This window comes from Electrona antarctica (assembly GCF_951216825.1).
Source record: "Electrona antarctica genome assembly, chromosome: 6".
Lineage (NCBI taxonomy): Eukaryota > Metazoa > Chordata > Actinopteri > Myctophiformes > Myctophidae > Electrona > Electrona antarctica.
In genome coordinates this window covers 24,043,125-24,150,185 of record NC_136811.1, presented here as the reverse complement: position 1 = coordinate 24,150,185, position 107,061 = coordinate 24,043,125, and the positions used below count along the sequence as shown (strand labels likewise).

The window sequence follows — 107,061 nt, the reverse complement described above, 5'->3', positions numbered from 1 at the left end:
TGTTTTAACCACATGAACACTATTGTGGCGGACGTTCAGCAAAATATCAAATTTACAAGCAAATGTACAGCACATTGCGATGCATCGTGCTGTGAGCTTGTAGATCAGCTATTTCAGCAGAAGCCAAACAAGAAACAAGAGCCATCATAGACTTGCTTTGTATTTAACCCATTAAGACCTGAGTCCAATTCTACAAATGCCTTCTAAATAAGTGGTTCTCAAACATTTTCGTCTTTTTCGACTCCCAAAATGATATGAAGTCTTCCTCTTCAGAGTGAATATCTATGGGTTTTTTACTTTTGTACTGTATGGCAATAATACATTTAATTCCCTTAAATTACTGTGACACTGTTTTGTCCTTCCAAGTAATGCGAGACAGAAATAGGGCTTGCAGACAAGTCTGTATTGGTAAAGCCAGGAAATCAAATGTTAATATGACTTCTCTCTTTCTATGAGACTTGAAGAAAGAAGGATTCATAGACCCCATTCGTTCTCACTTGAGAACCTCTCGCCAAGATAATTATGAGCGCTGTGAAAGCGCATTAGAAGAAACCCACATGGAAGAACCCCACCAAAAGAATAGATAGCCAGGGAAAGAAAAGTACTTTCCCCCTCTACCTTCGCTTTATGCCCCTGTTAACAAGAAACAAGTCGACATCAGATGGATGATAGATGGATGAGGACTTCTTCAGGAGACATACTGGGGCCTTTGCTTGGGAACTATATGGAACAAGGAAGATGACTCAATCTCTCTGTGTCTTCGCCATTCATTAAGACAGCAGACCTTTGACTGTTCCACAAAGACTAGAGTATTTCCTCATTACACTGTGCAACATGGAGTTGAAGAGAAGAAAAGAAAACATATGAAGAAGATGCCATTTGAATAGATACCGGTACTTTCGAACACAGTTCCAATAAGAGAACATCTTGTCTTTTGATAAAGTTTTTTTCCCTTTATACCTGTTTTCTCTCTAGTGCCTGGTCTCTGCAAATAACCGCTGCTGCCTGCAACGCACCATGGGTGTCTGACTCTGAATGCAGTTAATTATCTAAAAGTAAAACTTGTACCTATTGAAAAGGCATCCTCGTTTGCTTGTCTCATTAATGCCAACAATGAGCAACCATCATGGATTTTCCGAGGACACTACTGTGGATGGGCTTTCAGACGCATCCCTAATAAGAATGCAGTGGTAAGAGCTCCACTGACTGAATGCACACAGGGTAGGACATACAATGAAAAGGGGGGGAAAAAACATCTTTTACCTCTCCATCTATAATTACTCCAAATGAAGAATGGGCTGGAGAAATGGCCAGGGAGCCATTCCATTATGACAGAAAGAACTCATCACACAGAGAAGGCAAAGCTCAAGATCGATAGCTTTTTCTTTCTTTTTTTGGGATGTGTAAAAAACTTTTTCAAAGCTTTCAGAAGTAATGATGTGTGCGCTTGTTTGTGTGTGTGTGTGTGTGTGTGTGGGGGGGGGGGGGGGGGGGGGGGGGCACTAAAAGACATTCACTACTTCATGAACACAGCGTGAATAGAATACTGTGTATTTCCTTTGGTTAGAAGTCCTATGTAGTTCTATCCTATCTGCTGCTAATGTAGCATCACAATGGACAAGGGAAAGACCTCTCAGCATTGGCTCAAACAAAGGATTAAATTAATTTCGCTCCTATGCCACTAAAATGTGGAACGCCCTACCAACAGCCATTAAGACATATGAATCCCTTGACTCCTTCAAAACCGCTCTCAAAGAGCACCTACGGAGGGCTGAAAATGGTGGACCCTGTTGTAAACAAGTCTTAGTGCTTTATCGTGGTTTCGTGCACAAAGTACCACTTTTTGTATTGACTTGTGCTTTCGTTTGAAATGTACCCATTCCATGTCCTTAGACCTTCAGCTCCTTGCAGCAAGCCAGTCCAGTGTGTCATTATCTAGGTCCTAGCTAAATTGATCTCCTGGACCTAGATTCTAGGAAATCAATTAAGCCACGATCCTGCATTCTCAGGACCTGCTTAGCAAGTGCTGGCTCTGGCCTTTATGCAAGGTTTCCAGCCCGACCTTCTTCGAAAATATGGTTGCCTGTCAAACCCACAGACACTCCATAATCAAATAGACATGCTATGCCCATACTATGAGTATTAAGGATTGTACAGTATGTTGGCCATGATGTTTCCTTGCCATCATCAGACCTTTTTCGCTTCACAGCAATACACAAATTCAGTCACACACAGAAGACACAACCATGTATGAGCAAGCTGTTTGTTGGTAGGCTACTGCTGTTTCTTTCTCCAGTTTTATTTGATAAATATCATCACTGAAGGTGTATAATATTGGATGCTTGTGACCACTTGACACTGCTTTTAAAGGATCAGAAGGTGTGTGTGTGTGTGTGTGTGTGTGTGTGTGTGTGTGTGTGTGTGTGTGTGTGTGTGTGTGTGTGTGTGTGTGTGTGTGTGTGTGTGTGTGTGTGTGTGTGTGTGTGTGTGTGGTGTCTCTAATAAATTACATTGAAAAAAGGTGAAAAATAACTTGAAAGGATAATGCAAATCAGAATATTTAACAGAATTGTAAAGCAGCACGTTTGTTCAGTTTCTTTAGTCTTTGTTGATCCACAGTGCGTGCATGCATGCGTGCGTGCGTGCATGTGCGTGTGTGTGTGTGTGTGTTTCGGGGGTGGGGGGTATGGACGAACACAAGCCTCACACGGGGGATAGGTGCTAAAATATACAGCGAGAACAACTTGGTGAGAATGTGACAGCAGAGTAGTAGAGAAGCAGGAGGTAGCTTATTGAAGAGACATGTAAGACGATACTAGTCTGTTTTAACTTTTTATAGTATATTTTCATCTGTATCTTTCTCTGGAATGAATGTTTTAACAATTAATAAAGCTGACAATCATGGGTGTAAGAGTAGGCTACAGTGAGCAGTTGGCAGCTTATTTTGTCACCTCATGGTAAGGTGATGGATCAGGAAAATTGATTTCATTGATTGGTAAATTTGAGTTATACATATTTGCCTATAGTAAATTAAATACGAAACTGTAAACTTCATACTGTCACACTATCAATCTCAAAGGGACCGTTTCACATACATCAAACGCTTTTGTCCGACCTCCACATCCCCATAGTCGTCATGTTCACACACGCACGCACGCACGCACGCACGCACGCACGCACGCACGCACGCACGCACGCACGCACGCATGCACACGCACGCACACACACACACACACACACACACACACACACACACACACACACACACACACACACACACACACACACACACACACACACACACACACAGCACAGGGAGAAAGAAGCCAACCTCTCAATTATCAACCTCTCTTCACTGCTCTCAACACCTCATGTTTCTCTGTTAATGACCGGATTAAAGCTCTTATTAAGATGCATTTAACCCTCAGACATGCTTCCATTCACATACAAGAAAAAACCAATTAAAGCAAAGAGGGCCTTCAATTAAGACTGACAGAGTGTACCAATGCTTTGAACTACAAGGGAAGTAACAGAGGACTGGTAGTATCATTCACTACATGTGAAACGTAGAAAGATTGAAAGTCATAAGTAGCTGATATAATTTACTACAGTGCAGATACACTAATGACAATATTGACATGGAAAACTAAACTATAGTTGGCTAGAGCATGATAAATTATTATAATAATAGTTATGACTTGTTCATCTTAAATAAATGAAATAATTGTTTGTAGTAAACAATCTTCTATTGACTTATTTTGTTTAGAACAAAGAAGCTACCAAGCACCCATGTTCTTGAGTCACATCTGGCCTGAACACTATGAACTATGAACGTGCAAATAATTAAAGCCAAGGAATCAAATGTAACTTTCAGTTTCAACCATCTTTACCTGTTTTGTTTTAAACTTTTCTCATGGTAAACAAGACATTCTATCCCACAAAGGCTTTGTGGTCTTCTTCAGTCATCACCCACTATCACAGTTCAAAACTTCTAAACAAAGCTGATTAATTAACTCTCAGGCTTATACCTCTGAACCATAAAGAGCTTACAAATTACCTTGGTGGGGAAGTGATTATACAGCCATGGAAAACAGTAAATCAATCAATGAATCTAATGAAGCCTGCATGCCATTGCTCGTATTTCGTTCTGACTTGCAGTCATCTGTGGAATAATAATGGGAAGGAAGGGGATCATAGTTAAATTGTTAATCATAAAGTGATACTGCAGTCAGCAGATTCCCATATCAGAAAAAACATACTCGGGCTCTGCTGGCTTGCACAGAGAGGCCACATAATGCAGACAATATTCCTTCCACCCCACTGGATAAAGTAATATTTCATTAAACAATACAGATCATGCATTTGTTATTTTTATATTGCTGTGTTATTTTATTTATCAAAAAACGATGCATTGTAAGCTATATCTCTCGTTTGTAAAAGTAAAGGCATGGCCGACACAAAGCATGTTGATAATGACACCACGATTGTGTTGTGGTCTTACACACTGCACCCGCAGTAGCTTTTTACAGTCTTTTAGGGGTGCTGCTGATATTAGCTGACATTTGTTGATTTGTAAATTTGGGCAAGGTTTCAAACGGATGCTTTTGAATGTGTCTTTATTGGCAGCAGTAATATGAATATTATGGATATAAAATTAGTGGTGGTTACAATGACGATGAGGATGATGATGATTATTTTAATTTTTGCTATATTGACTCATTTTTCTGGGGATTACCCTGAATGAGCCCTGGAGGTCCGCATTTTTGTTTTGTTTCATACCACTGGTATGAAGTATTAGTATAACAAAAAACATTGCATGGATGCACCTGGGACGTATCCTCAGTGATGTATCCCAAGGTCGTGGGGGTTTCGGGTCTCTAGAACATCATACCCCTCAGGCGACCCAGCCGGCGTGATCAAGTCCCGACCTACGTCCCAGTAGCTACCCTCGATCAGTCCCATTGGGGAAAGACCAAGGCCACACAATCCGTTGGAACTACTCCAGAATTACTCTGCCAGGGCTGGGAAGTACGCTTCTGGCGCATGGAAGGACTAGGCTATGTGGGTTGACTCCTGTCCGGGCCCCTCCTACGTCTCACCAGGTCCACTCCTGCTCTCACCAGGCCCAGGACCTATGCGTTGCACCAGAGTCCCAGCACCAGACACTTCATTCAGTAGTGTTGGATTCCTAAGCCGCAATGGTTCCACAGACTCCACCTGAGCAGCAAGGTGGTGCTGCAGGCTCCGCTTGCGGCTTAAGTGGCTCTCCTGAAGGCCTCACCGAGGGTTGTTGGGCTTCCTCCTCACAGAGAACACAGGCTGGGGGCCTGGGGCGCTAACCCATACTGCTCACCCGGGTGCCGTCTACATTCCGGCTGTCACCCATCTCTCCGGTGGTCACCAGACTATACCTGGTTGTCACATAGTCTATTCCTATGAGTCACAATAAATAGAATAACTATAACAAAAAACATTGCATGGATGCACCTGGGACGTATCCTCAGTGATGTATCCCACGGTCATCTGGGTTTCGGGTCTCTCGAACATTATACCCCTCACTCAGGCGACGCAGCCGGGGTGATCAAGTCCTGACTTACGTCCCAGTAGCTACTACTGGCTATTATTACTACTAGCTATTAGTAATAATGTAAACAATAAAGTATCTCTAAATAAATGGTGAGTTTCCATCAGTGTCAGTAGCAGTGTTACAGAGAATAGAGCATAAACCATAAAACCACTGAATGTGTTGTGATTGTGAGTTATCCCAGAGCCTGTAACCAGCAGGTAACCTCATGTACACTGTGTCTCTCTGCTCCATCTCTACTACCACTCCATTAGATACGTATTCTAACGTTACAGGATTATTGTATCCAAAGTTATAAATGAGTAGCTGATTATTTGTATACATGTAGATATACACATGCTCTGATGAATCCAGGCCAGCTGCAGTGAATCTGAAGTATAATAAACTCCTTTCAACAACCTGTAGATGTATTGTAAGCATTGCCAATGTTAGTGATGACCTTCTTATAAACCAGAGTGGTTATAGAACTAAATGGTCCAACATATCCATTACCGGCATCATTCAACCCAGCAGAGAAGGCCACCTTTGGTTGGTTGAACAGTTTCTGCACTGCAGAGGACAGCTGAGCATGCATGAGTGGGCAGTTCTTTCACTTTGGTCTCAGCGACATTCAGCTTTGTTTGTACAGTGAACAGCTGAGCACCATTATCTTCACTTTCTTTCTTCAGGTCTTCCACCATGTTCTCACTGGTACGCAGTCTGGTCTGAAGGTCTTTCTCATACGCAGTAACGCAGTCTGTAAGCCATCGCTGCATTGTGTCTCTTGACTTCTTCCATTTGACTTGTCTTTCACTGACATTCAGCCTCATTTCCATGGTAGACAGCTCAGCAAAGAGGGCGTCCATCTGGTCTCCACTGGCGCTCAGTTTTGCAGAGAAGTGGAGCCCTGCAGTTGTCATCCCGGCCACTAGGAACAGACGGAACACACTGGTCACAGCCACTTGACATGCATGTCGGCATGTATCTGCGTTTTGTGACTGGTGGACTTCGAGGAGGTTTTGCCTGTTGGTCGTCAGTTGTTGGCTCTCTGAGGTTTTCCCATAGAGTTATAAAGGATAGAGGGATGACCGGAGCGACAGCCCCGCCCAATACTATTCATTTTGATGGAAGTTGCTCAGTGGCGTTTTGAAGCACACGGAAGAACGGTCTACTTCCGCATTTTTTCGATGTGTCCAAAATGCGGAAGTGCTCAATGTTAAACCCGAGCTGCGCAGGGTTTCCTCGTCATAAATGCAGGGGCCTGCCTGCATTCTCAGCTCTGACCAGTAGGGCTCAGTGCTTCAACGTTGGAGAGCCTCCCTGGGGGCTTGGGTTTTCCTGGTCATCAGTGTCCTCCATGACTGTGCTTCTGTGTCCTGAACTTCCTGCAGCAGGTTGACAGGCTGAGAGTTACTAGTAAGAGACCACACCTCTACTTAAGTTTGACAGTTTATTGACCATATGCACACCGCTGCCATCTTGCCAGCGGCAATTTCCCATTGACAGCCCATTCATCCAAACAGTAAACTGACAGTAATCTGATTGTATTAAACAACGTCAAACTCACCAACATTGCAGCTGCACGAAAATCTTGAATTATACTCTTTCTGCAAAGTGTTTGTTTCATAAAAATCCACTGTAGATATGAGCTACTTCCTGTCAATAAATTCCTTGCAGATGATTATTTTTCTAAGTCTCAGAGTTTGCCTTGGACACGCTCGTTATCAGTAAAGCAACCTGCTGCTGCCTCCTGCATTATGTGCAAATTCAAAACAGGCAGGTACGCAAGGCCGTTGAATGATATTCAGCGAGCACTTCTAAACTCCAAAAATAAACACCTGCAAGGAATTTCTTGACACGAAGTAGCTCATAACATGTCTACAGTGGATTTTCATGAAACAAACTCTTTGCAGATAGAAAGAGGATGATTCAAGTTTTTCGTACAGCTGCAATGTTGGTGAGTTTGACGTTTAATACAATCAGATGAATAGGCTGTCAATGGGGAATTGCACCTACTTACCACCTTGCTGGCAAGATGGCAACGGTGTGCATAAGGTCAATTGAAACAAAATGAGATGAGGAACCCAAGGTTAGAGCGAGACTCTGGGGGCGGGCGAAGTCTCGGGAGCTGACCACCATTGTTGCTCTACTCGAGGAGCGGTCGGTCGTCTCTGCTCCGTCACTGCCCCCCCTGGATTCCTAGAGAAATTGACAGAAGGAAGAGCGAGAATCGAGGAGGCAGGAGGAGGTTGGGGTGGAGGAGGATGATGAATTTGAAAGCACTGAATGGCAGAAATAGCCGATCTACAAGAGCAGTACTCACGAGTCACGACCCATGTTTGGTCTGTTGTGAAGCAGAACAAACAAACAAACAAAGAGTGGCTAATGAGTGAGGGAAAGTGTGGTAGACATAGATATTAAAAAGATATAGATGCCTCATTGGTCGCTGCACTTTCGTTGGAGAGACCTGTCTCCAACGGGAGGAGGAAGTTAAGCGGAATCTCGGAAGGCAAGTGCTGCTGGGAAAGAGGGAGTCACGCCTCTGATTGGCCTACTGAACGTCACCTTCCGTTCTTCCGTTTTGCTTCTGCTATGCTTCGCAAGGAATTTCGGGAAAGCTTGCCAATGTAATCCAATCACTCATCGCCATTGCCTCCCGTTGCCTCCATGTTGCCTTCCGTTGAGATACAGTACAGACGCCCCAGAGCCGGAAGGGGCGTCTACCTTTATATGTCTATGGTGGTAGATAGGGAAGCCATTGAGAACGGGGAGTGGCCGTGATAAGCAGAGGGTGGTCTCTACTCCTGAACCTACGTTGAACACAATTACATTTAGTGGAGTATAGCTACTTCCTCATGAGATGTTCTGATCTTATATGGACTTTCATGAGCTGTATGCGATATTCATCATCAATATTATAATTATTTTAGGCTATACATTACGGAATATAAGGACAGGTATCGTGCGTGCGTGCGTGCGTGCGTGCGTGCGTGCGTTAGTAGTAGAAAACAGTAGAAAGACATATAATGTGAGTATGCACAAGAACTTTGGCACTGATCGGTCCAGTGGTTTGTGAGATTAGCTCTGGAGACAGACACACAAACCGACCATTTTAACGGCTAGCTAGACTCCTGCAGAGCCACACAAACTAAATCCCAAACAACCATTTCGCTGTTCTCCATCAGTTTCACAATCTGTCAACCTTTTTTGAATACCAAATGTTCACACATACAGTAAACGCAACTTGAGTGGATGGCCTACTTTTTAAACTCACACTACATTGATGGTGCATGGCTCCACAAATAAGTCATTTTTAATCATTCTGTAGGGTTGATGCACTGCAGTGTTCTACACTGGCTATCACCATAGGTGATCCTTCAACTTGTGGTGAATACCAGTATGGTTTCCATACTTAATCAGGCTATGTGAGGCCTGATTAACATTTTAATATCAGTGTAGCTTTACTGTGGTTGTATTATGTGCTTGTCTGCAACATTTTTTGTTGTGGTGCCTAATCTCTCAACCTGGTTAAAAAAATAATGTTAAATAATTTAATTTCTTTGTCTAAATCAGCTCAGAAATAAGAGAGTAATTTCCTTCAGACAGATAGTGTCTTCCATCATAAAGTCATGCAAACAGGATCTCATTAGCAAATGCAAATGAGAAAACACCAAATCTTGACAGAGAGGCAGAAGTGTATCTCTGTGGGATAGCTGGAACATTATCAGCTCACCAACTGCCCCCACGCTGGGCACCAAATGTGATGGTCCGCTCCTGCTGCTACTCTTTACAGGACATGGGACTCAACCATAAGTATAAGTGTAGGGGGGAAGTCAAGGAAGGGGATCTCTGGAGGGCTTCACCTTCTGGTGTTTGAAGCCGATGAAAACTATTTCACTTCTGCAATTGGCAAAGGTTAGGGCAGTTGTCATTTCACCTAAAAGAAAATTCCCTCGGATGTAATTGCAGTGTCAACAAACAACCAACTGACTTTTATTTAATCTGGTTTGTTAACTATAAATGCATGTACAGTATGTCCTTCCTAAAAGACTGTGTTCTAGGAGGTAAAGAGATTGGAGGGGAGGAGTCCATTACGGTCAATCCCCTGAGAGTATACCCATTGTGACATCACAAACTATAGCCGGCAGAGTTGTGCACAGTGCAGAGTTCCTGGCATGGCTTCGGGGCCAACAGACCTTCTGCTCCCGCCAGGGTGTCAGTGGCCTAGGGCAGGGTGGTGGCAGCCAGGTCACCAGCTCTTTCCTCCTGCCTGGCATGGGCACCACAGTAGGATGGCAGGCCTGATGGCAATATGTCAGAAATAACCCTTTAGATGTGTCAAAAACCAAGCACAGCTAGGGGAACCTCGACTGTGACCAAGAGTCAGACTCAGACCATTCCACAGACTGGCTCAAAACAATTACAAAGTCAGATTACTATCCCCTTAAGAATTTAGCAAGGATTAAAATACTTATGTCTCAGCAGGACTTGGAAGAATCTGTCTTTGCATTCATCTTCAGTAGACTGTAACAGTGTTTTTACAGGTCCTCCTACAACATGTATCGGAACGCTATTGATCAAGTTCTTACTAATGCCAAGAAAGGGGAACATCATTCACTCCAGACAGTTCTGAGATATTTGCACTGGCTTACTGTTTGTCAAATAATTTATTTCAAAAATACTACTGTTGGATTATAAAGCATGAATGTTTCAGGGCCAAAATATATTTCTGCTCGTGTGCATTATGAACCATATAGACCTCTCAGGTCTATATGCATGTCTGCCTGAACTCAACATCATGGAGAACATTCAGTTTTTATGCTCCAGATTATCTCTAGCAAACTCCCAGAAAACTGCAGGTCTTGTTCTTATTGTATATCAATGTTTCTCTTATGTCTGAATCTTTAATGTTTTATGTAAAGCACTTGGAATTACCTTTAAAATGTATACGAATTATATAGCCAATATGTAACACACAACTGCGGAACACATTATGATATATTAAAGTAATCTAAGAATAAAGTAAATATTTGGTAAGTACATTAATGACAGAAGTATCACATTTCCATGGAGTTAATCCCCTCTGTAGCATCAGTCATGGGTCAGTATTGGTGGTATTACATTGGGAATATCAAACATTTTTTATGGAGGCTATAATTTGGTGGCTGAGCGGATGAATCTGAATTAATTTGAATAAAAAAAACATCAATAATAGGATGGCTGGAGAAAAGGTTTCACAAAATTTAAAATTAAGGGAAAAAAATTTGACTTCATTCTCTGATTTCATTAAAGGGGGATGCTCAGTGAGTCAGTGAGAGGATGTCAAGCCACTCCTACTGTGGAAAAACGAAGAGTGTCAAAACACCACATTCTCACTTCTGACTCACTGCTTTTGCCATAATCACAGCATGAGTCTGTATGTGAGTGTGTGACATCATGGTACTTGGCACACTGTGTGTGTGTGTGTGTGTGTGTGTGTGTGTGTGTGTGTGTGTGTGTGTGTGTGTGTGTGTGTGTGTGTGTGTGTGTGTGTGTGTGTGTGTGTGTGTGTGTGTGTGTGTGCGTGCGTGCGTGCGTGTGTGCGTGCGTGCGTGCGTGCGTGCGTGCGTGCGTGCGTGCGTGCGTGCGTGCGTGCGTGCGTGCGTGTGTTGGAGATATGGATTTCAGTCTTGCACTCTATATAGTATATGAGGACATGAATAATTCTACAATAGGCAATTTAAAATGCTCATACATTATTTCTATACTTTCTGAGCACTTGTTGCTTCATTTGTTGCTTCACTTAAGATTTAGGCTAGCTGCCAACGGGTTAATCAGTAAAATGATGGCCACAGAATTTTTGCTCTGATTTCAGCATCCAAGCAGTATACTATTCCTGAACTGATTTCAGCACCCAGGCAGTATAGGCTACTATTCCTGAACTGATTTCAGCATCCAAGCAGTATACTATTCCTGAACTGATTTCAGCACCCAGGCAGTATAGGCTACTATTCCTGAACTGATTTCAGCATCCAGGCAGTATAGGCTACTATTCCTGAACTGATTTCAGCATCCATGCAGTATAGGCTACTATTCCTGAACTGATTTCAGCATCCAGGCAGTATAGGCTACTATTCCTGAACTGATTTCAGCATCCAGGCAGTAGTATAGGCTACTATTCCTGAACTGATTTCAGCACCCAGGCAGTATAGGCTATATACTATTCCTGAACTGATTTCAGCATCCAGGCAGTATAGGCTATTATTCCTGAACTTATTTTGCCATCAAATCAAATATCGATCAATACACTGAGAGGTGATTTACCCTTGGGTGGTTTACCAATAAAATAGTTTTTTGTTGTGTAAGCAATGGTAAATTATTTGATACGTTTTTACACTGTAATCGTCTCACCACTGGTGCCTCTTTGACATGCTGTTCCGCCAATAAACACTGCTTATGCCATGGCCTATATTGAGGGTGGGGATCAATTATCACAAACATTGAACATTTAAAGTTAGCCTTTGACTAAAAACGTCTGGGTTTCCGAGGCTAGCCTTTGACCCCAACAAAATGTTTTGGCCCACCCCAAAGATTTAATTCAAGAGGAAACAAATTTGCATTATAAAGTTATTTGCCTATACCAATATGCGAGTTACCGGTATGTCATCTCAGCCACACATGCCACTATAGCAGCCCACCGACCTACTGTATCAGAGACAGAAACCTATTTGAACATAACCTTTGAAAACATATAACACCTTTTATAACTGTTCATAACAGGTCATGATAAGGAACAGGGGCAGCAGTGCGGACGAAAGGTTCAATCCCGGACTGTCAGGAAAGATCTGTGTGGGGAAGTGACTGACCAACACCGAACACCCACTTGTCCTTATTAAGCAAGGCACTGAACCCCCAACTGTCCAGTGTAGCCTACCCATGCTCAGTGACCAGCAGTTTACTAAATATTTGATTTTTTTTTAGCTTTGATTGATTGAAAAATGTATTAACAGTTTGCAGAATTACAGTAAATTTCAAGCACAAACTCAATACAAAGGCTGTTAACTGTGAGTGGACGACCCAATTAAGCATTACACTTGTTTCCAATAGGGTCCACAATGTTCAATTCATCAAAAACATGTAGAGACGTACAAATAGACACTTCTATATAGACAAAGGACAGAACAGGAATTCATCATAAAGGAGGTAAAAAGGGAAAAGAAACATATACAGTGAGGGAAAAAAATGGGTGGGTGGTGGGGGGGATTCACGTTCAGCTCCGTTCATTTGTTTGTTTTCCTTGGAGGAGCTGCGTTGGGTCCCCAAGTCGGCTCCGTGGCCGTACCTTGAGTTGGCTGTGTAGCCCTATGAAGGTTCAAAAGAATTGTATCACTTAAGTTAATATAGCCTGCGTTCCAGCCTGATTTGCTGCGTTCCACGGGTCTGAAATGTCACTTCGCAAGTCAGTGCAGATCAGCGGAACGCAGCGAACCAGGCTGGAACCCAGGCTAGTTAATATATCCTAATCGTGGAGTTTACTTTGTGAGAACACAACATATTTAGAGAAGTCAAAATTTGGGGAAATTGCAAGTGTGGTTGCACCGACCACATGAAGAAACCGTGTGGGCTCGAGTAGTTCACTTTTTGGGGTTACTATAATAAAGCTGGGTAATTCCCTAGGCAGGCAACCACACTAATAACGTAAAACTATCTGGCAACCACACTAATGATATTAAGTGCTATGGTTCAGAAATGAAATGCACAAAATAACAGACACTGTATTCAATTATAACAATAATATTACTTTCTGATATCCATGTTCATTTTCACAGTTGGTGAAGAATTATAGCTTCTGTACCCAGAAGAAAACATTTCAACATAATTTGAATTATTGTAACATTACACTATAGTCATATCATCGATAATGGAAGAAGGACGTCCCATATCTCCCCCACCTTCCTGGAGATCAGTAGCGCTTTGATAATAGGCTGCTATCTATGCGTCATCATCACACTTGTGAAGCGCAGAGAGAGCGCTTCAAGACAGACAGACCCTGACTGCACCTCTGCCTCCAACACGCGCCTCAGGCGTTATTCTAGTTGAGCTATTTTACTTCTAGCGTTCTAATTAAGCCTGTTGTTTTCATGTGCCGAAGCTCTTTACAACAAATTTAGCCTATATTTGTATTTTCTTTTCTTTTCTCTTCTTTCCCCCTTTTCTTTTTCCTAACGGTAAGATATGGACATGAATAATTTGATAACGACGTGGACAGGACCGTAGCCTAATTGGTAAGTTTAATTTATTGCTTCTTCTATAGGCCTAAATGCAATGCATTTTAAAACGGGACCATCTGCAATAAAGGGATCATCAATTAACAGTTATTTAAAAAATGTTCAAGTTGACATCCAACTTTTTCTTATAGGACTAATTAAGCTATATGCCATTTGTTCATCATTATTTTTCTGACATCTGAGTGTTTTGTTTTGAGAAACATAACCTTATTGGAGAGAAAAAGATATCCTCCCTTAATTCACTTCGGGCCTCAGTGGAATTCCGAATTTACAGAATTGAAATCACGGCACTGCTAAATAAATATGTGTTTATCTGTAGACTACTTAAAAAGTAATAATAATCATATTTCCCAACTGCGCCTTTTTTTTTACCGACCGCCCGCATGCTAGTGTTTTTTGCATCGTTAGACGCTGATACGCTGAGTGCAATTGATTGATTTATTAGTAGGCCTATTTATTATGCAGAATAGGTGCATTTCAAACGAAAGCACAACTCAAATACAAAACTGTTACTGTGGACGACACCATAAAGCATTACACTTGTTTAGCATTTTCAATTCATCCGAACATTTATGTTATATGTGTGTTGTACATCATGTAGGCCTATGGGGCAAAATCACTCAACAACAACAAAACAAACAAATAAAAATCACAATCACTTAATTTGCTGAATCTGAATTAAATCTAAACCAACAGTTTCACTATAGGCAGCACCACATGTCTTGGCTTAAAATAACAATAATGATTATTATATAGCTAATAATAATAATAATAATAATAATAATAATAATAATAATAATAATAATAATAATAATAATAATAACATCCGATTATGATTTACAGTATAGCCAAAAACGTCCAGAAAACTAAAAGACAGTCTTCAGGGACTATTCTATTCTGTGGAACAATAAAAGCATCAATAACATATCAACCATTATTTGCTATTGGTTTTGTTGTAACAAAATATGCCTCCAAAGTGTAAGCATGCATGCATGAAGTTGGAGAAAAAATAACTCACAGTGCAATTGTGTTGTGCTTCGAAATAAGTCTCTTTCAGAAATTATGAAAATATGATTGGGCAAACTAACATGGACATTTTACATTTATTTACAGCAGAAAATCACTTAATCAGAAGCAACCCGGCCGACACCAGAGACATCAATGCAGTGACCTTTTGACCAGTGACCCGGGACATTGTCTAATTTAGGAGAAAAGTAAGAAATCCGTAATTCTGTAAAAAAAAAAAAAAAAAAAGTTTCGAGAAGAAAAGCGACATGCTCGGCACTGAAGCAGAGAGCAACACCTTCCCCTCGCCCAAGGATGCAACGGATGAGAGACGAAAATCTCCCACCACCGAGGGTGACGATCTAACGAGTGGCAGCCGATACACAGCAGCAGACCGCTACTATATCCCGTCCACCAAACAAAGTCCAGATGCGACGAATCCATGCTCCTTTGTCCCCTATACGGGCCAGTCCGGGACAGTTTATCCTCCACACAGCGGGAGGTATGCCTCCGCGCTTCACCTCGGCTTGCCTCCCATGAGAGCCATGTGTGCCAACGGGCGCAATCAGTTCAGCTCGCCTTATCAATTCGGCCAGAGTTCTGGTTGCATCTACCCGCCCTACCCCAGCACACTGTCCTTACACACCACCGGACCAGGACTGAGGGCCCAAGTCTACCTCTGTAACCGGCCCCTGTGGCTCAAGTTCCACCGTCACCAGACAGAGATGATTATCACCAAGCAGGGCAGGTGAGGGATGGTCTCATTAGGCGCCTATTAGGCTGAATCTGAATGCATTATGGCTATACTATAGCCGCTATACTATAGCCGCAGATGGACGCATGGCTGCCTGTATTATTTACCTTATCCGCTCCTGTGATTCCTGTCTCCATCCATCCATCTCTCGCTGTTTCTTATTTTGTGCAGACGGATGTTTCCGTTTCTCAGTTTTAACATCACCGGTCTCAACCTGACAGCACATTACAATGTGTTTGTGGAAGTCGTGCTGGCGGATCCTAACCACTGGCGGTTTCAAGGGGGCAAATGGGTCACCTGCGGGAAAGCAGACAACAATATGCAAGGTATTGGTATAGCCTTATTAGTTGCTGCGAGAGTGAGGTCTATAGTCAACACCAACCTGGATAGCTGCCCTCCACAAATTCCTATCCAGAATTAGACTATATATATTATATATTATATATATATATTATATATTAGACTATATAGTCTACTAATATGATTGCGTCTGGGATAGGTCTAAATTACTCTTACAAATGAATCGATGTTTATGCGCAGTGTATGGCAGAAAGTTTGAAGTCAGTCAGTAAAACCTTTTTTCCCCCTTTTTTTAAGGGAACAAAGTGTACATCCATCCAGAATCTCCGAACAATGGGTCCCATTGGATGAGACAGGAGATTTCATTTGGCAAGCTGAAACTCACTAACAACAAGGGTGGCAGTAACAGTTCGCAGGTTAGGAAAATCAAACAAATAAACGAGATCTAATTTATTTTCATCTGAATACTGTTTTGTTTATTTATCAATTTTACAGAAATCGTGTATCTCTCCATGTTTTATCACAAACACATTTGGCAGACAACTTTATAACAAATATAGCCTATCCAAACCGTAATAATCATAATCAAACAATATGCAATAATAAAAGAGCCGCAGTGTAAGTGTAAAATGGATGGATTTTTTGAAAATGGTGCCCATTTAGGCCTAATGAATTTGTCTCATTACAGTACAAATATTTGTCTTTGTCCTTAATTGTTGTTCTTTCTTTCTTTCTTTCTTTCTTTCTTTCTTTCTTTCTTTCTTTCTTTCTTTCTTTCTTTCTTTCTTTCTTTCTTTCATGCACACATATAGATGATTGTTCTACAGTCTTTACATAAGTACCAGCCCAGGCTGCACATAGTGGAGGTGACTGAAGATGGGGTGGGCAGCATTAACAATGATGTCAAAACGCACACCTATACCTTTCCAGAGACCCAATTTATAGCTGTCACTGCCTACCAGAACACTGATGTAAGCATGCCTGTGGGAAAAGGAAATGCCCACGTTTTTACATATCATTTTTATTAGGGCTTGACATTAAGTTTTGACATTAAGTTTTTGTCCTTTGGACAAGTCAATTTCCCACAAGCACACACAAATACATTTTACATTTAACTGTAATTTGAATATTTGATGCATATTCTCAGTTTACAAGTTAATATCCCTAGAATGTCTAACATATATTTCATGTATTCCAAATACACAGCCATAGATCGGTCCCACCGCTCGCGGTTAGCAGCGTGACATCCGCGGCATTTAAACTTGTAGCACTACGTGTGCACCCAATAATTCATTCCGAAGATTGGAATAGTTTGGATGACTATAGTTTCATATTCATTTGAAAGTTCTGGCAGAAAAAATTAAATATCTCCACTTTTCCACAAGGAGCTGGACACGGACGACATTCTTTCTGGCGAGGGGCCCGCGGAATGAGTGCAGGACTGAACATATCAAAACTTCCTTTAGTAAGCACAAATGTCTGAGGCACACAGAATAGGTGGTGTGATATCAATTACCCCACACCAATCGCAACACACCTGTCAATTGTGTGCCCCATACGTTTGTGCTTCCCAAACATCGACTGTTCCCAAAGGAATTATTCATATTTTCAGTCCAGTTTTCCTCTTGGAAAAGTGGCGATATTACACCCACGTTTTCTGCCAGAACTTTCAAATGGATATGTAACTATAGAGGACGGTATCTGACTCCAAGTCTTAGGAAGTAATTATTGGGTGAGTATACACATCGCGCAGTGCTACAAGTTTAAATGCCGACGGTCTACTAACCGTGCGCGGATAGGACCGATCTATGGCTGTGTATTTGGAATACATGAAATGTTTGTAAGAACACAGACATATAGGGCTATTACCAATATTGGAAGCCAGACAATAATGCCAGACAATATTGTTGGCTGCTAGGAGCGTCACAGAAAAAGTGAAACAAAGAGTCACTTAAGTACAATTTTAATGCACTTATCCGGAAAGATGTATTACTTGTCCCGGACAACAGGACAAGCCTTAATGTCAAGCCCACATTATTGTTTGTGAATTGTTTGTGAATTGTAATATCATATAGGCCTACTTAACCCTGTCGATGCCAAACTTCACACACACACACACACACACACACACACACACACACACACACACACACACACACACACACACACACACACACACACACACACACACACACACACACAGCAGTTGTTTTTTAATAGAGCGGTCCTCTTGTGTCTCTCTATCACGGGTACAGTCTTACAGAAAGCATCGCCTTCTCCATATATGGCGACTGCCAATTATTGCAGACACTGAACAGAATTTTGCCGATGCCTTGGCTCTCGGCTTGGGCATGCCTGCAATCTGCAGGCCCCTCACGACTGATTTATGGACATTACCGAGGCTTCCAAATATGAACACGCAGTTTACATTTGTAGCCAAGCTGTATAATAGCATCCTTAAGATGCTGGTACTTAAGCACCGTGGTAAGAAATGCCTCTTCCAGACTGTGGTCAAATGTACATGCCACTTCCAAAATGGTCCCTTCTCTACTGTCCTCACCAACAACAACAATATCTGGTGTATTAGCTGTGACATCTGAAAAGGCATAATTTTCATTATTGTGCATGAACATGGCAGTTGAAACACGTGAGTGCTTAACTGCTTATACATTTTGGCAGATGATGAAACATATGAACTTATGTCCTTAGCTAATAGGTCAACAATTCTGTCGTGCCTAGCAATGTACATTCCCTTATATACATACTAGCAGCCATTAAGAATATGTGACAGTGTTTCTGTAACTGGAGTGTGGTCATGGTGCAGACAATGAGGAGGAAACGTGTTAGGGTACCACAGAGAGAGATTGAGTCTGGTTGGAAGGACCTGTAATCTGGCTTTGACTGTAAAGGTGACTATATCCTCATCAACTGCATAATTCTTGTATGAGATACGGTGTGGTCTGCATCAGGAAGGCAAGCTTCCCTTGTAGTTTTAAACCAGTCCAGTGTTGTTGTTGTTTTTGCTGTTGTAACATTACAAGGTACCTCTGTGCATTGACTGGTGATATATGGTGTTCCATATCAATTACAGTACTCCTTACTGAGACCGAACAGTTGGGATTAATGTCCTCAGAAACTGCTACAGATTCAGAGTCAGGTCGAACCCAGCACAGAGATACTCCAGTTCTCACACAGAGGTCATTGAGGTCAGGCCAATCTGACGACACCCCAAACCCAGTAGCATGTGAGTCCATTTTAAGGTTGGGCTTTCTTCTAAACCCCAAGAAACTTGGCTCGCCCTCTGCTGCCAGTGGCACTTTACGCCGTTTCATATCTAGAAACAGAGAAGATCTAGCAAGTTCCCTGACAGTCGTGTCATCACTTTTTAGCATGTTTATCAAGTGAGCCAGCCTTGTGGCGTTATATATCCACTCCACGTTCGACACGCCAAACCCACCGTCCTGTTTGGACTGGAAAATAATGTCTCTGGTGGTGTGGGTGTTAAGCCCGAACCACTTCCTCACAAAGTGAACTACATTATCATTTAGATCACTAAGTGTTTTACATGCTAGATGAACGTTGGAGAAGAGGCGTTGTACTCTAGTCAGGGCACACACACACACACACACACACACACACACACACACACACACACACACACACACACACACACACACACACACACACACACACACACACACACACACACACACACACACACACACACACACACACACACACACACACACACACACACACACACACACCCACACACACACTCTCTCTCTCTCCCTGGATGCCAACGATGAACCTCTGCTCCAAATTTGGATCTGTCCGATATTTCATATTCCATCCTATTTGGCTAACATTGGCTTTCAAAGTTTTCAGGATTGGCCTGTTTTGAACAAAAAGCCTCAAATCAATGCAGTGTGCAATTTATGTGAAATCTTTCGCACTTTCATAGGCTGAGGAATATATCCCATGCACCCTCTTCACATTGGCCTGTTATAGCACCACCAACAGGTGGATTTTTGCAAAACACATTTTTGGAACAAAATACCTCAAATCATCCAATTGCCATCAAAAGCGTAAGAAGAAATGGCACCCTTTTCACATTGGCCTATTATTTTTGGCGGTGCCTCCGCTCCATTATGGAGCTATGTGTGTCCGTATGTCTGTCTCTGTGTCTGCATGTATGTATGTCCGAGCACGGAAAGCTGCAATACCTAAAGTGGCCTGTACAGTTAGCACAGAGTAAAGTGGCACAGAGTACACTACAGTACGAGCCCTGGGCCGTTCCTGGGGCTCTGGATGTTCCGGGGACCCCCGGGGACCCCCACATGGTAACTGTCATTTCTCGACTGATTCGGACACGGGGCGGCTTGCCTGAACGGACCGGCCCGTGGACACGTTCCTGGGGGTCTGGATGTTCCAGGGACCCCCACACGGTAACTCTGTCATTTCTCAACTGTTTCGGACGCAGGCGGCTCCCTGGAACCGGGCCGGCACCCTGGGCGCGTTCCCGGGAGTCTGGATGTTCCGGGGACACCCGCACAGTACAATACAATACAGTACAAACCACAGTAGAGTACAGTAACTATAACAATAAATGTATAGTTGCACCGCTCAGTTTACACATGCAGGTGTGATTTATTTTTCTCTTTTTTTTTTGTCTTTGGTTTTTCTAGATCACACAGCTTAAAATAGACCACAACCCCTTTGCAAAAGGATTCAGGGACAACTATGATTCGTGAGTAGCCTACCATGCTCCATAATCTTCATAATCTTGTCATTTAGTTGTAGACCTGGCATAGTTTCAATGAATGCACACAGATTATCGATTTATTATGATGGTGTTATGATGGTTCATTGGTTTTCCTTGTATCTGTAAATCACTCTGGATTAAGAGTCTGCTAAATTGTAAATTGCCATACATAGTATAGTCAGTATAGTATAGTCACTGTATATGACAATTTATTTTAATAATGCAAACTTTGTTTTGGCATGTAGGAAGTCTTTCACATTTCATGCCCCAATGTTAAATGAACATTTGCTGCCTTTGGCAGGGACATATTTAACACATCATGATATTTGCTACCTCGACTGTGCCCATGCATGTCCAATATATCAAATGTATTACTGCATGTTTTTCAGGATGTATACTGTCACTGAGAGCGATCGCCTCACACCGTCCCCAACTGACTCGCCTCGCTCCCATCAGATCGTCCCCGGGGCCCGCTACGGCATGCAGCCCTTCTTCCAGGACCAGTTCGTCAACAACCTGCCCCAGAACCGATTTTACAACAGCGAGAGGACGGTGCCACAGACCAGTAGCCTGCTCTCCCCTCAGATGGAGGATGCAGCCTCACAGAGGTGGTTCGTCGCCTCCATGCAGCAAGGGGGAAGTGGCAGCTGTACCAATAAGATAGAACTCACCCCATATGAGGGCGACTATTCAAGCTCCCTGCTTACATACGGTATCAAATCCCTGTCCGTCCCAACATCCCATGCCCTCAGCTACTATCCAGAATCTCCCTTCACCATGTCTACAGGCTGGGGGTCCCGGGGGACATACCAGAGAAAGGTCACCCCTCCTAACCTGCCCTGGTCTCCCAAGCCCGTCCCCATGACTGGTTACAGAGAAGACTCGGAAAAGCATGAGCCACGGATAGAGGATGAGATCAGTGGCAATGGAGGTCTGGCCTCACCGTGGACAGACACACAGGCATCGCCATTATTAGACAAGGCAGACTCTGGGGCCTACTCCACCGCTTGCAAGAGGAGACGTTTGTCTCTGAGTGAGTCGAGCACACAGAGATCACCCAGCAACATCAAGTGTGAAGACTTGGCCTCTGCTGCACACAACAGTAGCTCCTACAACAAGGAAACTGTCTCATCTAAAAGTTTAGCAAATTATTACGCCTTCTACTCAAACCACTGAATAGTTTGCCTCTGAAAATTTGGCCTTATTTCATCTCTGTCGGAGATCTTCTTTCCAGTGTCATCAAAACCAGAAACTTGATCATGACACAGGTTACAAGGCTACAATAAAAGTAAGCATTACTTTCCTGAAATCCTACCTTCGTTTCGTGAAAAGTAGCCTACATTTTGCGTTCAGCTTTTGAACAATCAGCTTCTATCTTTAAGTCTATATATTTACACTTTTGAAAGTGCAGAAGCACATTTGTCTTTTTTGTCAACGTAATTATATTTTGTATTCATTGTTATATTTTATTTAATGTCATGTACAGTATTATTAAAAATAATTGCATTTGCCTTCACATTGAAGTTTCCTATTTACAAAACTTGAGATGTTATTTATCAAAGGCTTGTCAATGATTCATTTGTGGACTGTATGATGTGAGGTATACATGCTGTGTTTAAAGATGTTACATTGCAATGTTCACATATTTTATCATAAAATGCCTATTGGTTTAACAGGACATCCGGGTGTGTTTAATTTTCTAAATAAGGAAATGCTTGTTATAGACTACTCCTATAATCAAATATAAAATGTTTTAAAGCTCCAATCCATAACTTTCATCATGTCCTACCGGGTTCTAAACCCTGTGTTTCAATGCAATTCATATTGTCAACCATGGTCACAGATGTGTCAGTGTAAGAGTAGGGAGACCACCTCTAACCACTGCAGCCTGTTATAATGTGTTAACTTACAAAAACAAAAATAAAGCACATGCATCATTTTTGGGGAACATTTTCATATAAATAGGGCCCTTGCTTTGAATATATGAGAATATGAGCTAAATAGCTCTACTACAATTTTGGGTCAATATTTACAAGGCACATGCTCATTGATTTGAATCTTTAATTAAAATTTAAAAGTTTAAATCAAGTGCTCACAACAGTAAGAAAAAGGATATCCTGCATTTAACTATAAAACGTCTGGGTTTCCGAGGCTAGCATTTAACCTGCATTCTGATTTATATTGCATATCTATTGTGTGTACTCTGTCACACTCTAGTGGACATTTTTAGTTATTACACGAATTACAAATTTCATTGCACTTTTTCCGACCTCAATGCAATGCTCACATTCACAAGAAAACAGTATAGCTTTGTAGGCTACTAGTACTTTCTGGCAAATCAATCAGTGGAAACAACAGACTAGTATCGTCTTGCACGTCTCTTCTAAAAGCTACCTCCTGCTTCTCTGTCACATTCTCACCAAGTTGTTCTCGCTATATATACTTCCGAAAGACAACCTACCTCAAACCCTCACCCTAACCCTAACCTCCCCCGGGGCAGCACACCTAAACCTAACCCCAACCCTCTCCCGACCCCCAGCGCACCTCGGACCAATGCTCCTTCGAACGAACCAATGATCATAGTATGCCTCCCACTTTAGCTGCTAAAGTTTTAACACCTTATCCCCCGTGTGAGGCTTGTGTTCGTCCATACCCCCCACCCCCGAAACACACACACGCACAGTCGCACACACGCACACACGCACACACACAAAAAACTAAAACCATCACATAAACGGTTAGAAATCCAAACTTAATTTTACTGAAGGAAAGGTTTGTGTTTCTTCTCTCTCTCTCTCTCTCTCTCTCTCTCTCTCTTCAATTTCAATTTCAATTCAAAAGAGCTTTATTGAGAAACATACGTTTACATTGCCAAAGCAAAAGTGGAACAAAAAACAATCAAGATAAACAATGTATATACAAATAGCCTACAGGGCTTGACATTAAGGCTTGTCCACTTGTCCGGGACAAGTATTAAATCTTCCCGGACAAGTGCATTAAAAATGTACTTGTCCGTTGGACAATTAAGTGACTCTTGGTTTCGCTTTTTCTGTGACGCTCATACCAGCCAACAATATTGTCTGGCATTATTGTCTGGCTTTCCTAATCATCACCTTTCCAATATTGTTAATAGCCCTAGAATGTCTGTAATCTTACATACATTTCATGTATTCCAAATACCAAATACACAGCCATATATCAGTCCTATCACTATCAGAGCAGTTAGCAGACTGTAATTAATTCTTAACACATTGAGTCAGATATTGTCCTCTAGTTTCATATCCATGTGAAAGTTCTGGCAGAAAACATATGTTATGTAAAATATCGCCACTTTTACATGAGGAAAAGCTAGACTGAAAATATAAAAACTTCCTTTGGGAACAGAAGCACAAGCATTATGGCGCACACAATGACAGGTGTGTTGCGATTGGTGTTGGGTAATTGATCACACAACCTATTCTGTGTGCCCCATACATTTGTGCTTCCTAAAGTTTTGATATGTTCAGTCCTGCACTCATTCCGGGCCCCTCGCCAGAGAGAATGTCGTCCGTGTGCAGCTCGTGGAAAAGTGGAAACTAGTCCCCAAAACGACTCCAAGTCTTACGAATGAATTATTGGGTGGGTGCACATGGCAGTGCTATAAGTTTAAATGCTGACGATGTCATGCAGTCTGGTAACCGTGCGCGGATAGGACCGATCTATGGCTGTGTATTTGGAATACATGAAATATATGTAAGATATAGACATTCTAATCTAGGGCTATTAAAGGGGCATTCCACTAATTTTCAACATTTTGTCATTAATATACCTTAGAGCTGTTGTGTGGAAATAACAAAAAAAAACATTAACATGGTGAATCACATCTTGATGACATCATCAAGATGTGATTCACCATGTGATTCACCATGTTAATGATTTTTTTCAGACCTCCAGTTCTAGGAAACACAGAATGGGAGGACTTTAAAAAAATATATTTACAGCTCTAAGGTATATTAATAACATAGTAAAATGTTGAAAATGAGTGGTATTCCCCTTTAAGGCCTACATTTCCCATTCACTTGTCCCGGCACAAAAGTCACTTGTCCGGAGCACGAGCACACAAATAGGCCTACATTTTAAATCAACTAACTGTAAGTTGGTTTTACTTGGTGAATACATGTTTGAATATTAGGTGAATATTCTAAGTTTGCAAGTTAAAGGGGAATACCACTCATTTTCAACATTTGACTATGTCATTAATATATCTTAGAGCTGTTGTGTGGAAATAATTTTAAAAAAGTCCCTCCATTCTGTGTTTCCTAGATCAAGATGTGTTTCACCATGTTAATGATTTTTTTCAGACCTCCAGTTCTTGGAAACACAGAATGGGGGGGACTTTTTATTATTATTTCTCAAAAAGTTAATGTCAAGCCCTGAAATACATATTTAATATAAATAGGAACTTAATGTACATTCCTGGGTGATGGCATTGGGGTATCTTTATGTAGATTCTTCACATTTTATTTTGAAGTTATTGATTGACTGATTGATTGATTGAAGCATTTATTAACAGTTTGCAGAATTACAGTACATTTCAAGCACAACTCAATACAAAAACTGTTAACTGTGAGTGGACGACACCATATTACACTTGTTTACAAGAGGGTCCACCGTTTTCAATTCATCATAACATTTAGAGACGTACAAATATACACTTTATAGCCAAAAACAGGAAATCAAATCATCATAAGGGAGGTAAAAAGGGGGGGAAACATACGTTATCGGACTGATTCGGACATCACACAAAACTTTTAAACACGCGCAGCGAGTCAAATCAGTCTGCGGCTGCCCATAAAAAGATTAAAAAAAGAAAAAAAGAAAAGAAAAGTCCAATCAACCGTTCCTCTGCTGGGACGCGCGCATGGGGGTTTTACTGAAACCTGGCAACCCACTGGCGAGGGGGCCTGTGTCGCGCACCGACAATAGCCGATCTAAAAGCTCACAACGCGTCGCAGCGCGACGCGTTGTGAGCTTGTAGATCGTATATTTTCCGGTGCGCGACACCGACGCGCGACCAAGTACAACTTCAGTCAGTTCAGCCAGGCAGAGAGACAACGGGAGAGTTCAGTTGAGAGAGACAGGAACAAAAACACCACATCATTGAAATTTGAACACAACAACAACATATTGCTGAAGTGTAAGCAGAGCCTCGCTTCACAGAAGAGGCATACATGTATTTCCCTGCCCGCGTGGCAGTCTGAAGTCCACGGCCCTGCCGCCGGTAAGTCTCAATTCTTTGTTTATTTCTGACTTCAGCAACTGCTAGCGAACTTGGCTACCTAGCCGTTAGCAGCACAAAACGCTAGCCTGCAATGACGTTAGTAGCCTAAGCATATGGAAGCTGTCTTTGTTGTTGTTTTTTAATACACTTTTAGACACCCGGAGACTTTGTGTGTAATGGTTGTTTTCAAGTTGAACGTTCGCCAGTGATGTCGCCATACTAGCCCTGAAACATGACTGTCATGTGAACCATGGCTATAGCCATACTACCTAACTGTGCGTTAGCATGGATGGATTATTACGTATCATGATCACAACAATGATAAACAGTGTACACAGAAGGTACGTCAGAAAGGGCCTGGCGATGATGACGCCCATATACATTCACCATCAGCTGCGTTCCAGGCGGCCAGTGGCAGCTATGCGGGACAGGCATTGTTTTATTGTCATAACCTGTGGTGTTGTGTTCGCCTAAGATTTAGACTCTCGTAGAGGTATTTTTCGATTCGAATCGAAAAAGACCTACGAGAGTCTAAATCTTAGGCTAGTGTCGTGTTAATGTGGTTTAGTCATTGCTAGGCGCAATTTGCAACTCTAGATTATTTTTGAGTGGTGCAACCACTCCAAGGAACAGCTTTGTCCCAATACAACCTATGTGACTATGTCCTAACCTATGTGACTATGTCCTAACCTATGTGACTGTGACTATGTCCCGATGTTTAGAGTACCAATAGGGGGTGCTGTTGCACCACTCGCTTCAGACTGGTCTGATTTTGTATAATGGGATGAATCTAGAGTTGCAATACTGTAGTCCATTGACTCCCCACTCATCCAATTTGCTTGTGCGATGATGCGATCTGCTTGTATTAAACAACGTTAAACTCACCAACATTGCAGCTGTTTGTAGGGCAAACTTGAATTATCGTCTTTCAATCTGCCAAGCGTTTGTTTCATAAGAATCCACCGTAGACATGTTATTAGCTACTTTCTGTCAAGAAATTCTCTGCAGGTGATTCTTTTTAAATGTTGGAGTTTGGAAGCACTCGTCGAAGTCACTGAACGGTCCTGCGTACCACCTGTTTCGAATTTGCACATAATGCAGGAAGCACCAGCAAGACCCGTTAATAAAAACGAGTGCTTCCAAACTCCAACACTTAGAAAAAGAATCACCTGCAGAGAATTTCTTGACAGAAAGTAGCTCATAACATGTCTACGGTGGATTGTTATGAAACAAGCGCTTGGCAGATTGAAAGAGGATAATTCAAGCTTGCCCTACAGCTGCAATGTTGGTGAGTTTAATGTCGTTAATACAAGCAGATCGCAAAAGCAAATTGGATGAGTGGGGAGTCAATGGAGGGTATTGCAACTCTAGATTCATCGCATTATAAAACAAATCTAGAGTTGCAAATTGCGGCAAAGTCATTGCCTGCCTTTCCATTAGATATTTAACAAGTAGGTCAAACATGGGGCTATTTAACAAGGCTACACAAGATTGGGATATATATGCGACAAAGTGTGCACTGTGTTTACTATGCCTTATGCACACATGCAACTTGCAACGGGCCTGGTCTACAAGATTCGCTACACCATTAAGATACCCATGAGACGTCAACAATCCACGTTCAACAACCCAGATTCGGCTCAAATAAGGCGTCAAATTAATTTAGCTCCTATGCCACTAAAATGTGAACGCCCTACCAACAGCCATTAAGAAATGTGAATCCCTAGCCTCCCACAAAACCGCTCTCAAAGCATTTGTATGTCTTTACATGAGGGTCCTCCGTTTTTTATTCGTCAAAACATTTAAACAAGTCTTAAGGTCCCTGCACAGTGCACACTGCTGCGTTTTTGAGATTTTTAGCAGCATTTTTTTTGCCTGTCACTGTACCCTACTCATTCTTAATAACATTTTCTTTTTCAATCAATCAGAGTGTGAGAAGAGGGATGGAGGTTCTATTCACATTCACAACAATTGCCTCTTTCTTTCTTTCTTTCTTTCTTTCTTTCATTCTTTCTTAGTCAACCAATGCTGTATTTGTCTAAAGTTAGAAACGTTGCATGTCTCTACATTCCAATGTTATTTCTATTTGTGGATTTTCCTGAGAAAGACTGTAAAATTGCTTTATTGCCAAGCAATGTACACAATTGCATCCCAACGCCTACACATTCATGGCATATGGTGGAGGTTGACATGATATTATGCTGACTCTCTGCATGTTATTTTTGTGTTCGGGGCATCATGCTCCACATTGAGCCCTGGTCTCAGTGGGATGACCAGGGTTGGCAGGGAGAGACGGAAGGCCCTGGTGATGCCAGAGGAAGTCTTGTCCCGTACTCCACATGAGCTCAGATGGCACAATGTTGATTCACTCGAAAAATAGACAAAAACTAGTAGGTGATGCACTGGTTGCAGCGCCACAGCAATTTGTTGATTCAGAGCAGCTTGTTCATCCTAGGAGATGCTGTTGTTGACCTTGTGGTTTCAAAGGAGTAGACAGAATTCGTACTGCAGCTATGAACAAGATATTTCTTTAAGAAGTGGTAAAAATAAATATAGAGTGGATGAGAGGTTGAGTTAAAGGTCTTGAATATCAGACTTTTTCACCAAGATCAAAGTTGGACCGAAATTTGATGGGATCTGAATCATCTGATTTGAGTTCTCTCTTTCTCGCTATATGCTTTCCTAAGGATGTTCAGCATGCTGGCCATTTGCACTTGGACAGGCTGAAGACAATTGAGAGGCTGCTCCCGAAGTCAGAGCTCGGAACTGTGAAGAGGAAGAGATGGGGAATACAGCCACAAAATTTCGCAAAGCTCTCATCAATGGGGATGAGATGTTGGCCTGTCAGCTGTATGAGAGCAATCCACAGTTCAAGGAGGCTTTGGATCCCAACACTACGTATGGAGAGCAGTACCAGCACAACACGCCCCTGCACTACGCTGCCCGGCACGCCATGGCGCGCATACTCAGGTCAGAAGCTGCTAGAACTTAAGCTAGGCTAACTGTATTACTGATTTAGATTATGTTGTATGCAAACCACAAACATATATTCCTAATAGTATATTATTTAGGGGAGTGTTTTTATAAATATTTGGTAATTTGTGGTAATTGATATTTATTTCCATAATTTAATGTTTCATGAATTGTGTTAATGACATTGCTCGTTTATCCTGTCTTTTATATGGTAGGTCTCTCTATTTGTGTACTCTTGCTCTCATACTGAAAATGCTCTCATGTTTTCGTGTCTGTATCAACACATGCCCCTCCACATAGCCATATGGTAGTGGCACATGGGAGTTCTGCATGCTGTGCTGGGATAGGATGGAACTCCTAGAGCCATCTATTCTGCAGTGCAGATTATCTGCTTTGGCGTGTCTCATTGTTCACTCCGTTTAGCCCCTATTCCCCCATCTCTAATGAGCTTCTTGCACATGCTCCATTTTGCATTCCCATTTGAGTTAAACTGACTACTTGATTGGGGGAATGCAAAGTGTTAAAGCAAAAAGATGCGCATGTTTTCAAATGTATGCCCCTCCAAGTGAATTAAAAAGGGAACATAAATAAGGGAACATGTGGAACATGTGGGTTTTGTACAATAAAAGTTAAACTGACTTGCTGTGCTTAATGGACCAATTACATTTCCCCCTCAGGTCTTTTCTTTTCAGCAAAGATGGGAACCCCAACAAGCGCAATGTGCACAATGAGACCTCCCTGCACCTTCTGTGCATGAGCCCCCTGATTCTAACTTCAGAGGGGGTCCTGCATACTCGGATCATACGGCCATATGAGGATGAGCATCGTCGGGCTGAGTGCCTCCAGATCATCTTGACATGGACAGGCGCAAAGCTGGACCAGGGAGAGTATGAGAGTGCTGACATCAATGCCACAGACAACAAGAAGAACATGTGTCTGCACTATGCTGCTGCCTCGGGCATGAAAATCCTTGTAGAGGTGAGGGCTTCCATGAAGGGTACCATATGACATGGAAATAACACGATCTTGCTACCCTGTAGCTACCGTTCAGTCCATCCTTCTGCAAAATCTGTCTTAATTAGTAAGGATTAAAAGGTGGACGAGTGGGGACTGGGGACAGCGATAGCAGTCAAATACAGAGGGTAATTTAGTGGTGACGAGGGAGGCTGGTATGTTGTTAGCACAGATTATTTAATCACCCACTGTTGTGAACTATGCATTTTAGGGGAGAGTTACAGAGAGAAACAATGGCCGGCCCCTTAGTACAACCAAGGCAAAGAGTTTGATCAGCCCTTGGTGAGAAGGGTGTCAGTGAAGATGCAATACAACAAAATACTTACATACTAAATCCTGGTCCTAAATACTACTTGTCTGGGGTACCGGTGGATGTGTGCCTGTCACAGTACCTACCGGTCTTAAAATCTTGAATACAGTTTCCTATAAATGTGTGGGTTTTAACAATTGCCCTAATTGGATGTATGGAGGTGGACTAACAGACTGATATGCAATTTTATATTTTCTAGTGGTGTATTCAGGAATAAAGGAAATCATAAACTCCTTTAATGACGTTCCAATATTCTCCACCCGTCATGCAGTTCCTGGTGCAGAGAGATGCAGACCTGTTTGCGGAGAATGAAAACCGTGAGACACCATGCGACTGTGCTGAGAAGCAACACCACAAGAATCTGGCCCTCAGCCTGGAGTCCCAGATGGTCTTCTCCCTGGCCCCCGAAGCAGAGGCCATTGAGGCAGAGTATGCAGCTCTCGACCGCCGAGAGGTACAACATACCAATAGCAAATGAACAAATTATACCCAATTTACTGCATAGTAAAATCCAGAGTATTAATTCAGATCTGAGAGTGTACAAATATAACCAAATGATTTGTATGTACTTTTGAGTTAGAAATGGAAAAATTAAATTTGTATTCTGCTGTGTAGGAGCTGCACTTGGTTTTCAGAAGTGTAGCGAAGTCAGACTAAAAATTCGTCACTGGTTGATTAATAACTAAACCTGATTAACCACTTAAACCCTACATACTCGTGGGCAAAAGTATCTGCTCTCCTCTCGCCGAGTCTAAAAGTCTGTAGTGAAAATATACACTGAACACTGAAATCATTATTTTGTTCTTTTAAACATGTATTATTTCATACAAACAGGAGTAAATAACACTCTCCCTTTGGTCTGTGTGGACCTGAGCTTAAAAATCAGTTCATGGAAAACTGCCGCTGGAAGTCTGCGTTTGACACCACAGGCATACACTTGAAGCATTTCACAGGAAAAAATAGGAGATGACCCACTTTATATACGATCTCCTCATAACACACAACTTGGATTTGGGTATAAAATCAGCTGAATGTCCCTTAAGCCATTTCCTTGTGCAGTGGATCATAAAAATCCTTATATGTGAACACATTGTATCTGTCGGATTTATAAAGCTGCACATTCGCCAGATTTTGTGCACGGTTCGCTATAAATGGAGAAACACCTTGAAATGAAACATCTGGTGTATCTATAGGACTTGTGCCCACTCCACCACTTACTAGACCTGTCAAGGAGGAGAAGGGCAAAGACTTGCAATTTCACAGATTGTGTTGTATAGGCAGACTTCTCAGACGGCATGCGAACAGCTGTCATTGTGGTTGAGGTGGCATGACCATTACGCATGGCTGTGAATATTCATAGCTCCCATACTGTTAATTCATCACATCGCTTTGAGTGAAGTCTTGGAAAGAGACCTGAAACTCACTTTTCAACTGTGATATTTGGTCCTTGTACAATATCCCATGAGCGAAATGCACTGACTGCAAAGACGGGAGATGTGCTGGGTTGCTTTGGGAGAATTGCACCTGCGACATGTCTAATTTAATTTGGAAGGCACAGATGCTGTTGTATTCTGTAACAAGGTTGTTCCGGCCATGACAAGTCACGCACACTGGTTCGTTAGCTACCCTTTGTTTCCTACAGTAAGTACCCACAGCAACCACAGTACCCTGGAGAGATAGCAGTGAGTGGCTGTCCTACAGTGGCTGTCCTACAGATACATCATTTCTTATTTCTTACCCAAATTATCCATTCGGCTGACCCTTTTTGTGAGCCCTATGGCCTACACTGAAACTAAAAATGTGTTTTCGTGATGAGGGAAGGGCAATAACATAATTCAATCAGCAGCAATTTAATTAAGATTTAAATGGCTCTAGTAACTAGTCTAACTACTAGTTAATTAGTATGATTTGTCATATGACCCCAAAAAGGTCTATGAAACAAATTTCAGACACTCCCAGAACTTTGTCAGAGTCTGTCTTTGGACAGAAAGGTCAGCTACCAGTGAGCATCTCATACTAAGCATTCCAAGACATTCTGGCTCTCCACAACATAACTCTTTCACAATTACATAATTTGTTTTGTCTGGGACAGCAAGTATTAAAAATCACATAAAAGAAAGTCGAAAGTGCGTAACTCTGATGGTAAAGACGACAGGCACATTACTGTCGACTGATAATATATGACCCATAACACACTATAAAGTTGAGCTGTAGTTGTATTAAAAAGGGTTTCTAAAATCATGCTGAAATAAATAAATGTAACTTTGTCTACACAATAATTGGGTTTAATAGTTTATGAGAAAATCTACTGTGAATTGTATGTGGGTGTTAAGATAAAAGGTTTGTGAAACACTCCTTAGCTGTATTTGATGTTTTTGTCCCTGAAAGTTACAACTAGTAACTACCCTATTACATATCACAGTCATTGCTGTAGTTATTCTCTTGAGTAAGTAAGATGTCATAACGTAGTTGCTGTTGTTGGGGTATTTGGCCCCATACATGGAATTTGTCATAGGCTACATGCAATTAGCCGTGCAACAGTTACTAGCCTTGGGCTACTGTTAAATTAATGGCATAAAATGTAGGAAGGTAGAGTTGGTCTTTTAGACTCATTAATTTAAAGGAGTTCAATATGACTGCTGATAAAGACCCATTATCAAAGGCTGAGGGACTGCTCTTTTACCTCACATTCATCAAGGATCAATCCATATTTTGGAACAAATTGGTCATCAACAAAGGAGGTGAACTTTAGTACACGATCACGATGCTTCCGCTATTGATTGTGTTATCGACAGTCTGCTTGCTGCCTTGCGTAATGGATATAAAAGTCTGCCGGCAAAATCTTTTCTGTGTCATGAAGTCTGCAGTCCTTTTGTGTCTTGTTAGAACTGACGAGGGCTAGTTATCTATTCTTAGATAGCATTCCAGCGGCCTACTTGGTTCTTGAAATCAGCTGACCGCTTTGTAGCGCAGGTGTGTGCTTGGTAGACCTTTTCACACGTGCACAGATTATCAGTGTTAATGTTTGCTATGAGGCATGGGATGTCTTATCTCCATTATGTTATCTAAGTGGGTTTGTGTTTACACCAATGCTGGTTGAGTCATGCACTGGAAATGAGCTGTCTTTGCTTTGTATTTTGATACCTACGCTCCTGCTACTCTCTGTCTTATTTTTCTGATCTTACATTCTCTCAACTCTGTCTCCCTCCCCTTCTGCCTTCCACCCTCTCCCTGTTTTTCTTTGTTTTCCTCGTCCGTCTTCTTCCCTCTCCTCTCCCTTCTAGCTGTATGAGGGCCTAAGGCCACAGGAACTGAGGAGATTGAAGGACATGCTGATAGTGGAAACAGCTGACATGCTCCAAGCCCCACTCTTCACTGCAGAAGCGCTTCTGCGGGCCCATGGTACACACACACACACACACACAGACACACGGAGACACAGAGAGAGAGTTTACTGTTATTTACCAGTGCTTCGTCCACCACAAGTGGGTACCGAAGCTGGGAGGAGCAATGGTCTGTTCCTGCTAAACGTGGCTTTGTGTGGAGCCACTCAAAGTGACTACTAGGTTGGGCTTGCTGGATGCATGTTCCAACCTCTAGTATGTCTGTCAGAAGCAGTTGAGGGGTGAAAACACCTGTGTGCAACATACACATGGCATTCACTCATGACATGCATACACATATCACACAAACTAACAGTTTGACTGCGGAATTAATTCATCGCAATGCCCAGTTGACTGCCTTGATTTCACTAACCTTTGAAGAACCATCACGCCAACGTTATCGTTCCTTTTCATGAAAATGCGCTTTACAAAGGTGTGATCGTTTGTCGTAGTGTTGAAAAATAATCCGAAGTGGCCATCAACAACACAGTGCGCCCGCACCGCACCACCGCCGCCATTGGAATGCATTGGGCCTCAATTTCCCAGAACCCTTTGCATGCCAGTGTGACGGATGTTCTTCTGATCTAAACGTGTCACCTATCCCACTCTGTCCGATGGAAACCCTGTAAGTCTTAACGTATTAAAAATGTGAATTAAACAATAAAAACATAACTCGTGTAACTCGTGAATGGGAGGGAATTTAATAAGTAGCCTATATATTGTGCAGGCTAATTTATTTTTTATTTATATACAGATGGTACATATACATTAATTTTAGGTCAGCTGAGCTCATTGTTGTTGACATTGGTTTGTACCAGTAGCTGCTTTCACGTCTGACATTTGAACACTCTGCCGGTTATGATACATTAGGGCCTAACCCTTTCGTCCATAATTCCTCCCAATGGAGAGAGGGAATTTCAACTAACACCTGGGATTCGAGTTCGCCCCCGGGTCTCACCCAGTAGAAACCAAATATCTACCACTCAGTCAATTGGGAATCCTTTCTTGACCAGGGGAGATATTGGGTGTATTAACTTGAGGCATGGCTACACGTCAACAAGTAGGTGTCCAATTGGGTCTCATTTTGACACATTCTCCATGCCCCCAGACATCAACCATTAGCCTTGAATTACCCCAGTGATGTTCCTCCAACTTGGCTGTGGTCAAATAGCTGAATTTATATTTCTAGTGCGTGTTTCAGCGATATGTCACGGTTTTGATTTGTTTTGGCCTTCACAGCCAGTTCTAAAACATTGCATAACTCAGACTAGCTAAAATTATGTGTGAGAGTTTTAAAAATGTGTCACAGTTTTGATTTGATTTACAGTCCTGTGCACTGAGTTGCTGGCTGGCAAAATTGTGTGCTACATAAAAGACTCCAGGGAGGTTGACCCCAGGATGTTGCTATATTTATTCACCTATATTAAATCTGCTTGATAGTGATGCAACTTTTATTTTTTACTCTGGGAATTGGGTTTTTTACCATCTCATTCATATTTAATGGAGAGTCATTTATTTCACATTTGCTAAAATCTTTCCTTTTTTCCCAGTGTTCTGATTACATCCATTGTTGCTTTCTATCTTTCTTTATTGCTGTCTTTCTTTCTCATTCTTGGGATGCCACATCTTTGGGCTGAAATTGAATTGCTCATGCATGGTTTATGGCTTATTGAGGTCTAAATGTGCAGACGTGTATTTTCAAAGCCCTTTTATTGTCCCAAAGCTTGCCGCGATACGGTCAGATTCACAGATTGTAGTTGGAGGTGGGTGAGGAAATTGTTGCTTTGTTATGTAAAAGAAGTAATTTAGCTGCATTTGACTGGTGGGTAAATTTGTTTTTACGCTCATAATGACCTCATTTCAAATGCTGACCGGGTCATGTGTCTTGTTCTAAGACAGGACTTTTTCAGGGGGGAAATTGGGACTCTGGCAAAGTCCTGAAGTAATTTAACATTTACAATGACATAATTGTCCATTCTCAGAATATAGTACCCAAAAACAAATTTGCAATTGGCTGGCAGTGTGATGAAGCCACAAGGTCAACATTTTCAAAGGCCTTTTAAAAGCTTATGGCAAAAGATTGAAGACTTGATGAGTACACAACCTTCAGAACTATCATACTGTTCAGAAGTATGCATTCAGAAGCCACAGAAAAACAACAGACCCCTTGGTTTATGATGGAATATAGCTATTTATTTTGGTCTCCTCCTTTCATCATTATCTTCTCAATTTCCAGATCAGCGTTGAAAACATTTGTCCACGTTTCATCTTCCTGTACTGCTAATTCAGTCTTGTTTTCTATTTATCTCTCTATTCTATTTCTCCCTCTCTTCTCTCAGACTGGGACAGAGAGAAGCTTCTAGAAGCCTGGATGACCAATGCAGAGGACTGCTGCCAGCGTTCGGGTGTACAGATGCACAACCCACCCCCTAGTGGCTACAATGCCTGGGACACGTTGCCCTCACCTCGGACACCCCGTACCACCCGATCGTCCATAACTTCTCCAGAACAAATCAGCCTTACCCCAGCAGATGAGGACTCCACTATGGTGAGATGCACATGTATTCAGAGCTCCAATGGCATGGTATCATTTTTTTAAATGAATAAAACTTAATTTTGTCCAGCATGGACTTCTGGCATAGCGGTCATAGGCTCAATGTAGCCTCACACTGCGTCGCAGGTTCGAGTCCCGATCTGTTTTCGCTGCGTGCCACTCCCTGTCTCTCTCTCTCTCTCTCTCTCCCCCTATAAATCTACTATACTATTAATAATGCCAAAATAAGTCAAAAAATACATATTTTACAACACATATTTATGGTTCTGTTTTTGACATTTACATCCTTGAGCAGATTTCTCCAGATGTTAGAAAGAAACTAACTACTAGAGCATATTCAGACTCCTTTATGCCCATATTATAGAAGATAAGCAATTAGACAAGTAACAACATAGGGTTAAAATTTGTTTCAAATTTGTGTTTACTTTTTGCCAACTTCAGACAAACTTTGCTTTGTCTTCCCTATCTCTCCCTGTTTTCTGTCAAGCTACCGTATATCTATCAATAAAGGCAAAAAGCCCCAAAAATATCAAAAATCAACTCTAATCTTTCTAACCATAGCAATTGTATCGTATCTAATATTACAATTGGCATGCACAAATGCAGATCGTCAAGTCATAGACCCTGATGTCGTCAAACTGCCGTTCCCCACTGTGCTTTCCGGTCCTCATACGTCACTGGTTTACCCTTTGCATTATTCCAGTTATATCTCCACACGCGGCGGCGCATTGCTTGCCTCCATGCCCCTCACGCAACATGTATCTGTCCTCTGGCTCCAACTTAACACCTTCTTCAATGTGCTTGCAAAGTGCTTTCGCCAATAGTATCCCCTCCCCCTATAGCATCGCGCCTGCTTCCGTTTGTGAAAGGGGCCATTACTCAGTCTGTCCGTCCCTCCGTTCGTCTACAAAGTAATTTCTCTTCAGAAGCATTACTATGCAACCTCGATACAGCATGACATCAGACATGATCCCAGAACGTCCGCGTTGTGTTCAATCACCGCGCATGCCGCTAACATTCTGACAAAACACGGCCCAGAAACAGGAAGTCGGCTCCTGCCTTACCTTCTTCCGATTGGCTAAGGTCGATCACGTGACACGTGTGTCGACGCACTGCAAGGCGTTTTGTTTTAAACTAGTGAGAGGCCCATGAACCTCTAGACTTAATACAATTCTTCCTTTTACAGTGCAGACGATCTTCCTTTGTTTTGGTAGAGCTAAAGCGAGTTAAGACACAATGGGCAGTATTATGCGTGTCTTAAGTACCAGGTCTTATTACTTAACTTAAGACCTGGAGGCGTGATCAATGCCATTTGGCTATTCTGAGTGGCCAAACAGCATTGACCACGCCTCCAGGTCTTAAGTTAAGTCATAAGACCTGGTACTTAAGACACACATAATACTGCCCAATGTCTTGAAATACACGTTTTTAGTTAAATAGAGATCAAAAAGGAAAGCAGTCTGTCATCTACGTGTGATATTTGCAATCTAAGTGTTTCAAAACGAGATCGTTTTAAAAACGATCTGTTCAAGTCAGTGGTTCTGGTCCAGGAAACACCAGTGGCTGAGGGAGTTCTCTCTCACCCCTCTGCTAATTTTTCCTCTCTGTCAGCCCCAGCCTGTGCTCTACATCTATTCCTGACTATCATTCCTCTCATTCACTGGTGGCCCGGGGACCACCAGTGGTCCTTGAGGGGGTTCCAGGTGGTCCCCAGCTAAATGATGGAGAGTTATTTAGAGGGATAAAAATAATAATAATAATAATTCCTTGCTACCCATCCTTCCCATGAAAAAAAGAAAGAAAAAAAAATCCCTACCTACTCAGCCCAAAAATGACAGCCAATCGGAAACCAAACTATTATTTTGTTAGGCCCTACACGGTTGTTTTAACGAGTAGTTATAGGGTGATCACAAGGATCTCACAAAAAATAAAAAGGTAATAAAAAGTAGCCTAGAGATCTTCTATTATCTGGCTTTCTGGCCGGCAGCTAGCGCTTGTGGAACACCATGGTCTGTGTTTATGAGATATTTGATTTATGATAATGGCAGTCATGCGGTTCCCCTCAAACATATAAAAAGCGGTAGCAGAGCCAAAAATATGCATACTACCAGACCAGTAGAACAATACAAATCAATACCATACAGTACAAGCGTTGTAGTCTTTCTTTAATAATTCTAATAAAAAGCCTCTTTACAATCTACCAAACAACGCTGTTGATGAATAATGGTATAGGGCTATAGGCTGTCAGACTTTATTTTTTATCAGTTAGTTTACGAGGTTGTACTATGGGTTGAGTGTGTCTGACAGTAGTGCACACTTTATTGTGAGGCTGACAATGCAAGCCTTGAAGTTGCGGTGCCAATCGACCAGTTCTTGAGGGCCCGATTAAAGGTTACAGTTGATTATATCACATGAATGAGCCCTTTTTATGAATCAATAGATACATTGTTGAGGTACAATGGCTTCCTCTGTGTCCATTGTTGTTCTGTCTCTCAATATAACAAAGCCAAATGTCACAAATGTGTGTCTCTCTTTGTATCGGTTCGTGTCTGTATTTTGAGTATCAGTGGGTGTGGGAAAAATATATCCTTGGCTCAAGTAGTAATCACAGTACAGGATACAGTACAATACAGGGAACCACATGAAAGACCTTGTCAAGGTCTTGCATGTGGCAAAGCCCTTTATCTTTGTTTTTTTATGATTGGGCACACTTTATGTAATGATAATATTACAAGATTTTGAGCAGATGAGATCTTGTGCCCTTTCATCTATGCCTCACAACTTTTGATGATCAAAGTAAACTTCATAGACTTGCTCTTGGCTTTTAGTGTGAATTCACAATAAAGGGAATTTCACTCATGGCCTGTTAAATGAAACCTTAGTATTCATGTAAGCTTTCTGATGTACTGTGGACTGTACTGGGTTCAGTTTCATGGCAGATGGGTTTTTGTTAAGTTAAAAGTATGGTGCATGAAACATATGTTTTGAGAGTAAACGTTAAATCCCTTAAAAAGAAATTCTGAACTATACAAATTGAAAAACAACTTGCTGAATGTTTCTCTTCTGTGCTTCTCTGATAGTGCGGTATCTGCATGTGTTCCATCTCCATGTTTGAGGAACCTGTTGACATGTCTTGTGGTCACGAGTTCTGCCGAGCATGCTGGGAAGGGTGAGTTATATTCTCACATCTACATCTAATTTGAGTTAGAACAACATTCAGGTTTTACTTATTTACACAAGCCCAGCTAAAGCAACCACTCATGTCAGTCTTTGCTCACTTTTAGTTATAAGAATGCTAGCGCATATCAATCATCATGTAATCATATTAAATATGACCTGCTAAAAGGGAAACATGACTTTTTAGCAAATAAGATGCATATCCAATCTCTCATTCAGGTGCTGGACAAACAAGAACTGTCAAACGGTGACTCACATGTTGCGCAAGCGCGCCATCTATCGCAAACCACTGAAAGCACAAAATCTCGTCTTTCTCGTATTTGGCGCTCTGAACCTTACCATACTTGGCACCCAAAGAGTTGAGCATTAAAACTTTAGAATAGTTGGAAACGGATGTAGAAAAAAAGTTAACCCATTCTGGGCGGGAACCCCTTTTGGTGTTTTACCCACTCAGGCCGGGAACCCATTTTTGGGTTCTGTACAGTATTCAAAAATGTAAAAAAAAAAATGAGTTTTTCAGAAAACTTAGGTCAGGATATAGAGGCGTTTTTAGAATCTGCCTCAGGCCTAAATGGGTTAAGTGTCTGAAATGAATTGCTTTGACACACCTTGTGGTCCTGTGTGCTTGTCAGGCATTCAGAGACTGTATTAATATAACCTCACCTTATTCTTTCTGCACCTATTCTTTAAGGGGTGCTAGCCCCTCCTATAGCCAGCATTCTGTGTCTGTGTGTACCACGGAATTGAGCATACAAGGACAGAAAAGTTAGGACACCAATTGTGATTGGCCGGAATGTGATGATGTATGATGATAAGAGCGTCCCTCACTTCACACACTCCTCTTTCGTTTTTGATGCTGCTTTGGTCTATGTCCGAGAAGCACCTTGTGACCTGCCATCATCCTTAAAATGGGTTTTTGTGCATGAACTCTATATACTGTATATGCTCTATATTCATTGGGGGGGAACAAATCTAAGATCCACATGGGAAAGGTGTGGATCTTAGACTTCATTATGTGTTTAACCTGTAATGTCAGACATCTGTGATGTCAGGCATCTATGACGGTAGTTTTCTTGACCTTTTTCTGGATCAGGGCCCAGTTGAAAATTTCAAACGTTTCTTGGCCATCTGACTACACTTCAGAGCATGTTTATTTCATTGATCAATCAATCAAGTGTGTTCCGAATTGGATCAATGGAACTAAAGTATGTAGTACACATTTCGAGCCATAATCGTGATTTTCACTATGCCACTGTTTATCGCCTCTTACCGCATCCATCTTGGAACGGATGAAAAAAACCAACTTGAATAATGATCATCCGCGCTCCATAGAGTCCCGTAATGACCACGACCTTTAGCGCCGTTTATCTCGGAATTAAAGCTTGGATATGAGAGGAAGCATGATGTCAATAAAAAACCTCGCACATTGCTCCGGTTAGCAGATTAGTGTCCTCCATGCTAGTTCCATGCTAGATCGATCGGTTCAACAGCCGCGTCACAGGGTCCTGAATTTGTAGTTTTTTGCAGTTTTCGCGTGGCAAGGTTTACAGAGGTGCCCAAGAACATGTCGGCAGGAAATGTGTTTAAGTTATTTATTGGTATCACAATGAAAGATCAGGTTTAAAGAAAAATCCATGACATTTTATTACCAACTATTTCCCTAAATATTAATGTTGTTCTTTCATTCAAATATTAATCTAATCTCAATTATTTGAGATAACCCTAATCCTCACCTGCAATATCCTCATGGCCCACCAGTGGGCCCAGCCCACAGGCTGAGAACCAGTGGTCTGGTCTATGACACATCTGCGACATACGACTCCAGATCCAACGATTTGACTCAAAGGGTGAAACAATATCATCTTGTCTAATAAACACCCATCGGATGTAAACCATTTCCCAGCTAAATGCCATTTCTAAAGCATTCATGCATTACCTCCCAGGTTTCTCAATATAAAGATCCAGGAGGGTGAGGCACATAACATCTTTTGTCCAGCCTTCGACTGCTTCCAGCTGGTTCCTGTGGAGGTTATAGAGAGTGTGGTCTCCAGGGAGATGGACAAACGCTACCTCCAGTTTGATATCAAGGTAATACACACGTGAAAATTCACCTGAAAGTACCGTGTTGGACAATGACAAAGCGGCAAGATAATTGTCTCAGATTTCAAAGAACATTTTATACTTACATAAAACTAACTTTGAAAACAGATGATTATCTTGCCATAGAGTAGATTTCTTAAAATAGGATTTGACACCTTTACTCATCAGGAAAATTACATAGAGAAGCTCTCTTTTAACAGAGAGTCCACTGCAGTGTTTAATAGAAGTGCTATAGACGAATCCACGGAGCGGTACCCTGGGTGCAGCCATAGCTGCGGTGTACCATTAAGCACAGCTTTATACCATTATGTGCTTTTTCATGATTTGTAATAAAGTGTCCTTTTGCTATTTCATTCTCCTCTGGGCTGTCACACACACATGTAGCGTTGGAGTGGTTGATTGAGTGCCTATATGCATATCTATGCAATTACCTGTGTATTAACTGATTGGCACTGCTAATTGCCTCGTTGCAAAGCTTTGTTCTTGTTGCTATATAATGAGTTTGTTGGGTGATTTATGGTTATTTAACACAAAACTGTCTGGTAATACACCCTTGTACGGAGATTTATAGAGCGGCTGTGCGTCTCTCAGTGCAGTGATATTCCTCCTCCGAGAAATTACAGAGTTACCGTGTGGTGGTCCACGGGGGTCCCTGGAACATCCAGACCCCCAGGAACGCACCAGGGGGGCGGGCCCGGTTCTGGCGAGCCGCCCCCCGTCCGAGACGGTTGAGGAATGACAGTTACCGTGTGGGCGTCCCCAGGGGTCCCTGTACTGTCACACCCAAAATCATATATACAGTTAATATGTGTGCGTGTATTAGGCTGCACAACAGTGACACTTGGTGATGGAAACCAACCAAAAGCTTTTTTCGTGCTCTGACACAGCCAGGGACACAGGGACACAGCCAGCCAGCCAGAGACACACAAAGCTAGGAAAGATAGGAGTGGTTGCACCACTCAAAAATAATTTTGGGCCAAATAACAAGACTGGACGTTGGGGCGTCAGCTAGGTCAGGAGGTAACAGGGGGTGCACGGCCAACACTGTTTGGTAACGGATAAAACTAGACTCTACAGTTTTAAGGAAAGATTGACATGTCAACATGGTACTGTTCGGGTGTCAATCAAATCAACAGCGTGAGTGAGTCGGACTGTCTCGGACATCTCCCGCTGTTAAAAAAAAGGAAGAAAAAGAGCGGATTTGACATAATTTCAGATCAAGTTGAGCGTCTATTTCCTGCGATCCCATTGACTGACACAACAACAGACAACATTTAGAGGTGGGCACTGGGTCTGGGTTGGAGTAGCCTACTTTAAAACACTGTCCGACTTTGTTTTGAGCCAATAAAATACCATGTAACAGCCAGGCGCATTGCTCAGAGTCAGACGAAATACGACATTAGAGTTATATGTTGTCATGTTGTCATTTTTATATAGATGGGGAAAAATAGGCTACATATGTATGGATAAGGGGTTAAGGGCGCATCAATGTAACTGGTATCAAATGAATATAGGTGTACTAGGATGGGTTAAGTCATGTGACGCATCTCCTCCACAAATGGTCCTACACCATTATCTATAATGCACTTCCGCATACCTCACGGGCAGTTACTTGGATTCATGAACATTGCATGCATGAGTCGTGCCTCCGAGCAGCCAGTGAGAGAGGGAGGCTCCACCATACCACGGCAGCAGCAACCATTTGGTTTGTGCTCGTTATTGTTACATTATTGCTGACATGATTAGACTGAGCGTCACTGATTCTGTGTTTATTATGATAAACTTTTCATTTCATATCACACCGTATGCACTCGTAGGCCTAGAACTTAGGTCGCCAGAACAGCACAAAAAAAAGTAAAATAAATAATTTTTGTATTTCTTTTTTTTACCGCGGTAATGAACCCGATACCGCGGTATGCATTACATACCGGCGGTATGACAATATTACGGTTATTGCACCCAGCCCTACAACTCACAATAGGTCATTGTCTTGAGTGACACACACTTAATACATGGTGCCCTCGTTTTTCTTTGGGGTTGACAGTTTGAACAGTGGCGGTTCTTAACTGACCATGTCTGTGACTGACAGCTTTCAAAGACATGGACTTCACCTCTGGGTTGTCATAGAAACATTTACCTTTCCAGGGTGACACAGGCACTATCATCATGTACTGTACCATGTCATTTTTCTTCTCTTGCTGACAAGCCCTTGGCTGGGGCAGCATTTCATTGTGGCTGAAAATGGTAGGTTGTTTTTAAAGATGACAATCAGCCTGCCCTGCGTTGCCGGTGTTATTGCGCTGACAACACAGTGCAAAGTCACGTGTTGATCATCGTGTTTAGGCTTTGGTACCCAGCAAATGGAACCGAGCGGATGCTCACAGTCCACAATGTTAAATTCTCAGTGTTAATTTTGAGAGTGTGCAAATAGAACCAAATGGTGCATTTGGTTCAATTTGAACTCAGGCCGCTTTTCCACCGGGATTGGTATTTTCTTCCCGCCTAATTTCGAACCAGTTCAGAGTGTTTTGACTGTTTGTTTGGAACGTGAACCAGAAAATCGGTTCACATCTTGTGAATGGTGACGACATACTTGGTCCTGTCAATAATCAGTAGTTTGGAAGACAAAAGACACTGATGCGATATGTAAACATAAACAATGACATCTGCAATAATAGCATGAACGCTTGCAGGTAATCTTAACAATCGATCTTAATTAAACCCAAATAGCTATACGCATGAAAAAACATGCATTTACATTGCCAAAGTGAAACGATCCAACCAAAACCAAGACTTAAATGTACGTAAATGGGGGGTCCATTGGAACCACAAATATTGTAAACTGCACAATAACTTTAACAGCCGATTGGAATGCAGCCGAGCCAATCTCAACCAGTGCAGTGTACACTGCCTGCTGAATACCAGGTTTTCTTTAGCAAGGTGAAACGCAAACAAAAGCCACGAGAAGCTGGAAAGTCATCTGTGTGGAGCATGTTTGTGGTCATTATAAGTTACTGCCTTACCTGTACCTGGGAGTATGCATATCCGGTCTACATGTGTTTTGTGGATTTGGAGAAGGCATATGACCGGGTCCCCTGGGAGGTGCTGTGGGAGTATGGGGTGAGGGGGACCTTGTTGAGGGCCATCCAATCTCTGTAGACCCAAAGCGAGAGCTGTGTCCGTGTGCTCAGGAGTAAGTCAGATTCGTTTCCGGTGGGGGTTGGCCTCCGCCAGGGCTGCGCATTGTGATTTTCATGGACAGGATCTCGAGGCGAAGTCGTGGCGGAGAGGGTATATGGCTCGGTGAGCTAAGGGATGAGGATCAGCGTCTCCAAGTCGCTGTATCGCTGTACTACACACGGAAAGAGAGTTGAGCTCTCTGTCTACCGAGCAATCTTAGTTCCTACTCTCACCTATGGTCATGAATTGTGGGTCATGACTGAAAGAATAAGGTCGTGAATACAAGCGGCCGGAATGAGTTTTCTTCGAAGGGGGAAAAGTTCAGTCACGTGAGAGAGACTCGGAGTAGAGTCGCTGCTGCTTCGCCTAGAAAGGAGCCAGCTTAGGTGGCCTGGTTAGGATGCCTCTCGGGCCACTGGGAGGAGACCCCGGGGCAGACCAAGCCAGGCGCAGTTGGAGGAAACACATCGACTACACTGGCCTTGGAACGTGTCGGGATCCCCCAGGAGGAAGTCACTAATGTTGCTCAATGCTCTGGAGAGGGAAGTCTGGAGCTCTCTGGTGGAGCTGTTGCCCCCGCGACCCAACTACGGATAAGTGGTTGAAGATGGATGGATGTCTCAGTCAACTAAATCTAATTTGTATTCCAGATTGATGCAAACCGATCTTAAGTGGCTTACATATAACATAGCCTAAAATATTACAATATCCATTTATTTTTTGTTCATTGAACAGTGTGTCTTATGCACAAAACTTTTCTTATATTCTTAGATCTGTTCATGAGAAAAGAGCCTATGAAAAACCAAACCGTGGGACTCGTGAAACATGAGGAATCCATCGATGTTCTGTGTGCCCCAGGTGTACCACATGATGCATAAAATTTGTTTTCGATTGGATGCACATGCCTGATCACGTTGATTTGCATAGGTAGACACCTGTCAATACCACAAATGGAATGCAGACCTGTGGGTTGTGTGCAAATAAGCCACAAGCTTTTTCTTTTCTTTTTTAAGATGTGTGTGCCTTTATTGATAGTTACAGTGAAGACGGACAGGAAAGAGGGAGGGAGAGACATGCAGCAAAGGTCGTCATGAACAGGACTTGAACACGCGACACGACATGCTGTCAGGCCAGAGCGCATATATATATATATATATATATATATATATATATATATATATAAAAAAATTAAGGTTTTTTTAAGGTCCTATCCTGTCAATGCTGATGGCAGAAAAAGGCACTGTTGAGTGTTGATGAAGTCTGTAGTAGGGCTTTCACTTCTAGTGATTTTTGAGTGGTGCAACCACTCCAAGGAACAGCAATGTCTGTGTTAACCTATGTGACTATGTGTGTGACTGTGACTGAGTACCAGTAGGGGCAAAAGTGGCGCTGTTGTGCCAGAAACAGAGAGAGAGAGATAGTGTTGCACTGTTACCTAGTGCTAATTACAGAGAGAGAGAGAGAGGCAGGGGGAGAGGGGAGTTGCACCACTCAGTTCACACAGGTGTGATTTTTTACTAGTTGACTAGTTGCTTAACTAGGCCTAAAAACTGTGTACATTGGTGACTATAACTATAATCTATTCTAGCTGATCTTGAGGCCTACAAAAACAGGGGAACAACTACTAGTCAACTAGTACCAACAAGGTCGACTAGTGGATTTACTAGTCGACTAGTTGCTTAAAGCCCTAGTCTGTAGTTGTATTTTCTTTATCAATAAGCATGAACTACAGAGAAAGCCTATTGCTGAGTGTGCACCTATTCCAGCCTACTAAATTGTAATTATTCTGGGTCAGCAGCAATGCTACTTAAGACACCTGCTTAATCTTAAAAAAAAGGAAAAAAAATATTGCACAAAGTTGGTAACGTTTGGTCAGGTGGATTTCCACAATGTCAGATTTGGATAAGAGATTAGTGATTACTGTAATAATGAGACTTCACTGTCGGGTGTTTATTAGATGGATAGAATGCATGTAACATTATTTGCGGTGCATTGTTAGGCTACTCATTTCAGATATAGGGAATACATGGGAATACATTTTATTTAGATTTTCTTACATTGACGTGTGTACCATGCAAATTGTGTGCTTGATGATAGAGCGAGTGTTTGTATGTTGGTTGGAGTGCCTGTTCAGCACGGAGCAGCACAGTGATGGATTGGGTATTCCTCTGCAGACGTTAACATTAACTCGTTAGAGAAACTCTAAGCACCTGGTGAAAATAAGCACCTGCATGGCAGTGGTTTACAACAGTGGTTCTCAACCTTTTCAGGTTCCAAAAGAATCATATTTGAAGTGGGGATCCCCCACCCTCACAAGCACTTGGAATGTAGGAGTTAAGGCATTCAATTTTGTTTGACTCCATTGCACATATAGTGTGAAAATAGCAGATTGGCTTTTTTTGTCTCTTTCTTATATTATTTGACAAAATGGCCAATGTTTGACCATTTTTTTTTAGTACAGTTGAATTACTTTTGATACAGTAATGGTCTTATTTTTGCTTTGTTTACTTATTTTTGGATTGTCACTTCACTGTCTGGGGACCCCCCAAAAATCATGTGGGGCACTGGGGATCCCCCTGGGGGACTCGGCCCTCAGGTTGAGAACCACTGCTCTACAGGTTCTCCAAGACCAACTAGTAGGTTTACTCTACCAACCAACCAGTATGGGTTAGCTGTGACAGCGGGAAATTGGGATTTGGCATAACGACTGAATTGGGAATAAAATGAAAAATCTATAAAAATATAATTAAGTGAAATATTTATGTATAAGGTAAAATTTAACCAGTATTTTTTTTTAATACTTTGATCATTTCATATAGTTAGAGAAACTTGTGGAGGACTAAATCTGGGGACTAAAAACACTCCTTGGGAGGAAAACAGCCATAGCCGTCATCAAGAATTTGATGAGGTCAGCAGTGGATATGGCCGAATTTAGCCCAAGGAGTGTTTTTTGTGCAAAACTAATGCTTGGAATGGATTCGGAATCATGGAAACCCCCTAGTTTCATATGTCACATGCTACTTAAAGAATGATGAAATTTGGTCACATATTATGCTAATAACTCATATTTCCCCCAGGAGTTGAATTTCAATCTTTTAGTACATGGTATTAGACACCTTTAGAAACACATTGGTGAAGACATTTCTTGGTAATGATTTAGTTCCCAGATTGGTCAAATACCTGATAAAATGCCCTTACTAATACAATGCAGTGTGAAGACTTTGTTACAGTGTTACAATGTTTTCCCCCCATTTGTGGAAAATGTAATATTGTAACTTGTACCATAGCAGAAAAACTGATATATATATATATGTATATAGACAATATATAGCAAGTTGTCTCTGAATGTTGCATAATCTGCCATAGCAGGGGAATGAAAAATGATAGAAAACCTCTAATTCAGAGCCGATTTTGTTGACAGGCATTTGTGGAAAACAACCCAGCCATAAGGTGGTGTCCCCGGGCAGGATGTGAACGAGCTGTGCGTCTGAGCACCTACGGTCCTGGGGCCTCTGACCCTCTCAGCTTTCCCCTGCTCAGGGCTCCTGCTGTGGACTGTGGCAAGGGCCACCTCTTCTGCTGGTCAGTTTCCATTATAATTCACTGGGGAGTTGGTATCATTAAAGGTTTGCGAACTGTAATTGCAGAAAAGCTGGCAGAAATTTGAAGATATTTCTCCTCTAATCTTTGACATGCAATACCAGAGACTGGCAGCTTAATTTTGATTTAATAAACCAGCACGAAACATTAGTAAACCCAAACTAGCCTAATGTTCTCAACTTTTTAAATATTGCCAGACCAACTGAATATCTTATGTTATTGCTTAAAGCAACCCCCCAAAAAGCCATAATAATTCTCTGAATGTTTACTAAAGGTCCATGCAGACCTGAAATGCTGCCTGCTGCTACTAGACTACATCTTGAGTTCATACTTTTTCGAACCTCACGTCACAATCACATCATAAAAGAAAAGTCACACGAAATAAACATACAAATGCACATAAACATCTTGCAAACATTACAATTTACAATTTACAATTTAGGCATTTAGCAGACGCTCTTAATCCAGAGCGATTTACATTAGGCAGGAACAAAAGTATGGGAATACATCACATATATAAAATGCATTTATCAAGAAACATGCGTAAGCTAAGAACGTAACTAGAACATATCTATATAATGACACTATTAGGGATGTTGAAAAAAGTTGAAAATCGACTCGATTTTCGACTCATGCCTTCCGCGACTCAAAAACGTATGAGTCGAAAAATCGTTTTTATTTTATTTTTTATTTTTTTTGCGCCTGTCAGCGCCGCACCTCACATGCATGCCCTGGCTGCAGTTAGAGCGCCATCGTCCAAGGGTGTGGGGTGAAGGGGAAGGGTATCTTAGCAACACTGAATGCTCTGTCCCATTGGTCGTGTGCTCGTATCATGAGCCAATGGCTGCAGCTCTGAGCCCCCAGACCCCAGGTTCGCAATTCGCATCTCATTGCTCACTGTTGCTCACGCTCAAAGACAGGTCCGCTCTGTTCTGAGCTGTGAGCGCTCTTCTCTTCTCGTGAAGAAAGCAGGACAGCGTTGTCAAATAAATCCCGCCGTCATTCATACTGTATTTATTCCCCGACCCGACATTAAAATACGGAACAACGTGCGTCCCGTATCAGTTCATTACGGGACTTGTGACAGGCTGCTGCAGACACTTGAGTTGGGACTAGCTGATAGCATAGCAGCCGATAGCGCCGCTGCTCCTTCAGTGTCGTTGTTTACAAAATAAAGTTTATTTTTTATTATTGGGCTTTGATCATTGATGCAAATTCTAAACATATGGATGCAGCTGCAGAAGTTGTGTTGCTTAAAGGAATGCATAGTTGCGTTCTCCTCAACTGCTGCGCAGCAACAACAAAAATAAAAAAATAAAAAATAATGGAAAATAAATAGGAAAAAAAGTCGATCGACTCGTCGATTTGCGGCCTCGATTTATCGATTGGCCAAATATGAGTCGTTTGGCATCCCTAGACACTATACATATTAACTATACATATATACTATACTATGCTTGTATGCTATACATATGTAGGCTACTATGATGTGCTATGACTATATACAATGCAATTATTGTGCTGTCTACATGCCATGCTATAAGTCTGTTTCAAATGCTATCTAAGTCTAAAAAGTGCTATCTAAGGGGGTAGGATAAGTGCTATGGGCCATGATGGAGTCTGAAAAGGTGGGTCTTCAGACATGAAATTAATGCAAACATGAAATTAATGTTAATTAATGTTTTTCACCATGTCTGTCTGTCTGTTAATAGGCTCTGTTTGGCACACCCCTTTGTAGAAAGATTGGTCATGGGCCAAGAAAGAATTAATTAGTCTTTCACAGTCTTTCTCACCATCGTCCATTGGTGTGGCCTGTTACCAAAAGGTACATACATTCCAATTTGATTCATGCAACACCACAAAAATCAAAGGAATAAAGTATTTTAACGAAAATCGAAATTGGAGTTTCTGAAATGTTATGGCCACAATTAAAATTAAATACTCAGAGGCAACTTTCATTCCTTTTCTTAATCTTATGTTCTTCAAAAGGTGGGTTATCATTTAGTTCATTCATAGCATCATATGCTAGCTGTCTCTTGCTCTTGGTCTTTTCTAAGCTAAATGTTGTAGTTTAGTAAAGGTGGTAGTGGTATTTGGATTCAGAAACGTTAAAGGTTACTTTAGTAACCACGGTTGTATATATAAATTGAACGAAATACCTTTCGTTTATGGGTAGGTTTCCTTCAAAACCTAGCTGCAGAACATTATTTTATGTACTCCCAGGACAGAAAATTCTAGAATTTTCGCTGTCCTGGGCTCTAAGGGTGACGTAGGAAGCCACGCCTATCCCGTATAGATACCTGCGTGGCTACGTCAGCCCTCATTCGGAACTTTTCTTCTGCTTTAGAGAACAGAAGGGCGTTCCACGAAAGGTATTTCGTTCAATTTATATATACAACCGTGGTTACTAAAGTAACCTTTAACGTTGTATTATATAGAAATTTCACGAAATACCTTTCGTTTATGGGACTTTATGAACTCCCGTGACCTGAACTTCCAGTGGGTCCCAGGTAAACCTTTTGGGAGGGGCTCGGACCCTTTTGGGTCCAGAACCTAGTCCTTGTGGAGAGCAGGAGGCAGCGCTATGCTGCCCTGATGCCTTACTGAGCAGCGGCCCCCAAGACCGCGTGCGCTAGCGAAGGCGCTGCCACATCTAGGTTATAGTATGTGGCGAAAGTCGAGGGTGTAGACCAGCTTGCTGCTGTGCAGACTTCCTGAATGGAGACACCCTTGTAGAGTGCCCAGGAAGCTGCCACACCTCTTGTGGAGTGGGCCCTCAGGGCTTGAGGGGAATCCACGCCTTGGCTAGTGTAGGCCAGACGGATGGCTTCCACTATCCAGTTAGAGATAGTGACCTTCGTGACGGGCTTTCCTTTGGTCCTGGCACCCCAGGACACAAAGAGTTGGCTTCCTTGTCTGAAGGGAGCCAGTCTATCCGCGTATATGCGTAAAGCTCTGACTGGGCAGAGGCAATTAAGCCTGCTGTCTTCGTCAGAGGAGAACGGCGGGGGATGGAAAGCCTGTAGGTTCACTGGCACACACACTGAGAGAGCATTTTTGGGAATGAAGGCGGGGTTTGCCTTTAGGGTGACCTTGGTCGACCCCTCATCGAACCTCATGCAGTCTGGAGAGATCGAGAGCGCATGTAGGTCGCTGACCCTTTTTGCTGTCGTGAGTGCGATCAGGAGAGCCACCTTCAGGGTTAGGAGCTTGAGGCTCACGGTTTGTAGTGGTTCAAAGGGTGCTGTAGCCAGCGCCTTTAGAACCAGGGACAAATCCCACGAGGGAACGAGGGATCTGCATGTCCTATGTTCCCTGCGTACACCCTTCATGAATTGTTTTACCAGCGGGTGCTTCCACACCGTCTGGTTATCAAAGCCTGGGTGGCAGGCAGAGATTGCCGCCAAATGGACCTTGACTGAGGAGAGGCCTAGACCGTTGTCTAGGAGCTCCTGCAGGAATGACAGGACGTCGATCACTGAGGCCTGGTAGGGGACTGTTTGGTCTGGTCTTCGTGAGCACCAATGCTCGAAGACGCGCCAGGCTGTGTCGTAACGGTCCCTTGTTGACTGGGCTCTGCCTTTCTGAATCGTTTCGATTACGTTCGGAGGTAGACCCACGGCAGTCAACATCACCCTTTGACGGGCCAGACCCATAGGTCTAGGTCCTGGGGGTGAGGGTGGAAGATCTCCCCCCTCGCTTGAGAGAGGAGATCCGCTCGAAGGGGAATTCTCCACGGCTGGTCGTAGAGGAGAGGGGTTATTTCCGACCTCCAGACCCCCCACGACGGGGCTATTAGGAGCACCTTCAGACCCTGAGTCCTCACTCTGTCCAGAGTGGGGCTGATGAGGGATAGCGGGGGAAAGGCGTAGAGAAGGGTTTTGGGCCATTGGTGTGACAGAGCGTCTAGCCCCAACGTTGATGGTCCCCTGATTGCGAAGAAGAGGGGACACTTCGTGTTCTCCTCTGTGGCAAAGAGATCCACCTTGGATTTCCCAAACCTGCTCCAGACCTGGGCCACTGCATGAGGGTGTAGTGACCAGTCTGAGTAGCGGAGAGGTCCTCTGGACAGCAGGTCTGCCCCTGTGTTCAGAAGACCTGGGACGTGACACGCTACTATTGAGAGGACGCGTGTGTTGCACCACAGGATCAGTTTCTGAGCCAGTTGATGAAGACGAGGGGACCTGAGTCCACCTTGTCTGTTGATGTAGCACATGGCCGTGGTGTTGTCTGTCCTGACTAGGACATGGCAACCCAGGATGCGCTGCTCGAAGTGTTTCAGGGCGAGGAAGACTGCCATGAGCTCTAAGTAATTTATGTGAAGGGCACGTAGTGGCCCCAACCATAAACCTCTGGCTGTGAGTCCTTCCATCGTGGCTCCCCAGCCTGTCATGCTGGCGTCTGTAGTGATGACTTTCCTGATCAGAGGCTTTCCCATGGGGACGCCCTCTGAGAGGGTTTTCCTGTCTGACCACCATTGAAGGGCTAGTATGCATTGTGATGTTACTGTTACCTTCTGGTGCCGACGGTGCATTGGTACATGTAGAGAGCCTATCCATCGTTGGAAAGGTCTCATATGTAGCCTTGCTAGGCGGATTAAATAGACCGCAGAGGCCATTAGCCCCGCCATCCGGAGGCATGCATGAAAAGGAATCGAGCGTCCCCTTTTGAATGACGCCACGCACTGTAGTGTTGCGTCTATTCTCTCTTGGCTCAGGCGGGCCGTGTAAGAGATTGAGTTCAGTGTTATGCCTATAAAGTCTATTGACTGTGTTGGCATAAGCATGCTCTTCTCGTGGTTTATTATAAACCCAAGCGAGTCGAGGTGGCTGAGCACACGATGTGTGTGCGACAGTGCTTCTCGTGGAGAGTCTGCAAGTAGGATCCAGTCGTCTACGTATGTAGCGAGACGGATCCCTTGCTGTCGGAGCGGAGCGATAGCTGCCGCGGTGCACTTTATGAAGACTCTGGGACTCAGTGACATTCCGAAGGGAAGGACTGTGTACTCGTACACTTTTCCTCTGAACCCGAAGCGCAGAAATTTTCTGTGCGGCGGGTAAATCGGAATGTGGAAATATGCGTCTTGCAGGTCTATTGACGTAAACCAGTCCCCTTCGCGAATTAGGCGTAGGAGGACTGGTGGAGTAAGCATTTTGAATCGCAGCTTTTTTAAGTGACGATTCAATGCCCTCAGGTCTAGAATGGGACGGAGTCCGCCCCCCTTTTTCTTTACCAAGAAATAGCGGGAGTAAAAACCGTTCATTGATTGGTCGAGGGCCACCTCTGTGATGGCGCCTTTCTGCATTAATGAATTGATTTCCTCTTGCAGAATGGCGGCCTTTTGCCCGCTCGCTTCTGAGAAAATAATTTTCCTGGAAGTGGGCGGTTTCGAGGCGAACTGTAGCCTGTATCCTGTCTGAATTGTACGGATTATCCACGGGGAAGCCCCGGATATCCGCCATTGTGACAGATGACGTGACAAAGGGTTCCCTGTGCTTGTCAGCGTGGTGCATGGCCTGCCTAGGGGAAGACTTACTTTGTGTGAAATGTCTCCCTCTAGTGAATTTTTTCGGTATTGAGTTTGGAAAAAATTGGCGTGGAGTTTTTGGCCTGTGACAGCTAAAGCTGTCACAGTGTGGGTTATCTTTCCCACTGGGCCTATGCCCTTCAGAGTTGGTTTTATTGTTTTTTGTGTTTTTTGTTTTTTTGTTTTCTTTATTGAACAACGTGGAAAAACATACACATGTGAATTGCACATAACAATTTTCGGGGTCTGTACAACGGTGCTCACAGCACTGTGTACAGGCCCCCTTAAGCGCTTCAGCGCAGGCTCTGAGGTGAGATCTGTGATCCCCACCTCTGGCCTTGAACTCTGAGTGTGGTGGGGAAGATGACCCGGCCCGGGCAGGTCATTTGCGCTTCCCCTGGCCTCGGCCTCTGGGAGCGCTCCTGGCCTTGTAGGGCGGCGGAGAGGTGCGGCGGTCTGCTCTGCCTCGGCCTGCAGGCTGTCGCTGTCTATCTCCGCTCCGGTCCTGGGACCTGGGTTTGTCATCGGTCTTGGCCTTCCAGGGTGCCTTCTTAGCCTTGGGGCGGCCTACCGGGGCGGCCTGGTTGGCCAGCGGTTCGAGCGCCTTCATCGTCTTGGTGGAGGACTCGAGCTGTTGGATGGTCTCTGACATCTTGGCCAGAGCGTCCTTAAACATACTGTCTGGGTGGATATTTCCAGCCACAAACTCTTTCTTTGTCTCCAGGGAGATGGCGCTGGTCTGATCGACCCAACGCCATCTCTCCTGGAGGATGGAACATGCCATTGCCTTGGCGTTGTGGAGAGTGGAGTCCCTCTGGAGGGTGGCCATCTCGTGATTCAGGCGGCGTAACTCGGCCAGGTCTTCTGGCAGTTCCGCTAGCTGGACTTTAATGGACTTCTGTCCCATCTCAATGAGGAGGCTCTTCATGGAACCCTGGAGAAGTGCTCCTGCATTGAGGGCCTTCGCCACGAATGACATGTGTGCATACTGCCACTTGTTCAGTTTTGAGGCTTCCCTCACGCTGCTGGACAGGAGCTGCGGTTCCTTTACGTGGTGATCCACTCTAGGAGCTGCAGGGTTGGCCAGGTAGGCCGCTATAGCCTTGTCCATAGCTGGCATGAAGTCTATGGCGAGGGTTTGTTTATCTGGTATGTCGTTGGGCCCCTTGGCGCTGGCCTTGGGAAAATCCACCTTCAGGAGGGGTTCGTCCCAGGCGTGCATCATGGCCTCCTCGAAGCCCTGTGCCATAGGGAGCTTCTGTCTTCTAGGTGCAGGGGGGGGGGCGGACTCATCAGTCCTGCCTTCCCATGGTAGTACCTTGACAGTTGACTTAGGCCATGTGTGGTTACAACGTGCACTAGCCTTCCTGTATATCTCGTAAATATTGGAGTCATCCATGGGGGGTACAGGAGGCGGGGGGACAGGAGCCCTGGCTTGCTGGTGCTCCTGTATGTCCATGGCATCCAGGTCGTCGAAGGGGCGACGAGTGGTGCTGACGTAGTCCCCGGGGGAGAGGTCATCATGGCCATCTCGCTCGTCCGCGTAGGCCTCGTCCAGGACGTGGTAGTCCTGGAGTTGCTCCTGGAAGGAAGGGAGCTCGTCATCACGAAGCTCCCCTTCCTCCCTGGTAGTCCAATGCTCCCCACCGGGAGACATTGCGCGGTCTGGGGAAGGGTCCAGGCGGTCCACCATATAGCTGGGTGCAACGGCAGGCTGTCTGCGTCTAGCTGTATGTCTGGGCGGGCACTCAATGGTGGCCTGCACGACGTGTTGTCGAGCACGTGGAGCTGGGGAAGAGCGGCGCGGTGCGAAGGTATCCCTTGGCCTCGCGCCATGAGCCTCGTAATCAGTGGCCTCGTGAGCCCTGGTTGCAGAGGCTGAAGTAGCGTACCTGTCTCGGCTAGCGCCGGCAGGTGCTGCTCTTGAAGAAGAGGCTCCGGTTGGGGCTCTGTTGCCCGAGTAGTCGAGCCTCTGTCTCGGGGTAGCTCGTTGTCCCTCTCCGGTGGTGACGCGGGGCCAAAGCCCCTTTGGCGGGACTTGTATGCGAGCTCGTCGCGGGGGAGGAGTGGGGCTCCTCTCTCGGAGTCCGTGGGCGGCAAAGTTGTCATAATACCTTTGGACACGTCCGAGCCTGTTGTTTAGGACGTCGTCGTCCATTTTCTCACAATGGAGGCAAACAGGACCGATTTCCTCCATGGACTCACGGGTGTGGGTGAGGCCGAGACAATACATGCACTCGTCATGCCCGTCTTTGCCCGACATCGTGTTCCCGCATCCCCAGGTGGAGCACGTCTTTTGTTTGGGGCCTTCTTGACAGTCGGCGGGCACCGGCTGTCCTCGATGGCGTCTTTCCCCGGGCTGGGTCTCCCTCGTCAGCGACATGGTTGCTTGTAGAGAGAGGAGTCCGAGTGCTTAACAGCCACAGGTTTATCTTCCTCGTGGCGTGTAATAGTAGACCACAGGCGTATCTGCCTAGTAGCGCTAAGCTAACTATGGATAGCTTTAAGCTAACAAACGCTAGCTTTAGCGAGAGAGAAAAAGAGGCGCGAGCTGTTTTTTCGACAAGCTAGCGTAGCAACAAGTTGCCTAGAACTCACTTGTGTCGAAGTTCGGCTTTTTTTCTCGAGAAGTATCCTTCTGTTTGCTTCGAGAGTGTGCCAGAGATCTCACGGTCCTAAAGAATTAATCTCTCGGCCGAGTTTGCGAGATATATTACCCTGCACACACTGGAATGTTAAAGTTCGTTCTCGCAGCTTAGCAGAAGAAAAGTTGAATGAGGGCTGACGTAGCCACGCAGGTATCTATACGGGATAGGCGTGGCTTCCTACGTCACCCTTAGAGCCCAGGACAGCGAAAATTCTAGAATTTTCTGTCCTGGGAGTACATAAAATAATGTTCTGCAGCTAGGTTTTGAAGGAAACCTACCCATAAACGAAAGGTATTTCGTGAAATTTCTATATAATACAACCAGGGAAAGGGCTACTGAATACCGAAAAGATTGAGAACCACTTCTCTAACTATCTCTCCCTAGCTTCGTACTTTCATTCCATCACCCCAACCCACCTCACCACCTTTAGTATCATCGACATATGCTTCACTGCACTGCAACCTGCTATCTGGTTCTTGCAAGCAGCCATTTGGTTCACTTGTCACTCTTACTCAAGGGTTGTCTTGACATGACGTCCTGAAATTGTGTGCGTGTTGGGGGGTTGAGTATATTCGCTTACAGCATCTTGAGTGCTGTGAAATTAATGCTCACCAGTGACTCAATCTCTGTCTAGTCACAAGAACAGGGTGTGAAGTTGGGAACAGTCCATTAGGAATAAACAAAACAACGTATGATGACTATGTTATGGTAGTGTCTCTTAGCTTTTCCGTCTGTCTTTTGTCTCCCTTACTGCTATACCTGTCTCCCCATCTTTTTCAACTGTGCTTAGTAGTGTCTTCATTCTGTCTGCGTCTTTGTTTAAAGGAGTAGTGAAACGGAAATGGTGGGCAGTTTATTTTGAAGTTTCACCTTGAAACGCTGGTTCTGAAGTTTATGAACCAATCAGAGCGTTGCATCCCTCCAGGCTATGAGTCCTATACATCCGTCTCATGCACAGTGGTTTGTTTACAAAGTGACAGAGAGACGGCAGAAAAAACAGGGGATTTTTTTCCTAACCTGTACACAACCTATATACATATTTTAGCGTGATGATTCGGTTGAAAACGAGTAATACTTGGATTAAAATTTTTGTAATCAGTAGCACCTGTGTTCTGACGATCGCGCAGATATGGGAATTAAACTGGTGAGCTTCATTTTTATTGGCTTTTACGTGTATCTCTACACGTCATCACGCAGCACGTTTTCGTTTTCAGGAAGTAATTAAAAAAAGATTTTTATGGACTTTGATATAAAAACACACAAATGAGAATTTGCCACGGATATGGTCTAAAAGTGTGAAAAACATTTCACTACGCCTTTAACTGTCCCATCTGCATTGAGTTCATCTTTGTCCATCTGTCTCTCTACATTCTCATCCATGTATAAGTATATTTCTCTGTATTTGTGTTTCTGTATTTCAGGGAGTGTCATGGTGAGGCTCATGAGCCCTGTGACTGTGATACATGGAAGATGTGGCTACATAAGGTGTCTGAGATGGAACCTGAAGAATGTGAGTAGCTACTTGACCAGTCTAGACTTGGCCAATGTTTAGTACCGTGCGTTTTAAGATGTTGGCCTCTACATTGAGGGTGGTAAACTTAAATGTTTATCAGCAGCAGAATCAATTTGTGTTTGCAAGTTTGACCCAGCAGTGGCACTAAGAGTCTAATGAAAAGGGACAACCCGCCACAAGAACACTGGCATTGATTTTATTTTATTCTCTGGCTGTGTGCCCTATCCAGTCTACGCTGTTCTTCAAATAAAGGGGAATAAGGACATAATAGTTCTTTGCCCATTATGGCAGTCGTGGGTAATACATTAGTCAAACTTGCAAAATGTCAGCGGAATATTGCTGACGTTGACACATCAAGAACGCCACACCCATGGCAACGGCTTAGTGTAACAATACTCAGGGTTCTTAATCCTCTGCACTGATGGGATATTTTGTTATTGCCTGCGGGGAACTGTACCGTCTTCAGAAACGACACTGCCAAGTATCATATGATACATTTTTAAATGTTATGGAATTTTGAAGAGTGTTTACTGTTTTGTGCAGCATTTATTAGGATTCCTACCTATATGGCCCTACAATGTTTATAAAGGATAACTTCACCCATTTTCAACCCTTCTTCGCAGAATAGACCTTGCAGTAAGCCCCACCCACTCGCGCACCTGCCTCGATACCATTAAGCAGAACAAACAGCCCCTACTATCAGCGATCCTCCACTGAGGACCGTGTTATGTCAGCGTTTTTCCGAAGACGAATAGAAGCATTCATATCAACAACATTCATACTATAATAACGCCATGGTGAAACGTTGCTGTTGGGCGTCCTGCAACAGTGCTTCATAGGTACCCAGAACGTTTGGAGCATCTTTTTTTTATTCCTTTTCCCGTGGGTGTGCACATGATGCACATGTCAATGTTTACATTCTGGAGGAGGAGGAGGAGGCGGCAGCAGCGGCGGTAGCGTCACTCATTCACCCTCCCTGCTACTAAATCATACTATTAATGTCAACTTTTACAAAAAAATGGTTAAATCAATCGTCTAATAAACAACAAACAACGTACCTTGGAGCAATGGTGTGCTTTGTAACTTTCTCCACGCTCAGTTGCTTGTGCAGCCACATAACTTCACCCACAGGCTCCAGTCACGTTCCCTCCCACTGCGATTCAGAAAAAAAGAACGCTGCTTCACCAGTTCACTGTTCACCAGTCTGGGCAACAACCCCCTTCCCCAAAGGTAGCTCCCTCAGAGGAGGGGGTTATGGCCAAATATCACGATGCTACAATATCATTATGCTTAAAATATTAAGAATTCTGATTTCATTATGAAGTTTTAAATTATGAGTAGTGGTAAAATGTACACTATTTTTGGGATAGTTAATCATTCAGTCTATAAATGGTAAATGGTGCATTTATATAGCGCCTTTATCCAAGGTGCTTTACATAGATTGTGCATTACATTCACCCATTCATACACCGATTGCGGGGGAAGCCATTCAAGGTACCAACCAGCACATCGGGAGCAATTTGGGGTTCAGTGTCTTGCCCAAGGACACTTCGACATGTAGACAGGAGGAGCCGGGATTCGAACCGCCGACCCATGGATCATTGGACGACCTGCTCTACCTCCTGAGCCACAGTCGCCCCACTATTGAGTGTATTTCCTCAATTTTATTACAGCAGCAGTATTTCTTTTAGAAGCTTAAGTCATTGTATCAGTAAGTCTGGAATATATTAGTAAAGATACTGAGATATACAGAAGGGGGCAGTAATGCAGCTATTAAGGATGGCAACTGCCATAATACCCCACGAATGTGTAATGCACAATCTATGTAAAGCGCCTTGGATAAAGGCGCTATATATGCACCATTTACCATTTACCATTTATCAAAATACGAGCGTAAACGGCATTGTGAATCTGGCCCTAGGGTCTGTACCCTTGATCTGTCAGTGCTATTGTTTTTAGGAAAGCTTTATTGAATCTTATCTGACCCAATTCATTCAGTTAGCCAGCCAGTCAGTCAGCTAGAGATAAGTCGTAATGAAAAATTGAGATGAAATGCATCTTCGTCGACATGCCTGGATTTGTGGGCTGTGTATCAAGTGCTATCAAGTGCTGAGCTAAATTGTTTGGCATTCACCCTAATTTGGCCGGTAATTACAAACATATTAAAGCTAAGCTGATTAAAATACAGTTTGTGGATGATACATTATTAATTTAGCTGAACAGCTCACACAATGACATTATGCAATGCCTTAGTAGGACTGTAGGCAATCGAATGGGTGAAGATGGCCCCCAAATTGCCAGTTTGCAGTGGTGACATAAAAGCAAATATTTTGTTTTGAAACTATGCTCCCCTTCGATTTCCCCATATTCTGTTTTATCTAGGCATTGTAAATGGCTATGACTATGGAGGAGGTGCATTGGCAACAGATCATTTTTCTGTATGTGTCTGTCCGTCCGTTTGTGTGTTTTTTGTCTTACTGTGTGTGTGTGTGTGTGTGTGTGTGTGTGTGTGTGTGTGTGTGTGTGTGTGTGTGTGTGTGTGTGTGTGTGTGTGTGTGTGTGTGTGTGTGTGTGTGTGTGTGTGTGTGTGTGTGTGTGTGTGTGTGTGTGTGTGTGTGTGTGTGTGTGTGTGTGTGTGTGTGTGTGTGTGTGTTCTTTTTTATATGAGAGTGTGCATGTATGGATGTCTGCATGGGCTCATAGGCATCTTGGGAAGCGTTAGAAAATCTTAAAAGCAAATACACATTAGGCAGCCAGGACAACTTTCCACTCTGCAATAGTCTGTTTATGGGACAGTGTAATAACCATTCTCATTCTGTCTCATCATGCTTTTATTTGTTCCATTTCCCTCCCCCTGCTTCTCTTAAAGTGGCCGGTGTGAGTGAAGCTTATGAGGACGCAGCCAACAGCCTGTGGTTGCTCTCCAACGCCAAGCCTTGTGCCAACTGCAAGTCCCCAATACAGAAGAATGAAGGCTGTAACCACATGCAGTGTGCTAAGGTAAAGGAGGCTGGCATGTTATTACACACACACACACACACACACACACACACACACACACACACACACACACACACACACACACACACACACACACACACACACACACACACACACACACACACACACACACACACACACAGATCACCGATCTTACAAATTGACAGATGTCTCCTAGTCTTGTTATGGATTTCTGGAACTGTTAGAAATACACTTTCAGATCTTAGAATCAGATGATTTATCTATCATCAGAATACAGTAGCTTACATATAGATGTCTGGTTTTATCGGTTCATGGTACAAAAGTGTGTAGATTCAATTGTAGTTTGCTACTGTATGTCACCAAGTGATTATTGTTATAATCCACCAACAATAACTTTTAACATTGACTATGAATATATTGTTTTAAAAATCATTATAACCCAATTGAATGGCGAAATCCACACAACTATAACAACAATGACAATGATGGAATGAAGTTTCTCTTTCAGGGAGATTTGATGAATGATAGACTGACAACACATAAATCCATTCGAATTTATAGGGCGCACCGCTCAACACATCACGTTAAACACATCACTCACGTTCCACATGTTTACAGAACAGTATAGTGCATCTCTGGGGGTGCTTACATAATTGTCTCCACCAGGCCGAAGGCATGGGGAGAGAGTATGTTTTGCACTCCGTCCGTGTGTGTGTGTGTGTGTGTCCGTCCGTCCGTCCTTCCGTCCGTCTGTGTACAGCTAATCTCCGGCACCGTTAACCTGGCCGATGCCAAACTTTGCACACACACTCCCTGGATGCCAACGATGAACCTCTGCCCCACATTTTCCAGAACGGCCTGTTATAGCGCCACCATGAGGCAGCTTTTCACATTTATTACCTAAAACTGCACCAATCTGCGTGAAACGTTGCATGCACACTCCCTAGAGGCCAAGGACAAACCTTTGACCTGGATTTTCCGCATCTGCCTTTTATAGCGCCACCAGGAGGCCGACTTTTGTAAAACACATTTTTTGATATTACTCCTCCAGATTCTGTCCAAAAATCTCACAAATCGTTACACAGTATCTCTATGGTCATGTGCTCAAGTCGGATCTGTCTGATATTTCATATTCCATCCTAATTGGCTATAATTGGCTTTCACAGTTTGCAAGATTGCCCCGTTTTGAACAATAGCCTCAAATCATGAACGCAGCATGCAATTTACGTGAAATCTTTCACACATTTTCTTACTAGGCTGAGGAATATATCCCACCCTTTTCACATTGGCCTGTTATAGCGCCACCAACAGGTTGATTTTTGCAAAACACATTTTTGGAACAAAATGCCTCAAATCATCCAATTGCCATCAAAGGCGTATGAAGAAATGGCTACAGAAATACATGATCTCTGTAGTCATGTGATCAAGACGAGTCTGTTGGATTTCTCAGATTGTACACTGATTGGCTAACATTGCCTTCCAAAGTTTTCAGGAGTGGCCCGTTTTGTACAAAATGCTGCACGTGTCCTGCTCATCCACAATTCTATCCTCAGAGATGCTATGAGTGATCTGGCTCTCCTCAACAAAATGAAGAAAATTGTTGCAAAAACAAATAAAAAAAAACATCCTCCTAAACATTTTGCCAAACATCACACACACTCCTATCCTCCTGGTGGAGACCTGTGCCCGGAAGGGCACTTTTTCTAGTTAGTTATGATTCTTTATGTGGACAGCCCTTTACTCTGATAGGCTGTTACATTTGCCAGGGTAGATTAGAAAGCTATAATAGTACCTAACAGGACTTTGATATTGGAACTTGTCACCTTTTTCACCCTCATGTGTTTGTACATCTGAGCTTTGTTCAAAACTAAACTCCGGGTTTTTCTCCTTTGACTTTGATGGGATAACCACACTTGTCTTAAAACCTATACTTAGTTGACTAGATTCCCAAAGCCTCTATATTCAGGTCAACTCGGGAGTCATCGATTCTGATTTGGTAAACTCTTAGTATTCAGTTAGCCTATCAGACAGTTGACTGTTGAAAGCTGACACCTAGTACTGAAATGAATGTACATGGACATTACCCTGTAAGCCCCAACGATGCTTTTTTTATTTGAATTAATTACCTAATTAATATAATTTTTTTCTGTTCTTTTTTCACCTAAACATCATCATTGATGTCCATTGTTTAGTCTTGCAATGTTTTATTTATTATTGTGAAAGATATCCCCCAAATGTAAATTATTATTGTTTTATTATTATTTTAATAATTATTATAAATGTGCATAACATTTGCATAACACTTTCTTTTTTATTTTTTTTACATAATTTCCTCTGATAAGTCCTAGTAGTAAAAAGTAGTAGTAAGGTTGAAATCTCTTTTTTGCAAGTAGAAATTAATCCGGGTGTTACAGGGTTCTCGTAACTTTTGGGGTATTGTTTGGTATTGATCAAATGTTGATGAATTTGCATGTCTGTGATTGTAATTGGCTAGCCTGGCTGGACACTTATCCCATAGCCTAGAATGGACCTTGTGGTTATAAATTCATAACAATGTCGTTGTTGATGCTGGGTTTGAAAAATACTCAAGAATGGAGATCATTGGCCTGCTGTCACAAGAAATGTAACGATAAACGGCATAGTAGTATCCAACATTAGCTGTGGAGGTACACTGGTGAAGTGAATGCCTGACTCCTGGCAGACATTATGATTCACCCAACATAAAGGCTTTACTAAAACATTGTTAGCACTACTTGTGTTATATTGTGTGTTTTCTGTGGAACAAAGTATGAAGGTGTGACAATAAAGACTATTATTATTATAAACACAGCATTAGAAGTTTAAACCATTTAAAATCTTTAACAAGCTGGCTATAACATTGTAAGTTGGGAAACAATAAATCATAAATATTTCAGACAGTCTGTCTGCCAGTCGGTCAGCAGACTCTGTGAGATTGACTGAGATTGATGAGAAGGAGGGAGTCTGTCAGAAATATAGGATGATGGAAAGATATGAGGAAGAACGACATTCAGAAGGGCAATGGCAAAGAGAGGGAGAGACGGCCTGGGTATTGATGTCTGTGCTCCTCCATCGCTGGAGGGCAGGAGTGTAGTACAGCACAGTGTAGTTGGGCTGCTCATCTATGTCCCTATGACAGCCTCACTGCTGTCCTAGTTCAAGCTAAAGAGACTCACCAGAGACAGAGATTAGCTTGGGAGGAATAGAGCAACGTTTCACAAGTTGAGAGGCCATCCAGGGCCCAGCCTCTTGACCTGTTATTACCTGGTAAGAAATGGCTTTCCCCCAGTTGCTTAGAAACACTCTCCTTGCTGTTGCCATGGGATGTCTCGCTTTCTCTTTGCTGCCATTACCCTCCCTCTGGTGTGGCCCACTCTACAGTATATCTCTATATCACTCTCTCAATATCACTCTCTCTCTCTCTCTCTCCCTCCGTACTCCCGTTCTGTCCCTCCTGCCCTCCAGCTGTACCATATTGATTTTCTGAAGTGTCATGTAAGCACAGTGTCTCCAGGACAGTGGCGGTCTTGGCCGTTAGGGCTTTTGTGTTTATGTACTCTGTCTACCTTGTCATCCACAGAGATGTGTTTTGTGTCACAGGGAGTGTTCATATCACTCACGGATTGGAGTGGTTGGTTGTAGTGTTTTGTTTTTCTACAATGGCTTGTGGGAATGGGATTTGGTGATCTTAGCTGAGTCTGAGGAGCCTTCTAGTGGCAGTGTGTAGTGACTCGTAAGTAGACATTAGCCTGTGACCTCTTATGTACATACATGTGCTGTCACAACAATTGAGATTTGCACATGCATACCTAGGTGGAAGTATGCTGAAGTCCGCTATTGCATTGTTTTAGTCAACACAGACCCCAATGTAGTCCGGTCCGTGTATTCTACATCTGGACTATGAATTGTTCTTCATGTCTTAGCCTTTGTTACTTTGCCAATGGAGTTGGACTGCATTTATGTCTTCTGTCAGCAGGATATCCAAGTTATGATTGGATTTGTTTTGTCATGGTCCATGGAAGAATTGATGTCTTTGCAGTTTGCACAAATTGGCCAAAGGGAGGTTTGTTTGGTGGTAGGCATGGCTTCTCACAAAAACAAAGAACTTATGAATACATTCATGTAACACCATGAAACCTTGTGTGCCTATCAGTATAAATAAGAAGTTACCGGTGCAGTGCGTCGCGCATCAATCGCACCAAAACGGATGACATGAAAAAATAATCCTGTTTAGTGTCAGCGCAAGCGTGAAAAAATACAGCTCATTTTGACTGACGCTGCTGATAAACACACCTACAAGGCTAGGATAAAGATACCAAGGATTGGACAGTGATATGACACTGCTCTGCTATGCAACACAGAAGTAGCACCGACGTAGAACGCCACATTATGCTCAAAGCTGGTTATACCAAGGATTTGGCTGTGATGTGACATCACTGACGAATTCTTGGATTGTGACAGACTTTACGTTTCTCTGTTGTAAAATCCTCGTGGTAGTGCAAGGTTATAGACTCAACGTTGCCTGTGCTCATTTGTACAAATCCATAAACATGGAATTCCTGGCCGCCTTCTCACAGTCTGGTGGTACATGTCCCGGTCTGCGTGCCGGTGGTTGGGAACCACTGCGTCTACACCAGAGGTTCCCAACCACTGTTACTTGTACCACTAGTGGTACTAGAGCGCCCCTCTCCTGGTACACAGAGGAATCACCCAAAGAAGGAGAAAAAAGACAAAAGTGGAATGAAATATTTGTAGCCGTTAATAGAAGATTTGAGAAAGGATTAATCACATTAGATACAGTTGTGCTGATTAGTGATTAGACTGACTTTTGTCAGAGCAGCAGCATTATTGGCGTATGAATGGAACAAAAAGGGCAGGTATACGCTCCTGTATTGTTTAACTAAATAAATAAATAATAAATGTTATTTATTATGGTGGTACATGGAGAGCCAAATATTTTCTTAGGTGGTACTTCAGTATAAAATGGTTGAGAACCAATCACTACACAGTCTACTGCAATATTTAATCTAGTTATATATATATATATATATATATATATATATATATATATATACTGTATCTGTATTACAATGTGCTCCCCTGTTGTCTCTGTGACAGTAATAATACATGTTAACTTTGTTCCTTATTGGATACTCAAATCTTATGGCTGCACCCATGTTGAGTTTGGCTGCCTGGCCATCTCTACTAAGTTGGAGATGGGGTGTTTTCCGTGCCACTGCTGACCAATGCCATCTCATTCAGACGTTCTGTGTAATATCCCTGTTCCTCGTAGTGCAAGTATGACTTCTGCTGGATTTGTCTGGAGGAGTGGAAGAAGCACAGTTCCTCGACAGGAGGCTACTACCGCTGCACCCGCTATGAAGTCATCCAGCAAGTGGAAGAGCAGTCCAAAGAGATGACTGTGGAGGTAAGCACACACACACACACACACACACACACACACACACACACACACACACACACACATTCTATAGAAATGATACGTTTTTGTGGTACAAAGTTATTATGTAAAGAGTAGAACAGTATAATGAGACTGAATGTTATATATTTTATATAATAATGTATACTAGGATTGCTGCAACTATCGATTCTCTTCTTTGTTGATTATTCTGTTCACTTTTTAGATTATTCGAATAATTAAGAAGCATGTTTTACCACGTTGAAGTATTTTCTTTTAATATAATATAAAAAAATACTTCGGCATGTTACTTAGAGTTTAGTTCCAATTAAGATTCCCAGCTATCCTAAGTTCCCAGCTGTTAAAGGGAATGAAACCCTCGGTCAGTTTTATAGTTCGTTTTGCTGTAGAGGTTAAAAACTACAGAAGAGTAAAACATGGCAGGCTGACATTTAGTACACTGTGATGTAAGCAACACAGCTGCAGCTAATGCATACATTCAATAATGGGTGTGTTAGATTTTGGTGTGCCAACATGCAAGCATCGACAATATTGTCTGTTTGCACATTGGCACACCATAAATCTTTTTTTTTTTTTTTAAGATATTTTTTTTGCGGCTTACGCCTTTTATTGGTTTTTGAAGGGACAGACAGTAGGCTGACAGGAAACGGGAGAGAGATGGGGGAAGACATGCAGTAAAGGCCGTGTCGGGCTCGGGAGTCGAACCCGCGGCACACTGCGACTGGATTACCAGTCGGGTGCCCAGACGGTTACGCCACCGCCTGGGCCGGCACACCACAAATCTAACACACATTCATTTTATTAACTGCAGCTATGATGCTTACATCTCGGTGCACTAAATGTTAGCTGGCCATGATTTGACCCATCTTGTAGTTTTCAATGTTTACAGGCAGCACACCTAAACCTAACCTTAACCTCTCCCAACCCTTAACGCACCCCTCACCAACTTTAATCCGGTCGTTTTAACGCACCCCTCACCAACCTTAATCCGGTCATCTTAACGCACCCCTCACCAACTTTAATCCGGTCGTTTTAACGCACCCCTCACCAACCTTAATCCGGTCATCTTAACGCACCTCTCACCAACCTTATGTCTAACCAAGACTAGTCTAAACTAAGTATGCACCCCATTCAGCCTATACTAGGATTTCATTCACCTAACACACATAACATGCACATACACAGGGTGGCGTGGTGTAATCACTGTTCACCACAGAGCCACCGAGCCATCCATAATCAGTTGGTTCCACATACTGTGCGTTGAATGTGAACAGAAGTTCAGCCGCAGTGCTGGCTCGCATGCCTCTGAATTATAAGTGGTGATTTTACCTGTGGCAGCCCAGTGTATTTCTTTGTCCGCTCTCAACCAAAAGTACCTACCTGCCCTTTTCTCTGTGGGGTGTTATTATTTTTCGTGCAAGCTCCATCATTCATAGTTTTCAGGAAAGGCGGTGGGACAGAGAGAGGAAGAGGAAGGAGAAAAGCACAGAAAAGAAACGGGTCAAAAGACAAATCAAAGATATGTAGGTTAGATTCATTAGGTTACATTAAAATGTCATGGATACTGTATGTACACTTATGGACTCGCCTGGTTGTCCTGTCTCTGTTGCAGGCGGATAAGAAGCACAAGGGCTTTCAGGAGCTCGACCGATTTATGCACTACTACACCCGCTACAAGAACCATGAGCACAGCTATCAGGTAAACCACTACTACACCCGCTTCAAGAACCATGAGCACAGCTATCAGGTAAACCACTACTACACCCGCTTCAAGAACCATGAGCACAGCTATCAGGTAAACCACTACTACACCCGCTTCAAGAACCATGAGCACAGCTATCAGGTAAACGGGGACCACCATGCCTGCTTTAAATAGTCTACTAACAAGGAGGCTCTGCTGCTTATTACGGGAACACATTAGAACCTGGGCATTGTGTTCCTGCTTCAGCTTGGGCCTTCATGTTGGTGCCGTGTGATTATGGCTTAAATAGTAATCCTGGAAAGTTTGCTTCAATTGCTTGATATTTAAAAAAAGATTATACATCATAATCACTGATATTGATGGTTCCACTGAAGATAGTTTAAGAATTATTTTAGACATAAGATGGCAATGCACTCTAGGATATAATCTTTCTTTCATGAACAATAAAAAATAAAACCTCAATTGTCATCCTCATACCAGCTGGAACAGCGCCTATTGAAAACCGCCAAAGAGAAGATGGAACAGCTGAGCCGGGCCCTGAGTCGAAGTGAGTGTCAATCTTTGTGTCCATAACAGAGCCAGCCACCCAACAACCCCTTAAAACTGTCCATATCGTAACATGTTTGTTACCAGGCTTTGCACTGACGGAGTTCAATATTACATGAAAGACATTCTGATTATATCTCCTTAAAACTCAAAAATCACACTAGCTAACACTAGTGGAAAGATCAGGCCAGATCAGTCACTAGATGATCTTCCCTTAGGCTAGACCTTTGTGATGTGATCTAAAAGCACAGGATGCATGATGGATTTAACACTGTAGACCCTTTCTTTGATCTACTAAGTGATGTTTCACCATGCAGCTGCCTGCTCATCCCTTTACACTGATCTATTAAGATGAGAAACCTCTGGAGGTTGGCACAGGGCTTTATTTTAATCACGTGTGTGGGGGTGGGTGGAGGACAGTTGAATAGGCTTTAATGTGTGTAATTCAACAGATCTGTTTCTTTCTGTTCACCTCCTCATCCCTCTGCACCCCCCGCCCACCCCCATTTCCTCTCTTGTCTTTGTCAGGGGAAGGAGGCCCACCTGACACTACATTCATCGAAGATGCTGTCCTAGAGTTGCTGAAGACTCGTCGCATCCTCAAGTGCTCTTATCCTTATGGGTTCTTTCTGGAACCTAAAAGCACAAAGAAAGAGATCTACGAGCTTATGCAGGTGCTGGACCTGCTCCCAGATACAAAGATGTAAAGAATTCACAGCAGGCAGTCCTGTATGAATCTTTAGATAAGGGACCAAAGTATTGTCCTTGCCAATTTTCCCATTGTGACCCAAATATATGCCAGCTAAAGAAATGCCAGCTTTTAGTGAAAGCAGCCAGCATTAACACTTCATTTATGCTGCTGCTGTCTTATGTGTTATGTAGATAATTTCAATATTAACTACCAGTAAGACGCCTGAGGGCGAGAAGCGACCTCGCCCTTCATCCGCCTGGGTGACAGCAGACTGCTGGGCGAGCGCTGGCGCTTTGGAATGGGGGGTCAGATCAACATATCCACCTGGGTGACAGCAGACTGCTGGGCGAGCACTGGTGCTTTGGCATGGGGGGTAAGATCTTAATTTTCGGGCCTGTTGAGAACTCTAGTTTTCGCCGGCTGCCGAGCGCAGCTGCACTAATAACTTTGGGGCAAGCCCATCTAGAGTTTGAATGGACAGGTATCAGTCAAAAGGGAGACATCCAAGAGGAAGGATGGATGGGGAAGGATCAATATGGAGATCTAAGGGTTTGAGGTCAGATGTAGAGTTGCTGGCCAATATTGATGACATCAGGGATCTCCATATGGGCTGAATATTGATGACAGGGATCAGGGATCTCGTGATGTCATGTGCTCCATCCCTGATGATGTGACTTGATGTCACGTGCTTCATCCCTGATGATGTCACGTTGTCCATCCCTGATGTCACATGCTCTCTGACCCCAACACACACACTGACGGGAAATGCACGATTCCATAGTTAACTGCGACCTTCGGTCGTAATCAACCACTCATCGCTTAATTCATTTATCAGCAAACCAGTCATCCAGACATTTAACTTGTCTGTTTTTTTGTCAATAGACGGACTTGGAGATGGTGACTGAGGACCTTGCACAGAAGGTGAATCGGCCATACCTACGCACACCGCGCCATAAGATAATCCGTGCAGCATGTTTAGTTCAGCAGAAGAGACAGGAGTTCCTGGCTTCAGTTGCCAGAGGAGTTGCACCCAATGACTCTCCAGAAGCCCCAAGACGCAGGTTCGTGACACTGCTGTTGGTTCTGTACAGGTTCCTGCATAGAAGCCTATAGACATTTGGGAGTGGAAAGTAGTCGTGTCACATTGTTTGCGCATTCATAATGTTGTCTCTATTCTCTTAACTTTCAGTTTCGCTGGCGGAACATGGGACTGGGAATATTTAGGCTTTGCGTCACCTGAGGTACTGATCTTAATATGCATCTTTATACTGTATATACTGTCCTGTGCTGTGTTATGCTTTTCTGACTGCTTATTTTTCAGCCAAGCAAATTGCTTCACTGGGGGAAAAAAATAATATATATATATATATATATATATATATATACTGTGTGTGTGTGTATATATATATATATATATATATATATATATATATATATATATATATATATATCTGAAGGCACACACTACAAAGAGGGGGCTTATCTTCAAAAGACCAATATATCAGATTAGTGTGGGTAGCCCACTCCCCCTCTTTTCCTCACATGATTTGAATAAGAAAGGGCTGTCATTATTCCATTTCAGTAAACAACTTAATCTGAAAATGCTTCCGTCTGTGGGGAGGTTCATGGAAAATGGTACCATCATCCCAACATTAAACTGTCCTAACAATAACTCTCATAGAGTTTCTGTCTCGCTAAAGTGGTTAAAACGAACACCAGACCAATAATAATCAAAGCTTGATGACTCTGGCTCAGAGACACTCTACAGATGGCCCTCTCCATGGGTCCTACAATGCCTGTGGATCACTTCATCAGATCTCAATGGCTATGTTTAGAATTGGAATGGGAATGTGTGTTTCCATACACGTTGGTATGTATATCCTGTCAACTGATCTCATAAATTACTTTGGAACTGGCCAACATTCGACTACATTGTATGATAACTTAATAATTCTATTGCATGGGGCGGCAGTGGCTCAGGAGGTATAGTGGCTGTCTTGGAATCCGAACGTTCTATTTTCGATTCCTGGCTAAGTGTCCTTGAGCAAGACACTGAACCTGTAACTGCTCCCGATGAGCAGCTTGGTGTAGAGGGCAGCACGGGTCCATAAAATTGGACCCGATCCGATATAGATCCGGACCCATAGTGGTGTGTGTGTGTGTGTGTGTCAGATGCGCGCGCTCTGTCGGGATTGCGGTGAGAGAGAGAGAGACAAAGCGAGAGAGAGCGAGATCGCTCTCACTCATGTCGAGATGCATGACGAGACCCAGCCCTCGTTGACTGTTCAACAGACAATATGGACTAACCTATTTTTAAAGTTGAAGGGTTTAATATATAAAGCTCGGATCCTCACAGGTAATTTCGGGTAACTGCATTTCAGACGATCCGACCCAGACCCGCGGCAATTTGGAATGGATCCGACCCTGTCCGAGGGACAAGTCAATATTTTGGGCCCGAACCGGCTCTGTTCTCGGTTCGGTTCTCGGGTATTCGGTTCCGGATGGACCCGTGCTGCCCTCTAGCTTGGTGCCTTGCATGGTTTGCATGGTGTGAGAATGGGTGAATGTGAAGTACATTGTAAAGCCGGTTAAAACGGGTGCTATGTGCATATAACAGGTATTTCATACTAGCATGGGGTATGCATTCCCGATTGTCATTGTTCCCAACTTGCATCGTTCCCAAGTAGACCGGTGCCTGACGGGCACAGGTCTAGTTTGCATTTATGTCAGAACTACCATTATATCCACAAGGGGGCACTCGCATACAATTGTCAAGAACAAGCTTACAAAAATGTATCCTGTATTGACATGAAATAACAAGTAGAACCACCTCAGATTGTGTAAAGGGCTGTCCACACCAAGCATAACTATAAATATATTGTTCTTTCTCATTCTAACTCAAGTGGATGGCAGAGTCCACACCATCACCGACACAACGGCAGTGATGAATGATATTGATATGGTTATAGCGCTTGGTTTTGACGATAATGGCTCACTCTGCTATTGTTTATAGTTGCCCACCTGTCCAAAGTCAGCTAAACTCTGCAGTAGTTTATTTGTCCACCAAAATCCTTCATGCTGTTTTGTTTGTCTGGCGTTAAGTCCTATTTAATGTACATTCACCCCGGACAGATAAAACATAATCACGTTGCTCGATTCTTGGGTATTTTGGGTGGGTTTCGATCTTGTGGAATGGAATGTGTTTTGGCTTCTGCCCATGCACTCAATGTAGGCTACACAGCTGTGTATCAACGACGGTCAGCATGAACTGCTTTGGTCGAATTGTCATTATAAATTATTGGTAGTCACACCTACATATCAGTATTTTTACAACTGCGCATTTTCTCCCCAAATTTGACGATTATTCAAGGTTCAACTATGGGTACTTTTGACAGTCCTAATATCCTTTTTGTCTAGTTGGTACATCTTAACCACCTCATCCCTCTGATGATCATCCATATCCCACTGTAACCTCTTCAATAGTAGTAGTTGAGCAGAAGTTGCCAACAAGTACATTACTATGAAACTATGAAAGGGGTCATAGCAGTCCACTATTACAAACTACTTCACTGCCTTACTAAGTTAATACCATTTATGTATGCCCTGTACTATGATGTGAAATTATTTTCACAGCTTGGCAGAAAATGTGGAAAATACTTCCACATTGTTTATTAAAATGTGGGCTGCATTGCACCTCTGTGCCTGGTGCTTCTCTGCATGCATTCCAAACATCCACATGCTCTGCCAAAGGAATCTTCTGACCAGGCCCAGTGCCAGAGCAAATAAACAGGATAGGTTAATTTCATTTTGATGAGGGGGCACACCATGTCACATGCACTGAAAACATGAACTGCACCACACGCAAGGTTTTCATGAATGCAAAGTGCTTTATAAATTAGCATTATATTATGCACAGAAGTTGCGGTTTAAATGGGTTGTACTTTTGTACAACACTGGTCTATTCGACAGCACATACAGTATGTGTACAGTACACTGTACAGTCAGTGTCAACCAGACTACACAGTGTATACTAGTTGCACGACCTGTCTCTCTCATTGATCTGCTCTATGTGCTTATGAATGTACCCTAGCTATTGATTGTGTGACAAATATACAAATTAGAGGTAAAGGTAATGAAAATGGCGTTGCATGTGCATATAGAAAGTTTTTAGACCCTTTCGAGTTTCAGACTGATTCTAAAATGGAATCAAAAGAAAAATCTTATTTATATATAAACTCATGTTGCTATGATTAGGTGATGTAATTATGATGTAAAACAAACGGTGTCAAAACAAACATTAAATTCTCTTTATTGTTAATGGGATTTAATGTTTGTGTTAAACAATTTATTTTATTTTTTAATATACCGTTCTTCTTGGCAGACTCATTCCAGCTCAGCCAGGTTGGATGGGGAGTCAGTGAACAGCTATTTTCAAGTCTCTAGAGAAATCGAGAGAGATTGTGTCATGGCACAATACAATGTTCTGCAGCATTGAAAATGCTTTCAGAGCATAATAGCCTCGATCCTTCTGAAATGGAAGAAGTTCGGAACTACTGACAGCCGTCTTCCTAGTTCCAAACTCCCAGACAAGCTGAGTAACCAGAGATGACGGTTACCTGTCAGACGGGTAACCAAGAACCCGCTGGTCTATAAATGGCGTTCCTTTGTGGAAATGTGAACTTTGCAATAGGACAACCGTCAGTGCAGCACTCCACCAATCAAGCCTCTATGGTAGAGTGGCCAGACGGAAGCCAAAAGGCACGTGACCGACTCTCAGAACATGAATAGCACAATCCTGTGCCATGTTTATAAGATAATTCCCAAGAACACTTGAGGTTGTCATTGGTGCCTTAACCAACTATATGAAGAGTCTGAGTAATTTCAGTTAATTGTATACATTTTCCAAACAAAAGTGTTTTCTTTATAATTTTACAGTATTGTGTGTAGAATGGGTAAAAAAAAGAAAGTCTGAAACATGCGGAAAAACTACTTTCCGTATGCACTGTAAATCTTGACATTCTTTTCATTTTAAACTGTTCTGAAATTTTGAGAAAAGAACTTGCAAAGTAAACTTATTTGATTTACTTCCCCTTTTATGTTGGTTTGACTTTTGTACACATTTGAACCCCAATCTTCACCTTGTCCAATGTTTTACTTTAACACACACCGCCTCGCTGTGTGTGTTGGCCTGGTCTGAAGATGAAAGGAGCTCTTGTCTAAAGCAATTGATGTTTTGAAAGAACATGTGACTTGCACCGGAGTTTAGCCTAAATTACAGCTCTAGAAGTACTACCTCTTGCATTAAATGTGTATTTTGTGTGACTCCAACATGAATAATGCAGCGAGAAAAATATATATTTTGAGATTGTCCCTGATAGTGAACCTGACTAGACTCCCAAGGGAAAAGCTGAATCTGTGGGATGATTACGTGGTTAGAGCATCTGTTGCTATACCACATGAGAGGGACTGCTAGGTCTGATCTAGCAAGCTAGCTTCTTTGTAACAATCACATGCACCTTGATTTGTATGTGACATTTATTGTGCAACCAGTGAAACCAGTTAGTTACTGTTAACAATAACTTTTGTGGCAAGTGTGATTCAGATGAGTTAACTGCTTGATCAAGTATATAGTTACCTGCTCTCCATGGATTCAGGCTTCTTTCCTTCCCTTTGTCCTCTTCTGATGACCTTTCATAATTTAACTGAAAAGTTTTTTTTGTGGACAAATGTCCATCTTTGCTGGACTGAACAATTTGTTGCAGTGTAAGATAGATAACAACCGACCGTTAGGTAATTAGAACACCTGGAGTGGAGTGATACAGAAAGGCAAAAGTCTCTGCTATTAGGAATGTCATGTATCCAATCAAATTACTTGGTTGGAACTATGGGATGAAAACGATTACAAAAAAGTGCTAGTTTATGTTTTCCATTTTATTGGTGATTTTTGATCATTTGACCAATTATTTTGTAGGAGTATGCAGAGTTCCAGTACCGCCGGAGACACCGGCAGAGGAGACGAGGCGACATGTCGAGTCTGCGTAGCAATACTCCTGACCCCGATGACGAGAGCACTCTAGGTACTGGTAGGATTGTGTTTGTCAGTGGTTTGCAACCTTTTCTGGATCAGGGCCCACTTGAAAATCTCAAGTGTTCACTCAATCAATTGAATTCTGGCTTGGATCAGTGGTGGTAGTAGTAGTATACTTTAAGTTCATATCTTTTTATTTTTGGTTTTTAAATATTCATGTTTTATTAAAATATTTGTCTTTCTGTGCCAGTTATTTGGGGACCCACTTGCAATATATCCCCATGGCCCACTAGTAAGCCCTGTTCCACAGGTTGTTGTATGCTCTTCCAAGACAATTATATTATTTAGGAATTGGGGTACATATTATTTTATGTTGATGTTCGCCTTACAGGGAGTGTTAAAAAATAATAATTACTGAAGGCAGAAGCATTTGGGAACTTTTGGGGTAACAATCCAAAAATGTAAAGCACAATTTTATACAGTGCACTTATGAGCAATAGACATCAGTTGTTTATTTAACTCGTGCTCATTACATGCACTGATTACTTGCTTTTGCCCATGGAGTTGAAGATGGATAGGTTTGCACTTGAGAATAAACTATTAGTTTCTGTTTTCAATCCATATCATATAAATTACTCAGTCAATTTTAGATGGGGTTCTCCAGGCAAAATGCTGAATGGCACATTGGAAAATGCCTTGTCAGTTAGCCATTACTTGCTAATGCTGCATTGTTTACTGGAAGGATGATGATTTTCAGAGATTAGCCAATAGTTTCGAGTTACTTCACGACACTGATATACTCCTGTACTGTCTATTGGCAATTTCTCACTTTTGTTCTTTTATACAGATATGCAGGACATTGGAAGTGGACACAGACAAGGTCATCTGACGGTACGTGGATTGTCATCAGTTTCATGTCTCCAAAACGAGGCTTCTGGTAGCCTACATGCTGCCTAACCACACGAACAGTAGTATCTATTATGGGCCCTGTTCTGGGCATGTTATATAATAGACAAGCATTTGGTCAAAATAGCATATCTAGGCTTGTACATAGATACTGCAGTCTGAAGGTATCTGACTGTCGTTTGATATTGAGTAACATTAACGTCTGTGTTTGGAGTTTTCTTTTTCTTTTCTTACTCTTTAGAAATTTGTACTTTTCCCTGCCAGTTAGTGCTTCATATCTACATGAGTAGACAGCTTATTTTTGGAACTCAGTTCTTGTGACCTAAGAATACCCTATGGGATTTCCAATGTAAAAAAAACTGTAGGGTGATAGCGGCCTCTAGCGGGGGGAGTAGCACGTAGTCTCGTTCCTATATGTATTTAAATACACTGAGTCAGCACCGACAACACGGTGCGGTGAGCTGGTGGCGTGCATAGGAGGTGGAGGTGGGATTGGGGGGAGTAGCACATAGTCGTGGTGGATGTCTCGGACGGACCTACAACACTATTGCTGCATTCAGGAGCGCCAGTGAAATGACACACAGGCTGGTGTTGTGGTCGCCATTCATCGTTCAAATGGAGAGAAAAAAAACACCATTTAATATGGCGAAGAAACTGGGGTTCAACATACAGTAACTGGAGTGGGGGGGCATCTCTGAGGCTAGCCTACAGACGGTGGTAATGAATGAAACCAATTTCAAACGGCGCATCTTACAGCGTAGCCTACTGAAAAGTGTTGATTCAAAACAGCTGTAACCAATGAAGCCAGCTACATGCGCATCGCAACGCTGGCGGTAAAAGTTAAACTTTCTCATAGCCCCCTCGCGCATTTTTCTACTTCTCATTAGCAATAAGCTAGCTGTCTGTCTGTCTCTGTCTCTCTGGGGTGTGCGTCTCTGTCTCGTTTGAGAACTGAGTTAAAGTGCCAGTTTTGTTTCTTGGCTGACACAACTGTGGAGAAATATAATATTCTTATATTTTTATATATTTATTAGAATGAATTAGCCTCCTGTGTGAATAGGATGGGATAGGTTAGGTGTACTGTACCCGGAGAGCCAAATATTTTCTGAGGTGGTACTTGGTGAAAAAAGGTTGAGAACCACTGGGGTAGAGGGATAAAAGGAGGGGGACAACTTAGTACTTTAGTACTTTGCAGGCCAAAGAGGGCATCTTTGTGACGTCACTCATCACATGACCCCAAGTTCTAGACCTCCAGCTGTGAACTAGCAGACTGCTGATCTGGTTTGGAGTTACATGTATCTATGTGTACTAAAGTCAGGAGTGAAATGGTGAAAATAATAAGTCGCTGTAACCCCAGTCTATTCTCGGATGTTGATGGAGATGAGGTGCTATTGAGGGACTGTTGAAAACTGAAACTGCTAAATTAAATGAAGACCATTAAAACTCAGACAACACTAACGGATAGGCAGGTTAAATACAAGACCAAAGTCCTTTGCAGAGACCGGGGCCCAGGTCTTATCTTTATTTTTATTTTTTTTACAACCTTCAAGTAGTTGTTTCTGTTAATACATAATAGCTATAGTTAGTTTGCAAATATAAGATTTCTTATTGTCAAATAAAATAACAATTTATTTTTTGTACATTTGTGTGTTACTAGGGTCTCGGTTCTTTGGAGGACGACGATCCCAACATTCTATTGGCCATTCAGCTGTCACTCCAGGAGTCTGGGATGACAGGGGATGGGACCAACCTGGACTTCCTAGCCAATGAAGTATCACTCGGCGCTATCGGCACATCTCTGCCCTCTAGGTTAGAACAGAGCAACCCGAGTGTGGGGGTCCTTCACAGAGCATCTCTGAGCAGCACCGAGCTGTTGGAGCTGGGAGATAACCTGGCAAGACTGGGCAACATCAACATTCCCAGCCCATACTCTGCTGCTGCAGGTATTAACACCGCTGTCCTCTCTCAGTACTGTGACAATCGCCACCGGCCCTTCGGCGGTTCTGTGCCAATGCCGTCGGCGCCGGGTGGTGGCGGCTCATCAACGGGTCTCTTCTCCTCCTCCAGTGATACGTTGGACTCCACCACGTATGGCAGCCAGGACCCTTCCTCATCCTCTGTGTCAGCAACAAACGCCAATCTACTGGGTAACATCATGGCGTGGTTCCACGACATGAACCCCCAAGGCATCACGCTGGTCCCTGCCATCTCCTCTGAAACCGACACAGACGCAGACCTGGGCACACACCACCCAGCCAGGGCAGGTGTTGAAGGATTCTACCCAGAGGAGGAGGAGGAGGAGGAGAAAGGGGTCGATGTGCTTTTGGAAATCCCGAAGCCTCAGGAAGGCATGGTGGACATCTCTTTCTGTCCTCAGAGACTGACTGATCTGGAGGAGAAGGAGGTTGCTGCTGTTGCTACGAGGCCCACACAGTTAGATCTGCTAGGTTTGGACACTGTGTCACTATCGTACATGGCCACCATGGATGCAGGTGGCAAGGATACTGAGCGGGGCAGTGCGAAGGTCTGCAACCGTGTCGACACCCCTACATGTGACACAATGTCCGACCAGCTGCCCAGCAGCAGCTCCTCTGAGTGGGAGGACCAAGTGCACTTGGTGTGATGTGATTGGTTGACTGGGGACAGGGGGGAACACTTTGTGAAGGGCAAAACCACTCTGGAATGCAAAGCAGACTTAACTTTTTCGCTGCTATCTACGTTTATAAACGTAGCTAGGCTATCGGTACCTACTGGGGCTAACTACGCGTACGTTCGTAGGCAACCGTATACTTCATATATGAAAGCAGCGACCGTCAGTTTACCTTTTAGCATTGCTCCGGTTAGTATGGAGATCCTCCGTCCCCACCAGCTATGGTATTTTTAAATCCAGCTCCATTGAGCCTCCATTACAGGATTTTCAAAGCGCTGTATCGCCAAAGGTTCGAGTGCTGTCCATGGTGAGCCGTCGCGCATCCGACAATTGTAAATCATTTGTGAGTTTGTATCGCTTCGCTGAGCACATGTAACTGGTTGTAATGATAGCTAAGGGGTGTGAGCTAACGCGACTGATCACTGTGCTCATAACAAAAGCCCCCACCTCCTTGAATAACCCGGAAAGGAAACTAGGATCGTAGAGTTAGAGTGTACGGGTGGCATTCCTTAGGTGTGCGTATACTGCCACCTAGCGGCAGCGAAAAAGTTAAGGATTATGTATAGATTCAACAGCACTCTGCTGGAATGTATGTGGAAATGAGGAGTTTCCTCACAGGCTAAAAGGTAGGTGGTTGGTTGGACTAGGATCAATTCCTGTTGCAGTTTGCATATCCAGTCTAGAGCGGACAGGGAAATGGCCTGTGTCTCTGCATAATGTGTGTGTGGGTGGGTGGGTGGATGGACATTATTGGATACAGTAGGTGGACTCTAGAGCATATACGAGCACTGAACAGTAAATAGAACCCAGGCTTTCCATAGCTACTGCAGAAAGCCTGGTGACGTGAGGTTAGGGGACGGTAGATAAACTTGCCTAGTGGTGTAGCAGTAGTGCAGAGATCTAGCCAGTACAGTTGTAATCAGATCAGTTTCCTGCATTTACTATCTTATCCACCACCCTGCTGGGGGACTGATGGCTTAGAGATTGCATTGCTGGAAAATGGGGCACTGAAAGAGATTGAGACATTCAAATTGATACAGGATCTGAAAACAAATAGTGTGCTGATTAAAATGTGCAAGTTGCTTTTTCTAAATCTGTAATAGATTAGAAAGTAAGATAAGATATGTAGAAGATTTAGACCTCATGCATATGCAGGTTTGTGTTTTATATTTCTTTTTTTCTTCCACTGGAGTTAAAGGCCTACTGTGTGAGGTCAGGTTTGAGGGTGTTTTTCTTTTCTTTTAGCTGTACCCAGTGGACTTTTATTCTAATGTAAGATATGTACTGTGCAGTCTGAGACATTCTTTCACTCCTGTCCATCTCTGTCTACAATACATTATAGGTGCCAAACACTGAATAGCAAAAGCGTAGTTTGCTATGACCAAGTGGATTCTCTAAAGCAAATTGTGCCTGCTTGCTACAATCCCAATAGTTGACCCAACTAAAATGTAATTGCCTCAAACAGAAAAATGCCATTTTTAGATTAAAGGTGAGAGATTTTTGTCAAAACTCACCACAGTTTAATAAAATGTATACCGGTAGTCACAGTAGGTGCTTAACAGTAATGTATACTGTAGTGTACACACAGTCAATAATGAGCGGGGATTCTTCTATGGAACTGAAAGCTGCTGAAATAGACTTTATTCATGTCAAGGCCTCAATTTCCAGAATGCTGTACTGTCTATGAGCTTCAGAAACAATAAATGCAGCCACGTGGCTGTAGTCACATCAGGGTTGTAGATGAACAGTTTAATCGCTATTTAACGGCATACTCTGGATTACATTGTAGCTGATTTTTGAAGGATTCATTTTGTTATGAACGCACCTGGGAGTGTGGCGCATTTCCAAATGATGAAATGGATTAAATGGACTGCAAGCGGTGCTGCTGTTGGCATAAAACAGGAAAGGCCAGTAAAATATCGAATCAGGTGATCACATTGAACCCTGCAAACTAATTAATGAAGCCTACTTTGTTCAGTCCCTGTAAACTCCTTATGATTAAGCCGCTGTAGGACCCCGCAAATCAATGGGACTGCAGAGCAGTATCATACTTGTTGAAAATATGTATGCGTGTACTGTTCCTCAAAAAACATTGAGAACCCTTGCGTAGATGGTTTTCTACACAATTAATCACAGTGCCTTTATGTCAATCACTTTTTTAAATTATTGCTACTTTTATTGTGCTTATTTAAAATGTAATTATTTGGTGTATACAAAAAAAAACACCTTAACCTAAGATTATTTCTCTAACGTCAAGCTAACCAATGTCCAAATGTGACATTTAAACATTTTAGTTTCCCAACAATATTTGTAGCCTGAGTGTCTTTGAGATTTTGTTCTGTCTTCAAAAGGTGTTAATATAGAACACAATTTGTACCTGTATTGTGGGTAGCAGTTGGTTAATCCACCACATTCTGAAACATGTAAAATAGTTGTATTTCTTTCTCATTGTGAAGTAGGGCTTCTTCACATTGGTAATTATTATACAGTACAATTGGTTCGTCTGTACTTTAGAAACTAAAACTTGTGGGTATTTGTGTACAAGCTTATCTTAGCTGAAGGTGTTAAAACTGAAGAAAGACGCCCTATAAATTAGTTATTTCCTTAATGTTCAGAATAAGGATATAGAAAACTATTGATTCATTGTCTACAAAGTATGTGGAATACGTAAGTAAGATCAATATTTGTAAGTTTCAATTGATTTAATTTCCTCCCCGGGCTGATACCTGACTGTACTGTTCTTTTCATCTCTCATCATGAACACTAGTAATTCTAATGTACAGTGTTGACTGTTGAAATGTGTCTTTGAAATTGTGAAGCTGTGAGTGCCATACGGTTATGCTTAATTAATACTTTGTTATACGACAGTAGCAGATCTACAACCTCAAAATGCATGGCAAACTTGTAGATCAGCTATATTCGGCGTACAGCACCGTCATAAAACAAAGTATAAATCAGGCTTTAGTGGATCTAGGTTTGTTGGAGTTAAGTTATGTAAACTGGTTTGTTAAGTGGTGGAGTCGGCTAACAAAAATATTTTGTCGTTTTTTTTCTCTAAGGGGCCGTGTCCACCGGGGCGTTTTTTTCCTGGCTGAAATCACATCGCCTAAAAACATACCCAAACGCCCAAGTTGAAAATATTTGAGCTCGGCAAGCAAAGACAAAAACGGCACACGTGAACGCTGAAAAGCTCAGTGCCTCGTCAAGCTGCTGGGGTTTCCAAAAACATGGCACTCCCATTGTTAACAATTAAAAACATATGCTGTGTTCAGGAAAAAATTAAAATAAACGTTTTGTGGACACAGCCCCCCAACAGTATGCTGTGCATGAAATGGGTACAAACTACATTCATATTTTCCTTTGCATTTCACTTCCAATGTTCAGGTGATTTATTTTTAAATGGAAAACACATTTTATAACACATGGAGATTTTCTATTGTAAAGCAACTAATCCTTGAAATGCTATTTGCACTTTCATAGCCTATACTTGATACATTCCCTCTTTATATGAAAGAAAAATGTTTGTGTGACGATGCCAATAAACTACGAGTTGAATTTGACTTTTAAGTGGTCTATTGGTGCTCTGATTAAAAAACAAACAAACCATTTATTATTTACCCATTCAGATGTCCAGTTAAAATCCACATTTTAATAATATGCACAGAAATAAGCAACAAATTATTAATGTTACTGTTGTCACGGAAACGGTGAGTGGTGTGACGTCGGGCCACGACGTCATGCTACCCTATAAAATCTGACGCAGAACGATCAGAGTTTTGTGTGTTCCATGGGTAACTCAGAAGTATCACATCGACGAGACTAGCTAAGTGTACCAGTGCCAGGCAAGACCAGCGAAGTGTGCCAACTAGCAAGAAGGAGATCGACTTAGAAGTGCCGGATCAAAAGCACCATATAAAGATAATATATAATCAATCACCAGTACAAAAAGAGGTACCCATATCAACAACTTGGGCTCAAGCCTTAGACTCCCTCCTACAAGCTTACACCACGTACAGCCCTTTGACAGCTGCCTATATAGGAAATCGTATCTACAGTTACTATTTACTGAAGCTTCTGTAGTCCATAGAGCTCACTCTGTTGAATATCAACAAACATAACAGATGTGCAATCTATTTTTAAAGTTTAACAGTACACAACAATATTCAGTAACACTTGGTGCAGCATTGCCTTGTTTGATATGTTTTTGAGTGATGTAAACCACTCCTACAACTGGCTTTGTTAGTGCAGAAAAAATGAGCATGGTTGCTATGTTCACCCGGGTGGTGTAAACCACTCCTACAACTGGCTTTGTTAGTCTGTGCTCAAAAAATAAGCATGGTTGCTATGTTCACCCTGTTCACCCGGGTGTGATTTCATTACGTCAGACAGGCTATATAAGACCTTACACCACTCAGTTCACACGGGTGTGATTTTTTCTTTATGGAGCGATGGTACTCGGCAATGCCCAGAATCAGTGCTTATTGCCAGATAAAAGACCGGTGTGTGAAGGTTGCAAACAGGGACATAGGTTGGAAAGCTTGATACATTCCAACCCTGTCCCCAATATTGCTGTGATAGTCTGAGGTGCTGCTAGCTCCCATCTCAATAGGAAAGGTCACTCACTGTACAGAAATTAAATGCTCTCAAACTACCACTTCAATTCATCTTTAAAGGACCACTTCACCACTTTTCAACCTATCTTCATATAATAGGTCCTCACTAATAATCATGATAAAATGGCACGATTTTTTTCTACTCAGTCTGTGTCTCATAGGAGGGCTGTGGGCAGTTTAGAAACCGTCTTCCAGTGACATCATTAGGCAGATTCTTTTTTAAACAAGATCTTTTTACAAAAATGTTTAGATTTTCATTATCGTGAGAACGATTGCAACTTTTCAGGACTAGAAAGCCTGCAGTTTTTATTAGCTTGTATTCCCCATCGATGATGTCACTGGAAGACGGTTTCTGAACTGCCACAGCCCTCGTATGAGAGACAGACCGAGTAGAAAAAAATTGCGCCATTTTTTCAAGATTATTAGTGAGGACCTATTATATGAAGATAGGTTGAAAAGTGGTGAAGTGGTCCTTTAAGGGTGATTTATACTTAGTCGCGTGCCAGTGTCACACATTGGAAATAGCCGATCTACAATCTTGCTTTATGCGCCTGTAGATAGGCAGTTTCAGTTTTACTTCTCTGCAGTCTGCAGACCGTTCCCAACAGATTAAGCCTAATTCGTAACTGATTATATATATAATTTGATTTCAGTTGAGCGATCATGTCCTTTTTTTGAAGTAACTGATGATAATAATTAATAATAAGGCGACAAAGTATGAATTGTCCCTAAATGGGGAAGCAAAGTGATTCAAGTAGAAAGTGATAAGCAGCATGTGCAAAACAAGACATCCTTTCAGCGACAGAGGCCAATGAGCTGCAGCAGGAGAAGAAACAGTGAGGTGACGTCCAGATACAGGTTGAGAGCAGCAAATATGTACTCCTCAGCAGAGAGTGAGTACTTTTTGTGTTTCCCTCCCAGAATAAGCTGAGTATCCATCACCAAGTACTAGAGAGTAGAGAGAGAGAGAGTTAGACTTCACACAGTGGGGTAGGGATAGGTCTACAAGTACCCCATGCCTTGGGGGTACTTTAGCAGCTTGTACAACTGTACATGGTTGAAGATTTATTAAAATGTATTTCGCAAATTATAAGAAAATATCAGTTTTCAGCAGGTTTAACCTATTACATGATGGGAAGAGGTCATGATCATGCGTTTCAAAACCAATACATCCATGGTCAAATATGCACCCAAGTGCACAAACATGGATAAATGATGTTGCTGTTGCTTTCATTCTCACTACAGTCATGGTTTGGATGACACTTGATTGACAAGAAAGCATCCAATACACCACAGACAATTCCATTATCAAACAACACTGTGCCCTGTCCTGTCGATGATATATCGGATAACAAATTCAGGAGAATCATCAAAATACATGAGTGAGGGTACAATCGGTATGGTAAAACGGCTCAAGAGGTACAGTACATGGGACAAAAAAGGTTGGGCACCTGAGTAGAAAACAGATAAGATGAGATCAGATATTTCCACAGCGTGCACGTGTGACATCGTAACAAATGAACACTGTTGTCCAAGGGATAAGATTTACTATAGACTCATTTCCAGACAACGTCACACTGATAAGAACCTGCATGCGCCCGCAGGTTGGGGGCAAAAGAAAGCGATCGTTCATTAGATGCACTGTAATAGACAGCACTGACGTGTAAAAATGCATCCCATCAAACTTTCAGATGCTGTTTTCCTCCAAGTTTAAGGTGGATGTTTACTCTTTAGTTTACTGTGATCTCTCGCTCTTAAAATATATACCTCTTGGTTTGTGTTGTGTCAACTTGTGTGTAAACAACAATAGCGATTTTCAAAGCATTTGTCCCCCAAACTCCACCTGCAGTTGCAGACGCAGAGGGAGCGCTTCCTATGATCACGGCTGCTTAATCGTGCAGCTGTAGCCCCTCAAACCTCCGCCATGCGAAGGTGTTGCGCACAGAGCTACGGTCAAGAACAGCAGACCTCCAAGCTCACGGCGGCTCCACTCCTGTCTACATGTCGAAGTGTCCTTAGGCAAGACACTGAACCCCGCATTGCCTCCAGTGGTTGCCACCAATGACCACCATTGGTGTGTGAATGTGGGAAGTGTGGACGCTGGCGTTGACTGTTCGCCGCTTCACCTCCCAATGTATGAATGAATGGACCATTGTAAAGCGCTTTGAGTAAGCACATAGTGCATAGAAAAGCGCTATAAAATTGGAATCCATTATTATTATTCATTTATTATTAATATTGATTAGATGAAACCGGCACCTGCTCGTGCAGTCTCAATGTTTGTAAGCAAGAAACCCTCAAGGTCAAGTTTATGACCCAAACTGGGCAATTCATAAGAACAGCGGGTGGGGTATGTACAAGAGAGAAGAGATGGTATGCTGACAATCAGTTCAAAGAATAAGTTAAAACATTTAAAAACAGGCAAATAATTGTTACACTGTACGTAACGTCAGCTGTGACTTGCTTGTTGACAGCCTGTTCAGCTGTGTGTGTGTGTGTGTGTGTGTGTGTGTGTGTGTGTGTGTGTGTGTACTGTGTAGTCCTAGTTTGTTCCACATTTTCTGTTAATGCCACAGGCCCGCAGAGATCTACTGTGGCTATGAAAATGTAGACCGCTGCTGTTCAGTGCATAATTGAAATTAAAGGGCACCACAGCTCAACTGGCACTCTGGCAGTATACCTCTCTGTATGTTATTGTTCTATTGAAATAGTAATTTTTTATCTTGATCGTGTGGAAAGGGATTCTGTGTAGATTTTATAGTTTACTTACCAGGGAGAATAACAAGGTTCCAAGGCAGGCATATGTAATGTAAAGATACTGTTGAAAGAGATGGAGACACAAAACAAAGGGTTAGTTAGGGTTTCTTCCAACCAATGATAAATTAGATCTCTAACTCAGTATCAGACTTATGGTTTAATGACACGTTCAAAGGTAAATGAGTAAATGATTAATTACCACATTGTTGTACATAACTAATCAGAGTAGAAGGACAAGACTGATTGACTGCCTTTGAAAGCTGGTCTCAAGACCTTTCATTCTGTTTCCTAGATGCTGTATGCTACCACTGAAGTTATTATTATAATTTGTTTCCTCTAGGTTTATATCAGTATAGTATAAAAACTATGTGGATGTTGATCAACTAGCTAGGCATGATCTTACATTAGAACTATTTAATACCGTATTCATTGAAAGAAATGGATCACCAAAGCTCTGAATATAATAACTAATTTGGGGAATAATGTCAGTCAAGTGTAATTTTGTATATTGTGCAAGAAGACTGGGCTCTGTTCAAATCACTTAGTACTGTATACTAGTATGCCAAATTACTTTTTTGTGTGTCTAAGGTATCCACATGACAACAACGATATACTGTAGTGTGTTGCTACAGCCTCAACATAGGGCACTCTCCCAGAAAGTGGATAGATTTACCTGGGATCGCATGATTCCACAAAGCAATGCAAAGGACATCATGGTCCAGAAAAACACCCAAAGACATCCGTAGGCTGCAGTGAAGTCCACCTGGGGGGGAGGGACAAAAAGTGATTGAATATGACGAGCAGCTAAAACAGGAAATGTAAACCGAATGTCTCTCATTAAAACTCGTCATTGTCATAAAGGCGAGGGCACACAAGGTCCTCTGCATTGCAGCTGTACTGTGCAGCTCTGCAGAGTGCTATATCATGGAGGGGCATACTCGCACTGCAGTTCAGTACATATCCTTCTAGACGACAGTTCAAGGGAGAACACATATTCGGTGCTTAAGCGTTTGAATAAGTCAGTTGCCTTGTTGTATTGAATTTAATAGAATAAACTGTGAGCAATGAATGAATGACAAAACTTCAGACCCAAAACACTTTGTATGTAACAATTGTATGACATAATGCATAGCAAATTAACCATTTATTTATTTATTTAGTCTACATAAATAAAAGCAACCCTGGATTGTCTTGCATTTAAACTAACTAATATATTATGTGAGATAACTTACTTTTGACTGCATAGCAAACACTGTTAGACTGAAGGACACCAGTGCAGTGGCCCCCACAGCCCACATAACAGCCTCAGCTTCAAAGAATCTGCACAGATAGATAAACACATATACTGCCAATGGAATCCAAAAGTGTCATGCTTACAGTACAGTCACCATGTAGCATGGCACATGTATAATAGAGTACTGCTGTAATGTTACCCCAAAAGGAAAAGCACAATTCTGCTCATGATGATAGTGATAGTGTGCCAGCGACTTGCTGAAATTGTGTAATGTGTTGTGTTCTTGTCATATCACGGAAAGGTTCCGTTCAATATGCCAAAAATATGCTAATTGGGATGAGTTATTATATTCTGATTCTGTTCCCTAGGCACAAATCAGACTCTGTCTATAAATAATTACACTGAAATCTTTGGTGTTTATGAAGTTAGCAAATGTGTTTTACTGTGGTTTTCTGACAGTGCTCCTACTTCTGTTCTCAGTGAATATTCACTTGAGGTTTACAATGAAATATATTTTGTCTTTATTAGTATTGAGCACCCGTACAAGCTTAGCTTTTAAGTGTGAACGCAACACAAATACGTAATATCTCTATACACCAGGAAAAAGCGATATAGCTTTAATCAGATTTAATAGTTCCATGTGTTTCATGGGAAAACTATCACAGCCATACGGGCCATCTGGGCTTTGTTGTTTTCTGTGTTTGTTCATCTGTATCAAAGTAATGGGTTGTCCAAGGAGGCATTCTACATACTCACACTGCCACAGATCCAAGCATCAGGCCCTCCACGACGGTCTGGAAGACCAAGAGATAGAGATGGATTGGACAGAGAAAAGGGACAATACCACAGAAAACAAATGCATTTCAAAAGAACCTAGGAACGCAGTGAAGTAGAGCAGGTGTGGTGGGGTTTAATTTGATGCCTGGCTGGTGCTGGCTGGTACTCACAAACAAGCCCAGGGCAATGAAATTGAGGGGGACTCGACGTCGGAGGTTGTCACAGCAGGACAAGGCCAAGATGAGTACGAACACACACACCCTGTTTCACAGGGAATATAGAGTGCCTCGTAAATAGGAAATAAAGAGGGTGTAAAGTGAAGAAACACTGCTCAAATCTTTTATTTCTAGAGTGCATTATTTATGTATACTGTATACTAGCGGCTACTGCAGACAGAAATAAGAACACAGAGGCAGTCCAAGGTGTTCCCCGTGGTTTTCAAAGGATGATGTTTTCATTTGGATAATTTACTGATGTGTGGTTGTGTGTGCTGTGTGCTGTGTGCTGTGTGTGTGTGTGTGTGTGTGTGTGTGTGTGTGTGTGTGTGTGTGTGTGTGTGTGTGTGTGTGTGTGTGTGTGTGTGCGTGTGCGTGTGCGTGTGCGTGCGTGCCAGAATCATACTGAGTATAACTAGATGTGTTGATTTGTTGTGATTGCTTACATCATGACAGAGGTGAACCAGGAGCTGGACCATGCAAATTCCCTGAGGGGTTCCCTGCAAATCAGTGAAAGGAAGAGATTGTGAGAGCTAGGGATACAGTTTTATAGAAGCAGCATTTATATTATAGACCGTTGCAATGTTTTATTTATTTATTATTATTAAATATTAACAGAGGACAGTGCATTGTGCACATGGGAGCCATGTACAATTTACGATAAAGAAGTACAGGACTTGCTTTCGACCACATACATTATACTGAACCCATAAAGCTTTCAAAGTACTGCAGAGTGAAAGCACATTAGGGCAGCAATGGTCATTCATTCTCTACAGCCGAGGTAGGGAACCATGCCCGGTACTTGGTGATCTGAGAGAGCATTTTATACAGAATGTCCTGACTTGTGGTAATGTGATGTTGAATTGGTGCTGTATACATGGGAACAGGCTAGACTGAGGCTAGGCAGATGAAGTTCATACTGACTGGAATCATGTAATGTGGTTTATTTTCTTCCCCTGTGCAATGATGACTCACCAATAGAGAAAGGCACAGATAATCCCAACAGTCACCAGAAGCTGCATCATCAAGGTTAGATAGACCTTCCTTATGAAAGCTGTTAGATAGATAGACAGATAAGGGGGGGGGGGGGGGGGGGACTCGGATGAAAGCAGATTGAAACAGAAAAAGTAAGAACACATACAAGAAGCCAGATAGACAGAGACACAGCATTATGGAGGCAGCAGACTCTGTTGTTTATGCCACAAAGCATTTGAGAGTTGTTTCTATTTTCATTTAATTCACTGGTCCTCTTGTAAATGAAGTGTGCTGTGTGGGAGGTGAAGAGGAGGGCGAGGGCAGGATGCAGCACAGAGCAACCAACTTTCAATTTCAAATCAATTTCAAGAAAACATTCAAAAGCAAATGAGGGAGTAAATAGAGATTATTCATGTCCAGCTGTAGCCGAACGAACAGACGCGAGCACATATGCAAACTCACAGACAAAAAGACATGCATGCATGGATTGCCACTGTCTCCATCCATCTCCCTTCCTCTTTCTCACACTCCCTATTCCCAGAGCGGGGATCTCTCCTTTCTCACCTCTCCTTACACCACCATCACTGAAGCAGTTTTCATCCTCGGATATTCCAAAGTCTTCATAGTCGACTGGTGGGGCTTCAGTAAAGTGACCGTCTCCTGCTGTACGGTTATCATAGGGACCAGCGGGAGAGACGACGGAGATGTTCCCCTTCCCAACCTCGTCAAAGATAAACAAAGCTGATTTTCAGATAACTACTAAATAACTAAAATTAATGTAAGGTTACAGCACGAAAATACCACCTTTAACTCGGTCTCCATCACTGCCCTTTTTTTCTTTTTTTGAGGGGTGCTAGCCCCTTCTATATTCAGCTATTAGTGTAGATTTCCGTCTTACACAAACATTAAATTCCCATTGACAATTAATGGAGAACTTACGTCATATGTGAACGAGCAAATCGGTTATTCTGAGGGGAGCTAGCCCCTCCTATATACAGGTTTAATGTTTGTCTTTAGTTCAATGTTTGTTTTGTAAACGCCATTGACAATGAAGGGAAAATGTACGTCATAATGTGCCTCATGTCATATTGTCTCTTTATTGTTAATGGCGTGTAATGTTTGTGTTGGCACCGTTTATTTTACATCACCATTACATCACCTAATCAATATGAGTTAGACTTTAATATATTAGCGCCCCTCACTTCACAGGGGTGTGATTTTTGTCCTACACAAACATTAAATTCCCATTGACAATGAATGGAGAAAGTACGTCATATGTGGCCGAGCAAATCGACATGTTACGTCATGATGATGTACGATGATAAGAGCCAATTTAGTCGTTATGCAAATTAATTCCTCCCCACACATTTCTGTCTCGTCACTGCTGTTGTATCCTAGTGACTCACCTGCTAGTGAGGAGGTACCACTGGGAGGACGTGGAACCTTCCTTATGCCGCCTAACACTCCCTAGATGGTACCGCCCCACCTCATAGGAGTACATGCAATGACCAATATCACCCTCCTAACACTCCCTAGATGGTACCGCCCCACCTCATAGGAGTACATGCAATGACCAATATCACCCTCCTAACACTCCCTAGATGGTACCGCCCCACCTCATAGGAGTACATGCAATGACCAATATCACCCTCCTAACACTCCCTAGATGGTACCGCCCCACCTCATAGGAGTACATGCAATGACCAATATCACCCTCCTAACACTCCCTAGATGGTACCGCCCCACCTCATAGGAGTACATGCAATGACCAATATCACCCTCCTAACACTCCCTAGATGGTACCCCCCCACCTCATAGGAGTACATGCAATGACTATCACCCTCCCCCGAACAAGGGCCAATTGTGACGCCTGACAAAGCCGGTTGCACCACGGTGGATTCGAACCCACAGCCTCCGTGGTGGTGGGCACTGCAGGGATTACCACTGCCCCACCTGAGCACCCATCCAGTACGGACTATTGACTGCATTCAGTTTGAAATAGTTGTACATTGTTTTTTGCTGAAAGATTAGTTTAAACTACATCAGAAGCTTGATTAATATGTTGAACCAGAACTACTAACCTGGTAACTTGGCACTGCAGGATAAGGGCCCTGGGGACCATAATCCTGGGCATTATAAGGTGGCGGACGAGGCCCATGGTCACCGCTGCTATTAGTTTTGTCCATTCTACCTGGAGTTCAAGTGGAATGTTTCATAAATTAGAAATATATATAGAAGAGCTGACACAGTACAGATGTGAGTACAGTATGTGTGTTAGTTTAGTGATAAGAGACATCTTAATGAGGAGAAAGGTAATAACCCTGCATTATGGTCATCGATTTGCAACCAGAACAATGTCAAATTAATTAAAAAATGTGATTAATACAAACATATTCAGTTATTATTCTGGTAAAGATTCCAATTCACAAGATGTTATGGCATACAAATACCTACAAATGGATGACAGCTTAAACATGTCAGTTTGTATGCTGCAGTAATTTCAGATATTTAACAGAGAGTGCAGGTTTTTTCCTTCCATTTATGGCCTTGACGCCCATTGGAAACTACATTGCTGTTTTATGTGCGGATAAAAATACACTATTAGTCTGTGAGGAAATTTAATTATCATCAAGAAGGAGAGGTGAGGAATGATAATCTATGGTCAGGTACAGTAGGCTATTTGAGTAACAAAATTGCTTTTGGCAATTAATAAGTCGATTTGAGGAAGATAAAATGCCAGTAAATGTCACATAAACAGTAACTGCCCGTGACTACACTGACAGGGAAGCCTAAAGCATAATAGTGTCATTGCATTGCCATGTAAACTGTATGACAGAAATTATAGCATTAGCAAGGAAGAGCTGGTGAATGCCTTTAATTTCCTTGTCACTATGCGTATTAGCATAGCTACCGATCAGTGATGTTTACACTGTACCACATACAATAAAAACGTATGATGTTCAGAACTGGGTAAAACATATTATTCAAATTTTAACATCAGGAGCGTTTGACATATTGTATACTTGAACTTGAAGGCACCTTTTCCTTGAACAGCACTGCAGATGGACTCATCACATGAGAGATAACATTTCACAAGTCTTCAAAATGAGTTCAGCTAGTAGTCGATCCAGGTTTTGTTCAACAATTCTAATTCACTTACCTCTAGTGCGTGATGTCCAGGAATCTGCTGGGCTGCGCTTCCTGTAGTGTTGGTTCCCCTTCGGGGCAAAGTCTACCTGCTATCAGCCTGTTCCCACGGAGACAGGACTTTGGCTCCAGGGGAAAAAGGATGTATCCCTCATTAGGCTCAGTGGGACGTTCAAATGAAGTTCAGGACACCCCCCACTCACCCGCCCTTTTATAAATGAATTATCTTTTTTTATTCTTCCTTCTACCATTGATCCATAAGCCTTAATATTTAATATGGGAATGTTCATACGCCTCAATAACGAGTTTTACTTTTTATATCCTGTAATTATACATACTTATGAATCATTCTTCTTCTCTGTGTTCTCTATGTGATAAGGGGCACTAAAGGCAATTATATTCCAATGGCACGGTTGGCACCTTTCAAACTGTGTCAGTGTCACATGACCTTCATGGCTCACCTTTGTTAATCATTGATGGGAACTAGCCCAGTAAATCATCCAGGGATGGAGGAATATTCCACAGTTAAAAAGCAATGGCTGATAATAGCAAAATACTTACTTTGTGTGATGAAAATAATCATACAATATATGATCAACCCTTTTAATTTAAGGACCCTCAGTTGATAACATTATGCCATGGATCCCCATTTGATAACTTTTTTCCTTTTCTATTTTTCTCTTTTATCTCTAGGACCCCAATATCCACTGTAAGACTGTAACTCTGAGTCTACAAATGGAACCAAATGGACAAGTCCATTGTACACTCTCAGAGTTACAGACGCAAAAAGGTCCATTTGGACCCCCTGGTTGTCCCCAGACCCAATATGAACATGAATGAACACATCTTTCTTAATGGAGAATCATCATTGGAAGGAATGCTCTTAAGGGGCAATGAAACCCCCAGTACAATTTCCTCTCTGCCCATATCCCACTATAGTGCAAGTCCTTCTTTCAAGTGAAATCACATTAAAGGGTCAGGACACCCCCCCTCGGAATTTATTTGATCAGAATTCAGATATGAGAAGAAACATCTAAAGTAGGCGTGGTTATCCGTTGTGGGGGAGATGGAGCGGAGTGGAGCGTGCATATCATTATAATCTGTATCGATGCCATCATGCCACAGAAAAGCTGTCTGCTGCACGGACTCGGAGGAAATGCAAATTCTGAAAACAAAAATTAAAACTAGCTAACTAACTAACTAGCCGAAAACGAACTAACTGTTGCAGGTGTACAGTAAGAACTAAGAATACAGATTCCACATGTCATATTACCCCTAAAACGTATAAGTCGTATAAAAACAAGCCCCCCGAGATTAGTAGCCAGGGACTAATTGGCTGCCGTGCTGTGAGCTCTTTTGCCTGGGGGGGCTGTGTGTGTTTTCAACTGTTGTTATTATATTTTGAGACTTTGGCAATGTGAACGTACTGCATTTTCTTTTCTCATGCCAATAAAGCTCCTTTGAATTGAATAATTGAAATTAATATGAATTGTGTGCACAGTACACACACACACACACACACATAGTTGCGCAAACAACTGCTGCCCTGGCAAAACTCAAGCCCATATGGAAAGACAAAAACATCAGTCTGGCATCAAAGGTGAGACTACTGCGATCACTTGTCATGTCAATCCTTCTTTACGCTTGTGAAACTTGGACCCTTACAGCTGAGCTACAGAGGAGAATACAGAGCATGGAGAGGAGATGCTACAGAAGACTCATGGGTATCTCCTACACCCAACATGTCACAAACGAGGAAGTACGGCAAAAGATCAGCCAAGCCATCGGCCCACATGATGACCTTCTGACAACTGTCATGAAGCGTAAACTGAGATGGTATGGACACATCACCAGATCCTCAGGCCTTGCAAAGACCATCCTGCAAGGCACTGTACGAGGTGGCAGGACAAGAGGGAGACAATAGAAAAGATGGGAAGATAACATCGGAGAATGGACTCACTTGAAACTCAGTGAGGCAATGAGAGCTGCCGAGGACAGAGAGGGATGGAGAGAGCTGGTCAACAGATCGTCTGTGGTGCCCCAACGACCCTCCGGGGTTACGGGATAGGTGAGGTGAGTACTAAATGAAGATAATACAGAACATGACTCATTTGTAGAGGTCTACTATCACATCAGTTAATTCATGGGAATCAATTTACAACTCAAACATTGTGTTCAATCAATGAAAATGACCCTTGGTTAATACATTTTCAGATAAAATAGTAATCAACTATTAATAATTATTGTTGGAGAAATTCTATACATTTCTGTGTATGGTAATCATAATGCAGATAACAGCAGGACACTCAAGCACCCACTGAGTCCTTTAGAAGGCATTCCAACATCTTGACAAGTGATCGATATAAATAATATAAATCTCCTGGCATGGAACCAACAGCCAGATCCTGCCATTGAGTTTTCACTCAGAAGTAACAGAGTTCATGGAACAGTTTATTTTTTTGTCTCCACAAAATCATTCCAATGCATTTTAAATGCTGCACAAGCAATTGCTTCATGCATCATTTTCCATCAATAATTTGACTATTTCACAGCATTTCAAATGTGTGTGTACGTTTATTATAAAGTGGTCTCATATGAAAACAGCATATAGACTTACAGTCAACAAACACTGGAGGGCACTAGTCTCCAGTGCATCTCCCACTAATTTCTCTGATTGGATTGTGCATCATTTATCCCCATATCCTCCTCTGCTACCACTAAAGCCTGATTTATATTTACTTGCGTCTGTGTCATGCACCAAAAATAGCAGATCTACGAGCACACAATGCGTCACCCTGCAACACGTTGTGAGCTTGTAGACCAGCTATTGTCGGTGCGAGACACGATCTGTCTGCACTGCAGTATAAATTAGTATAAATTAGGCTTGAAGTACCCAGAGAGCTCGCTGCACTGTGTTGGATCAAATCTATTTTTCTTTCATCACACTGCTCTTTTCATTTCTGTCACTGAAGTTATAATATGGAGGTGGAGAACTGACAAACTCACTCTTCTCTGTGGTGATTGCTGTAGTGTCAGTCAACACAGGCTTTGACCAGTCTGCTCAGATGTGATATGTGCTATTCATGGGGTTTGCTTGGAAAGGCGACAAAACAAAGTCAGATTTGGGAAGGCTTTTGAATTAGGCCAGTATTGTTGACACAGCATTTAAACATGGTGCTGAGTGTGATGCTGCATTTAACACAGATTTGATTGTCACAGTGTTGTCCAACCACAAAATCCCCATCACACAGGGGCACGGTGGCACAGTTGGTAGTGCTGTCGCCTCACAGCTAGAAGGTCCTGGGTTCGATTCCCGCTGGGGGGACTGTGGGCACTGGCGGCGTGTTCCCTCCTCCGCGTCATCAGTGCCCATACCTGAGGTGGGGTTGGCAAAAGGGCCTTTCTGTGTGGAGTTTGCATGTTCTCCCCGTGTCCCCTAGGGTAGGTACCCTCACAAAAACATGCAGTAATCCTGTTCTCTAAAACTACCTCCCCCTGGCCAGCCGGAGCACCTGATGGAGGGGAAATGAACGGGTCGGAATAACGTGTTCCTTCCACACGCTACGTCCGGCCGGGGAAATTCCCCCCTGTCAGGTGAAAAGAAGCAGTTTGGACTCCTCATGCATAGAAGGAGGCATGAGGTCAGTCCGCTGCCCCCCCCAGGTTGGCAGAGGAAGTGTAGCGCCCAGGATTACATTAGATAATTGGCACTGGGTGAAAAAAAACTGGGTTGCAAAATCGTGGGATAAAAATTATAAATTTAAAAATCCCCATCACATCAAACCATGTCGACTAATGTTCCCTAGTTGATGGCAGTTATAGCTGTTATACAGCATCCCAAGACAAGGTGGAAAAATAGCTAGTTAGCTAAACTAGACAGGCGCGGGTGTTGTATATGCAACAATACAACAATACAACAATGCACAAACACAGCAGCAAGATTTGTGAACGAACGTTAGCCAACAGAATACAACCACCCTAAGGACTACTATCTGTACCAAGTAGACCACTGGACCTTACACATGTAAACAGAGCTGCTACCTTTAAACAGATCTTAAATCTGAGTTTTTCTGTATACTATTTCAATAGTCCTGACAAAAATGTCCCAAAGTGACTGCAAAAAAGTGCTGCTTTATAACCTGTTATAACATTTTCATAACGATGGAATGTGACATATCTCTGTTTACAAAATGCTGTACCCCCTCCAACTCCCCTCCCCTTTCCCCATTTTCAACTGTTTTTTATTGTATTGTGACACTTGCTTTGGCAATGTAAACGTTTGTTTTCTCATGCCAATAAAGCTCCTTTGAATTGTATGCCTCTATGCACTGGCTGTCTGTCTACATTCTGTGATACAGGGTTTGCACAGGATGACAGCTAGATGGTGACCAACTGAGTAGTTTTTGGGGGAAATATTGAAGATGCTTCCCTTGTATTCTCCAGCTGAGGCATGGGGGGTGGGGCTACAGGCCTCTACAGAACAGATATAGCCATCACATAAATCCTGGCTTTACTGAATGAATTACTGCTGCAATATCTAACCACTGGAAACAGTGCTCTTGTTTCCAGTCATCAGAAGGTACCAGAAACAATATGATGACCTTTAGATCAGATTTACAGGTCAGAAACAAAATGGACTACAAGAGATGATAGATAGAAGATAGATGCATGATGGGAAGGACTTGTACTGTATCTAAGATTTCCCAGTACAGCGGAATTGTCTGGCATGAGACATGCAGCATGAGACGAACAACAGTGTTTAAATCTATATAGTCAAAATGAAATGCTCAATTTATCTGTTATACCCTGTTATTTCAGGGGGGGAAAACGTAAAACGTATATAATTGGACATGAGATGAGTGCTTTATTCATCACTTAGTGAATGCCAGTATGTCATATTAACATTTATTCAAACAGAGTGATCATAACATTTTATAAACTCTACTCTGATTACGGTCATAGTTTACATTAGCACTATCCACATTGAGTTCTCCATCAGATTCATTGCAAATAAGCTCCTGGGAGATCCTATATTTATCATATTCAATGGGATGTTTTATTGATTGAGCGTCGTCAAGGACTTACTGTAACAGAACTATTATTTTGTTCTTTTCCTGAACTGAAATGTATCTATCATTATGATTGATAACACTACCAACAATGTGATTTGCTAAAATAAACCTCACTCCAAAGGTGTGTGAAATAATTAAATCATATTAATGTTTCAAAAGTGATCAAGAAAGTGAATCAAAGAACAAGATTTGTGTCAACAAAAGTGGTCTCAAGGCTCTAGAGAGCCCTCATTCAATGCCATTTTGACTATGCTTGCACCTCGGTTCTCCAACATCTCAATGTCACTAAAATCTAAGCTTCCCAAAACAAATTGATTCGACTACTTCTCAACCTAATACCCATGACCCACCTAATTCCAACACACTTTGCTAGTCAGTGATGGCTAGAAGCAGGGTTAAGCAAATACAAATGGGATTAGATTGTTTTTTAAGATAGTCAAAGTGGCAGTGCCCTCAATACCCTCATACCTGACTAACTGCTTCTCCAAAGTGAGTGACACCCACAGCCAGAGGGAGTGAAAACGATCTGGTACTGAAATATAGAACAAACATGGGTAAATTCTCATTCTACTGCTCTGCCACCAGAATGTGGAATGACCTGACACCACCCATTACAAAGAGATGTACTGTAAATCACTGGTTTCTTTAAAAAATGGAGGACCACAAGGGGAGATACAAGCAATTTCCCAAAGGGAGGAGGTGCCATGTGTTGGAAAGGCCAAATCAAATCAAATATTAGGCTGCCTTAACAGGCACGCAGAGGGCCTTTGATTGGCCTAATGAGAGTGCATTACAGACACCTGTGCTGTTAATTATATTTTAGTAGCCTATGGTCAGCTTGTAGTTTTGTTTCACAGAACAACACCTCCCTTTGACTGTCAATGACAATATGTAAGTGTATTTTTTCCATGTTATCACAGCACATGTTTCAGTTTATGGTCAACTAAGATTAGGTTTGCAATGTAGAGATTTGTTATGGATGTTTATCTGTAATGTTTAGAAAGGGATTTTGCCCATGAAAGTGCTTTGGATGTTCTGTAACCACAGAGATTGTACTGATTATTAATTTCTATGTCTTTTGCTCATGCACAGACCACACACACACACACACACACACACACACACACACACACACACACACACACACACACACACACACACACACACACACACACACACACACACACACACACACACACACACACACACACACACACACACACACACACACACACACACACACACACACACACACACACACACACACACACGTGGTATCCATTTAGCCATAATGTCTAACTGTACCAATAAGTGATGTTTACTGTTTCTGTGAGGTAAACAGACAATTATTTGTATGTCATTAACACTTAACATATATATTGTTTAAATATTAAGTCTGTTGCAAAATACATGAGGATAATTTAAGAATTTTCACTTCAAAGTTGATACATAAAAAATAATAATAATAATAAATTGAAATGTATGTTTTATTTCACAGTTGTAACAATGCTTCTTGACAATAACTAGTATACCTAAGCCTGATTATTTACCTTTTAAATGGTGCCCCATTTGTGGGATGAGCAGCGCAGCTGAGTATGTGGGTTACATGTCACCCATGAAAAATGTGTGAATCTCATCTGGCTCAGTGACGTGCACAGACATTTTGAGGGGCAGGTGCTCAAGTAAAAAAAAAAGGGCACCGTGTGCGGCGTGTGGAACCGCGGCACCGTCGGCTGCCTTAATAGTATGTGAGATTTATAGATTTTGGTTGTTAGTTAATCCAGAATTGATCGATGCCACCATGGGCCAAATACTGTATGAGCAACCTGTCCAAAAAACAAACTTTCAAAAGGGCACATTGCTGTCCAGAGAGCAATAGGGCAGGTGTGTAGCAACTAATAACATAATAACTGCTCATAATGTAATAACGGCTCATAATGTAACAATTTAAATGTAATAAAACCTCAATGTAATAATCAGCTCATAATGTAATAAAAGAATGAGCGCATAAAATATTAACAGTAGCACTTCCCTGTCTGCCAAAGCCAAACAGCCTATTCTATTCTGCTGTTGCTATTGACTCTTGTCTTGAGCCTCCTACCCATGTGCACATGGGCATCCGTGGATACATTGGGTACATGGGGGTACACCATGAACCCCATGTAAATCTACAAAACTTTGTGTTGTTTATTTAAAGGTATGGTAAGTGACTTGTTAGTGTTAAAAAGTTCTATATTGTGATAGTACTCATTGCTATAGAGTCAGGATACCAATTTTTGAGGGGTGCCAGCCCCTCCTATAAACGGCTATAGTGTAGATTCTGTCTGAACACAAACATTAAATGCCATGACAATGAATGGAGAATTTACATGTGCCTGAGCAAATCGGCTGTCGGTATGTCGGTGGAGACCTTTTGGCCAATAGAGCGTCACAGTCCTGCCCCCTTTCATGACAACGACAAGCCCGGAAAATAATTTCCCATGCATTTTTCCCATAGACATTTCAAAAAGTATTTATTTATCTGTAAGCCTCGGACAAAGCCAACGCGGATCGTGACAAATCATGACAACAACAACAAAAAAATTGGGCCAAACAAATAATTAGAAGAAAAAAAGGGCGTGTACAGCGCTTTTTTTGTTGTTTTTCTTCTTTGTAATTATTTGTTCGGCCCAAAATATTGTGTTTATTGTCATGATTTGTCACGATCCGAGTTGGCTTTGTCCGAGGCTTACAGATCTTTTAAAAAAATACTTTTTGAAACGTCTATGGGAAAAATGCATGGGAAATTATTTTCCGGGCCTGTCGTCATCATGAAAGGGGGCGGAACTGCGACGCTCTATAAGAGACCATATTGGTGACGCAACTAAGGTATGTTTCAAGGTTGGTATAAGTACAGTATACGTGATTATGTACTTCACGGGTGTAGTTTTATCCAATCAGAATAGAGAACTCAGGATACAGATTTAACAAGTGGAATTGGTTTATTGGAAGTGATGACACAAAGAAATGAGCAGACAAAATTGGAACTGGAACAGTATCAAAATTAAGCTACTCTCTCCTGATTGGCTGACATTTTGTCACCTAGCTGAAAATTTATTTTCTGTTTATCAAAGAGCTGGAGAGACAGGTAGACCCCTGTTACAGAGCAAACACTCTATAGCAATGATAACTATCATAATATAGTGATTTAATCAAATGACTTCAGATCTGAGCCAAGGCACCCGAGGAGGCACGTCTGAAGCCTCTCCTGGACGGGAGTCTCCGGACGTCAAAGCAAAAACAACAATCTTTTAACAAAAATGTTTTTGTTTTAACAAAGAAATATCACTTACTCTACCTTTAAAGTTGGCTAGTTGAATGCTTTATGACTGTGGTTCTTCACTCCAGTCCTGGGGACCCAGAGTATTGATGGGTTTCTTTTTTACCATTCAGGTTAATTGCATTCACATTCTGTCCCAACTCCCAAGTGTAAATTATTTCCTGATTAGAAAAGATTAGACAGAAAACCAGCAGCACCATTCCCCCCTGGGAAAGAATAAAAGAACATCTGCTACTGTTGTACCAATATACTGCTATACTGTTATTGTAACGAAGACTCTCACTTCCATTCATATTAGCCGAACTGGGAGAGAGTTCGTTGGATATACAGTCTCCATATATGGGGATATCCGACTAGGACGCCGGGGCTATATGATATATAATATGTCCAATATGACAATCCCTATATTTGGGCCCGAGCCGACCTAGTGCTGATATCAGATAGATGTGGTAGAACTATATATGGATAGATTTAACTGGTCGGAGAATATATAAAGGGTCGGCTTCAGGGAGAAGGCTGAAGTCGAAGCATCTTGGTTTAACCCATTCAGGCCTGACGTCGAAATTTAAAAAAAAAAGTTTTCTAAATCATGAAAATTTTCGGAAAGATTTGAGGCACATTTTAACGATTTTTCAAAAATAGCAGACCTACAAGTTCATAGCGCGCCACTCGGTGGCGCGCTATGAGCTTGTAGATCTGCTATTTTTCAATAGCTAAATTATAACATAATGTTTAAAACACCAAAAGGGGTTCCCGGTTTAATGGTTAATGTGGTTAAACGCTAACGTGACAAGGATGCGTTCCAGGTCTCAATGGATTAAGTTCTAATCGGACACCACTGCGGGGGTCCTAACCTAAGTAATCAGCAATACAGCCTTGAGCTATTTTATAGTTATTTTAAAGCTCCTTAGTAAGTTAGTAATTTTTTATTTTAAAAATCTCAACTCATACAATCCAAATTCACTGACACCTCCAATTGTTTTATCCCTATTACAACATTTCCCCCAAATATGGATGCATTATTAACCTTATTTTTCAGTCAATGTCTTTCCATTCTGGATACATTGCGCCACATCTGATCAATGACACACCTCTGCAAACAATATGAATACATTCCGAAACCACTTTTTTTACATATCTAAAAACAATCATAACCACTTTTTGATTACACACAGAACTGCGGGCCCGTCTAGAGTGTGAATGGACAGGTATCAGTCAAAAGGGAGACATCGAAGAGGAAGGATGGGTGGGGTAGGATCAACATATGGAATGTCAGAACAGGTCAGCTCCATATATAGAGATCTAAGGGTTTCAGGTTTGAGTTCAGATGTAGAGTTGTTGTCCGGCTCCATATATGCAGACGTCAGAATAGGTCAGCTCCATATATGGAGAATGGAGATCTATAGGTGGCAGCGGGGGCAGTGTCTTGAGTGTACAGGGTTTGATGAGTACCCAGGTAGGGCCGGGCCTTCATTTTCAGGCCTGTTGAGAACTCTAGTTTTCGCCGGCTGCCGGGCATGGCTGCACTAATAACTTTGGGGCGGACGCGTCTAGAGTTTGAATGGACAGGTATCAGTCAAAAGGGAGACATCGAAGAGGAAGGACGGGTGGGGGTTGGATCAACATATGGAATGTCAGGAGAGGTCAGCTCCATATATGGAGATGGAGGTGTGATCATGTCACGAGGCGTGACAATATATAGAGGTGTGACATGACACACGGAAATGCAGGTTTTCATAGTTTTTCATGTCTTACTGGTTAATATTAATTTATTATTAGTATATAGATTTCAAAACCTTTACGTTTACTAAACTCCAACATTTTTTTCAATTAAAAAGCTCACAGTCTCATGGTAAAATAAATACTACTCTGAAGCCAGGTGTGTAAATTCATGTCCCACAAAATTACACCCTGTCAAAGGACAACTTTAGTTTTTTTCAACCAAGGTTCATGTTTTAGGTTGTTATTAGAGAAAGTAAAAGATGAGTGTTCATTTCTTTTCATTTGCTGCTTTCTTTCGTTTTAAGGATTTTAGCTATTTTTGTCAGATGGCGGGGGCATTCAAGCATGGGGCTAAATATGTATTTTTTTACAAAAATGTATAGCGATTTCTTTTTTTATTATTTACTATAGTCCTACTAGACCCCAATAAATTACACCTGGCCACAAAAGATCACGAGATCTACTGAATGTGTCAAACTGACATATTGAATGGACATATTGAATGGACTATGACACAGTATGGCAGCCCCCTATAGGCCCTCACATTCAGTATAGATTCTGTGGCCAGATGTAATTTCCTGGGGTCTATTTAAGACTATAATAAATAATAAAACAAATAAATCAACATAATATTTTGTAAAAGAAATACATATTTAGCCCCATGCTCGAATGCCTCCACCCCCTGTCAAAAACAGCTAAAATCCCTAAAACGAAAGAAAGCAGCAAATGAAAAGAAATTAACACTCATCTTTTACTTTCTCTAATAACAACCTAAAACATGAACCTTGCTTGAAAAAAAACTAAAGTTGTCCTTTAAACTTAAAGGTGTCTAAGATGCTGAGTTGGAGCTTTTGGGGCTGACTTTTTTGGGGAGTGTCAATATGCCGCTGAAGGGGTGAAGGGAATCTTTTCCAAAGCAGTGGGAGTGTCTGACAGGCTGGGTACACACAGGCACACTGCCATCTCAAAGGGTTAGGGTTAGGGTTAGGGTTAGCAGTGGGAGTGTCTGACAGGCTGGGTACACACAGGCACACTGCCATCTCAAAGCAGTGGGAGTGTCTGCCAGGCTGGGTACACACAGGCACACTGCCATCTCAAAGCAGTGGGAGTGTCTGCCAGGCTGGGTACACACAGGCACACTGCCATCTCAAAGCAGTGGGAGTGTCTGCCAGGCTGGGTACACACAGGCACACTGCCATCTCAAAGCAGTGGGAGTGTCTGCCAGGCTGGGTACACACAGGCACACTGCCATCTCAAAGCAGTGGGAGTGTCTGCCAGGCTGGGTACACACAGGCACACTGCCATCTCAGCGGCCGGCTGGAGAGCGTTTAGTTCCCTCGGGGCCCAGACCAAGCACTTTCATGGAAAGTCTCCATCAGAGTTTGTATAGCTCAGATGCAGGTACAGTATATACCACAATCACATCATGCTGGGTTTTTACAAGGCCCTTCCTTGCAGTATGGATTACTATGTTGTTCTTGTTCATATTAAGGGCATAAAGGTGAGAAAAGATAATGGCATATACCCTTGGCTAGCTCAGACTACAGTATATTTTCATCTATCTTGTGACACCGATTCAATCTTTCCACTGCTGTGTCTCAAGATGAAAATCTCACATACATATTGTTTTGTTTTTTGTCTTTTGTTTTGTGGTTGGACAGCAATAAAAAATATCTGATTAGTGTGACATGTGACGTGTGATCGCAGCAGTAGAGGGAGAGGAAGTTTGGAAAAAGGACACAAGAATCCTTCCATATCAGCAGTGCTGACAGACAAGGGGTGAGCAGTCGACTGACTAAGGCTTGTGGGGTCTCAACACAGTCATCTTGGCTATAACAGATATTTATCACTGCCTGTCAAGGCAGCTATGACTTTTCAATCAAAGATTGATGCGATGGGCCTTAATAGTTCAGCAGTATAACCTTGAAATTCAACATAACAGAGAAGCTATTGGCTGCTGCCTATAGTCCAGAGAGTAAGGTTAATTATTGATCTAGTTTTATTAAGCAAATCAAAAGGTTTGTTTCTTATGGGTGGGGTGTTACTGACATTGTAGTAGGCTCTGCCTTGCCTTGTGTATTTTGTCCTAAATGTGCAATTCAATCCATATGATTGGAGCAGTCAAATTGAGTACCCACCCAGCACTACTAAAGCTATCTGCTTTATGGTTCCTACCTACCAAGACTGACCTATTCAATCAAAGCTCACCTTGCCAGTATAAAAGTGCTGTTAATTATAATTATTTCAGGTGGCTATTTTGACTGTCATTGAGACAGAGTGCTGTTCTGCGTGAACTCAGATTAGCCAATATAGGTTGAGTGGTAACAAGCATACTTGCATTAGAAGGAAAACTGTAACCAAGATAAGTACTGTAAGTGCATATGTTATTGATTTTCACTTTTATATAGATAGCCTGTTGTACAGCACTCTGGGTAAGAGTGTAGTTGCCAGTATTTGTATTATGTTTTCACTTAGGATAGAGTAGTAGAATAGCCAGTGTAGGTTTTCTTTGATTATTTTCTTCTATTTTCCACCGTTTTTGGTTTTGTTTGTTTTTGTGTGTTGCACCACTCTGGTCCTGTTTGTATCTACTTAGAATCATTGTAAATAATCCATATTCCACAATTACAGTTGCCACGACAACGGATAGCGCGGATAGTGACGTCAGATAGAAAAGACTATAGTGTGAGGCTCAAGGGCCAGAGCTGACCAAGTTAGCGACCAAGAGACCTAGAGACGTACGAAGCCAAGTACAAGTTATATACAGTATATCTTCAAACCTCACTCCTCAAGGTGCATTTAGCCCTGTGTACCTCGCCCTCCCCAGGTGAAGAAGACACAGAAAGAGTCGCCATAGCTCGCCATTACAATGACTTCAATTTACAGAATCTACTTTTGATCAAAATGGAACAAAAATATATCTGTAATTCTGTATCATGGACTAAAATCCCAAAGGAACTACTATCATGTATCCAATCTTTCTCTCATTATACAGAGGACAGAATCCTTTTTTTAGAACAGGAATATGCACTTGCAAATCGATTTAAACAAGCTCAAAATGAAAATACACAACAAGCAATCATGTTATAATGCTCTATAATGGTAGTGTGCCAATGAAACGTGCCATCGGGCCTGTTAAGATTGTGTCAAACTTGATGATGTTTATATCATACTGCTTAAAGCCTAACCTGTGCACTACAAATGAACCCACAGTGAAAGATGGGGAACATTCATCCTGATTTATTATAGTTGCATGCCCGTGATGCTCACTGAAAATAGCAGTGGTGGAAAAAGTACTCGCATGTTTTACTTAAGTAAAAGTATAAATACTACAATGTAGAAATACTCTATTACAAGTAAAAGTCTGGAATAAAAAAACTACTAGTACAAGTACATAAGTGTTGGCATCAAAATGTTCTTGAAGTAGTAAAAGTACTCATTATACACCTTTTGAAAATAGCAGGTCTACAAGATCACAATGCGTCACATCGTTGCATTGTGAGCTTGTAGATCGTCTATTTTCAAATGGACGAAATGTATATAGGGCTGAAGTGGTTAATGAGTGTTTTGTAATAATGATCATAATCTACAGTAATTAGTAACTAGTTTTCAAATAAATGTAGTGGAGTATAAGTACAATATTTACCTCTGAGATGTAGTGGAGTAGAAGTAAAAGTGTTGGTAATAGGAAATACTCAAGTAAATACCTAAAAATTGTACTTAAGTATAGTACTTAAGTAAAACTAAGCTTGTGCTACTGTGATGTGTTGTGAGGCTGTAGATCGGCTATTTTTGGTGTGCGACACTATGTGCAACCAAGCATAAATCAGGCGTTAGACAGAGGATGCTAGCCAACTATTTCATGTCACATTCTCCCTGTCAGAAAAGGCAGAAGATTAGAATTTTGGACTCTTCTTCCTTGACAGAACATATTCATATAGTAAAAAATGCATAAGCTATGACAACCGTGGAACAATAACTGACGCTGGCATTTCACTCTCGCTCCGGCTTTGATGTGACAAACCTTTGCTGCCACCAGCCAGCGGTCAAATGTCAGTTTAAAGACGCTGCTTGCTTCCTAGTTAAATTGACATATTGAAGTGAAACAATTCCCTTGACCGAAGGAACATGACTATAAACTCTACTGTGAAATCTTTGTATACGTCCAATTGTCCATAACCGTGAAAAAAAGAACCTGTGTTACAGTGGTGAGTGGGAATAACCGTTTACAGTAGAAAGTAAATTAATATATCATAGCCTAATCACAGGAGTAGCTTTTCATATTTTGTTATTTACCCTATTAGCGTATGCATTGTTTCTAAAAGGCAGAAAGCACACATAAAATATTTATAAAGGTAATAAATGCAATGTGTT

The 107,061-nt window shown here is 42.4% G+C and overlaps 3 protein-coding genes across 3 annotated transcripts; 2 read left to right on the top strand and 1 right to left on the bottom strand.

Annotated features, from left to right (window-relative positions):
* Window positions 1–15,104: 15,104 nt before the first annotated feature.
* LOC306924464 (eomesodermin-like) lies at window positions 15,105–21,830 on the top strand (the record flags this gene model as incomplete). The annotated part of the gene is made up of 6 exons (XM_079502976.1): window positions 15,105–15,583; window positions 15,761–15,915; window positions 16,187–16,305; window positions 16,702–16,860; window positions 20,578–20,639; window positions 21,044–21,830. 6 exons carry the CDS (start codon window positions 15,105–15,107, stop codon window positions 21,828–21,830), a joined length of 1,761 nt encoding a protein of 586 aa, XP_079359102.1.
* A 3,921-nt stretch (window positions 21,831–25,751) lies between these two features.
* On the top strand, window positions 25,752–82,423 carry LOC306924150 (ankyrin repeat and IBR domain-containing protein 1-like). The gene is made up of 20 exons (XM_079502521.1): window positions 25,752–25,914; window positions 28,602–28,884; window positions 29,565–29,865; window positions 30,483–30,665; window positions 33,496–33,613; window positions 35,934–36,142; window positions 39,229–39,317; window positions 41,269–41,413; window positions 48,027–48,187; window positions 57,802–57,890; window positions 60,763–60,893; window positions 66,187–66,321; window positions 67,946–68,032; window positions 68,516–68,582; window positions 69,110–69,255; window positions 70,155–70,333; window positions 70,462–70,513; window positions 75,244–75,349; window positions 76,148–76,191; window positions 77,864–82,423. Exons 2-20 carry the CDS (start codon window positions 28,697–28,699, stop codon window positions 78,827–78,829), a joined length of 3,396 nt encoding a protein of 1,131 aa, XP_079358647.1. The 5' UTR covers window positions 25,752–25,914; window positions 28,602–28,696; the 3' UTR covers window positions 78,830–82,423.
* Window positions 82,424–83,977: 1,554 nt separating this feature from the next.
* Window positions 83,978–91,613, bottom strand: LOC306925008 (protein lifeguard 1; the record flags this gene model as incomplete). The annotated part of the gene is made up of 10 exons (XM_079503687.1): window positions 83,978–84,417; window positions 86,240–86,287; window positions 86,900–86,989; window positions 87,459–87,546; window positions 88,217–88,254; window positions 88,408–88,498; window positions 88,899–88,952; window positions 89,428–89,506; window positions 89,992–90,148; window positions 91,509–91,613. The coding sequence occupies 10 exons, from the start codon at window positions 91,611–91,613 to the stop codon at window positions 84,265–84,267; spliced, it is 903 nt and encodes a 300-aa protein (XP_079359813.1). The 3' UTR covers window positions 83,978–84,264.
* Window positions 91,614–107,061: the final 15,448 nt, after the last annotated feature.

What these genes read in the sequence shown, in the direction of transcription:
- LOC306924150 (XM_079502521.1), top strand. Translation starts at nt 28,697, where the DNA reads ATGGGGAATACAGCCACAAAATTTCGCAAAGCTCTCATCAATGGGGAT. An exon ending in GCCATGGCGCGCATACTCAG is followed by an intron (nt 28,885 to 29,564) that starts GTCAGAAGCTGC and finishes TTTCCCCCTCAG; the next exon opens with GTCTTTTCTTTTCAGCAAAG. An exon ending in ACCTCCAGTTTGATATCAAG is followed by an intron (nt 41,414 to 48,026) that starts GTAATACACACG and finishes TTTTGTTGACAG; the next exon opens with GCATTTGTGGAAAACAACCC.